General features: G+C 24.2%; 4 protein-coding genes and 1 non-coding gene across 7 annotated transcripts; 1 reads left to right on the top strand and 4 right to left on the bottom strand.

Annotated features, from left to right (window-relative positions):
* Positions 1–4,339: 4,339 nt before the first annotated feature.
* Positions 4,340–23,319, bottom strand: LOC129614357 (elongation of very long chain fatty acids protein 7). The gene is made up of 5 exons (XM_055528934.1): positions 23,144–23,319; positions 7,440–7,554; positions 7,167–7,357; positions 5,775–6,024; positions 4,340–4,871 (listed from the first exon to the last, which is right to left on the bottom strand). The coding sequence occupies exons 2-5, from the start codon at positions 7,495–7,497 to the stop codon at positions 4,462–4,464; spliced, it is 909 nt and encodes a 302-aa protein (XP_055384909.1). The 5' UTR covers positions 7,498–7,554; positions 23,144–23,319; the 3' UTR covers positions 4,340–4,461.
* A 14,855-nt stretch (positions 23,320–38,174) lies between these two features.
* On the bottom strand, positions 38,175–41,386 carry LOC129607631 (elongation of very long chain fatty acids protein 7-like). The gene is made up of 5 exons (XM_055518738.1): positions 41,309–41,386; positions 40,986–41,176; positions 40,220–40,466; positions 40,007–40,140; positions 38,175–38,339 (listed from the first exon to the last, which is right to left on the bottom strand). Exons 1-5 carry the CDS (start codon positions 41,364–41,366, stop codon positions 38,175–38,177), a joined length of 795 nt encoding a protein of 264 aa, XP_055374713.1. The 5' UTR covers positions 41,367–41,386.
* A 1,927-nt stretch (positions 41,387–43,313) lies between these two features.
* LOC129614342 (adiponectin receptor protein-like) lies at positions 43,314–82,534 on the top strand. Of its 3 annotated transcripts, XR_008697375.1 has the most exons (8): positions 43,314–43,497; positions 51,080–51,705; positions 73,307–73,369; positions 78,723–79,174; positions 79,274–79,575; positions 79,636–79,715; positions 79,786–80,641; positions 80,697–82,534. XR_008697375.1 is itself a non-coding variant. In XM_055528910.1 (7 exons), exons 2-7 carry the CDS (start codon positions 51,196–51,198, stop codon positions 79,906–79,908), a joined length of 1,530 nt encoding a protein of 509 aa, XP_055384885.1. In that variant the 5' UTR covers positions 43,314–43,497; positions 51,080–51,195; the 3' UTR covers positions 79,909–82,534. The 3 variants fall into 3 exon arrangements, 2 of the variants coding, with proteins under 2 accessions (XP_055384885.1, XP_055384897.1); XM_055528910.1 differs by having other exon boundaries at positions 79,786–82,534; XM_055528922.1 differs by lacking the exon at positions 73,307–73,369 and having other exon boundaries at positions 79,786–82,534.
* A 3,516-nt stretch (positions 82,535–86,050) lies between these two features.
* Positions 86,051–115,273, bottom strand: LOC129607627 (elongation of very long chain fatty acids protein 7). Its single transcript, XM_055518722.1, has 7 exons — positions 115,174–115,273; positions 88,402–88,487; positions 88,132–88,322; positions 87,983–88,066; positions 87,621–87,920; positions 87,385–87,549; positions 86,051–86,095 (listed from the first exon to the last, which is right to left on the bottom strand). Exons 2-7 carry the CDS (start codon positions 88,454–88,456, stop codon positions 86,051–86,053), a joined length of 840 nt encoding a protein of 279 aa, XP_055374697.1. The 5' UTR covers positions 88,457–88,487; positions 115,174–115,273.
* Positions 115,274–120,766: 5,493 nt separating this feature from the next.
* On the bottom strand, positions 120,767–120,839 carry Trnav-uac (transfer RNA valine (anticodon UAC)). The gene has a single exon. It is a non-coding gene; the product is annotated as a tRNA-Val (tRNA).
* Positions 120,840–144,179: the final 23,340 nt, after the last annotated feature.

The raw sequence follows: 144,179 nt of genomic DNA, 5'->3' as shown, positions 1-144,179 counted from the left end.
AAATTAATTGGTTCGATCATACATATATAAAATTGTAATTGCAATAAAATTCAAAAAGGCCATTGCATCGAATCCTGTCAGAATTGAAAAATTTTCATTAATTTTAATGATTTTTGCCATTTCTCGTGAGTTACAATTTAATTTTGACACTCAAAAATTTGTCCGTGTACGAAATCAGTTAGTGTTTCAGTTATATGCCTTATAGCGTTAAAAAAATTCTATATTTAATATTTTGTAAATAATATTACTTAGATTTGAGTATTGGTAGGTATTTAATATAAATAAAAGAAAATTCACATCAAAACTACTTACCTTATACCTGTATTAAATTAATAGCCATTTTTAAAAACACCATACTGCAAAAACATGGATATGATATATATATTTTTGATAATTCTATAAAAGTAAAACAGTTCATACGGTTTAACTGGGCTACTCATAACAATTATTTTATTATAATGGTGATACTTAGCAATGTTTACGAACAAATTGAATTTGCAACATTTGTTTAGTAGGGCAGTTTTGATTAAAATTTTGAGAATTAATTTTTATAATTAATCTAAAAAAATTTGAGTTCTAAAAATTTTCTTATACTATTTCTGTTATAATTACTCCGGCATCAGTTCTCTTTCCTATATTAATTTAATTTGAGCAAAATGGAGGCAACTAGATTTTCAAATACATAAAATTTTAAAAATTAATAGCACGTGTTGGCATTTTACTATAGTGAAATATTGTTATTTTTTCATCATTATTATCAATTACTAATCCGGTTCCGGTGATTTTATTCTCAATATGAATTCTATATTATTATTCATAATCATAAGCTTATCATCTGATTTAAAAACTTGTTTGTTTTAAAGCGATTTTAAATACAATTTATATAAAACACAATGAATATCATGTGGTCTTTATATACGTAAATCAATGTAAAAATTAAATAATCGTTGTTCATATGTCCACTTAATGGTGACATCCTACCACAAATTTACATAAATTTTATTGATTATATTTATTAAAAACACATATGTACATATTATATATATAATATTAATTTAATTCATTGAACTAGAATTGTATTATAATATTTTGAATATTATAATAAAGTTTAAGGAAAGTGGAAGAAGATGTTTATTATAATTTTATAATTTTTATGCTAGACATTCTGGTTATCTATGGTTTATCCAGAACTATAAATTTATGTTGATATTCTTATTTTTCTTTTATTTCATCTTTAACATATTATTCAAGAATTAAGATGGTCATATTGCAAATCTATATATACAAAAATATTTTTGCCTAGATATAAGTTTGAAATTATTAGATAATCATTTATAAAAAAATGAGTAATATAATAATGAATATTTAAATTTGTTTAAGATCAAATTTTTTTTAAAGTGACTGGGATTTAATTTTTATATAAATTATTAAATTGTATTTCACAATTATTTAAATAATACACCAATAAATTTTAAAGAAGTCCCAACATTTTAGCTTCATAATATTGAACTTAACTAATTGTTCAACCGATTATAAGTATACTTTAAATTAACGGAGTTAAAGAAAATATTCTTAAAATTTTTTACATTATTTTAGGAGTGGAGGTCTTCGATAATCTAAAAATAAAATATTGATTACAAGTTTGAAAAATTTGACAAGTTTTCTTTTATCAACTTGTAATTGTTTTCTATAAAAGATCTTCTTCTACCTCAAAATAAAAAGAAAGTATTTTTGTTAATTCTGTTTTATTCTAGTATTTAATTTGCAAAAAATTTCATAATTAATTATGTACTATACGCGAACTGTCAAATATAATTATTTTTGAAAATAGGTATTTAGCAATATTTTGACAGAATTCCTTTAAACAACAATTTTAATCGAAAACTTAAAAAAAAAAATTAATTTTTTTACTATAACCTATGTGATGTAAATGTAAAATATTATTTAAAAATTCTGGAAGATTTAAAAGAATTATTAGAATTAGTTATGTATTAAGAACATACGATTGTAACAGTACCTTGACAATTGCAAATATTTTTTTGCGGCAATTTTGAAATTTTAAGCAGCCGTTTTTTTTGCTGAAGCTATTTAAATTCTAAGTAGGAAAGCAAACGCAGAATGAATTTTCAAAAATACCTAAACTACAATTTTCACAAAGTTCTTATAGATGTTAAGATCTGTGCTTGACCTGAATTAACGAAATGCTGCAATATGAACCGTTAAGTGCGGTATATTATTAGAATATATCCTTAATACATGCAGCAAATAACACGTTAACATGTTATATATATATATATACATGATTCTGTATTAATTATATATATATATATATATGTATGTTGTATATATTATATATATAAATCATTCTGTATATGTTCTTCAAACTCAAATTCTGCGTACCATTCAAGTATATATTTATCTTCATATATATTTAAATTATTATATTGCTTTATTTAAATTACTATCGAGAATGCATGTTTTTAAATAATATTAAATTTCGCATAAATAATTTTTAATATTTTTTATTCATTTTTCTTTATTTTAATTATTATAATTTTTATTGAAGAAATTTTACTCCGGAATAAAAGTTATCAATATTAAATTATAATTTCTATTATATTCACATAATTTTAGCTTAAATTTAAAATTTTATGCTATAAATATATATACGTATATATATATATATATATATATATATATATATATATAAATAAACCTACACAAAATATAATATTATTATATTTTTGCATTCATATATCTACATATATGTATTTGTAAGTATAAATAAATTTCATTAATCTTAAATTATTCAAAATAAAAATCTTAAATATCTCAATATCCAACAAAATTTATAAATTATATATGTATGTATATTCATATATACATGCAATATGATATTATTTTTTTAATTTTTAAATTTATATTAATTATATATAATTAAAATATTTTAAAGAAATTTATTATTAAAATAAAAATTTCATCACATCCACTATTTCAATAAATGTAATTTTAAAAAACTAAAAATTTTTTATATACATACACATTATTATAGCCTATGTACACATATTTATTTTTATATAATATGTTATATTATTAAAACTTATATAATATTTTTATATACGCACCATTACATTTAAAAATAAAAATTTAAATATCGAAAATCCAAAAATTTAAAAATTTAATTTTAAATAACCATTATTTATTTATTTTTTTTCCATCTTCTTCTTATTTATTTATTTTTTTTTAACATTCATTCATCAGTCTCATGCAACAAAAATATCAAAATTCAGCTATAAATAATATTATAGGTACACATACAAATATAATAATGCTGAATATTCACTAGAATTTTTTGAATTTTACACCCCCATTGTAAAATAATTTGCAATTTTCAATATCAATTTAATTATAGGCAATTTGATTGATTTAAAATTGTGAATAATACCCGAGCAATGAGTTGACAAATATATATTATGCCGAAACTGTAAATTTGATATCACTTCAGTGTAACTATAACTCTTGCACTCACATAATATTACAATTTGTTACAGATTTTTAAAGACAACTAAAAAAATTTTAAATCATGTTTATTCGATAAATTATTTTTGCACATTTGCGAGTTTTGGCATTGAGCTGACTTCGTTATTTGTAACAATTACAGTACTTACTGAAATTTATGTATGTTTCTATTAAATTAACATCAGTTTTATTAAGTAGCAGTAAATAATTGCACTTATAAAAAAATTTTACAGATTAAAGAAAAGTCTACTGAGAAAATTTGCATATTTTTGCAAATCAAAAAAGGAAACAACTGTCATTTTGGGTGACACTGGCTCATTTATTATGTAAAACTAACGGTTATTGCAAGCGGGCATTATTTAGAACACTAAATTAATCATATTGCCGACAATACAGTTGCTCTATTAACAGATATAGGGGTATACAATTTTAAAGACAAAATAATTTGGCATTTATCTTTAAAATTGAATTTTTTTTTTAAAACATAAGCATTCCGCACTTTCACAAAAAAAAATTTTTTTAATTAAAAATTTACAAAATTTTACTTTTGGCATTGTACAAACACATTTGAAATCATTGCCTTAAAACAAAAATAGAACTTTGTAATCCGAATTTTTTTTTTAATTTTTCATAATCTAACAGGTGATAAGAAAAAAAAATTTCTTAAGTACACAAGAATTAAGCCGAAATCAAATCTGTTCTAAGTACATAAAATATAATAATTTTAAAATTTTAGACTATTTCAATTCACTAATTAATTTTGGTTGATTATTTTCTACCCCTAAATTTAATGTAAACTTACATTTATATGAAATCAAAATTGTTTGCTATAAAAAAAAATTTATTATAATTGTTTTTTTTTGTTTTTTTATTTATGTTCTTTTTTTTCTTAGGTATTTTGCACTTTTCATAGAAATTTTCGTTTTTTTTTGTTTGCTCCTTTTAAACGAATTTCTTTGTTGTTTCGTTATTATTTTTATCGCATTCATTTATCATTTGTTTCAATTGATCACCATTTGCTAATAAATTATTTTTGGAAGGTTCATCACTCTTTATTTTTTCTGATTTCTTTGAATATGCATTACGATAGAATCCTCCGAATAGATACAAGAAAATGATAACATTGATACCAAAGAAATATGTTAAAGATCTTGGTAAATTACAGTCCATAATAAATACAGCTGTTAAATATGTTAACATTAAACAGAATTGAATTAATTGTACAACAGTCATATATTTTTTCCACCATAAATATTTTTGATATTTTGGTCCCATTGCCGCTAACATATAATAGAAATACATAATAATATGTACGAATGAGTTTAGAAGACCAATAACAACACCTTGTTCACCTGAAATTAAATATTTATAAAAAAAATAAAATTTGTTTAAAAATGAAATGGTTAAAAAATATAATGAACAATTTGTAAATTTTTTAAAGATCAATCAGGAAATTTTACTCTCATTTGGTATAAAAGAGTTAAACATTTAGAAAAGAAAATTGTAGAATATCTATTGTAGAATGGAAGAAAATTGTATTATTAAAATGCAGGCAGCTTTAATTGTTACGTTTTCTTAAGAACGATAAAAATATACGCCGTATCTAAGCACGCTAGTAATACATAGACCTCCATGATTAGGTAAAACTTTTGTATGGAGACAATATTCACAACTCAACAGGTTCCGAGTTAAAGGGACTCGAATGATTGTTTTCAATTTTTTTTGAATTGAAATTTTAAGTATAATTCTGTTTCTGTGTCAGGTAGTCGCTTAATTGAATATGACTTGCACACCTCAGAACAAGAACTCACTCATAAGTCATTACACATTTTTTTTTTCTAATTTCGGAATCATTACATTTTAAAGTTCGAAAAATTTTCACTTAAAAATTTATGAAAATTTTTAAACATGACGCATACCGACATCTTGTTTAGACCTTTAAAGAACGTGATATAAGAAATTCATCTACTATACTTTTCCTAACAGGCACCAACATTGAAAATTAAAATAATTTCATATACTATTTTTTCCAAGAAATCTGTTTGAACGAACTTGTAAAATTAAACCATATTCGATGTTGAAAATGATTTATAGCAATTTTTAAAAAAAAAGATCACAATATTGTTAAACTAGATTTAATGTAGAATTTATAAGAATATTATAGTATAGTTGAATTTCTGAACAATTTACTCTAATTTGAAAGATGTTAAAATATTTTGTGACTTTATTGTAACATCATTTAATTTTAAAATTACCTGGTAAATATTTTAAATAACACCATGAAAATAATGCTGTAATAGTATGATGATAAACATGTAAAAATGTCACTTGATTTTGTTTTTTTCTTAATACAAAGAAAACTGTGTCCAAGAGATCAATAACTTTTGAGAAGAAATACCACCATGCACCAGACCACATTGTTACTTGAGCAACTCTATCAATATCAGTTTCTGATTTACATGTATTACTTAAAATTTGTGCAAATGAACGTTCAGCATTGAAAGCCTATAAAAGAAAAAAAAAAATAATTTGTAAAATAATTATTCGGAAAAATTATAATTTACATTAAGAATTTATGATAAAAACAAATAAAAATTTTTTGTCATTAATTTGGTTTTTTAATTTTAAATTCAATTCAATTACGAAGATTCGATTCGATACACGTGAAAAGACTTTAGATGCCGACTTAGATTAGTTTTGAAATTTTATTGAAATTTCCTGAATGTGCAGTGTCAAAACAGATATAATGGGCATTTTGTTCCAGAGGTATAAAATTACTTCATATAAAGGGATGAAATCAAAATTGAAAGTAAATCAAAATTATCAAAACTGACAGCAATTACTTTGGTACTGTTATACATATTACTATATATTTTAATTTTATTAATTAGAAATTAACAAAAATCATAGTAACTAAAGTAATATTACTAGAATTATAACAAATTAAAACAAAATTTTTTCAAAAAATTTAAGTGACAAACTTAAAAAATTTTAAAATTTTAAAATTTTAGCAATATTCTAAAAATGTTAACTACAAAAATTTTCACTTGGAGTCGAACGTGAAATAAATATATTCTCCCAAATGTATGCAATTATATTCTCATAGATTCTCTTAGAATAAAAGAAAAAAAAATCAGCATTTTCTCTCTCACTTGTATAACATTAATAATATTATAAGCAATAAAAAAACTAAAAACGTATATGTAATCACACAATGAAACACGTGTCATTGCCAATTTTAACATAATCAAATGTTACCGTAATTTAATTTACATAACAAAATTCTGTTATTGTTTTTTTCTTTTTTTAATTTTTACTTTTTTTCACTAAAATAAAAAATTTGAATAATTTAGCACAGTACTTGTAGTAAATGAAACATAATAACAAAAACAAATTGAAAATTTTTCTCATGAAAAAGTCTGTCTATTTGACATGGTTATGTGTATATGAATAATGTAATGTTATAATAAATTATATGCATATAGAAATTTTACAATACAAATTTACATGAATTGTTAACACACTATATATGGTATGTAATATTTACATTTAACATACTCTGTTTACGTATATTGAATAAAATTTTTTTTTACATATTGTTAATAATATTATACTTGAATTTAAAATATTAAATATAATTTACTTACTTGTAAAAACATCCATATATTGAATATAACTTGATATGCATTATAACCGACCATTATTGGTTGTAAATTATATGGTTTTCTATTTGCCATAAATGATGGACCAATTCTTAATACAAATACCAAATATAATGCTATTATTATTAATAAATTTGTTGGTGATTTCATTAATAACCAATTATCTATTGTTGGATCTAAAATGTATAAAAAAAAAAGAAAACAGAAAAGAATCATGTAATTGTTAAATTGTTATATTAGAAATTTTAATCTTCTTACCTATGCCTTCCGACATTTTTGCATATCTAATTTGTAATGATTCTACTAAACTGGACATTTTGGATATAATATATAGCTAATTTTCTTCTTTATTCAATTTTTGTATATTTGAAATCTGAAAAATAAAATTATAATTTTTAATGATGATGAGAATATAAGTAAATTATTTTAAAAATATTAAAATTTACGATATTTTAACACACTGAGAAAAAATATCAATTGAATTTTCAAAAACCTTATTAATTTTTCTCTAAAATTTATAGTGTTAATTTGTATACTGAAGCCATTAATTGGATACTTAGAAGCGATATGAAATTTTTTTAATATCTTACGAATGGAGTCATTCTTATTACTTATTCATTTAGCCAATGCTATATTAAATTCAAATACATAAAGTATGTCGAATATGTTTTTGTGAATTTTTATTAAAAGGTGTTCTTTTTTGGTAAAGTTGCAAAAAATAAAAAAAAAATCTCTATATTCCTATAAATTTTTACGTCAATAAAATCTTTTCTTATAATCAACGATATATTTAAGTCTTCATTAACTTTTCTATCACACTCACAAAATAATTTTATATCTTTAACGCTATTGTAAAGTAACCTGGTCACGTATTTCATTATATTGTATTTATATAGAAATGAATGGGACGAATTTTAATTCATTAAATTTTTATTTTAATATTATATATTAAATTATATTCTGCAATTTTTATGATTTATTTTGTTTAATATCGTATGATTAATATATAAGATTATAAGATACTCGTATAACATCATATACCTAAGAATTTAAGGCGCGTGATTATAATGGAATTAATTTATGTCACATCATATTTTTTATATTCAATATAAAAAACCGAAATTCTTATTCTTACGCATCAGCAACCTTATTTTTTTTTTTGTAAATTAATGTAAAAGGATTTTGTCATATTCAAATGAAAACGTCAATCATTAATATTGAATTATAATTTATCTATATAAGCATATAATTAAAATATAAAATTGATTATAAAATTAATTTACGTTATTGAATGTGAATTTAATAGTCTACTTGTAATACTTCCTAATTAATCCAAAATAGGCACAAAATATTATATATTTTTTGATAAGAAGCGCACAGTATCATTTTAAAATGAACAAAGACTAGAAATAATAAATAAGAATAAGCACCTAGATGTAAGTATAAAAGAAAAAAAAAATTAAAATATAAAATAAATTTAAGTGGTAAAGTTCTAGTGTTAAAATTAAAAAATTCTTAACACATTTTTGTTTTTGTTAAAAAAATATTTCTATTTATGAAGATGAGGAAATAAAATTTTAATTAGTATGTAAAACAATTTGTATATATATATATATATATATAGTAATTATTAGGTATGTATTTGAAATAAGTTAATATTTTTCTAGAATTTACAACTGCGATTTTATAATATTATAGTTATGTGAGAGTAATTATAATTAAATTTTTATAATTTGATAAGATTGACAATTAAAGTTGGCAATAATAAATCATATTATAAATTTCTTATATATATGTATATATATATTGGTTATGATTCACAACTAAAATATTTAAATGAGCTATTAAATTTCAAGTAATATATGCTTTGTTTTATAAAAATGTTGAATATACATTGTTCTAAGTTCTCAAAGAATTACTAATTTTTTTATAATTTAAAAATTTAAGATTTTGTATAAAATTTAAAACAAATAACTTAGGTATAATTAAAGTAATGTTAAGTAATTTATAACACGCACAACGTAGAGAGATTTCTGAGACATTTTCTTATATTATACCTATACTATTATAAAACAAAAAGCGAAGAGTATATAAAATGCCATTAGGGTTCAAAAAAATCTATTTAATCTATGAATTTAAATGAATTTGTTTTGATTTTTCTTGTTTAAATTACAATTTAAAATTTAGATTAATAAAAAGTTAAATAATTTTTTGTTCATGAATTTCGGATAAATTGTCATCTTCTTAAGTTTATATTTTTAAAAATGTAAAAATTTTAACACTGTTAAATAACTTTTTTCGACATTTTCCTTTCTGCTTCTGTATTGTTTCTGTTTTTTTTTGATAAAGTAGCCAGAAATATTTATTGTTTTCCTTGTTTTTATCCAGCAATTATTTTTATTAAATTTGTTTAATTCTAATTCATAATAGGACAAAGTTGTCGAATTGTAATTTGAGCAAATGAAATTGTAAATGTAAAATTTTGATTAATTGTAATTCTAAAAAATTTAAGAGGGGTAGGTGGGTGACATATAAAGGTAAAATATAATAATTGTATAATAATATATATATCAATTAAATTTTTGAATTGTTTCGCTTATTAATTTTGATTAAAAATTTATTTTTAAATATTTTAGTTTGTTAGATTCTGTAATAAGTACTTTTGAAAATTCTTATACCGGAAACTCTGTTAAAATTTCGATAATAGACGATGCTTATAATAAGCGTCTGCTATAATTTATTGTTATAAATTTAATTAAAAAATAATTTTTAAAAATATGCCTAGATAAATCATGAATTTTACAAAACTTTCAAAAATTTTCCTTTTTATATAAAATTTTTTCACCTCCAAAACATCACATTAAAGATTATTTACTTAAAACAATAATGTAAGTATTGTTTACATTCATGAAAATACATATAGCATAAAAAATTAGACCAATTATGTTAGAAATATTGAAAAATTTTGAAAATAATCCATTTGCAATTTAGTCTTTCTCTTAACACAAAGATTTTATTGAAATTATATTAAATAAAATGAAAGAATAAAAATTAATTATTTTAAATCTGTTACAGGTTTGTACGTTGACCTTGATACAAGTTTGTTTCATTTCATATCGCAAAAATGAAAATTATTCAAAAATTTTTCTTAATTTTTACAAGTCTTGTATATACCATTATAACGTGTAATATATATTGGTATAAATATACTTTATTCACATGAAAATTTTGCAAATTAAATTGTATACGACCCTGCGCCCAATTCAAGAATAAATTTTTGTTTTTTTCGTTTTTTTTTTTCTTTTAATATTATATTCACTGATTAAGATTTATATGTTGAATAAAGGTGGTCATTATTTTTGTTATTGGCTTTATAACAACTTCTAACATCAATTTTCTTAAACCATTAAAATGTTCCATCTATGTTAGTATTATCATATTTTTATACGGGTGTATAATAAAAGTATAATTATAAGTATATAAACTAAATATCGCACCATTAGTACAATATAGCGATATAAGCTAATTTATACTCTTTATTTTGGCGTAATCGACACTATATTACAATGTCTAAAAAACTACAACTTTTAAGAATTTTTTCAAAATGAAAATCTTTCTCTGAATTTTTACATTTTTATTTCTTTAATGCAATATTTAAACTATTATTAAATTCAAAATTAAATCTAATTTAACGCCGTTCGTGATAAGTAACGTGAGTACGGCGAGTCAAAACAAATTACCAAAAATTGTATTACCAACATAACAGAAGAACGGTAAAATAATTTTAATTTCTCCTAGAGAGGAGAAACAGTAAGATATATACTGTTTTTTTCCATTTTACCGTTTCTTTAAACTTAGGAATTTTACCTGTGATATACAGGGGACTTTTGTGCTCAACTGTTATCCGGGATTTTACATAGTAAATTCGATTTGTACGCCTGTAACAAATTGAGATAGACTTGAGGAGATTGATTGAGAGTGACTTAAGGAGGTAATTGTAAAATAACGAAAGCTATTTACTGTTATTGCTCTAAGTTTTCCTTTAGTATTGCGACTTATGGAATTTAAAAGAAATATTTTTCTTTTCGTCGAAAACGATACTTAATTAACCTCCAAACTTTTGTTATAAAAGTACTCAAAACTATTTAAATTTCAAATATTGCGGTATTATTCTCAAGGTGCGGCACATACATATTTTCAATATTGAGTAAAAGACACGCAAAATTAAAAATTTCTTTGACACGTGAAAATTATTGCATAGCATTGTCAATATTAAAATGACTTTCAATGTAAAATAAGAATTGCAGTTTTTAAGTTTTAGAATAAAAAAGAAATATAAAAAAATCTATAATAATTTGAAAATGTTGCGATTCTATACTTGAAATGAAGCACTTGAATTGCCATTTTTTATTTAAACCATACTTGAGCTTTGCACAAACACAATTGCATGAAGATTTTAAAATTTATAATTGAATTTATTTTTTTTCTTCAATATTTTTGTTCTCTCTCTCTCTCTCCTAAGTCAAGGTAGACTTCTTTAATTCACCTTAGAAGTAATTTTTCGGTTTGTTTTAAATAAATTTATTTACCATTTTTATTTTTAATGGACCAAAGATTTGAAAATTTGCAACACAAGAAAATAACAACGAAAATGCATCAAGAGAAAAAGAAAAACATAAAATGCAACAAGTGCAATTCTCAGCATTTTTTTTTCTATCTGAATATAATTTACTAATTAAATTTTTTTAAGAATATACAATAATAAATATTAAGTGTAAATATGTTTGTATATTCATATTTAGCAAAACAAAAACCAGAATACAAAATAAAAAAACAAAATAAATCTCTCAGTTCAAGGATTTCATAGACAACATTGAAACCATTTTAAGATGATGCCAAAGCATTATAGCATGCATGTATGTATGCTGTAAGTGGCGTGTTCTTTTTAATAGATGGTATAAAGATATTTGGTGAATGTTATCAATTCTTGTTATTCTTATTATGTGCTTGATGTTGCATTTATACTGGATGATTCAGTAATACGAGTAAATGGCTTAACAGATACCATTTAAGGCATAAAAAATGGGTAAAATTTTTGTTTAAAACTATGAATCAAATCTGAAAGATTACTCTGATAGTTGTTCGAAAAACTTTTTGTTTGAAGCTGTTTCTAACTTTTTCAGAAGTTATAAGCAAAAGTACTTGGGCTATGACAATTATATAAAAAAATTTATGAAAGTCCCTCTTTTCCAGAAGACCTTTGAGATTAAACACAATATGGTAACAACGAAATATTTTAAATGTTCTTTATGTCTTGAAGGTTATATGTTGAAGCATTAATGCTGAATAACTTTGTATATTTGCATTATAAATTGCATCACCTTGTATTACATTAAACATACACCTTACATATACGTATACCTGTGTATATTTGTATTAAATATGTATATAATATTATACTTAAAGAAAGAACAAGGTTATTGCAATAAGACTTAAAAAAAAGTTATGATAGAAAAAATTTGTGTACCATAAAGTTGCAGAGTCTTTTAGAATATTTTTATATTATTCTACAAGTAGTCTAGTAATGATGCCAGAAATTCAATTTAATTGTATATGAATTTTTAAATGGAATTACAACTTACATAAATAGGTTGTTAGTTCAAACCGAATTTGATAGGTTAACTTTTAAAATCGAAATTTTTCCAATATCTTATAAAATTAATGAAAAACTGCTAGTGGTGACAATAAAAAATAAAAATAAAAGAAAATTATTAAAAGAAATTTTCGAAAAGTGGTTTGTGATTTCTGTAATTTACAAAGTGTAAAGGTGACCAAAAGCTGTTATTACAAGACGGCTTTTGCATCAATGGTTGACGTAATAAATTTTATTGCACTTGTCAACAAAGCTGAAGAATTTTCTCATAAATTCAATTACGTAACTTTTAAGAGTTTAGTAAAAATTTGTCTGTCATTTGTAATGTAGCATTGCAGTTAATGAAAGTAAGTTCACACGCATGTAATTTAAGAATTACCATTGTATTGTAATGAAATAGAAAATTGTAATGAAATAGAAAGGGTTTAATTAAATAGACGAAAAGAAAATAGATTGAGTTTAAAACTGAGCAATCTCGTATTTCAAAGTGACTTATGCTTACTAGTAAAACTTGTAATATATAATTATGACTTGTATGTGTAATAATAATTGATGTTCTAACTACTTTTTTTTTTAGAAAATAAAATTATTTATATAATATTATGTGGTTTTATATTGACTCAAGCTTTAATAGATTTTAAAAATTATTTAATATTGTTAAAATTTTATGCTACTTATAAAACATAATGAATAAAACATGATGCATTCAATTACATAGTTCATGTTTTTTTATAGTTGGAAACTTTCCGCATTATAATCTTTATAATTATAATTAAAAATATAAGCAGTTGGTATAATTAAAAGTATATGAGTTCAACATTAAAAAGAATATTCTAACAAATTGTGATTATGGTGAGGCGGAAGGCAAGAGGAGTTCAATGGTGTTCTATCTTATATGCAAATATGAAAATTGTGTTTGTATATGAATTAACTTTATTTTAAGTGCTAAAATTTATATTGTTCACAATAAAATTTATGCAATAACTTCTCATTATTATTATGCTTTTTTGGTTTTTCAAATTATGATTCTATAATTATGAGAATTCCATTGTGATAATTTTTGCACTTTATGCGAGAATAAAATAATGTGAATCAAAAGGCTGGCAAGTACATACTCAAATACTAAAACTTGTAATTAAAATTTGTAAAGGTTGAAACATTTGAAATATTGAGCTTGAGCTATTTTTTTTTTCCATAGTTTTTCTAATCAAAGTACCTAGACATTTATATTAAGAATGGCTTAAAGATAAAATGATTATCAACATAGCTATAATGGATAAAACTAATTTCATTCAGAATATTACAATAAAATTTAAAATTACTCATTTCGTAATATCTTTAGAATTTTGAATTATTATGGTACAAATAATTTGCATACATAAACATACCTACATACATATACATACATATTCTGGCACGAGTATACTATAAATATATATAAGCGTTTATGTACAATATTTGAATAAAGTTTAGCATTCATATCTGAAATTAATTCAAAACACGAATTAAAACAAAAATACTTAAATAGAAAAATAATTTTGTTTTATAATTTTGAAAAGTAAAAGTATAAAATTTCTATATACGAGTACAATTTTCATGTAACTCTATTGTAGAAAATAGAGAACGATATTATTAAGTATATTATATAGATGCTTATGTACAGAACAGTTTCCAAAATATTCAATAATAATCAATTGTTTTAATTGTATATCTATAGAAATTCACGTTTTATCTCAAATACATGTACATACATACATATATGACACTAATTTATTTTGATATTTTTTTCGATGCTAATCCATGACCGCGATACCTTTACCATCAACTTAACAAAATAGTAATTTTTGTATTGAAAACATAAAGTAGTATTCCATTTACTAATTTGTACTATGGCGGAATTATTACATGTGCAAATATATTGGAGCGGCGAGAAATATTTTCAGAGCCAGAGCAATAATAAAAAAGTATATGTGCATCTATTTCAAGTACAAGTCGCTAAAAAAGGTAAAATAAAGCATATCGTTTAAAAATCAAAAAATTGTGTAAATTTTTAAATAAGGTAGAACCTCACTTAAATACGCACCTAACAATTTTCGTTGTTTATGTCCGGTTTTTGTTGTAATCCTATTAAAAATATAAATTAAGACATCTGTAATATTAGAATTATTGTGGTCTAAATTAAATAAAAATGTGTTAGAGAAAACCAAAATCTTAGTGCTACCTATAAAATTATATCACATTAAACATACGGGCCGGGTCCGACTGTGTATGTATATATATATATATGAAAAATTTCAATCTTTTATATTTTAATATCTAAAATTTATGTTTATTAAAATGTTTGTTTTCATTTCAAGAATCCAAAATTTGAGATTTTATACTTTAATTTTTGACGATTGTTAGAAAAATATAGCTATTAGTTTTACTCGGCTTGTCCGTCTATTTACAAAACGTCTCCATATTATTATTGCTATAAACATAAAAAGATGAATTTTTTTATAAAAAGACGAAATACGAGCGAACGTATTTTCTCTCAAGAGTAAAATTTTTCCATATCTTCAGTCCCTTCATCTTCCGTATCTACTACCACAGTCAGCTGTGGCTTATTGTAACCCCTTCCCCCACCCATATTTCCTCTTATACTACCCTGGTTCCAAATAAATACTTGGAGATATCCCTCAAAGAATAAAGGCAAAACTGATTTTGGCAGCCACAAAAATATGTGTGGCTTTATTGTCATTGTTTCGGCAGAATCTGAGCAAACAAGGGTGTCCTCCTCTTTAAGTCACAATCAAGAAACAATTTGGAAATTCTGTAAATGTAAAAAGCTCAGAAATTACCTCTTCTGTTGTAAAAACTATGAAAAAATATTAAACTTTTCAATTACCCCTTATTAAATAATTAAGTTATGCGAACTGATTTTTTGCTAATTTTCGAAATAATTTTGACTTACTCTAATATATCTCAAATTTTAACAGTTTATAAGATATATTCGTAACTACTTATTTAATTTAACTAGAACAAAACTTTCTTTGTTATTCTTATACTCTGAAAGTTTCAACGAATTTCCGGCTCCAAATTTCTTTGGTACTATAAGTTCCATTAAACTTTAGTGAGAATTATTTAAATTAATGCTTATTCGCCAATAATAGTTATATAAACGTGCTTATACACTTCATGTATTTTAATTTATGAAAAACTAGAAATGTGTTGAAAAATATTTGAGTAAATTATAAATTTTATTACAAATATACGCCTTGTGGCTTAATCTAATCAAAATTTCCAATTGATTACATATTTATAAATACATTATAATTTTAAAGGAAATGCCATATATAAAAAAAAAGAAAAAATTTCCCTTTATTGAAAAAAAAACGAAACCTTACAATTTTCTTTCTAATGTGAAAAGTGCGTACTAGCAAGACTTTAACCAATCGTAAAAATTTTTCCATGATTATGCATGACTAAGATTACTTTCGCTATTTTGGAAAAGAAAAATTTATACATCGATTTTTTTATTTTGAATATTCGAAAAAGCATGAAAAACCTGAAATTTGAAATGGAATATTAAAAACGGTACAAATTTCCATGCAGATTTTATATGTGTAAGGTAACCATTTGTATATAAAAATATATTTGAAATTTAAAAAAATAAATTTTCCAAGCATAATTCTGTACTCGGAAATACATGAGCCCGCATTATCCAAAAAATCGGCTATGAAAAATCGATTATTTTTTAAATCAATTTAGATCTTTTAATATCGTTTATAAACAACTTTAACTTTTCAGAATATTATGAAAACTGTAAGACTAATTTGTCCCAATACTTGCAATTGTTTTAATGACTTAATAATCATAGTCTTAATTTAAGGTAAAACTGGAATAAATAGTATTTTGAAAACAAAATGTCCATTAGAGATTAATCGAGTCCCGAGTCAGTTTGTCAAATATGAGCATAAATTTTAATTATCATTTACGTCACATCAACGGCGAACTTTTATAGTAAATAGTATGTAAATATATGATGGACACATTATTAATTTTTCAATTATGATTATAGAAAAATTTTAAGTAAGGTATACCCGTACATTTTACATAAGAAGGTAATTAATGCTCTATTTTTTTTTATAATCTTAACACTTTAACATTTTATATCACCTTTTATAATATTATAGAAAATCATTAAAAATCGTTGTTAATCGCGTCAATGACATTCATTTAATTTAAATTATCTTAAAAATATATTCATGCACTTACGTACGTATATACGTATATGTATAATTAAGTTTATTGAAAATATCTTATGAATGACAAGTCATTGATCAATGAAAGTCAAATTTAAATTTTTAAATATATAAAACATAACTAAAAAATAATTAAATTTTCTATCCAACTATTGGTCCATTAAACTGGTATAGAAAATATGTTCAAAATACCGAAACACACAATAAAAAAAATAATGAAATGGTTAAAATGTATAGCGGTACTAAAATTTTACGCACATACAAATTTGTTTAAATTAAAAAAGAACATAAAACAGTTTTTTTGTGTGTTTTTAATTTCTTAAATATTTTTTTAAAGGTCATTGCCGAACTTTTCTTTTTTGACCTAAAACTAAAGGTTATTTTTAAAGTAAAATTAGTTAAGTATTTTAATGCAAATAAATCAAATTCTTAAAACACTAAAATATGTAATTAAAAAACTAAAGTAAAAGTGACTAATGTTTTTTTTGTTTTTATTTTTGTGGTACCTCACTTCAATTACAGCATAATTAAAACGCGAATTAAATCATTTAAATTTGACCAAATCACGTAAATAATTTTAAATTTGTCATGTTATTCATACAGAAAACTAAAAATTTATTTTTAATGCATTCAAATTATTTATTTAAAGTAAGTCTAAACGCTTCAATTAAAATAATTTGTTTACAGAAATAAAAATTATAAAAATTTTAGAGTGTGGCCTTTATTTTTTTAATTTTGTTTGGCTTACAAATATACTAACATATTTTGTAATAGAACCTATTCAACTTGCATAATTTTTTTTTTCAAATATTTGTTTTAATTATATTATACTTAACCTATAAACATCTCTAAAATAACATTTTTATACATATAACATAATACTCGTATATTGCTACAATTCTAAATTTTAGTGACAATGAGAGTAAATACTATTGTAGCTACATTATTAGTAAAACAGTAGAAAATTAAAGGAAAACAAAATCAAAATGACATACGGATATTACAAATATATTGTTACGTACCTACGTATGTACGTAAATACTAACATTGACAAAAATGAGTGAAGATGGTCAAAATGTCATAAACAATGGCAAGATAATAAAAATTATTATAACAAAATGAAAAACTAAAAAATACCCAAATTAAATAAAAATTTGAAAGGTGACAATGGTTGTTGTGACCATATGACACTGATAATAATGTTTTTTGATTATGATTACGAACGATGAATGTATTTTTATTTAAGAATTTAAGAGTGTCATCTATCGCAGTGCAGCGCACGTAATATTATTACAAATGCCATATTACAAAGAAGATTTTCTAAAAAATTTGAAATAAGTTGTAAAAAGTAGGGCAAAAATTAATTTTACTTGTAAGAATAAAATTACTCAAAGTATTTAAAAATTGCAATTTATGGCACTTGGACGAATCTGTAATGAAAACCTAGCTGACGCTTTATAAGTGATGGGATGTTACAATTAGTTTTTAGAACTGCAATGATCTGTTCTGAGGTTGACCCCTGCCAATCTACGAATCTAATGTCTAAAGATGCAATTTAATTTTATTGTAGATTTTCAGAAATATTTTGTTTTATTTAAATGAACAGTTATTTTTATGTAAACAGTAATTTTTAAAAATTATAAATTTTAATCGATTTTTAATACTTTTGTTAGCCGAACACGTATTTGTAGACCTGGTTCTTTGAAAAGCAAGAAAAAGTGTACGCAACTGTAAGTATAGCTCCATATAAACTAAATATAAATACACATATGTATATACTTTATTAAATATTAGTAAGAAATTAGAACATTTTATATACTGTGTTTTAAAAGAATTTATTATGAGATGAATGCTTTTAAAAATTGGTAAATAATAATGTATCTAGAAAATTTTCTATTCAAAATGGGCTTGATTGTAAATATTTTTGTAAAAGGTACACAATATAAGCTTAAAATTGTGTTTTATAAACTATTTATTGTATTTCGTCAAAAAATTAATTACACTTTTTCGAATGCCATAGTCATAGAATTACATATTAAATTACTTTGCAGATATATTTATGTACATACATACGTAATATATGATTTATGAGTATATAAACGAAGAAACATATAATAGTATATTGCGTCCATGTATGCCAATGTGTACTTACGTTAAATTTGTAATTTTTGGAATGAACTAATTTTGGAATATACATACTTAATATTATATACTTAATAGTTAGTATATACTTAAAAAAAATTATATATAACGCTTTGTACTTAGTCTATCTCAAAATACTATAATGCTTTTTAGTTGACCAATTTTAGATTCAATAAAATCTTTATAATTTGTAAATAAATATTCATTTCAAGTAGAAAATCTTGAATTAATTAAATTATTATAAAGTGCTAATAAAATACTTAAATATTTTAATTCCAATTTATGGCAGGTATTTTCTGACAAGTTATTTTTAAAATCACTTCTTATATTTAAAAAATTTTTTTCAATGGTTGATAATTTTTCCGAAATACAATTTTTTTTTTTTTTTTATTATTGGTATGAAAAGAAAACTTCCTTTTATTCGGAATAAAATACTTTTTTACTTTTCGCTAATAATTTCGTGCGCTACATACGCACTTTATCAAAGCTGATTTCTCAAAGATGAGAAGAAAATCAGCTTTGATAAAGTGCGTATGTAGCGCACGAAATATATTAGCGAAAAATAAAAAAGTATTTTATTCCGATTTCCGAATAAAAGGAAGTTTTCTTTTCACTTCTTATATTTTAATTTAAGAAAAATAGTCGAAATTAAAAATTTTACGTTAAAGGTTTTTGTATATAGGTACGTATGTTTGTACGTATGCATTTGCATATACATGTATAATTATAATAGTAACATTGAGCAAGATTTACTACACTACATATTAGCATTTCCTCAAAATTTCTTATTAGCATTTTTGCTTTATTCACTGATTTGTTTTAAAAATATTGACATTAACAATACATAATTTGGCAAACAGCTGACTTTTATTTGATGAACTTGACACTTTTCTTTAACAAAAATATATACATTGTATTTACGAAATATTTTCTTCTTTCCGCCTTTTTTTCTCGGTCTCTGTTTGTAGCTTGTTTTTGCAAACTTGTTGTGATAAAAACTTGTATATCGAATGCTCTTCCGAACTTAATTACAATTTTTTCATGATTATTTTATTATGAAATCAAAATAAATAAAAATTATTATAATTAATTATACGTAATATTTCCGGACACAATAAATTCATTATTTAGAGCTTATATACATATCTAGTAAAAAATTGAAGTAATAAATCGATTTTAAACTTTTCTTGCCTAAATTTTAAATCTCTAGCATAAAAACCATAAACTGTTTCTTAGACTGTTTACACATAAATAAAATCACAGAATTATAGGTAAATAAAATCACTAATTACGTCATGAAGAAAACCTTATGCATGCCTTTAGTACATATAGGCATACTCATATGTATATTATTACTGTAAATATCTGTATCTAAATATTGATTTAACCATAAAATATGAAAAAAAGCGGCCTATTTTCATATTCGTGCAACAATAGTGAAAAATACTTTATTAAATATTTTTTAAAATTAAAACTATTATTATGTAAATTTTAAATAAAAAAAATCTTTTAAAAGGAAATATTACTGAATATTTAAGTATATGTATGTATATGTGAGTACCTACAAATATAATATTGTGTACACAATTTAACAAAATATTGCTATAACACTCAAACTTAAACTGATTTTATAAACAAAAATTTTAATGTTAAATTTTATATAAAGAAAAATTTATGCTAAATTTGAATGACCAGCAATTTCTTATACCAGAGCACCACAATAACGCACAATATAAAATTTATTAACTTTTGTATGTTGTGTACAAGAAAAAATAAAGTAAATGTTATTTGCGGAATATAAAAAATGTTGCCGAATATAAAATTGCGGTGTCGTCATGGGAACAATTTTTCTTAGTATAAAAAATAATAATTAATTCAATTTTTTTTTTGCCTTTTTATATTTGTTAATCACGATTTATTTGATTATTGATTTACAAAAAAGTTAAGTACAGAGTACGATGTATGGATTTTTGTTAAATTTATGCATCATAATTTTTTAGAATTAGGTCAAGTACTTCATAATTCATTTAGAATTCTAAAATATTTGCTTTTTCCAACCTATGTATGCATCATATCAAAAAGTTATACTATTTATGCGTTGAATTAATAGTGCGCCATCTTCTTGAAGTAATTTTATCAAAAATAAAAAACATTTGAAGAAAACATTGACCTCCGCGATAGTATAAAATAAAAATGCAGATGATTGTGTTCTAATTTCATATTCTTATATTCGGAATGTTTAAAAAGGTAATCGAGTATGGTATAATGCTTGATTCAAGCAATGGATGTCTGATATATACATAGGGCAAATAAAGAGACATAGTAATATACTAAAATAAGTAAATTGATTTAAAATTTTTGTAGGCTGTACAAACTAAATTTCCATTTTAAAATAAATTCAAATAACATTTCAAAAGAACCACTAAAAATAAGTCAAATGACTGCATGTTTTCAATTTTCACAGCAAATTATGTGACCAAACGTTCGGGTTAAAATGGTAAGTGACCAAATTAGAGATTAATATAATATTAATTTAACTGCCTATTTCCATCCGCTTGTGTTAAGTTGAACATTAATAATTAATACATGTGTGTAACTGCATATTCTAATGACCCTCAAGTATGCTTATTGTAAATTTTAAAATAACGCAATGAATTACGTATAAAATCGCTTTTAAACACATTAAATGTTTAAATGCACATTTTTCATTGCTTATATCTGATTTTTCCCTTATAATCACATTAAAAAAACTTAAATGAAGTCGTTTTTTATTTCTACTGCCTCATTTACGTACATAAGTGTGGCTTGTAAAGGGCCGGATGTATTCATTTATATTTGTGAAAACAAATGTTATACAACATTTATGTTTATTACTCTAATCAAATACACATCAATACACGAATATTGTATTTGTATTCGCAAAACACGATATCCAGAATTTTCATTTCTCAAGAGTTCTAATTCAAAAATCAAAATTACAGAAATTAATGTGCTGCGCTTTTTAACTACAATGTTATATGGAATATAATATTAAAATATTTTTGGTCTAATTTATTCTTAAATAAGATTTTATATATTAAGAAAATCAAAAAATCAATTTTTGAAAACAAGCTTTTGCTTATCTTTAATAAGAATACAAAAATTTAATGTTTAATATACAGAAATACACCTAGAAACATTAACTAAAAAAATTGAATAAATTAATAAAAAAAAATTTTAATATAAAGATTTTAAATAAAAATCATTTCTGAAAAAATATCGTAACTTTTTAATTTTGAGAGAGTATTATTACACGTTATATAACAACATTATGACTACAAGAAAATTGTTTGAATAACATGAATGTTAGAGAGAATAACACTTAATATGTGATAGAAAACGAAAAACACATAATGAAATTTCAAATTGTCAATGTGTGTTTTAAAGAAAAATTGTTGAAAATTTAATTTTTAAAAATGGTAGAAAATAATTTAAATAAATTTTAAAAAAAATTTTTTGCAAAAAGCGCAAATTGTATTGTAATTCACACTTTTATTTACGAATTATTTTCATTTAATATACACTCAAAGTCAAATCACATTAAAACTTTCGAATTTGCATATTTTTTAAATTAAAATTTTTTCTGCACATTTCCACTTATTTTCACAAAAAATTATTTAATAATAAAATTCATTAAAAAAAAGTATTTTCTATTCTAAATTATTTTTTATATTCACAATAGTTTATTCAAGGAGTTCTAAATTTTTTTAAATCCTTTTAGTCCTATTTGACTACATTGAAAATTATTTCCTTCATTAATTTTGTTTTCTCAATTTTTTTTAAATAATTATTTATAAAATTTTAAAATCACTTGAGTTTTTCTATTAAAATCACAAAATTTAATATAAAAAAATTTAAACACAAAAATAAATCTCATTTCATACCTTTTACTCTATTCGTTTTAATCCTTAATCAAAATGTATGTATTTAGGTATTCCTTTGATATAGAACAAAGTGAGCTTTAATCCTTGTAGCATACAAAATTTCTGCAATAAAAAAAATATTTTTTTTCTCAAATATATTTAAATCTAACAACCGAATACTAATCTAGCTAACACAAAACTGACAATCCATTAGACATTGTATCAACTTTATAAAACTATAGAGTTTTAATTCACGAATATTATCCAATAGCAAATAGCAAGCGAAATGAATGAAAAAATGAGTACGTTAAGAAAAAAACAATAATAAAAAAAGAAAGAAAATACAAGTTTAAAAAAATTCGTTAATATTATGAGAATAGCTTTTTATTTTTGTTGTTGTTGCACCAACACACAGTCACAGAAACGAATAGAATTATAAAACGGTAGCGACAACATAAAGCAGAAAGTTTATAAGAAAAAAATACGTGAAAACGAAAAATTTAAAAACAGTAAAACAAAAAAAAAAAAACAAAAATTTTGTTTTTTTTTTGTAAAGGTAAGTAAATCACCTGTAAGTACAGGTAAATTTTATTTTGTTTTATTTATTTGTTTCTTTTTGATATTTTAAAGATGGTGTTGAATTTTTGATACTTGCAATTTGTGTGTTTTTTCTGTTTCTTTCTCGATTTTAATTTAATTTTTTTTTGTTTTTTGTTTTTTTTTCTCTTAAAAATAATTTTTTATTTTGCACCTTCTCAACCGTATTTTTATTTGTGAGCTAAGACAAATAAAAAATCTGTTATTGTCTCATAGTAGCGGTTTTTTTTGTATACAAAATATTAAAAAGTAAAAAAATAAAATATTAAAACAATAATAATTATAATAATATAATAAAAAGGTAAAAAGGTAAACAAAAATGAAAAAGGTGCAAATTGTCACAAAAGAGAAAAGTATATTAGCAGTATAAAGAAAGCCGAACTATAGTTGAGCAGTCTAAAATTTTGTTTTATAAATTTACACCATTATAATATTATTCATAACACTGTATGAACGAATGCATCCCAACAAGCAGTTTAATATTCTAAGATGATTCTGCTATAAATGTAAAATAAAAATTAATAGTAATAATAAAAATTTTAGTTGACCGTCAAGTGATCTTGTTAAGTGAGTCTAAAATAGGAGTAAGAGATATTAAATAAAAATATTTTCCACATTGAGAGATTTGATAAATTACACTGTATATATACTGATAGTAGTAGACAAATATGGCAACATTATTAATTATTTGTAATACATAAAATAATATCAGCAGATTTTCTAACTCACTGGTATCCGACTATATCGGGTCGCATAAATTATTTTATATTTATATAATAATTTTTATTACTTGAATATTTCATTTAGTCAATTCAAATTCGCAGTATGAATTTCATATAGTATAAACTCTGACAATTTGAACAAAGTATCGATTTTATTATTATTTATGCAAAAATTTCGATGAGGTATTTAGTTACATTTGAAAAAGGGGAAAGAACTTAGAAAACAATCTGAATGCTTTTTAAAAAGTTTCAGAATGGAGTGTTACTAGGTTCGCTTTTGTGATTTTATATTTTTCAGCTATAAACCGTTTTTTTTTTACTTTTTTTTTATTTTCGGTGTAAATTATGTATAATAAAGTTTGGAAGTAAGTTGTCAAACTTTAAAATTATATGCAAACGATTTTAACAATTTGAATTTTAAAATCTTCCCATAAATGTTTTTTAAAAAAACCACTTTTTTTGTAAACTTTTTACGATGTAGCTTAAAGTAATAATAAAGTTTAGAGGTTGTTTTAACAGGCGGCTGCTATATTTCGAGTAAGTACGAGTATAGTTTCCTTATTTAAAATGTCATTAATCCCCTTTAATTCTACTACCTCTATTGTCAATTTGAATAAACTTTAAAATGTTTGCTGGGTGTACCTTATACTCATATTATATTCCATAACTTCATTAATGTAAATTTATGACTTTAAATTTTAGTTGTCAAAAAAATAAAAAGAGAAAAATAAAAAAAATTTACGCATAAAATACATAACAAATTTTATTGTAAAATTTTAGTTGTAAGTAAATGTGTAAACGCATATTAGAAATTATTCTTTAGTTTTGTTATTATATAGTTTGAAATATCAGTTGTGGTTTGAACAATATTAGAAAAGGTTACAATTTTAAACACTGAATGCATTCAGCAATTATTCTTATTCAACAACTTATTATCAACGTAACATACAAATATAATGTGTTGAGAGGCAAAGAGCTTGGTAATGACGTCAGATACATTTATAATTATATTTTTAGATATAAAAATCAAATATATTTCCAAAAAAATTAGAAAAAAGAAATGCAATTTACTAATTACAGGAAATGTGCTCTTTTGCTAACCATTGAATGAACTTTGCACTTGTTTGAATTAGAAGTAAATAAAACCAGATTTTTAGTATTATAAAACATCATAACTTATTATTATTGTACGTGCACCTTATTGAAATTTTAATCCTGCATAATATTTAAATGTGTTCTTTTTATAAACATTAAAAAAGAAACTACACAAAATCTTTTGATGTTTTGAAAACTAATTTAATACAAACGTTTGACAAAAACTAGTTTAATACAAAAGTTTTTCTTATTCAATTTAAATGTTTCAGTTAAAGAATATTCCTAATTTTCGAGTCCTTAAAACTAAGATTTAGGCTAACATTTTTCAGCGAATAGAATTTAAATTACACATTTTTACTAAATAACATTCTAGCTTCACAGAGATTGCTTTGAAATAATTTATATTAAATTAATTTTATTATAAACATTAAAAATCGATTATCATTGACTCGTGTTTGATGTCTGTTAAATTTTAAAATTGTTAATGTGATACAATTATCATATAATCATTTCAATTAATATTTTTATGAAAGACATAGCCAATTACTATGTGATAATGCTGATGTAAGTAGAAGCAGCGCAATTAAATATAATATAGTCGAACGCGGATATATGCACAATGTTTTTCTTCAAAAATCTATCGCATTTACTCGAGAGCACTAAAAATTTATAGGCACCTCACATATATCCCATTAATTTATAATTTTCCTAACAATTATATAAATTTATTTTGTAAAAATAATAAACTTTGTTACGTGTTTTTTAAAATTGAACCAAATTAGCTGTTTGTTTTGTATCACAAGTTGCTATATTTGCAAAACTAACTTATGATTTGACATCTCACAACTTGTTGGTTTGTTGCTTTGACAGTAATAATTCCAGGGATGTCACAAATTGGAAAATGAATTAATTAAAAAAAAAAAAGATTTTCTTACAATTTGAACATATACGCAGGTTACGGCCTTCCGATCCTCACAAGTTGCTTGAGTTAATCAAAAGGGTGGATTTCGAGCGGTGTTGTAGGGCATGGACCGCACTTGAGGCGGAAGGCCCACAATAGATCCTTATACGTGGTCGCGGTGCACTGTTGTCTCCGTTATACAAATCTACAAAAAATCTACAAATATACGTAAATGTGTAAATTCCAAAGAAGTTCTCATTTTGTGTCATTAGAAATGGTTACTTTTGAACGAGTTTTAAATTTAAGCGTGTTGCTATAATATGAATGTAATTTTATTGGGTATATATAAAAAATGAGCTTAAAGTTTTTCATGGTTTTTAGTGAGTTTAACATTTTAGAATACGAGTATTGCTTATAAGAGAATTCAAATGAAATTTAGTACAGGGATATTTGCGATCTGTTCTGAAGAATAGTCATAAGGAGAATTAACAAATAAATATAACGCAAACAATGTGCCTGAAGGGTAAAGAGCGACGAACTCTTTAGAAAAGAATACAAAAACAAACTATTTATTTAACATTTGTTTGGAATTATTCTAAACTCATAAATTAAACAAAGAAATAATTACTAAATTATGTAACTTAATAATTAAAAATTTCTTCTATCAGCAATATTTTGTTCACTATTCAGAGTAAAAATAAGTTAGTTATTCATTACAATTTTATTAAATATAGACGGAAGGTACGCCACCAATAGATTGTGCACATAATATCTAAATAATTACTGTATTAAATTCGCTATAGTAATATTTTAATTATTTTAAGTTAAATATCCTAAACTCTAAAGGATAAAATTAAGATTATAGATCAATTTCAAATTAACAAAAACTAATGAGCTTGTTTTTCTCTTTGACAAGAAAATTAAATGGAAGAGGTAATTACTTATGGTTATATGAAAGAGATAATTAGTTTGCTGTCATTTCTTTTAGAACCATAAAATAATTAAATTTGTATTTAAGTTCGCGAGACTAAAGGAATCCTTGGAAATATAATATAATATTAATTCAATGCAAATAATGCTGCGGTAGCATATTTTAATAGCAAAAACAATTATTAATTCATTTGAAATTCGTAATACAGAAACACTGAAAGTGGAACATTGCTGTTCTTCATTTCTTTTGAAAATTAAACTCAATAAATAAGAATTTATTAAAGATGATAGTATACTAAGTACTCATTTTTAACCAATATAATGCAATTAAATTCACCAGGAAAATATAAAATTATTTTATTATTACAAACTGTAAATTATATTTCGGGGTGGTTAAAATGCGTGAGTCAATTACAGACACATGTTTTAGATTAAAAAATTTATATGTAATTAATCATGTTAATTACGTAATAATTGAAATTATTAATTAGGTTTTTATTTTATAATATTTTTATTACTTTAGAATTTTTATTAGTCTTCCCATATATTTTTAATTATTTTATTTAGATTTCTTCATTCTTCTGCTCTAATCGCAATATAGTGAACACAAGTTCATTATAGCTAATAGAAAAGCACTTCTGAAAAATTTAACTCTGTAAGTGCAAATTTGTATGATTCAACAGTATGATAAGAAAATTCAAAATATCTATTTTAGAACAAAAATTATTTTTTATCATAATCAGCATTCAAAACTGTTAAACTGTACTTTAATTTTTTATTATTTATGTATATACAATTTTTAAATTTCATTTACATATTTTTTATATTTAAAAAAATTCCATTAGTGAAAGGTTGAAATAAAAGTCAGACAAAATAATCTCAATTATTAATTCATTAATGTCGTTTTTATATATTTATCTCATACCATTAATTATTTGTATGATCTAAAATTGTTCTAGTAAATTGAAGAATGAAGATGTAATTGAAAAAAATAGAAGTATCAACTCAAAATGGATAAAACATCTAAAATAATTTATTGATGTTTACAAATTAGCAACAATTCAACTTAAAAATGAATTTGATCTCAAAATATAATAGTTGTATATTTAACTGGGTGTGCCATATAGAGCATTGGTATTTATCAGTATGTATAGGCCTTCATTTGTGAAGAAACATTATTCTAACAAATGGCTAAATATTGTAAAAAAACACATTGCTTTCTTACATTTTCTTTTTCAATCAACTAATTTTCAAGGATTAATTCTCATTTAATTCACAAACCGTGTGACACCTCGCTAAAAAGTTTTACTACCAAGTCAAAATTTTGGAATCATGGAAAATTGTAGATGGCTGCAATGTTAAGCCTCAAAAAAAAAATATTATATCAAAAAATTCATTAAAAAAAAATCTTTCTAATAAAAGTGCAATTAAATTAAATATCTTGACTTCTTATAAATATATTTGAAAGTACCATTATGTCTAACGCAGGTAAACTTATAGTCTATTTTCAATAAATTCAGGAAAAATAAAATTTTTTACTTTCTAAAGCCCCTACATTCTCACCTTCTGAACCAGTCCTGATAAAATCCTATCATATCAACAATTTGTTTTTCTTAAAAATGAAGACCTACACGCTGGTGTAGATTAATTTACCACTATAAGGAACACCCTGTAAATGAATTGTAAAATTAAACTGTTATTATTGAAAATCGTGTATATTATTAGTTTTAACAGTAAAATATTATTAGTTTATTAACAGTAAAATAAATGAACAGCTAATGCGTATAAAATACCTGCATACATTATAATTTAACAATGAAGCATTTGAAAAGCAAATTTATTAAAGATCAACTATGAAAAAGACTAGTATAAATTGATTTATCTAAAGATTTTGAAAACAAAAAATTTTTTTCCTAAGTAGGTATGTGAACACAAAAACTTTTCTTTTACTTCATTTTGTTATCAAAGTTTCTATTTTCTATCAATCTTAAAGGCATCCTCCCTACTTTTATAACCGTTCATGATCAAAATATATGCATTCATTAGGTTTTTGTTTTAATTTAAACCCAATTTAATATTTTGGTATCACAAAATTAATTTTTACATTCCGATTCTAATAAAAACAATTTTCATAATTTTTTTTTTCTCTTTTACTATAAAAGTTAACATTGACCAGAATTTTAAAATCAATTCAATATTGCATTTCCAACCAATCACCAATTCACCGCTATATTTCTCATGAGTAAATTTTTGTTGTGGTTTCGATTTCTTCAAATATATTTAATAATTTCTAAATAAATATATTTAAAAAAAATTATTGAAAATTTTGTTAAATCATTTCAAAGCTACAATAAAAATTTCATTACCATCCATTAAAGATTACTAAATTAACCTACTTTTTTTCCTCTTTTCCTATATACAAACATACATGTATGGAGGTATATAAAACTCAAATATAAATGTATGCACTATTGAATTTACTAAATTAATAACAACAATTTTTTTCTATAATGAATTTCAATAATCGCACAAATTGTACCAAAAGTACACGGTGTATATTATGCTACAATACTATACATAGTCACTATCACTAATGTACACATATACATATTTCGTACATACACAAATTGAGTACCATATCAGTTATAAATGCATAAATATGTATGAATGTATATTTAACGATTATAATAACCAGAAGTAAAATTCAATATGATCGACAACATTAACTATGAATGCTAGATATGGTGATTGCTGTTGCATTTTGAAAACATAATATTAAAAAAATTTCCTGTCTAGGCGCTCTAATGTTTCACACACATCTGTTATAATGCGTAACTAAATTATATAAAAAAAAAAAAAAAAAAAAACAATTTCTTTACTTGGTCAAGGGCTGACATTGACATTGTTCCTCAACCATACTTATTTACCATGCAGAGTTTTGATATTATATAAGATTTTTATAATTAAAATTATTAATGCTTCTAACAAGTACAACCATTTCTACATACTATTACAATATGTGTGAATGATATCCAAAAGCGTTATACGCACGTAAAGGTAAAAATTATTTATTTTGTTTTGTTTTATTATTATTTTTTTCGGTTTTTTTTTTTTTTTTGGCAAATCAATTTTTTTTATAACAACAAATACATTTTTTTTTTAATTAAATATTCAAAAAGTTATTGACCTTTTCTTAAATATAAAAAAAACTTCAAAGCTTAAATATAATAAAATGGAATGCTTGGTTTGAAATATTTCCATGTTTGATAATATTTTTGATTATTATAGATTTTTTTATTCGGGAAAACCTAGCTAGTCTTCATTGAAACGTTTATACGTTTCATATACAAACGCTTATAAAACAGTTATATTTTTGATAACAGTAATTTTGATATAAAAGTAAAAGTATATTTTTGTCATTAACATTTAACAATACTAGTACATAACACTATCTGTCTGCCAATTAATATAGTTATGTACGTGTTTGTTAAAATAATCCGTGAACGCAGCAGAAAGAGATGACAAGAGATAGGGTAGGATATTATTATTCTTTTAATATTTAATGAAGTTATGAGAATATTTACAACTTAAAAATTATGGTTTACAAATTTAAAGAAATTGTGAGAATACAATATACGAGTACAATTAAATGGTATAATATTTATTTATTTTTTCTATAATATACAACATAAATGTAACTGTATTAACAAAGAGCCCTTAGCCTTTCAACTTGTGGCCTTAATGATGTAGTAGCATAATTATTATTCATTATTAACATTTTACTCAAAAAATTGTTCGATAATTTCATACTCCTACCAATACATTTTTTTCTAAATTTTAATTCAATATCGTAAATAAAATGGATATTTACGTTATACATTTGCTAAACATATGCTTTCAGTTTGCATTACTACATAAATATTATGTACGTTATAATATGACGTACTCGTATTAGGTATTTTTATTAAAGGGAAAAAAAATTTAATACTTTTGTTCGAATTTTGCTCAGCGGAAATATTCTCAACTGTTTCCCAAATTGAATTTTAAAGTTTTTTATTGCACTCTATAACACAAACAAAAGACACATGCAGTCATATAGGTCTGTTTTCTTCTTTTTCTGTTTGTTAATTTGAGGTAAAGAAACTTTATACGTCATAATGACGTAAAAGAGTTCGAGTAAAGATAAATTCTAGATAGAGATATTTTTTTCTTTTTTTCTTCCGTTGGGGACCGAGGCTTTTTAGGCCCTTCTCACTTTGATCCGTAGGTTCTTTTGTAATTCTCGTACCCCCAAGATATAGAGTGTACAAAATATATGTAGATGTTTGACTGTATAATTTTATTCTCATTAGTCGCAATGGTGCCACTGTGTTTCTAATTACTTTTATAATTTCTTCATTTAATTTCACTTTTTATGAATTCTGTACTATATATTTTGAATTAAAATATATGTAAATTCGTTTCTACATACATGTTTATTATGTATTTTAATATCTTTGAATTGAAATAATAATTTATTCTTGAATATAATAAAATAATATTGAACTCGTCAAACATGATCATTTAATTATGTATATATATATACTATTTTATATAAAAATTAGGTAACCTTTTAAATAATTTAATATTGTTATAAACCTTATAAACATAGTATTTATGTATATCTATTATACATACTTATAGTTTCAGGTGCTATAATTCTGCTTTTATTCTCTTCACTTCTTGTTTAAAAAAGTTTATTTCCGGTCTTTCTATTAAAAATTAAAGGTTGGCGAATATTTTTGAATAAAAGTAATGTTATGCAAAAAACAATTTTTTTTGCTTAGAAGACATTGAATTTAAACTATTTTATATTTAATTTGTTACATATAAATTAGAGATATAATTGATGGAACACGAAATCTGCTATTAAACTTAAGGCAAAATCTAAAAAAAAATTAAACTTTATTATATTAAATAAAGTTTAATTTTTATAAAAATGGAAGATAAAATTTGCACTTTTAGCGCATTACGTTACAATTAAATAAGCAAAATATTTTTAAAAATATTTTTTTATTCTCTGAAATTATACAGTTAAAATCAATAAAAAACTCATTTTGAGACTAATTTCTGCTCATTACTGCTAAAATGAGCAAAAATATAACAGATTGCACTCTTAATGTCATATAAATATACAAGATTCTTATATACAAGTTTTCAAACTACATTTTTTTTTTATTTATATGAACACCAGTTTCTTGCATCATTCAGTTTACTAAGTAGGGGACGAGCCTACTGTTTATGTCAAATTACATTACTAATTTCAACTCAATACAACAATTGAGATTTTGGTCGCGCTCATTTTTCTACTCGCAGCTCGTTTTTCTATGTTAAAATATTCCATCCGCTACATATGTACTCATATTATATCCATATGTATACAGTTCCTAATATTTTACGTATAATATTCGATCTATAAAAATATTTTCATGTATAAAATGTTAAATGTTTGCATTAAACACTTCTAGTTTAGAAGTGAGCTTCTCAATTAAATGCTACACATTTTTTTTAAGCATTTAAGTAAAAAGCTTTTTTCATTTGCGTTAGCACTTTCTTTTTCATAAAATTTTTGTGAAGAGAAGAATGTGCACGCTGTCACGCGTGGAAAAAAATTCAGTTTGTGACTAATTTTAAAAATTTAAACAAAAAGCACGTATTCTTATTGAAAAATATAAACGAGCGTTAATAGAACTTGAAAAATGTAATTCAAAAACTGTTTGTCTTTTCAAAATTTGTTCTGGAAAAGCTTGAGAATTTAGTAATATTAACGTGATTAGACAAAAAAAAATTTTATGAAAATTGTGTTTCAGTGATACTGAAAATAAAAACAAACCTTCGTAAAAAAAAATTTTTTTTTTTCTTATATAAAAACACAAAACCAAAGTTTTAATAAAAAGAGTGACAATCAAAATTTTCTAATAAATTAAGAGCAGATTTTAAATATTCCGTTTTAAATTTTTGCAATAACGTGCAACCAAACAAAGTTTTAAAAATTTAATTGAAGTCAAAACTACAAGTTAGAGAGCTTCTACAACCTTTAAAACAGAAAGCTGAAGTTTTATCTACAAATGGATCTAGCTTGAAAATATTTTTTTCTAGATAAAAATTTATACCAACCACTTTGTGTCAAAAAGTTATTGACATAATTATTGCATAAGTTCTGGAAAGATTACAATATTGTAAAGTGGCATTTGAAGTAAAAAGTGGCATTTTTTCTAAAAGTGCTTTCACAATAGCACGTGAAAATGTGATATTTCACAAACCATTAGTTTGACATAATTTTTAATTAATCATAAATTTAAGGTAGACTTTATATAATGAATTTATAAACCTCAATTTTTATATCAATAATAAAATAACAAATTCTTTTAAAATTAAAATCACTTGTGGAATTTAATGACAAAATTACACCTAAATCTATAATTATTCACTGTAATTCAATTGTTCACTGTAGAAATTGTAGAAAAAAATACCCTTTATTTTAAAAATATCCTTTTTTTCTTATACCTTTTTAATTCAAACATCATTATCAATCTTGGGTTTTACTTAACAATATTCATAACGTTCATACTTAGGCAAATCACGTCTTAAAATAAAATTCGTAAAGTTCGTATACAATTCTACAAATTGGACTATACAATTATATAATTGTATAACACGACAATAAACTTTATTCATAGAAAAAGAAAACCTGCTTTTAAACAGAAAAGAAACTTTTGAAGAGGAACAAATACTGATATATGCTTTTATATTTATACAATTATATATTAACATATTGTTTTGCTCGGTTAAGATCAGTGATAAAAATTTTTTAATAAAAGATTTTTGAATTTTGTTTGAATCACACTCTTCTTTGATTTTTTTTAATAAATCAATTAAAATTCTACACATGTTTATAATAATTTTGTTTCTTTTTAGTTAAGTTTTTGTATTATTTCTGGAGAATCGAAATTTAATCACTGGTATACAACATATAGTCAATCTAAATCAGAAAACAGAGTTGAAATAAATGTATTTAAAATATCTATAAAATTAATGTTAAATTCCAAAATAAATAAATTTATTTGGTGATTTCTTCCTAACTAGCATAGTAACATGACGTATTTTTAGTCGTAATAGTGTAGATTTATTCATTCAATAGAGAAGGTCGGTTTTATAAATAATCGGTAATTTAAATGTTAATTTTGTACGTATAATTTAAGATTTAAATTTAATAAGTATTTTTATTTAAAAATTACCGGGCTCATTCAATTATTTTCTCGGATTGTTTACGTCACTTTTTATTTTAAACATTCATCATGAGACATTAAAAATTATTTTATTTTAGAAAATTTTTATTAAAGGACACATAATATTTGTGATAAAGCACTACCATTTAGTTACGAGAACATCTAAATCTTGAGTAATTAATCAATATGGTGAAATACATAAAAAGAATTAAAGGAAACGAAAAAATTGCATCACACACTCTATATTTTTAAGGCAAAAATTCAAAGAAGCAATAACATAATAATGGAACTATACATTTAATTAGATTCTTTAAAATATTGGATTATAATGTCTAAAAACATAAATATTTAACCTGTTATTTATTAATTCCAAAGTAAAAAACAATGATCTGCGTTTATTATCTATGAGTGTAATCTATAAAATTTAAATTAAGTTAAAATATTTATGTATTTGAAGCTTTAATATTTCCTAATAATTTTCAATAATTTCGGATTTAATTCAATTTATTGCAATAAAAAATAAAATTAGTTTCAAAAAGGGTCATTGTGGTTTACGCTTAACTTGAGTTATTATGGAAAATAAAGTAAGTACTATATGATAAAGATTAACACTTTTCTGTGCTATTTAACGGTAGAAAAAGAAGGATATCGTTATATTTCTGTAAATGTTCGGTTTCGATGCAATAAATTTTAACAACAAATTAACATTTCTGGAACCTTTTTTGTTAACCATTGACTCTTAGCTCAACATTTTTGCTGAAACAGTAAGTTTCTCGCATTCATTTTTGTACAAAATTTTACTTTTCCACATTTTAAATATTGCAGAAGTATTATCAATACACGAATGAATGGTCAAACGGATGGTTTTGGTTTACGAATTTTTTGGGAACGTAATACGTAATACTTACATATTAAGCAAGAGTTAAGAACAACATACGAGGAAGAGGAAGAAAACTTTTACTCGTTATGTCAAGTTGATTCTTTATTCATTTTCAAGTACAATTATTACAGGTTGGTAAAGATATATCTGTGTACAAGAAGCGGTAAGTGGATAAAAGGGTTAACTTACATTTGCATTGTGACACATTTTTTAATTGTAAATTATTACTTATCTCCTATGTTCACTGTCAATCTCGTCTTCTATTAAATTTCTAGTTATAAGAGTAATCATAGTTGAAAATATATGAAATTTAATGATGTTCTATCAGAAAAGCTTGATTTTCGTCAAAATGTTAGTTAACCCTTTTGTCCACTTACCTCTTCTAAAGAAACTAAGGCAAATAACAATAAACAGAAATTGGACAAAACGCAAAAAGTAATAAATAAAATTGTGCATACTTTTGGGAGAAGAATATACTGTAAAATTTTGTGAATATGTATAAAGTTAAAAATGAGAAAATATTTTACTTTGATAAATAAAAAATACGAAAATTTAATTAGAAGTCAAAATTTTCTAACTTCTAAAAAGTTTATTATGAGCCACAAAAACTATTAAATTTAGCAAATTGTGAAAAATAATAAAATTTTGTACTTACAATTTTACATACATATATAGAAATCGGTAACCTTTATATCTGAGTTTTTTCAAATCTATGGTATAGAACCTCAAATTTAAATTGATTGTTTAACAATTAATAAAAATACGTTTAAAAAATTCACTCAAAATTATAATTAAAGCTTTTCAAATTTTTTCACTATTTCATTTATTAATTTTATTAAAATGTTGTGAAAATTTTTTTTCAATAGCTTTATTATTTATGAATTTCTTTTACACATTTTACTCGATCTAATTATCTTGTTTAATTAAAATTTCTTTCAATTTTTTAAAATTTAATAAAAATGAAATTAAAGAAGGATTTTATTTTACAACGATCTGATTAAGAACTTTTCACTGACTAGAGCATTTTAAGCAAATAGAAAACAAATAAACAGAATTTTGAAAACATTTTATGATTATAAAAAATTGAAATGTAATTCATTTGGTTTGAATGTATACCATGATCATGTCTTATACATCCAAAAGAAAAAATATTGTCTGATCATAAATTATAATATTTTGGGTTTCATTAACCCCTCATTTCGTATATTATTCTTTAAGTAATTTTTGTTAAAATTTTACAAAGAAAGTGTATTATTTTGTTTATGATGGTATAGTGTAAGTATAATTATTATATACTTACTTATCTACTTAAAATATAATTTATTTTACTTATATACCTTATGTGCCGAAATAAAATAAATATAATCAATTATACAATTTGTGTTTTGTAGTTTTTATTATTCAAATTTGAAATGGTATCTTGTTGTTTAATTTCCGATAAGTTCTTAGTGATTTTGCTAAGAAATTAAAAATTAAATTCAGGTTTCCTTTACTTTTATAATTGAGCTAAAGTATACATATTCCTAAATTTACAAGTTTTTATTTTGGATATTCTAGAAATATTTTTTATCAATTCCAAACACATAGACTAATTATAAATATAGCTTTTATAATTTTGGAATTCTCAATACGATTAATTTTTATTCAACATTTTGGGAAAATAAAAGTTTTAAAATTGCAGAAGTTTAGGATGATGTTAAAAAAATATCATAAACGACAATAATATTATTAGGTATGCTATGATTTCTTTTTCGAAAATTAAACTGGTGAGAATGCAAATGAAGTTCATAATTAGAAGAGGTAATAAAAGCTATTTTCGATTAACGGTAAAAATATTTCAAATTAAAAATTTTTAATTAATTTTCATATTTCAAATTAAACTTTCCATTTTACTTCACTGCTATAATTGATGAGAATATTATAGACTATAGGTATATAGTCTATAATATTCTTGATATATGGGTCATTAGTAATCGTACGCTTAATGACGGCCTAGTGATTCACAGGGTAGTGACTTCAACCAACTAAGCCTAATCATTTAAAACAAGTGTCTATGTTTGTTTTTAAGAAAAAAAAATTATAAAATACAGATTATTCCATATAGTGGTGCGTTGGCATATACTAACATCTAGCACATTGTTAGTAAGGAAAAAATGCATCATAAAATACAAAATAGGCCTCTATCGCAACCGGTTCAAAATAGGGGCTTAAATAATTAAAGATAAAATTTTTTTTTTGGTTATTTTTATTAAAAATATCTAGGTTATATAGCTTAGACATGCAAGTTAATAGACCAAGCATTTCAGAAAATTCAGCTTTACGCAAGTCTAAGAAATTTTGTGTAACACTAAAAAATTAATAAAAGAGCTAACAGTAAATTATTTGTTAATACTCGTAAACTTAGTAAGTAAATTAAATTTTGAAAATAAATCCAAAGTTTTTATTAAAATTACAGTATTAATAAGGCAATTACGTTACAAAATCAAAACAGGTATAACGTTGAGCTTTAGTATACTGTGTTCATTTCAAAATTCTGAAATTATTTGTATAAGGATAATAAAATAAAATATTGTTTTTTTAAAAATTTCTTTATTTTGTTTTTTCTTTCATTTTAGGACAAACACATTTTGTTGCTAATAAATTAATCAAAATACTGGGATTAATTCGTTTTTCTTCTATAATATGATTTAATATAAAAATCAGTGAACATTATCATCAAAAATAAATTTTGAGGAACTACAAAAATTGCTCCCCATTTTGGATAGCCGCAATCTGGTACTATTATTAATGCCGTAAAACAAGCACATATTAAAAAGAATTGAACCTAAAAAGAAAATACAAAATTAATAAATTATTTTACAATTAATTTAGTTACTTTCATTAGTCTGATTGTATTAAATTTAAATCAAGAATTAAGGAGCATTTGTTTATAAATCCTATATTTTGAAAATCAGTACTAGCGTTGTAATATTGTTATAGAAATTATTTTTATAAAATGGTATTGTCGATCAATCTTTATTGTAAGTCTGTGTTAGAAAATTAGCGCTCTTTTTTCTTTAAAGAATAATAACGCTGTTAGATCTTTTTAACAAATAAAAAACAAATACATAAACTTAAAAATATTTTCAAATATTATGCAAAGCATAGCAATATTTAAAAATTCAAACTATATAATGGTGATCATTAAATTGATGTTAGCAAAAATTGAACGAAAGGTTTTAGAGTTTTATAATGTCGAACGCTAGAAAACATAATGTACGAAAAAGATTCCTATTATTTTCAAATATATTTATTTCAGAAATTTGATTTCCATTGTTTAAGAAAAATTTTTATTATATTGGTTGAAGCGAAATTTTTCGACCTTTCTATACTACACCCTATAAAAGCATATACGCACTACCAAATAATTGAGCACATACCTATTATGCGTAAACTATTTTTAGTAAAAATGAAATAAATACTACATTTACAAATATTTATGCAAATTTTTTAGTGTTTAATCTAGAATTATACAATTTATGTACATTATAATAAAATCACAAAATTAACCTTTGGAAAAAAATGTGGTAGTCCTATAAGAATTTTAAATGATTTTGATTACTGAATAAAAAATCAATCAATAATTTTGGAGCCTAAAAATATCTATATATATACATATATATAACCTGAAAGTCTTGTTCTCTTTATGTATATATTTAATTCTTTAATATATAATACATATGAATTTTATTATTGTTTTTTTATATATAATAAAATAATTTTAAAAAAACCTTTGGTACTCTGGAATTATTACAAGTCTAGCTTTTCACATAATTTAGTTTTATGAGAACTGTTTAATTTATAGAGTTTAATTCAACTGCTTGAATAGATAAAATAAGGTTTTGTTGAATCTTGGGTTTTATTTGAACATATTCTAATATAACACTAATTATAGCTTGTTTCCGTTTATATTGTATAAGAGTGCATTTTCATAGAAGAAAAGGAAGAGAATTTCGGTTACTTTTAATAAGTAACCAAAACTTTTATTATTAAATTGAAAATTTAAGTAAAACTACAATTAGATACACTTCGCTTATTTAATTAAATAAAATCAAAATAACATTATTTAATTTAAATTTAAAGTAAAATGAAATTCAATGAAATTAATCTATTGCAAAACTTATGACATCCCTAATTGCTGAAGACATTTTAAACACTGTTTTTTTAGCTCAATTTTTTTAGTTTTCTACTTTTAATGTATATAGAGGAATTTTAAAACCTCTGAAATAAAAACTATTTATCATAATAAACCTAAGAAATTTATGTAAACTATTTTACATTAACGTAAATATTGCATTTTGTATATTACATATGTATAAACAAAATTATAAATTAATTATTAATGAAAATGAAAACCATTTACAGGTTAAAAATTACCTTAATTTACCTCATTATTCATTTTTTAAAAATTACAATTTACATAATTTACATAATGAAATATTGAGAGCTTACAATTTGCATTTGTGTTAAATATTTCTTCCACCAAATATTCTTTTCATTTGGATTTAAAACAGCATATAAATAATATGAATACATAATAACGTGAATGAAAGTATTTAAAAATCCGGTGAAAACTGTTTGACCACCTTAAAAGTAAAAACAAAAAATATTATTAAATTCAATTAGAATTGTGCGTATATTAAAATTAATATTTTATATAAATACCTGGATAGACTTTACATGCTGACCAGGCTAAAGCTAATACTCCAGCATGATGATAAACATGTAAAAATGTTATTTGTTTATTTTTTTTCCTTAGAACGAAAAATACTGTATCTAAACAATCGAAAAATTTTATTAGAACATATGAATGAACACCATCTGCAATTATCATTGCTGAACCCGATGTTGATGTATCAACTGGTTGACATGTAAAACTATATCCTCCAAGTCCATATGTATACCTAAAAGCCTTAAAAATTGAAAAGAAATTATTTTTTGTAAAATTAGATAAATTTATGTAAAAAAAATTGTATTATGGGGCGTTGCAATATCTAAATTATATTTTAATGTTTAAAATTCGAATAACTATATAAAATTTTGTTTCGTCTTAGTACCTCTTACTAAAAATTATATTAGAATATATAGAGTCCTATACAAACAGTTTTTTTGAAAAATTGCAAGAAAAAGAAGAGGTAACAATAGAACCTTAGTGAAATTACATTTCGGAATCTTACTTCGTAAATGTAATAATTTTGTATAACTTTGTATAGAAATTGGTTATATAATATATTTGGTATTTCGTTCTTAAAATTTACCCCGTTACTAGTGAACATTCTTAAACAACATTCAAAAAATCTAGCATATTTTTCATATTTTAACCATTTTGTGTTATTGGGTTATATTATATTAAAATAATATAAAATTTAGATACAACCGATTCATTAAGTATAAAAACAATTTTAAATAAGTTATACTTAAAACTACTTACCTTAATAAATAATTCTAAATTCCAAGCAATTTGAATAATATTGTATAAAATTATCAATCTATCTACTTCAAATGGTTTACGATCTTTCATAAACTTTTGACCCCAGTCAAGAACAAATTTTAAATATAAAAATATAAATATAAGAACTGGTATCGGACTTCCCATTAAAAATTTATCATTCATCCGTGGATCTTCATATTTTCATATAAAATTAAAAATTACTATTAATTTTTGTTTTTTTTTTTTTCGTTTTTAATTTTGTGTTTTAATAATTTTTAATATTTTATATTATGATTACATTAATCACTAATAAATTTCCTTACCGCTGTTTGTTTCAAAAAAATAAATATATTTATCATATAATAATTTTAATAAATACATTTTATTTGTGTATATATATATTTAAAATATTTTATGGTTTTAAAAAGGCTCTATTCCAAAATAAACATTAAGTTTTCTAATTCTTCTTTGAGATTATTATTTAGAGTGCAGCTGAACCGTTTCCGTAATGAACTAATCACAAACGATTCGTAATTGAAACTAATCGAATAGGTGAATGAATTAAATTTACAAGTGGATAAGACATTCGTTCTATAAAGTAAATTTTTGTAGGTATATACGTACATATATATATATAGCTAAATGAATATAAAATAAAATTAATTATTTAAATTATGTACTTTCTTTGAAAATTATATCATTACATTTTGTTTTTTAAAAATTAAAATAATATTCTATGAAGCTTTTAAAAACGAACGAAAAAATTGTTTGTAAAATTTGGCTTTTATACAGTAGTACCAGTAGCCGTAATGGTAAAACAATATTTTAATATTAATAATAACAAAAATAATAATTACGTAGGAATTTTTAATTATAGGTGCATAAAAAGAACATTAATACATACATATTTATATAGTACGTTGCTTTTGTTGGAATATAAATAATTGTTTTGTTCGAAATATGAATTTAAATATTGGAAATTTGACGTTCATTATTATATACATATGTACATGCTCATACACTTGGGAACTACTACTATTTCTTAGTGGATATCCAAGTTTGATATTATTGTCACTCAAGTGCTTCATATCATACATATCATAAGAATCATATGATTATTAGATCAGATCAAATTACGATATAAATGATTGTAGATCATCCTATTTCTGATTTATTTATCCTTATTTTACTTTTTATTATTTTAGAATTAACTAGCCTTAAAGACTTGGATTAAAGATATGAAACATTTCAAATTATTAATTTTCTTTTTATCTTGGGAAAATGTAAAAATGTAATTTTTGCTATTTGTTTTGTAAACAACCGAAACAAAAAAATATTCTCATTTATTAATATTTTTACATAATATGTATAACCGAATATACCAACATAAAGTAAGAAATGAAAAAAACAAAATAAAAATTTATTTACCTACATTAGCTTTGCATGAAAACCATCGATAACTGTATATTAATGAATGTCAGTATTTTTAACAAAATCTGTAATAGTTAAGCTTACTAGTCCTATAACATCACAGTTGATAATATAATAATTTATTCTCCGTTTTATAGTTTACCATCCATTTTTGTTTCTTATTTTATAAAGATTTGGTTTAAGTTTGATTCGTCGGTCTTAATTGTTACTTTCTTTGCAAATGTGTTAATATATTGTGTGCGTCTGCTTGTCCTCTTTGCACATTGAAGTAAAAAGTACTGCAAGGAAAATAGTTTTCTTTCTACATTCCACAATTCAGAATCGAGTATCACTTATTATTGTTTTTAAAGTTTATTAAAGACTCAAACCTAAATACCTTACATAAAATTTTGAAGTTAAAAAACTGAACGACTACCTTAACGACATCTAGTGTAAAATATATCCGAACTTTAAATTTTTTCTATACTATTAAAATAAAATTTAATGTTATAAATATTAGTAAAACAAAATTTTATATTTTATACTGAAGGTGTACCATTGTTATATCTCTCAGTTTCATTACTTTAATTTTTCATCTACGTTTCGTTCATTTTTCCAAAAAACTAAATTGCGGTTTTATAATAGTTAAATTTGAGTCATCTTTTTGAATTCACATTTTTGTAAGATAAATCTTTTATATCGTACTGATTTTTTAATTTGTGTTATTACTTTATTAATACATAAAATCATACAGAGCGACAGCACTGTTTCTCACTTGTACAGAATTGTTTTTAATTTGCCATTTTTTATTTCTTTTTTGACAATTATTTTAGTTTGACGTCTATAAAAAATTTTCGAGTATCGTCATTACAATTAATTTTTTTGACTTTCTTTATTTTTCATAGAAAAAATGTGACAGTAGTGTCGCGGATTTAAACTACTATTGTTCAAAATTAATGTCGACTAAAAGTGAAAAAGAACAAAAAGAAAAAAAAAAAAATTATTTAACCTAATAAAGAGGAAAAAATTGTTGTTTTTTTTTATAAGAAGAATAAATAAATTAATAATTATTTAATGAACTTTTGACAAATATTTTATTGAAGTAAGTGTATTTATAATTTCAAAAAAGAAATGAATTTTTAATTAAAGTAATTATAATGCACCTAGTATCTAAGGGCATTGCTGTAATTGTGAAAAAATGAATTTCGTTATTTTTTGCTAAATATAAAATTTAATTAAACGTAAAAGCCATTAAGCTCGAGTATAATTGATTGTAGAAATTATTTCTAATTTAATTATTAATTTAATTCATTTTAAAATTATGCAATGTAATGAAAGCATTTACTTGGTAAATTTTCTTTCAGAAAATAAAATTTGCAATAAAAACTGCACTACGCCTTTACGTTAAAAATTTTTATGAACCCAAAATATTTTCTTTTTTTGGTTTAATTTTTTGTAAAACTATTTGTTTTACTTTATCAAAGTGGAAATTTTTTTAATTGCAAAAATTTTACCTAATAATTTATATATGTAACTATGTAAATGTGTAAATGTATATGCTGGTGTACATAATTGTACATAAATATGTACCACAACTAACTACGTCGTGTATAGCACATAACCGTGGTATAAGTATACGTAGCCATATGCAAATATACATTAGTTGAGGTTACGGAGTCTGCTATTGCAATAACTTTCATTGAATGGTTTTATTTGGTTTCTAAAATACGTACATACATATAAATTAATTGGTCAGAAATCCTAATTTTGAATTAGTTACCAAATTTGGCATTAAAGCCAAAAAAATTACACTTTAGGTAGGTGCCATAGGTATACCAAGTTACTTTTTACATATGCAAATAGACATGCCTATTAATATAAAGTACATGTTCTTATAGGTTCATGCACTTGAGTCAATATCCTTTGGAATTCCCTACCAACCTGTTATGAGCATATTTATTGCAATAATATTCTAAGTAACGGATAGAAAATGTATCTACGCTTGTATGACGAATATTGTAATTTTTAACCTTTTTCTATCATCACAATCCGTTGATTTTGGTAATATGTATGCCAATATAATATACGAGTAGATCTAACACATATTATTTGTATTTATTTTGGGGATGACTGCCTTATGAGCATGTTTGTACACAAATATATTCAAAGGAGTAGTAGGTACAAAGGTTAAAAAAATATTTCGTTGCTCTTAAAAATTATGTTTTAATAATTGTTTCTGCACTCGTTTCTGCATATGTAAATATGAGTATATAGCTTCTAAGAAATTTATTTATTAAAGGTAGTATATAGAAGACCCTAAATCTCATATTAAATTGGTATGTATTTCATATAATCTACCATATCAAGAGAAAATAACGCTGATACCAAATGAAAATAGTATTTTGGGAAGCTTAGCATAAGAAGTAGGTACAATAGTTATTAACTTATAAAACATTTTTATATATTTTAATAGTAATTTAATTTTAGTTTGATCCGGTAGAAAAAATTTGATCTGAACTAGGTAACTGCTTATGTAGGCGAAAATAAATTCCAAATAACACATGTTAGAATTTAAGGAACATAAAGAAGATATATCAAATTGACGTATCAGTTTAGTTTACATAGGTCTGTTCCATTTACCTAATATCTTTGTAATAGTGACTTCTGATGCTGACAAAAGTATTAGAATTAATAAATCAAATTAATAAATTCAAATTCAAAACAAAAAAAGGCAAAATACCTATATTGTTACATGTGAATGCCGTCCTTGTTCCTAATAAACGTATTGCTCGAGAATTATTGAATCTTTCAATGTTTCAAAGAAAAATTAGTTAGACATTTTAGAAAACCTCAACTATAATGGAAAATTATACCCACCAAATTTTTATAGTGTTTAAATTAGAATAAATTAGAAACGTGCTTAGTGCATAGGTACATTTCATTTTAGAATTTAATATTTAACTGAGATATGTAGGATAATTTATTTTATTTTTTTATTGTTGTATACAATTACTAAAACAAAACAAAATTGTGCAATCTTTGTTATATGAAAACTTTTTTTTTTTAAATTGCTTTCTATTATACCAGAGTTTGAAACAACTATAACTAACGGTATATATTTATAGCTCCATATACATATTCCAATTGTGAATAAATATATGTATTTTAGTAGCAAATTTTATTTAAGGTATTTTTGATGTTCCATCCTCCAAGTAATTTCTTTTGACATTGAACTTACATAATTATTTTAATAAACTTTTATGTTATTGTTGAATCATATTAAGTGTGATACTACTTAACCATTGAATTTCTTAAATTACGTATGTTAAAAATGTATATATATACATCTAAGTATCTGTTGCGCGATTTGAATAAAAACATTATAGGTATATAATTGTATAAAAGTATATAAGATTGTCGCAATTTATTTAAGATACAAAACAAGATAAATATTTTTTATAATAATAATTGTTTAACCTATAAGATTTATAAACGCTTTTGATATGCTATACTTTTATTTATTATATATATATATGCTTCTATATAATGCTATATATCATAAAAGCTTTTTAGTTTTTATTTTGATAGTAAATAGCTATTAAAGTATATTGACAGTAAATATCTTACGTATCGCTTAAAAAGTTTATAAGTATTTTAAACGTAAATTATTTTTAAGTGATTGGCGCAAGTTTGCATTTGTTAAATCAAAATGATTTTCATATATGTTGGCTCAGGGGATATATAGGGAACTTAATTATTTGTTTGATGGTATGTTTTTATTTACTATTTATAATAGTTTTGCATAAAGTTTCAGTTGGTATCGTTCTATTTATTTATAATATTGAGTTAAATAAATTTGATATTACTTATGTGTGTATAGAAAATTTTCTAGCAATGGATTTGATTCTCCTTTCCGGAGTGCTTTTGGATTTATAATTTCATCTTTATTTCATCTTGAATCGACAAGCGTAATTGTTGTTTTCATCTTTAAAAATTTTCATTAGATCAAATTAATCAAGTCCATAGGTTTTAAAATTGCAGCAATTGTGATTTGTTATATATTTAATAAAGAATCGGATGTTTCATAAATAATTTTTTAATAACTACTAAATCCTGTTTAGTTTTAAAGTTATTCCAGATTATCTGTAATTTTAAATAAAAATTTTTAAGCATAACAATATTTGAAAATTCCAAAATTATCTAACATTACTTCAATTTTTTTTTTATTTCATGGCCTCATTTTTATTAGTTATTTTACAGTTTTTTTTATACGTTTTTATTTTTGTCTTGATTCAAACTTTCGAATTAAAAAAAATTTATTTCTCTTTTCATTTTATTGTAGTTATAGCGTTTTTGTTGATAAGATGAAGGTTAATAAAGTTTACGGAAACTTAGTAATTTGTTATCATTTTAAAATATATTAATAAATATTGCATAGTTTAAATTGAAGTAAAAGAAAATTTTAGTTTAAAATTTTAGTTTAGGTTAAAATTTTGTATTACAAATGCATGCTTGTTTTATGAATGTGAATTAAATATATTAGTAATTAATGCTGCCGATGGTACCAATATTATGACAAATTTGAAATTCTTAAGTTTTTATTATTAATTTTAGATCAAAAATTTTGGACCTCTTAAATTTTTTTTATTAAAGTTTAAAACTTTTTTATATTTTGTTTAATTTTTAGTTTAGGTGTGTTTTAACTCGGCATAAAATTCAAATAGGAACACAAAATACTTATATGTAAATGTAAAGTTTATTTAAATAGGATTAAAATTATTGCAACTATAACGAGTTTTTATATTTTCAATATTTTACACAAAAAAATAATTTTTGTTTTAAACGTGACATATAATTAATTAATGGAATGAAAGCTTAACTTATATTTATTTACATATGTACAAGCTAATACCTGTGAAATAAATTAAAAATGGGTATTAATTAAAATTCAAATTTATGCTAGTGAAAAAAATTCAAATTTGTGTATTAACAGTAAAATCCTCATTAGCTAAAGTCTTATGGCTTACTAACGTTCAATTTTAGTAAAACAAAAAGAATCTCGAATGTGTCTGTTAAGAGTTAAAATTTTATAATTATTATATAATTAATATTTTATTTATGTACACAAATATCAATAATCTTTTGCATTAAAAAATTTAAGTATTGCTGAAAAGATAATCAATTTATATACATATATTAAAAGCACGCAAGTACTTAGACGTTGTTAGTCTTCGCTCATACTTATATTTTAACATTAGAGTAATTTTTGAAGCGTATACTGTATCAACAATTACATATGTAGTCTTAGCTGTTACTTGTACCTATATTGTATACTTATAATTGTGCGTTTTTATTGTGTACTGTTTGTATTTATGTTTGTTTTTTGATCTCTCATACCAAAGTGCTTATGAACTTAAATTTGAATAAAATATATACCATACTTATGCAAATAAATAAATAGATAGAAATAGTAAAATAAAAAAAAAATAATAAATAAAATGAGAATATGTAGAGAAAAAAAACTAAATATACTTACGCATCTATGTTTGAATACTGAGGCAAAATACAAATATTAAATTTTAAAATCTGAAGAAAAAAAAGCTTTAACTATAATTTCTTTACCATTGATCATTGAAATTAGATCACGTTTTTTTTGGAACTTGTGAAAGAAATATGAAAATAAAAATAGAAATTTGGGAAACTGATTAGGTCACATAAGTGCTTGTAATTAAGCTTTTTCTTTTATAAAGAGTAGAAATAATTTGAATTTTTAGACTTACATAATAATATATGTGTTTACGCACACATTTTCAAAATAAATCCAGCACATTTAAAATGATTCGAAATCATAAAAATTATGCAACGCAAATAAAAATATAAACTAAACTCTAAGTAAAATAAGTAAGTTATATAAAAACTTGATCAAGAATATCTCGGAATTGTAAATAAATAATTGTAGAGGTTTTAATTAATTGTTACCTCTTTTTTGTTATGTAACTTTCTTTAGAAACATCAATTTATGTATGTATATTTATATTTTAAAAGCATTTTAAGAATTTTAAAGGGATTTTATAAAGAATGCTATATATGTTATTAGAGGTTAATTTTACATTCAGGGATTGGCAAATATTTAATACTAAAATACATCCTAAGTATAAAATATAAAATTAAATGATAGATTTTTCATGGTATGAATGATTCCAGGATTTGATTCCAAATGATTTTCTTAAAAAATTCTATAAAATATTTAAACAGTGATCAGGGTGTTAAAGAGTTGGTGTACGGTGAACTTATTCCGTTTTAAAATATAAAACCCACTCGTAATTATTTATAAAAATATACTCGTAATTATCTTAGTGTTACTAAAATAGCAACGAATTTTACTTATGCTGTAAGTACAAATATTTTTTTAGCACTTTTCCAAATATTTTTTGAAAAAAATTGCGTATTAGTTTCACCGTTCGTCCGTCCGTCGGTTCGTGGACACTTTTTGTTTACAAAACTTCTACACCCTTGAAGATAGAAAGCTGAAATTTAATACGTACATAGATCTTCACTAGAAACTTATTTCCGTAGAACAAAATTTTTACTTATCTCCCCCCTCTAGAAGTTGTACCTCCCCAAAACCCTAAAAATGACATTTTTTAACTAGCGCGGTATACTATAGTTAAACTTTAGAAAAACAAAATGGCCGTTCAAATTTACCGTTATCTAAAGTCCTTTTTTCCAAATTTTTGATGTCGTTTTTCTTTTAGACCCCAGCCTGTAGCAGCTTGAAATTTTAGGAGCTTTTAGACATTAACAAATTGTTCATTTCTTTTGAAGAAAATTTTTTTCCATCTCCACCCCCTCTCAAGTTATCGTCTCTTGAAATTTGTAAAATTTGAATTTTTGACACCTTATATTTCCGAAATCGCAAGCCTTTTCAAATTTCGATAAACGCAAAAAGCTAACGGTAAATTCCATAACATTAAAAAATATAATTATTTTTCTTAACTCACGCAATTAACCCTTAAAATCGAACAATATGTTGATCCATCTTTAAATTAATTTTTTGCTTTATTTCAGACTGCAAAAATCTTAGAAATAGTTTCGTAAATGAATGAAAATAATTTTAATGCTATGGTACATAGACTGTATTTAAAAGCAGAATTTTCACTTGTTGAAGGGAAAAGTGCTACAATACAAACCATTGGTTTGACCTAACTTTATTTTATTTATATGCGCCATGTACTCTGACATGCTGCAAATTTTTTTTCTGTGGTGTATTTATAAATAGAATTGTTTGATATATGAACTTTTTTAGAATTCAAATTGTTTGCATGCAGTGTTATTATTGTTTTTAATTTTTATCAAATGAAATACATGTTTAATTTTGATTTATGTAACTATAATATTTCTTTTTTATTTTAGTATGTAATAATAATTTCACCCAATACGAGTATTTAGGAAGGAACCAGGCTAGTTGGTTTAGTATAAAATAGTTAACTGTTTAAAACAAACTTTTATATTTATATTATGTACTCGTATTATACATAAAATAAAGCAGTACATGATTTTACATAATTTAATTTTAATTCTGAAAACCGATTAAGACATATTAACTTTTCTTTTTGTATTTGTTGTTCTTGTTATATATATTGTTCTGAATACGTATATGGAACTATAGAGTTTTATTTGGCCGATAATAGTTATTTAATAAAAATCGTTTGTCTAATTTTATTGTTTATCTAATTAATAAATTAAAGTTGTTGTTAATACATTAAAAAATAATAATCAAATTAGGTTTATTATACCACATACATTAATATTGTTATTCTTTGATATAATCGAACAAAGTACTTACTTAAATTGAATCAAACAATTTACTTTGTTTGATAAAACAAATTGTTGAACTCTCCTTTTATATATTTTTACAATATTAAACTTTTTATAGTACTAAATTAAAACTGTAGGAATTAATTTTTAAATACAAAACTTTGATAAGAATAAATGCAATATTGTGAATATGAATGAATATTGACGTGCAACGTATACTTCCTGTTTTCAAAATTTAAATGTATGAAATATATCAGTCAATATGTAAGGTGTAATTTAATTGTTTATGTTGTGTATAATGCCAACATTTTTCATAAGTATTTGAAGTGTGCTTAACTGATTCATCTTCATGTAATTATAAATTATATGCGATTACATATAAAAAATCATAAAAATAATTTTTATTAAAATTAGAAAATTTTATGAATTTTTGCCAAATTTTTCTACATTATAAATAAAATACGTATATAGTTAAATTTTTAATGCTTATTTCTCTAAATTTTTATATACTTATAAAAATAAAGAACAAAATTTCATTTTAATTTTATATGCATATAGCACTGATTTTAAATATTTATTTAAGTGAAATTAATTGAGTTAATTATTTAATACATAATAATATTTTAACTTTTTTCAATTGATTTCAACTATATAGCAATCGGTATGTATTTGTATAAAGTTTACTGCCTATATTTGTCAAAAATTCTGAGGAATGTGAGTGAACAAAGGTTTCCTCAAAATTTTAAAAAGAAAATATAAAAATATTTAAAAAAAAAACACCTTCACGTTCCATTAAAGTTAAGCAAAAAAAAACATCACTTTCCCTTTAAATTAATCTTATTTTATTAATTTCTCTTTTCTTTCAGATTTTAAAATTAGCTTAAAAAAATTTTGAATTTCAAAATAAGTTAAACAAAGTAAATAAGAAAACTTTAAGAATCAAATTTCTTAGAAATAAAAATCATTTAAAAATATTTTTGAAATGTCGTCGAAACAAAAACATGAAATAATTAAAGATCCAGCTGAACAATTGAATTTATTATCGGGAGAAATGGGAGTTACAAAAAATTTGGATATAAAAACTAAGGAAGAACTAAAATCATCCGGTATTGAAATAATAGACACCGATTCCGAAAATGAATTCGTACCATTAAATGTTATTAAAAATACATGGACAGAAAATAATTTAAATGATGAATCATCGATACCAGTTGATCTTAAATTAACTAATAGAAGTCCAACAAAACAATTTTATCATATTAGTAGAGATGGTGAAACTGATAATGATGATGATGATATATTCCATGATTTAGATGAAATGGTATTAAGAAAACGTCATCGTTGGTCAATCAATGATAGTGATTCATTTGATTTGAATAGTTTACCCAATCCACTAGAGGATATCTTAGATGATGAGGATGATGACTTGGAAGATGGTCCAGGTTGTCCATTACCATCGACACCAGATGATACAACATTGATAGAATCAGAGGTAAATGTTATTTAAAATATAATAAAATTTTTTATAATAATAATTAAGTATGAATAAGTTTAGCATTTTTTTTATTTTAATTGAACAAATGGAACAAAATTCAAACTCATAATGACAACACATACATATGTATATGTATACAATAGTCTAGAAATCTAATTACTTAAAATAGTTTATAAATGAGTCAAATTAAAAAGTTAACAAAATTATACAATCAAGTCTGATTATATTTTTTATGAAAGGCCAAATATGAGTGAGAATACTATTTTGAATCAATCAACCTCATCCCAATTATAGTGATGTTAGCCATTGCATTCAGAACCATATTTCTACTATTGAAATATACATTCATAATACTTAACCATGATAAAAAAAAATATATTGCCAAAAAACAATGCTTAAGTAATGCTTACTAACCGGCATGCATAGATTTCAATACTTTTTGTTGATTTATAGTGTTGATGTTTTGCAATGAATTGTTAAATAGGAACGTCTACGCGTTTTTCTATGATATTATAGACGTAATTTAAATTTCATTGGTAAACTTCCAAGCCAGTACATGTTTTTTTAACATTTTTAAAAATATATTTCTTATTATTTCTTTGTCCGTTTGATTTCTCTAATTGCTTTTCATTTAAAATTTCAACATATGAATGGAAACTAGGAAAAGTTATATCTATTCTTATTATTTTTTTCTTATATACAAAATATTAATCAGAAATGTGGGTTAAAGTTTTTAGGACTTACAAATCATAAACCATCAATTGCTATCCACATATAGCTTAATTTATTTTATTGAATAATTACATATGATCGTTAAAATGTAATTGAGAAAAGGCTGTTATGCAGTCATTCATTTCAAACTAAAATGTAAATTATGATTATGAATATGATTTATTTTGTAAAAAGCAAAAATAGGTACATATGTACTTTATTTTTATGATATTTGTACAAAGTTCGTTATTCTTTTCGTTTGCTAAACACAGTCAAGTACAAGATTCGTTACAACTAACATAATTTTAAACGTTCTAGCTTCAAATATTTCAAAAAGAAATTTAATGTAATGTAAGTAGGGAAAAAAATTTGTTAAAAATGAAAGTTTAATCGAAATGTTATTTCACTGACACAAAATAGCTTTCAAAACTGGTTCTTCTGATACACAACGAAAATTTAAGAACATGATAAACAAAAGAGTTTCTGCTAATAAGCATACACAAGCTAAATAGAAGAATAACAAAAATAATTTAAAATTAAATTGCGAATAAATTAATGAATAAAGATCTTTTACTATTTTTTGTATAAAAAATATGCATAAAATATTTAAAATATTAATTTTATATTTATTTATATTTATTATATGGTTTTCGATGCATTTGCAATATCGAAATTGAAAACCACCAAACGAAATGTTTCGAATTTAAAATAAGCTATAAAATTTGTCCTGACATCATTGAAACCCACAATGTCTTATTTGAATCGTATAAATTTAAAATTGTAGAATACAAATTCTTAATTGTGGTTTGTCAAAGCTATGAAAATAAATTTAAATAAATCTCGCGTTTGTTTACAGCCACATTTTTGCAAAGTTTTGCCTGTATCCTGCACAGATTCATAATCCAAATTTTAATTTATTGTTTTATTCCTTTCGAAAGTTGGAAAAAATTTTCAATTCATCGTTTAATATTGAATATTTTATCTTGAACAATGATTCTTTGTTATAAAAATTTTTAATTAATTTTTAATCACACATATATGCTTGTATATAAAACCACATTTTATATTTCAGGTGCATTGGAGTACTAATACTTATAAGCGATTTAGTATTTCAAAAATATTAAATCAGTTTCTTACATACTTTACTCATATTGGTTACATATGAGTAAATGGTTCTTAAAGGATTTTTATTAGAAAACTTATGACTTATGAATCGAAGTAATGAAACCTTGAACTTACCTAATATTAAATAAAATTACAAATGAATTAATGTAATTTTAAAAATAAAGTACTTTTTTTCAATTTTTTTTTGGAAAAGTGCTAAAAATGATGGTAAAAATGTGTGTACTTACATACATAAATCTGGTTTCATATTGTCAGATAGAAGGTAAACATAGGCAGAATAAAAAATAGAAATGTGGCATTGAATGCACATACGTAAGCGTTTGTACTTATGTATGTATATAAAAGAAGTATTTTTCATAAATTAATATTTCCTCATAGCTAAAATTATTTATTGTTTTTCTGAAATAAATGTATTTGTATATCATTGCATTCTATTCAAAATATGAGTGAACGAATGCAGTTACAATTAATTAATTCAACTTTGGTATGTACACCATATGTGTATGTATATACAAGTGTGTTTGACAATTTTTGTAAATTTGCGTATTTATACACATAGTTATACATAGTTATACGTAAACTTTTTAGTATAAAAGGTATAATTTCAATTTTAACAGTCACTTATTGATGAAAAGTTTTTTTGGGCAATCTTATTTTCTGAAAGTACTAAAAGTATGTTAGAAGTTTATAATAAAAATTTCAAAATGTATTTGCATTTTTAGTATTTTAAATTTATAGTGCCGATTTTATCATAAAAGCTCCAGATTTAATATTAGAAATTCATGTCATATTTCACGTATTTTTTTGTAATAAAGAAAAACACTTTTTGCACAAAATTAATTATAACAAAACATGAACTCTCCAAATTGATAACTATAATGAAGTAAAATTTGTGTCAATTTGGGATGACTCTTTTGAGGTAGAACTCTTAAATGGCTAAATTCAAGTGGAAAATTAGTTAAATTAGAAGTAGTCGAAAAGTTTGACTTAGTTTACTTTCTTGTTTACTTTTTGAAACCAGCACAAAATGAAAGTTTTGAATAAAATATTAGCTAAATGTTATATACTAGGTTAAGTAAGGGTATCGAAATTTTTTTTCAAAGTTAAACCGAAATCTTTTAACTTGATTAAATCGAAATTTATAATTAGGACTTGTCACAGACTTTCATATTACAAATCTTTTTTCGTTAAATAAGTTATACGACTGGTAGTTTAGTAGGTAATTTTAATACAGTAGGTAGTGTAGGTAATTTTAATACAGCTGTATATTAATTGGATATTTGCAGGTGACTTTTCTCAGCTAAGAGATTTTTAAAAGAGATGCGATCTATCTCAGTATATGCATTGAGAATATGCTCCTTACTATGATGCTCTTGAATTCACTTCTCTACTGTGACTTCGAAAATGAAAATTTTTTTTTCTCGATATCAAGTTTTTCTAAATTGCCGCAAATTCTTAAAATAGTTTCCACATACATACTATTGCAATAAACTTTTTGTATATGCATTACTGTCTAACCATTTTGTTAGGTTGTAAGTTAGAGTTCTCCAAAATTATTCTTTTGCCATTTTCTTTCTTTATTATTGTAATTGCATTTAATCTTAACAATTTAGATAAATTTTATGTATGTATAAGCAACTCTAAATAAATTTGTTGCTTATATACATCTATACATAACATAGTGCATAGTATACATGATAGCAAAAGTTTTTCTTCATTTTCTAGCTTTCTCGTTAACAAAATTAGCGTGTTTTCGCGAAATAGAACAACGTAAACTGAACATGTTTAATCAAAAGTTTGACTTTTCACAATTTAATATTATTTATAAAAAAAAAATGAAAAAAAAAAATAAAAATAAAATATCATTATTTTTATATTTAAATAAGTACGTTTATATTCTCGACATGCAATTTAAGTTTCAAATTATTGGCAACAATATTAAAAAAATTAAAATAATAAAACGAAAAAAATTTTATTGTATGTTAAATAAATAATTTTTATATATATACTTGTATAGCTATTAATTTAATATTGTTAATAAATAACCTTTATAGTATGTTAAAATATTAGTTAATTGGGTTGTTTTTGATTACTTTCAAGGAGGTCTAAAATATTTTAATTTAAAAGCAATATTTACTTAGGAATTTTTTCTTTTTTTATTATAAGAATTATTTTTTATTAAAATTTTATATTCAATGGTAATTTATTTGTTACTATTTAAATTTCGAAATTTTTTAATATTATTAAATGATTCAAGTATTACGAATTTTAATAGTACATTAAATAATAATTTGAATTTTTATTTTCACTATTATTATAAGATATAAAGAAAAGCAGGCCGGCACATGGTGATTTGTATAAATCTAAGTCAGAAAAAACCTGTATTGCAATAAACTTATAAGCGTTAATGCAATTTAATTTTGCTGGATTATATGATTTGTAATTTTATTGTTAAAATACTCGTACAATAAAATAGCTTTATCAAAGTTTAATATGTAAATAATTTCTGAAGTAACTGCTGAATTAAAATTCAGTATAATGTAGGGTGAGTTCTCGTAATTAAGGTAGGGTAAGTTGCCGTAATTATTATAAGTTTTTTTTATAGTTTTTGAAGATTTTGTTAACTCTACCATAGTTTAACATGATGTTAAATATATATTCCATAAACAAGAGTTATTTTTAAAATTTTGTATAATTAAATTATACTCTAAAAATGTAACCAAGCAGAAGACCTGTTTTGTACCTGTGGATTTTATATATTTTATAGAAAATAAAACATTGTAATTGTACAATATTCTTAATACACACACTAAGATTAAACATAACTATAACAAAATGTTAATTGCGAAAATCTTAGAATAATAAATAAAAGGTCCACAATTACAATGCATTGAATTTAGAGGTACATGCAAATACGTTGTACATGTGAAAAGTTTTATTTTCATATTTGTCTTAATACTCAACCTTATCATTTGTTTTTAAACCAATGTAAAGGAATTAAATAAGCTAACAGAGTAAAACAAAAATAAAATTGGGTCAAACCAATGGTTTGTATAGTAGCACTTTTCCCTTCAACAATATTAGTAAAAATACTGCTTTAAATACAGTCTATGTATACCTATCACACTATTAAAATTATTTTCATTCATATACAAAACTATTTCTAGGATTGCATATATTTAGGATGAACGATCTATTCAGTCTTTGAAATAAAGCAAAAATTAATACAAAGTGGGGTTAACATAATGCTTGATTTTAAGGGTTAATTGTGTGAGTTAAGAAAAATAATTATATTTTTTAATGTCATGGAATTTACCGTTAGCTTTTTGTGTTTATAGAAATTTCAATAAGCTTTCGGTTTCGGAAATATAAGGTGTCAAAAATTCAAATTTTAGAAATTTTAAGAGGCAATAACTTGAGAGGGGGTGGAGATGGAAAAAAATTTTCTTCTAAGGTAATGAACTATTTGTTAGTGTCTAAGAGCCCCTACAATTTCAAGCTTCTACAGGCTGGGGTCTAGATAGGTAAAAATTTTGTTCTACGGAAATAAGTTTTTAGTAAAGATCTATATACGTAGAAAATTTCAGCTTTCTATCTTTAAGGGTGTAGAAGTTTTGTAAACAGACACATGGACAGACGGACGGACGGACGGACAGAGTGAAATTAATAAGCACTTTTTTTTCAAAAATTTTTTGGAAAAGTGCTAATTAGCAAAAATTTCAAATTGTACACAAGAAAGTGTAATACGCTCAGTATTTAAATAATCAAATATAAGTCCAAAAAATTTAATATATTGAAATTGTCTCGTAAAAACTAGTGTTCAAAAATTTTGAATTATAATTATATATTAATTATATTTCAATTGAAATTTATTGACATAATGAATTGTGCGTCCAAACCAAAATTACTTGATTCCAATAATAATTATATGATTAAATTATAGTATCTTTGATTTCCGAATTAGTTGTATTATTACAGGTTATCTACAATCTATAGATAAAATAATACACTGGTATAATGATATTATTTGAAATTTGAGAAAAGTAAAACATCGTAGGATTAAAATTCACAGCATCGTATAGGATTGAAATATAAGACTCAATTAGTTTAATTTCCAAGAAATATTAATAGGAAAACTCGTTTTTAGTTTCTGACTTTTAATATCATTTATACTAAAACGTTAACACGAACTGTTCCTATTGAGGCTTCCTACCTCAGATGACCTTTGTGACTTAAAGTGTAAAGCTATTTGATATTTCATTTTATTTGTGAAAACATGAGGATTTCCAACCCAAAATTTTTAAATATTTTTATCCTTGTACCTAAAATTTTGTGAATTTATAAAATAAAATTTTCAAGCCATAAATTTTACCCATCATACCTCTTGAGATGATACTAGTATTTTAATTAAATTTTTAATAAGAAAAGTAAAAAAAATCTTTTAAGTGATTATACAAATGTAAGTATTCCAAGTATTAGTAATTTTATCTGAAAGTTCATTTAATTAAACTAAACTTTATAGGTAGGGCATGTATTAAGGATATTTCAAAACTAATGAATGCAGAAACAGAAAAAAATATTGATTTGATCTAGTTTTTTTATGTTAATGTTTGTACGATTTGTCAATGTTGAATTCCACTCATATACTTTGTGGAAATATTTCGGTATAAGTTTATATACCTATACTTGTACTTGTAAGTACATATATGAATGTTATTTGATATTTGGCATGCATATTCTCTTAAGTATCTTCAGTTCAGATGTATTCTATGATGAGTTCGTCTTATTTGTATCTAAAATGATATCATAAGTAAGTAGGTCATTTTTTCATCTGGATATGTGCCTGCAAGTATATGTACTTATATAATTATTGTGTTTATTTAAAATAATTTTAATTGCGAAAAAGACAAGTTATTAAGTTCAATCGCTTTTTTTAACAAGATTTTTATTAATTCTTGCAGTCAAAAAATTATTTTATTTTCAAAATTAAAATTTTTAAATATTGTCTTTTTCAATGGCCGAATTCTATCAGCTTTCAATTTTTAATTGAAAGTTGATAAATGTTGGCTAATTAAAAATTTCTCTTAAATAAATATTCTATAACTAAAGTTACTTTAGGAAGCCGTTTGCTGAGATGATAATATTAAAATATTTCTGAAAGCACGACTAGTACTTGATTTTTATCGAATCATCTTTTTGTGTTGTGGCTTATTGAAAGAAATCATTGCTTAAAATATAATTCGCTAATAAGTTGTTATAGAGAAAATTATTTTATCGATTAATTACGAACTAGTTAAAGATCGGAATAAATATGGTTTTAACCTTTGCCTTAGGTTAATAAAGTAATTTAAATCTAAATATAAAATATTTAATTTTGAAAATTAACAAGTAAAAACTTTTCAGTCGGTTTAAACCAACTGAATTATACCCTGCACTTTGAGGATCTGAACATTAAAACTTATTTTTGAAATATCTAGAATTAGCTTTCATAGCTGGGTGGAAACTATCAAAACCTTTCAAAAAATTGCATAAAAACTTCACGGATATATCTGGACTATAATTGGATACACGACTACCATGCGACTAGCTTTATAATTTTTTCGAATATCCCTAATCAACTTTTGGAGTTATGTGGCAGTCACCCGAAACTATGAAGCCATTTCATTTAAATTACCAGATTATATGTAAAATGTAATTGGACACATGCTTAAAAAATTTCATACTTATGTTTTTTTTTAATTTTAAAATATTTAAAATAAATTCTTTGAGTTTTATGCCAGCTACTTGAACCCGTTGTCCGAATCAGTTGAATTACTAGGGTCATTCCTTGGCAGAAAAGAAATTGTTACAGAAATTTGTTAAAAATTTGGTGAAGCTTTGCTTTAATTTTTTGAGCTATCGCACGATTGCACAGACACACGGACCGGATGGACATGTCTAAACAACACAAAATTTTACGCTGAACAAAATTATATATGCATATATGTCCACATCGCAGACGGCTGTTTCAAGTGGTTACAAACTTCGTACCAAAATTAATATACTTATTCTTCATGAAGGTGCTGGGTATAAAAATTATATAAAAAAGTATGTATGTTCCCTCAAACTTCGATGAGGTTATTAATATGCTTTTAATTGGTGTAAAGATAAAATTTTTTGCGACGTGTTTATTGTATACCAATTATATGACTTACTTTTATTTGATTTGAAATTAAATTTTTTTTAATGAGAATTGGGGATCAAATTTAATACACGTACTTGGTGAAAAGCTAGATTTTTTTTTTGAAATAAAAAAAATCTTATCAAGAAAAAGAAACTATTTATGATTCATATTTGCTTACATTTAATTCAATTAAATTCAAAGTTATACAATTCAAATATTCCCAAAGTTGCCTATAGCTATGTAGAGTTCTTATCAAATTTTTCGGTTTATCAATACTATAAACAAATTAATGACGCGGTAAAATTAATTCGGAGAGTAATAATACTCATTGTGACCAAAATACATTTTCAAAATAATATGGCAAAACCCGTCTAACTAAAATATAGTATTTTATAAAAGTAATTATATTATCAACCTGATTATCTTTAAAATTTCAATTTAATACTTTACTCCATTGTGTAAAAGTTAAGTTTACATTCATACGTATATTTTCATTTTTATAACAATTTTGAGAAATAGTAAAAAGTAATTTTTTAATTATATTTAAAATTTAAATGTTATCATTTAAATTTCAAAAATCATTTGTTAACTCTTCCTTTTTTTAGACGGTTCATTTAAACGGAGTCATGATACAATATGTGCGAAAAAATAAATATAGGCTGAAATATAACCGGTTATGTAATTTAATTTTCAAAGCTGCTATTGATGCCATACGGCCAATATAAAAAAATAATTTAAAAGTATCCTTGAAGAAAATGATATAGAGGCAAGATCGCACTTCTATTAGAATTAAACCATTATGCTATTTATAATGTGAAAGCATTTTTCGGGTATCAACATTTCTATGATGAGTTGGTTTGACGTTGAATATAACAAATCATCCGTGAAAAAAGAAGAAACACGAAAAAATTTAAAGACAATAAAATCAGCCTATAATTGTAATTTATTTGGCGCGAAAATTTAGAATATTGACTAAATCTAGAAAGCCAAATCTGTATTTTTTATACTATACAGAGTGATGCATTCAATGTTTTTGATTTAATTCGAAAAGAAAACGAAAAATAAATTCAATTACTTTATTAAATAAATTTTAAAATGTAATTTTGAATAAAGAGCGAATCACATTTTAGAGACGTAAATTTTTAATGAGAAAAATCACGCACAATTAAAAAACTAAATGAAAATCAACTATTAATGTTCTAGAAAGAAAATGAATAAAGGCAATCGCTTTCGTAGTACTTTTTTTTAATAATATTGTTTAGTTGATAAATATAACTAATTAATGTACTTTCATGGTTCGAACTTTAATATTTTTAGAATATATTCGAATTTTTTAACTTTATTGCCCCTTTTAATGTGCTCCATATAAAAGTGTTTGCAAACATATTTACATATTTTTTGTATGCACATACACGTCCGCATAGAAATCTTTGTTTACCATGAATATTAAAATGAAAGCCATAGTTTTTTTGTATACATTTTTTTGTAATTATAACAATTATTACAATTGAATAATTATTTATTTGTGCTATAACTAGCAATTTAAAAAGTATAGTTAAATATTGGTACTTAAAACTAATTGTCTAAAAAAAGAAAAATTTTATTTCTAAGTTTCTGTAAAAATCTTTTACGAGGGTCACTATTTATATTTCGGGTCCTGGCAATACTAGTGCTGCCAGGTGCAATCTGACACTTCCATTGGAATTAAGAAAAATTTTAGTAAATAATCGAATTCGATATTTTGTTAAAACAAATGGCGGAACTAGATCCGCCTGACTGTCTGTTGCAATTATTTAGAGCCTTTTTTCGCTTTTGAAGTTCTTAAAAATTTAAGGTAAATAAGACAAATGTTAAATTTAGTTAAGATGACTAAAAAACTGAGTTGTACCCAAGGTAGTGTCTTCAATTTCAAAACAAATTTACATAATATGTGCAAAAATTCGAGATTCACATTTCGAGAAATTTTTGTTTATTTTTTACTTTGAAAGTGGCTGTTTTTGATTGCACAAAATATTTACATTAAAACACTGCTTCTAAAACTTTAGATTTTAATATTTTTCAATTAATAATGATTTATTTGATAATTTTTGCAATTATTTCGAACAGAAACATATTTAAAAAAGAAATAGTAAAAATTTTTTTTCATTTTACGCTTCTTATTTTATGATTGTTGTTGAAAAATGTTAATCGCAAAATAGCTGATGGAAGAAATTGCAGTGAAATTCCTTATCAATATTTTTGTGTATTACTAACAACAATAAGAATATTTTTGTGAGTAATATCCCATATATTACTTTTTCTTTAACTTTGCTTTATTGTTAACGTGTGGTAACCCAAAAAAGTTGATAAAACTAACCGGATATTGATGAAAATGAAAAATTTTAAATTCTTATACTTTAAATTCTTAAACTTTAAACTTCTATTCTTCCTTTATATATAATTCGCAGACTTTCACATAGCAAACTCTTAAATTTTCCTTAAATTACGTTCTACAGTTTAAAATTTTTTTGGTTCTTTTCAAAAGATAATTCGCATTTGGTTTAATAAAACGTTTTTTGTACCAATTTTCAAAAAGAAAAATTACCTCTTTTTTTTTTTACTTTAGTAATTTTACCTTGCTGCAATATAATTTTTCAAAAAACTTAACATTTGGATAGAAAATCAATATTTTGGAAAACTGCCAAAAAATTTGTTTTTGTAAAGTAAATATTTTTGAATTTCACAATATGAATTGTTAGCTATATAGTATTTTTATATAGGTTTTAAGTTTGCACCAAAAACATTTTAATTGCATATGGTGCCAATAACTATTTAATAAATAATTGAATGATGAGTGTTTTATACGTAGTGCCCCGAATGTAAAAGCGAAATTGTAGTGATTGAAAAAAGTATTAATTTCAATATAAATCTACTACAAAAATAATTTCAAATAACTTCTTTATAGTCTGTTGCAATTACTTACATTGAATTTGTTGGAACGGTTTTACGTCAATATCTATAGAATTAAAATTTATTAAGAAAGTACCATAGTTATAAAATAAAAATATTACAAAAATTTTTAACAAATCCCAAAACATAAATTTTTAAGAATGTGGCAGTGTAATTTTGTATATGTATATATTCTATGCATGTTATCTTTATTTTTTTGCAAACAAGATACTATAAATTACTAATATTTTTTTGATATTAATAAAATAATGAAAATAACAAAATAGATAAGTAGCGTTTAATTAAAAATTATAGGCATTATCACTTTGTATTACTAAAATCATTTTTGATTATTTATAATTTGCTTACCCTGTATTATGTCAGATTTGAAGAATATTTCTCATATTTGATTGGTCTAAGGACGAAAATCTATCGAACCTCATCATTTTTTGAATTCTAAATAATATTACATTGCTGCTTTGTACTTATACGTATAAGTTTTTGTTTTTATATATATATATATGTATTTTTTTTTAAAAAGTCTCTCGTTAGTCAAGTAATTTATTTAGAACATATTAAATATTCAATTCCAGTAAATAGACCGAAATTCTACTTTTACAAAATAGTTCTGTGTTATATTAATTATATAATAATTATACATTTACGTATAGTTAAAGAAAATAAATTTAATTTTCTATCTTTGTTGCAATTATTTTCAGGTTTCCTATATTATCTTTCAGATCTTCATCACTGAGTTCATATGTACGTTTATTTAGTATGTATAGTTACAATAAAATTTCGTATTAAATTACCGCTTAGTAGAAATAGAAAATTCAAATTTATTATCGTTCTCTTTTCCTTTTCCTTTTCCTTTTCACATTTTTTTTTTCTTCTTTTAGAAATTATTTCATTGACCTAGACATAAAGTCCTTTTCGAATTCTGATATTTAAGTGTATGTATTTAAATATATATAACTAAGCATGTATATGTATATACCAAAATATATTATACATTATGCTTGTATCTACATGATAATACGTAATGTAAGCGTAGGTGTTCAAATTGAGCAACACAATATTGTGTATTCATTTTAAATATTTTTCAAGGACTTTATTATACCTAATGTACTAAAAATTTTAAGTTCTTATTTCTGTTGGTTATTTATACCCATTACAAATATTTACATGTAAATACATCTGTATATATACATTTGTACCAACTTCTACACTGGAAAAGTTTCGAAAATAAACACCAAATTATAATAATAAACTCAGATCAAAACAATATAGTTTGTAAAGAAGCACATTTTCTTAACTTCTTCTACTAATTTTTAGTTTAGAAAAATAGCTGTAACTTTTTTTTAAACTATATTTTATTAAATTATCCTTTATCATTGGAGTTTGAGGGCTTGCTTAAGATAAATAATTATAATTTTTGAATAAAAGACATTTACGGCAATGCTTTGATGAAAATTTAAATATGTTAGCAATTTCTGTAAAATATGTTGGAGAAAATTGAAATTTTGCAAATTTAGGAAGGCGATAATCTTGGTAAATTTAGTTGTATCTAGTATTTTTAAACCTTTTAATTATCTCTGTGAAATTTGATAGCTGCAAAAAGTTGAAAAGAGGTAGAAATTAGCAAGAATTCTCTTTCCAAGAAAAATATTTCTTACAAAGATTCAACTATGGTTAAAACTGCAGGTTTTCATATTGGAGCACACGGATAAATAGAACAAAATCAATAAACATATTTTTTTTTTAAAACGATCATACACACATTTCATAACAAAAAAAATCTGATGTGGTCAGCACATAACCGACCGCATTGTGTATTGTCTAGTTAAATGAAAGTGTTACAGAATATTATAAAAATGTCTGTTAAATACTTCTTTCCAATTTTTAGGACATTAGTAAGCTTATAGTTAACATACTTAGAAAAATGTAAATTTGGCTCTTAGTAGAGTTTCGCTTTGTGCTACCCGAATTCCCTGAAATGCTCGCCAGTTAGTTTCGGTAACAATCAGAACTCAAATATCAAATTTCAAGAAATTCCATCAATTTGTTCTGTGGATATGGTGAAAAATGTAAAATCGGCCCGCAAATCAGTTCTCGAACCCTGATCTTTCCAAAAAATTTATATGTTCATTGTTTTAATACGAGGAGTTCATATATTAAATTTCAATGAAATCGGTTGATTATTTCTCTTTATATACACAAAAATGTATATTTGGCCCGTAGTAAACGTCCAGTTGCTGATGCCTGATTTGTTCCAAAAGCTAGTAATTTTCGCGGCCGGTCGAGCAAAGCTCATATATGAAATTTCAAGTAAATCGGTTAAATATTTTCTTCAAAATGGTGGAAAATGTAAAATCAGTTTTCGAGCCCTGATCTTTCCAAAAAATTTATATGTTCATTGTTTTAATACGAGGAGTTCATATATTAAATTTCAATGAAATCGGTTGATTATTTTTCTTTATATACACAAAAATGTATATTTGGCCCGTAGTAAACGTCTAGTTGCCGATGCCTGATTTCTTCCAAAACATAGGAATTTTCGCGGACGGTCGAGCTGAGCTTATATATAAAATTTCAAGTAAATCGGTTGAATATTTTCTTTAAAATGTTCAAAAATGTAAAACAGGCCCGCTAAAAAGTGCAGTTCCCGAGGCCTGATATATACCAAAAGTTGATCGATCCGTGCCATGGTGGAAACAAACTTACATATAAAATTTCATCAAAATCGGTTCAGCCGAACTTGAGATACACGCGTGCACACACAGACCGACAGACCGACAGACGGACAGACCGACAGACCGACAGGTTGCTAAAAATAGTTTATTTACACTTCCCTACTATGGAGAAGTACGTTCCCACCGAAAACTCGATATGCAAAATTTGTTGCCATCACATAACCTACCTATTGTTTACACAATACGGTCGGTAAAAAAATATGCTTAACAATACAGTTCCAATGGTAAAATATAGTATTACAAGTGTTATATTTCCATATCACCCATATTAGGGTATACACTTATTTGGTACACAGTTGTTTTACTACTAAATTGTAGTTAACATTATTTGTGTAAAACTGTAACTAATTGCCTTTAACGTTTTTACTGTTTGGAAATATAAAAATTTTGTTTAACATTAAATATTACCGCATATGCATTTACACTTGCACTTAAAAAATTGCTATCTTCCGCATAAATATTGTGTTTAATTTTACTAAATGCATTCCACAGCATTCCAAAATACAAAAAAAAAAAAACAAATAAAAACCCAACAGGAAATTTTTTCCCATAAAAAACAAAACTTCCGCTGTAATTTTTTAATATATGGACGTATGTGTGATTCTTGAATATATGCCATAATCTAATTTAAATCTAATGTAAACATGTATAACATTACTTGCACGTCACATACATTCGTACTGTATTTATCTGTAGCCCGGTTATTTTTATGATATGAGGAAAACAAGCCAGCTAATTGTAGATAAGTGGACGTCATACTATGAACCAAGAAGATTTAGGCCATAGTGTAGCAGATTTTTTTTGTTTTGTGTGAAGAAGCTTGTAATGTAATTAAAGCTTATTAACCTTAATATGCTTTCATTTTGGTCTCGTTTCGGTGTTGTTTACGTCATCATATTCTGTTTTTTATTTGTTTTGTTTACAATCTGCTGTCCTTTTCCATCTTTCGTTTTCTATCTTTTTCATTAATTTTTATTTACTTATGCTGTACATTTTGTTATAATTTTGTTAATAAATGAGGTAAGGGAAAGGAAAGTGAGGTTGGAAACAAAAAGAGAATACGGTTTTTTTGTCATTCAAACAAAAATTAAATTAACTTTTTTTTTTGTTTTTAAGTACTAAAAGAATAAACAACGGAATAGAATTACAAAAAAACGGAAGATTTTTATCCTCATTGTTAAAAAAACTGCAAATAAGTGTACACTATTGTTTTTTTTTATTATTTCAGTTTTTTATAATGAAAATGGAATGAAATATTGATTTTTTTTATAATACGCCAAAAAAAAAAAAATCTTATCAGGATCAAAGTATCAAAATTGGACAAAAAACACGACAAAAGCATAAGTATATATGTACATGTACATACATTCATACTTCTTAAAAGAAAATCTAGGTATTGTAAATATTGTAATTTATTCCTAACTGCACAGGTTCAACGTAATCATAAAGCAATAAAAATAAACTAATAGAAATTTTTTCTATATGTTTGTGTTTAGATGGAATGTATATGTATAAAAAATAAATTATGAGGATTATAATAAAGAAACAAGTATTTATACGGACATACATAAGCTCATATACTTTATATGTACCTACTTAAATATGTTACTTTTCACATTTTTCGTTATCATTGAAAAAACTTCATCTTATACCTAGTTAATTTTAACGTGATTAAAACTGGAAGAGCAAGATAGCATTTAATCATAATTTTGACGAAACGTTTGTCTCCATAATATTATGATGAATCCTTGAAAATTGAAATAAAATTTGTTTTGGATTTAAATAGGCGATTTGAAATTTTGGATTTTAGGTAATACTGATCGATATTGATTGAAAACGATAAAAATTGAACAGAAAATTTTGCCATCCGGATTTCATAAATACATACTATTATGTAAAATAAATTGTATATTAATACGGTATCGGTATATACAGTTTCAAACAGTAATTTGCACATTACATTGGAATGAGTTTTAATTTTTCATGTACAAGCTAAATCTGTATTTTTAAGAGAACGCAGCCCTGGGGCTAGATATTGAAAAGAAATAACGGGAGGAGTGATTCTCAGAAAAAATATATGTACTCAGGATTACCACGAGAGTTAGCCTTAAAGGAATTTTTAACATGCTTAATTTACTGAGAGCATAAGAGGTTTGGTAAAATAACGGTACTGCTCCATATTACCAATCTACAATTTTCACATAATGCTAAAACAATATTATTAATGCTACACTATTTTGATACGTTAAAAATTTTCAGACTGAAAGTCTTAAATCTCTATTATAAGTCATTAATTCGATAAAATTTTAATTTTATACTTCTATAAACCATTTCATTTGGTTAGAAAGTATGTACACATGATATGTGTGTACATACTTTCTAAATAAGTTTTAATGGATTGCTAATTAGTAATGAGGAAATTCTTTTCATTCTAACCAAAAACCGTTCTCTGGCCATTTATGTAAAAAAAAACCATAAAAGAAATGTGCTTTTTACAATGTTGTTTTTTTATATTAACTGATTTAGGAAATTTTTCTATTGCTCTAATCGAAATGTGTAAAGCTAAATGTTTTTGTTACAGCTAATTAAAAATAACTACTTATATGTAGGTAATATTTTTAGTTATGTAATTTGCTATCTTTTAAATTTTTTTATTTTTGCAATGTTTTATTGTTCTTCATTCTGAAAATTATGCTAGTTGATTGGAAAGTTTTACAAAATAATCAAAATAAATAAATCTTTCCAAAATGGAACGGGAATAGTTTTTTCATTATGATAAAGGTCCCTATGCCAGCATAGTTATTACGAATGCAATGGGGTTTTTATTTTAATATTTTTTTTAAATAAATGACCTTTAACCTGGAAATATCAAGTACTTTAGGATTTTTCACACTATTACTCACATTAATTTATACATTAATCATATTTTACTCTGATTATTCAGTTAAAACTAAAAATGTTACGAAGACTTATTCATACTAGTACAATGATTAAAGGCTCATACAAAATCAAATTTTCTTTTAACTATTTTTCGAACATCCATCATATTTTAAAATTTCTCAACTCTCTTAATATTATTATTTACTAAACAAAAATTACTCAATTACTCAATTTTTGTTTAGTTATTGGTTTCTATTAAACTTATAAAAGGGAAATAAAACATGTTTTTACGTCGGTGTTACAAATCGTTTTCAAACTTGTTTTATTTTTGATATTGACATTTTATTACCGACCGTATTGTGTAAACAATAGGTAGGTTATGTGATGGCAACAAATTTTGCATATCGAGTTTTCGGTGGGAACGTACTTCTCCATAGTAGGGAAGTGTAAATAAACTAATTTTAGCAATATGTCGGTCTGTCGGTCTGTGTGTGCACGCGTGTATCTCAAGTTCGGCTGAACCGATTTTAATGAAATTTTATATGTAAGTTTGTTTCCACCATGGCACGGATCGATCAACTTTTGGTATATATCAGGCCTCGGGAACTGCACTTTTTAGCGGGCCTGTTTTACATTTTTGAACATTTTGAAGAAAATATTCAATCGATTTACTTGAAATTTTATATATAAGCTCAGCTTGACCGTCCGCAATAATTCGTATGTTTTGGAAGAAATCAGGCATCGGCAACTAGACGTTTCCTACGGGCCAAATATACATTTTTGTGTATATAAAGAAAAAAAATCAACCGATTTCATTGAAATTTAATATATGAATTCCCCGTATTAAAACAATGAACATGTAAATTTTTTGGAAAGATCAGGCATCGGCAAATAGACGATATGAATTCCTCATATTAATGCAATGAACATATAACTTTTTTGGAAAGATCAGGGTTCGAGAACTGATTTGCGGGCCGATTTTACATTTTTCACCATATCCACAGAACAAATTGATGGAATTTCTTGAAATTTGATATTTGAGTTCTGGTTGTTACCGAAACTAACTGGCGAGCATTTCAGGGAATTCGGGTAGCACAAAGCGAAACTCTACTAAGAGCCAAATTTACATTTTTCTAAGTATGTTAACTATAAGCTTACTAATGTCCTAAAAATTGGAAAGAAGTATTTAACAGACATTTTTATAATATTCTGTAACACTTTCATTTAACTAGACAATACACAATGCGGTCGGTTAGGTGCTGACCATATCAGATTTTTTTTTTACTAAATTATTGAAAGCATCTTGCATAATAAATCTGTGTGGATATTTTGAAGGTGTTTTGTATAATCACACATATTACAAAATTATTTTGGTGTACTGTTCATTCAAATAAAAATAGTAAAATTAGGCTATTGACCAGATATAGGAAAATTAATATGTGAATCAGTTCTTCAACAATGTATGGTTTTTCAACTTTTCAAGCCGTGTGTTGTTCCAAAACCGTACACGATTGGAAAAATTATTTAATTGCAAAGATTGATGCGTGTCATTGTAAACTGTAAAATAAGAAGGAGGGTTAGGGACCGGAAATAATTTTTTTTTTTAAATACGCGATTTGAAATGATTAAAACGGCTCAAAATTTCGCTATAAGTTTTTATAGCCATAAACTTGAGACCACGGTAAAAAGAATCAACTTTGGTTTTATGTTTTTTTAAGATTTTTATTCGCAATTTTTTAGAGTTGCTTTCAATAGTTGGTAATAATTGTATGACTTAGATTAAAAAAAATGTCTTTAAATTTTTATCGTAATTTTTTTTAAACTTAACAAAGAACCATTTATATAAGAATATATGTATGTTACTTGTCAAGTATTCAGAGGAGTTAATAATTTTATGTCGCAATTCAATCAAAAAAATTTTGGGTTTCAAATACATATCAAATACATATGTGTAAAATCATATACATACATAAGTGTGTTAGAAAAGTTATATATAAAAACGCTAAAAAATGAGAAGAAAATGCGTCAATGATGTACATGGTATATTATGTACTTAAGATAAATTATTGTGCATATATTTATGTACATATATAAAGAAATACATACTACAAAGTTAATGCGTAATCGTGATCTATTCTACTCTATCTTTAAAATAAAGATTAGGCAAGTTTAATAAGAGAAAATTTAATTTTAAAAAACATCTTCCTCTGTTTTGTTTCTAATGTGAGGGTTTTGAGGAAAAGAAAATCTCCCCTTTTTATGCTTGAATATAAAAAAATAAAATTCCTTAATAAATATGAAATATGTATTTCTAAATCTTTCAACATGTATTCTAAATCTGGCAGTTCTGTTTTTCGAGCATGTAGAGCGCATTTTTGTCATACCCTCATCGTGAAAAAGAATAGTATTTTAGCTCGCTTAGAACGTTTTGAGATAAAAAACGAATACTTATTTCTTTCTCGATTGATCTGAGAAAAGGGTTTTATGCTATATTTCCTGTACCATAAACGATTTTTTAACGTTTAATGACTTAAATTAAAGCTTAAGCAACTGGACAAAATTCCATAGAAAAAATTTTAAAATTTTAAAAAATTTCGTACAAAATTCTCGGGTTAGAGAAAATTCAAAAATTAAGATAAGGGAAGAATTTGATTTTTTTTAAAGTTCGAATGATTGGTATTCCGAAAGTACATGATATGCAAAATCAAAAAATATATTGCTTTTAATTCCTTTATTAGCACTTTCAGAAACTGTCTTCTTCGTTTGAAGCTTTTTCTTTTTCGAAGGAAAGTTATAAGCAACAAAGCTTGTGAAAGTAGAAATTTCGTGAAAATTTGTTAAAATCACTGTATCTCGGGAACCGTTGAGATTTGACAACCACTTCCAAACAAAAATTTTACCCATGAATCTTATTGAATCACCCTGTATAAACGGGTTTTAATTAAATATTTAAATTGATTGGTTGAAATATTGAAGTTGAATATTTAATTTCAAATTATTCCAAATAAAATAAAAGTTTGATGCATCACTTATTAAGTCATATACGTAAGTAATTGAATGCAGAATAAGATAAAACAAATTATGTAATTTTTTTGTATTTGAGAATAATATGTAACTTGTTGATTGAAATTTATAAGAGTTATGCAATTATTTCAAACTGGTTTAGTTTCGTATAAGTATTTAGCAAAATAATTTATTCAAAATAAAAATTAAATTGAAAAGTGACCTGAAATGAAAACGATGTACATACTTTAAGTAAAAGTATGTGATATGTGATGAGGGGAGATATTGCATATAAGAGTTTATTTTTTTATAATTGACGAAAAAAGATGTGTGTATATGTGACACAAATAACATTTTATTGTTACATTCTTTAGCAAATGTATCAAACGTATATTTTGTAATAATATGATAATTAAGTTAACGACAGTGTAATTTTCAAATATGCATTCGAACATACATAATTGGTTACGCACTAATATTATTTGTCCACATTTCATTATTCCCTTGTCCATTCTCTTTAATTTGAATGACCTACAATATAAAAATCTATGTATGTAAATAAGTATACAGTGGCAAATTGGCAAAATTCACTACTTATTTAAAATTTATCAAAATTCAAATAGTCATGTAAAATAATATTCTTTTTGATAAAAACTTCAAATTTTCATAAAAGTATGCTTTTATTTTAAAAATAACTAAAAATATTTAATTTAAGTTTTTTTTTATTATTTGGAAAATTTTACATTTCATCATATTGCTAGTTTTATGACCAGAATTGTAATGTTCTCAATACAAGGAAAATTAATACCAAAAATAAATATAGATTGTGTCAATAATAAAAATACCTAAAATGTTATGCTCGCCACTGTACACTTATAGATTTAAAAATTTAGATGGGTATGCTGATAAGTGATAAATTTGATTAGTTAGTTTCATCAAATACGTATTTCTTTCATTATTATAGAATTGTGATAGCATGTACATACATATATACATTGAAATTATCTCCATGAACAAGTATGGGTTTATTTTTATACAATATATTATGAAGTGCATTCATATGACTGTTCTATAACAGTTATTTGAGTTGTGCGACATTATTTCTTGTTTTTGTTTTTCTCTTTCTTGCGTATTTTTGAATATGAATATTTAGCAGGATTTTACTTCAAAAACACATATATATATATACTATACGTATACTTATATTAAATATAAAAGAATACAAATACTCGCACTATTTTACGTTTGCGTTGAAGTTTGAAAAAAAATGTAAAAGTTATAACAAGAACAATATTTTTAATAAGAATAAACTTTTTTAAAATTATAATTAAATTTTTAATATTATAAAAAAAAATTTGCATACTTTTAGAAGTTCATTTTAATGGTTCTTGTTCAAAAAAAGTTTTGGTTGTGGTAAAAAAATTGTACCCTTCGATTTGTTTCCAATTTCTTTTCATTTAAGAAGTTGTTATAAGTTGATCTTTGATTATTTAAATTTTATAAAAATATCAATGCTATTAACGAGATTTCTGTAAAAATTCGTGAAAAATAGTTTGTGCTGTTTTTTACGACAAAAGTTTTTGTAACCGTTTTTCTACTAATGCAATTTCTTAATGGCCCTGTATTTGTGTGTGTGTGTATGTGTGTGTATCTTTGGTAATTTAAAGTTCAGCAACTTGATATTAAGCTGAAAATAAAATTAAAATAATGTAAAAAATAAAATAAAAATTTTTCACTAAATGTTAAAATGTAAGTGAGAAACTAAATCATTTTATTTTATTCGGGAGACAAAATGTTAATGTAAATTTAATTAAATTATGAAAGTTCTTTTGACAGAATAATGACATCGAGTTGAAGAACTTATGTTTAAATAGGTACATATCTATATAACAACAACAATCAATAATTATTTGAATACTTACTACAATAATAATATTATAAAATATTACTATTAAAATAAGCATTTTTTAAATATAAACGTAATATAAAAAAAAAAAAAACAAATATTTTCTACTAATTTTCTTTGTTTCTAAAGTGGGATGGTGTTAAACCAAAAAATCGAAAAGATTGGCCGTCTTTATTGTTATCATCTTTAACGGTAAATTTTAAATTTCAATAAAATTTAACTTATACACATAAAGTAATTTCTTAATATTTACAACTTTTAAAGTGCATTTTGTATGTTTTTATCGAACATTTTATGTATAAATATTTAGTATATTTTGTTATTATTAGTATTTTAATTCTATTCTAAAATTTTCTGAAATTTTTCTTACAGAGTTTGCCAGTTTGCAAACTTGTTATATTATTGTTCATTGTCAGTTTTGTCATTTATTTCAGTTTTATGTAAAGTTTTTTTAATAGTCGGTACTTGTAGTCATTGTATTATGTTTATCTTTTATTTTTTTTGTTCAAATTTTAATTATGTTATATCCTAATGCATACTATAAAAATACATATGCACCTATGTATGCATGTACGTACATTTTAAATTCACCTTTCTCATTCCTCATAAATTCATCTCATATATATATGTATATATATTTGTATTATAACAAGAAAATTTCGAATTTCCGTACATGAACTTGAATATAAAAAAAACGAAAAGAAATGTCAAGATTTTGCATTTAAATTAAGAATTTCAAATTTATACTTCATCTGTCTCAAGTTTTCACATTAATTATAATATTTTTTACATTTTATATACAATATACATATATATTTTTTTTAATTAAATACACACAATCACACCAACAATCGTATTTTCAGATATAAAATTTTACATTACAAAAACAATGGTTGTTTTTCACTCACAATTTTTACATTTTAATATGTACACACATACTTATATCCCTACATATATATACATGACAAAATTGTAGTATGCATGGTACAGTGAGTTTCAAATAAGTATGAACGCTCGCCGAGTGAGAAATTATTCAAAAAAATTTACTCGACTTAGAGCATAATGTAATTCGTAGCTGTTCAAAACTATTGTTAATTTAACAAATTAAAGGTATTTAGCTGAGAAACATTAATTATAGTTAAAACTATCTAAAATTATTTTTTAAAAAACAGCGATCATGTATTACATGTATAACAATTTTATGAATTGTTTCTTGAAAATTATTAAAAAATTTTTTTTTTATTATTTTTCTAAACCTCAAAAAACCTCGTCCTTAACGGACGAGTTGTAAAACTGCATCACTTTCATTTACAATATTTAGGGCTTTTATTATTATTTAAAAGAATTTAAAATAAAAATACAGCAACACCAGCTATAACGAAGTTGTGTTGTAAATAATAAAGGCGCCAATATCGTACTAATTACATTACAAACCAACATGATAACCTAAAAGGTATTTCTTTTTTAACTAGCAGGATGACAGTTTTATATGAATTTCACTGTATATTCTTGTTGTGTTTGTTTAAAATAATTATATTTAGTTTAATTGGTATCAAGTTATTAGAAACGTTTTTTTCTTTTTTTAAATTTTATATAAGTAATAATTGGAATTGCGTTTTATTAATTTTTGGTTAAGTACAAAATTTATTTATATTTCTTTATATAAGTAATTTTTTAAATGTTTACAATTCCCAGTTAGTACAAAATAATATCTTTTCCATAGTAGAAAGTTGTACATATTTCATTTATTCTTTTTATTCTTTATAATTTAAAAAAAATAAAATACATTTACATAATTGCTTCCAAAAAATGGAAAATCAATGGATCAATTTATTAAATATGAATTTTGATGTTATTAAACTTTAAAGGTTACAAAATAAGCTTCATTAATACTAAGTAAAAATGGTATATAACATTCAAAAAACAAGAAAACCTGGTGCGAAAATTGCGTTCTATACTTTTTTGTAAAACAAGTAATTTTTACCGATCGTCTTGTGTATACAATAGGTAGGTTATGTGATGGCAACAAATTTTGCATATCGAGATTTCGGTGGGAATGGACTTTTCCATAGTAGGGAAGTGTAAATAAACTCATTTTAGCAACCTGTCAGTCTGTCGCTCCGTGTAAAATTTTGATAAAATTTTATATGTAAGTTTATTCCGACCATGGCACGGATTGATGAACTTTTGGGATATATCAGGCATTTTTGACCATTTTGAAGAAAATATTCAACCGATTTTCTTGAAATTTCATATATAAGCTGTGCTCGACCGTATGCAAAAATTCCTAACTTTGAAACAACTCAGCAACTTGACGTTTACTACGGGCCAAATATACATTTTCATGTATATAAAGAGAAATAATCAACCGATTTCATTGAAATTTAATATTTAAATTCCTCGTATTGAACATGTAGATTTTTTGGAAAGATCAGGGCTCGAAAACTGATATGTGGGCCGATTTTACATTTTTCACCGTTTTGAAGAAAATATTCAACCGATTTACTTGAAATTTGATATGTGAGCTTTACTCGACCGTACGCAAAAATTCCTAACTTTTGGAAGAAATCAGGCATCAGCAACTGGGCGTTTACTACGGGCCAAATATACATTTTTGCGTATATAAAGAGAAATAATCAACCGATTTCATTCAAATTTAATACTTAAACTCTTTGTATTGAAACAATAAACATATAAATTTTTTGGAAAGATCAGGGCTCGAAAACTGATCTGCGGGCGGATTTTACATTTTTCACCATATCTACGGAACGAATTGATGGAATTTCTTGAAATTTGATATTTGAGTTATGGTTGTTACCGAAAATAACTGACGAGCATTTCAGAGAATTCGGGTAGCACAAAGCGAAACTCTACTAAGAGCAAAATTTACATTTTTCTAGGTATGTTAACTATAAGCTTACTAATGTCCTAAAAACTGGAAAGAAGTATTTAACAGACATTTTTATAATATTTTGTTACACTTTCACTTAACTAGACAATACACATTGTGGTCGGTTATGTGCTGACCACATCAGATTTTTAATGTACAAAATAACATGAATATAACGTTGAGCATAAATGTAACATAACATCATGCTTTTCACTTAAGGAATTCCCTAATAAATCGAAATTCGAACTTAAATCTAAATTAACCTTCCAATAAGTGACCGAAAACGCTTAGGTTGAAATTTTATTCAAAGAACTATTTTTTTTTAAATTTCTAATTTTAACTGGGTATTTAACTTTTCAATTCACTGCAAGAGCACGCAAAAAAAAATATAAAAAATTTGACCCTGTACTTTATTCAATTTGCGCGTTGATAATTTTAAATGACATTCAAAGAAGACAAAACAGAGAGTTTTTTTTTCAATTTTTTTAATAAAATAATAGACAAAATATAACTTAAAATTTATTCTAATAAAATCTAATAATAAAAAAGAAAGTAAAAAAAGAAAACAATATAACAATTATTGAATTCAATTAAAATCCAATTAAGTTAATTTTATCAATATGCTGTTTAAGGTTTTAAATGAATATATTTTCGATGAATTTTTTTTTATGATTTGGTGCTATTTATATGTAATATTTGGATACCAAGGTATTGTAGGACTAAATACGTACTTATAAACCTCATACACCATAGTTAAACAGTAGTTGTTCAAATCATAAAATTTGTTATACAAGTCATTAATTTCTAATAAAAAATAAATTAACTTATTCTTTTACAATTGTATCTATGGACTTTCTGTTATCTAACTTTAGAGTCTAAATTACACCAATTCAATTTAATTGTGAAAAAATATTGTTAAGAAAAAATGTATTCAAAGTAGTAATATTCAAAATTCTAATACTTTTATTTTTTGTTTTGTAAACTTTCGATATTCAGGTCATGGTATATACGAATTATAATAAAAGTTAGGCCATTCATTCATTCAAATAAAAAAATACAAATATAAAATCGTAAAGTTAAAAATATAAACTGAGGTGAACATTTAGAATTTATTAAGGATGCGCCATATACATATAAAAATTTCGTAATAACATTGAATTTTACATTTTTATAATTAAAGAAAAAATTTTAATGTAGAAAATCGTGGGTGTCAATGTTGTAATAAAAAAATGAGTTCTTTTTAAAAATAAATCACATTTTTATTTCTGTTCACCACTAAGGGTTAAATTGATCGAGAATTAAAAATTGTTTGTTTTAAAATTATTATACTATTAATAACTTATTATACTATTCTTGTTTGTGGTCTAATCGTGATTTTCTTTTTTTTTGCTATAACTTTAAAAGAAAGATACTGTACCAATACCAGCTGATAGTATAGATTTTTCCAATATTTCTGTCTCCTAAATTAAAGAAAAATTACTCTTCACTTTTATTCTGATTACGAGGTAAGCCGAGGGCCAAAAGTTAAAAATTTTAATACAAGCATTGAAATTTATCACATGAACAGAGTATTTTTGTTAAAAGTATAATTTTTTAGGGGTGTGAAAACTATGTAAATACACAAATACTAAGGTATGCTCCAATCTAATGGACCAATGTACGCATTAACAATTAACATCAATTTTCAATTAATTCATTTATAATGTAGATCATTTATCGCAGTTTTCATCTTGATTTAACTGTTATTTGTTTTTTTTTTATAAAATAAATTTTAAATGTTTTTTTTCTTAAATATCTACAAACGAACAAATATAAATTTTTTCATATTTAAAATATTCATTTGCACAATTCTCTTAAGTTCAAAGAATTTAACCTTTTCATTATCACTTTCAGACATTGTACGAGTATTTATGTATGTGTATTTAAAAAATCTTTTCATATAGAAGTTTTTTATGAAAATTTCGAATGTTTTTTATTATCTTTAATAAAAGTCAATAGGAAAATAATTTTAAAATTAATTTCTAAAATCACGTGATTTACAGAGATCTAATGTTAATTAAAAGTCATCGATTTAGTTAATGATTTTAATTCTGAAACACTTATTGGAAATATTTTTAAGATCAGCAAAATCTTAATATTAATTTACTCAACATTCTGTAATTTTTTTTTTATAGTATGTACATATGTATATATTTTTAGTTTTTTAAGGTAAATTTATTAAGTGTCTCATATTCGAATATTGCAAAGTCGAAGTTTAATTTTCCTTCATTGTTTTACTATTTTACAATTTAACTCTTGCTTTGTTGTTCAATTATATTTGATGATCTGTTTGCAGAGTACAATATTCTTGGCTATAAATTTTGGTAATTTTAAGCCACTGTTTTAATGTCAAATATTCTTAAATACATTTTCTTTGTATAATTAGGGCTAGATAATTTTAATGGAATGTTGTGAGAAAAAGTTTTTTGTTTTGTAATTGTCTTAAATTTATTTTTTCATTTTTCTTATTTAAATAAATGAAATTACTTGATTCTTTAAGAGCACCTATTTACAAATTATTTTTTTTTGGTAATTTTAAAATTTTTTTTTTGCTGTTGTATTTTCTAAAATATTTTAAGTTTAAAGTCTGAAATAAATATCGTATATTAATTTTAGATGACCGAAGTCTTAAAAGCTGGTGTATTAGCAGATGAAATCGATTTAGGTGCTTTAGCACATAATGCTGCCGAACAAGCTGAAGTATTTGTAAGAAAAGTATGGGAAGCTGGTTGGATTGTATGTCATTTTAAACATTTACCAACATGGTTACAAGATAATGATTTCTTACATACTGGACATCGTCCACCATTACCATCTTTTAGAGCATGTTTTAAATCAATATTTCGTATACATACAGAAACTGGCAACATTTGGACACATTTATTAGGCTGTGTTGCATTTATTGGAATAGCAATGTACTTTTGGACAAGACCATTACATGAAATTCAATTACAGGAAAAAATAATATTTGGTGCCTTCTTTGTTGGCGCTATAATATGTTTAGGATTTTCATTTGCTTTTCATACTTTGAGTTGTCACTCGGAACAAATTGGCAAATTGTTTTCAAAGTATGTAATATAAAATATTAAATTTTCCATTTAGTTTTATATAATATTGATAAATAAGTATATTTTATATTTATATTGTATTTTTATTAATAATTTTAGATTAGATTATTGTGGCATTGCATTATTAATAATGGGATCGTTTGTACCATGGTTATATTATGGATTTTATTGTCATTATCAACCGAAGTTAATATACTTATCTGTTGTCTGTGTCCTAGGAATGTTATCGATAATTGTGTCATTATGGGATAAATTTTCTGAGCCAAATTTAAGGCCACTAAGAGCTGGTGTATTTATGAGCTTTGGTTTATCTGGCATCATTCCAGCTGTACATTATGTATTAATGGAAGGTTATATCAGCAAAATTAGTCAAAGTAGTTTAGGGTGGTTATGTTTAATGGGTAAAAAAAGCAGTATAAAATTTTATAAATTTATTTATATAACATATAAATATATTTAAGGTCTCTTGTATATTCTTGGGGCGCTATTTTACGCTTTACGTGTACCAGAAAGATGGTTTCCGGGAAAGTGTGATTTATGGGTAAATAGTTTATATAATTCAATAAAAGTTTCTTGTAAAAGTTAATATTAATAACTTTTAATGATTTTAGTTCCAATCTCATCAAATTTTCCACGTCTTAGTAATAGCAGCTGCATTCGTACATTATCATGGAATAACTGAAATGGCAATGTATAGAATTACAGTTGGCGAATGCTCTGCGGTTACGCTGTGAAGATATTCAAAAAAAAATATTTTTTTTTCTTAAATAATATTAAAAATTATTAAATGAATAGAAAAAAATGTACGGTTAATTGCTAGTGAAATTGAAAGAAATAGAAACTGATGTCAAATTTTTGTATAAATGACAGCTAAAGTTAAAACACAAATAAATGAAAGATTTTTTTTAATAAACTTGAATAATTTTCTTGGATATTTTTTTTGTTATAGTCTGTGTTATTATATTACTTTTTTAAAAATTTTCAATATTAATTTAGAAATTTTGTTTAAATATTTCTTTAAAGCCGAATTCTTTATTCTATGTTCTATATTTTTTTCAAAATTTGTAAAATAAAATAGTTCTTGTAGTTTGATAATAAAAATTTTTATATACATACATATTTGAGAAAATTACTTTGGCAATTAATTTGAAAGTATCAGGATGACGTTTTCAAATGCCTAATTGAATTTTAATTTTTCAGAAATTTTAACAGAACAGTTATATAAGTTCGATTTTCATTACAACTGAAACTTAATATAATATATTAATATGCATTTGATATATTTTTATAAGTCAACTGCCGATACTAATTTTACTAAAAAAAATGATTGTAACAAAATGTCGGTATTCCAAAAAAAATTTTCGGAAAAAATAATTTCTATCAATGCAACATAGAAAATGTACTTTTGAAGGATTGCTAAATATTGCATAATATTATAACTATTCTGGAGGATGGATACATTCAAAGGTACTAAATAAATTGTTAGTTTCTTAAATATTTACATATAACTAATAATTTTTAGTGGTTACCCTACGACTATGATGAAATATGTGCAAGACCTTCCCAAAATTAAAGTCTATATAAAAAAGACTATGATTTTAAATTGGCAATTAATTTAAATGTTAAATGAAATTGGGATATGTAAATACAAATCATTTTGAAAATAAAATAAAAAATTTCTGTGTTGCGGATAACAACAGTCATGCACATAATAAATTTAAGTAATTTACAACCTTTACAACATAATAAAATTATGTAATTAACAACAATTATTAATTTTATAACTGAAACAACCAAAAATGATATTTTAAAACCAACAGAGGCTTTATAAATCTAATTAAGTTATTGATAAGAAAAAATTAACACTATTTTGTTATTTGTTACAATGTTAATATTACATCATTTATAAAGTGTGCCCAAAAACAAATTTTACTTTTTAATATGCAACATTATTGAATGAATCCCATAATCCTTATGTGATAAAAACTTTTGAAAGTCAAAAATTTTTTTTAATTTTTTTGGTATTGTTACAATTATAAAATTTTTGCGAAAAAAAAAATCAAATTTGCCAAAGTAATTACTTTTCTTCCTGATATATTTTAAACAAATTTGACACTTTAATTAATGTTATTCGAATAAAAAGCTAAATTTTTTTTTGAAAAGTATAAATTTATTATTATTATTTAAATAAATCTTTATGAGAATAACAAATACTTCTTTTAAAATTATGATAGTATAAAGAAATATCAAAATAAATAATTCTATTAATATTAAAATTTATTTGTAAATTTTTCAACAAAAAAAAAAATATGTAATACATATTTATTTATATATAATTACTTTTTTATTATGTTTAAATTATACACATATGCATGTATATATATATGTATATATTTTTTAAAGAAACAATTTTGACTATTTAAGTAAAAATGAATTGGTAAAAGAAAATTGGATTGCGGGTATATTCCTAACATATTTAATGTAGAATATGAGAGACTTGTTTTTGTAAAACTATAAATGCTATGAATAATAGAATGTTACTATGTTCAATAACTGCAGGTTAATTTTTAATGAATTTCTTAAAATAACTTAATAAATATAAAAATGATTTTTATACAAATGAAAATTTTTAAACGCATAAATAATATTAAATTCAATTCAAAAATAAAATATACACATTATTAATATTATTTTATCAACCATTATTAAGCTATGCTCACACTTTAATATTAAGACAAAATATAAAAATAAAAAAGGATAAAAATTAGATTAAAAATTTCTATCTACAAAATTTAGTCATCGTATATTAATAAGAAATTGTTAATGAATTCTCATAAATTACATGTTCCAAATTTTACCACTATTTAAACTTATAAATGCTCAGAAATAAATAAAATTAAAAAAAACGAATCTTTATTTAAAAAAAAAAGAAAAATATTTAATTTACAGCAAAATTTTTAAACGAAATGCTTTTTAAAATTTTAGATATTTTATATAAAGTAATGTTGATAAGATATTTTTAATAAAGAACATTAATATTTTTAAATTAAAACATTGTTTTTGAGTTCATCTTACTTTATTATAACTTGTATCATATTATGTATTCATGTAACAATTTAGTGAAATTGAATGTAATATTTAACTTAGAACTTATTATCAATTCGGTTTTGCTGCTGCCAAAATTTGACACTGTAGCATTGACCGCTATAACCACTTCTTAATGATAATGTAAACATAGCTTAATAAGATTAATATACATCATAAAATCTATGGAATTACCATTAATGTAGAGAAAAAATTAATTATGTTCTCCTTTGTTCTTTTTTTAATGTGTTGGTTAATAAAAACTCAATACTGAAATGTTCTAGTTCGCATAAGCTTTGATTACTTAACTAATTTGTGTTGTTTGTACATATTAATATGTTTAAATTTTTTTAATTTTGCATCTTGATTGTGACAACACATGTGAAATATTCGGACACAAATATTTTTTGAAAATAGCCCTTATGCGAACTCATCATAACTTTTTTTCTTTTTAATATTTTCTTTTCTAAATTTATAATTCAATCTACTAATTGTAAGATCATCATTAAGAAATTGGAGTAATTAATTTCTTTAAAAAAATCTATTAATTACCAGTTTTTATATTACTTTATAGCATATGACCATAAAATTATTTCCTATCGCAAATAAACATTATAATATTAAAATTAAGAATTTATTTAATTTGTACTTAATTTATAATTTATATGTTTAAAAATTAAAACTTTATAGGTTGAATTATGAGTTTTTTTTTAAATAAATAAGTATAAAATTACTTTAGAAATTTTAAATCTTCGAAATATTGTAGCTTCTGTTTTTCGTTTTTTATTTTTGTGTTTATGCTAAATTATTGGTAGTTATAATTTTTTCAAAGAAAAAAGTCATATAAAAATTTAAGAAGATTTTCTGTAACTCTTGTTATATAATTAATGTAACATTATTAAAAAATATAGTAAAATGGTCAGAATAAAAACTAAAAAATGAAAAAAAAAATTAAAAAATATAAAAAATGTAATATTCTTGTTTTTAATGAAATCATAATTTAAATAACGTCATTTAGTTTTTCTAAACAGATTAATAATTTTTTTTTTATTGCAGTGAAAATTTGATCATTTTTATATTGCGACCATAGCTAATTTCCAGCGCTTTAATGAAGATGATATTTTTATTTTTCGTTTGGTGTTGGTCAAAAATTCAAACGATTAAAAGTTACTTAATTTATGGAACTGTTGGTTGTTAGTCTAATATTTTTTTAGACCCAATTCTAAAGAAATATTAGATTCAACACAAAATATGAGTTAGTTAAAACTTTTATAGTAATATTTTTATCCTGAATTTTTGGAAATTGGCAAAAACAAGCACTCGTAAATTAAATTAGAAATATCGAAATATGTACTTAATTTTTGTTGAAATTCTTAGCTAAAAAACCTTGTTTCGATAACAACTCAAATTCTCTTAATCAAATCACTTCAATCAAACACTGACTAAGCTTTCGATTCTCGATAGTAATTTTACTTCCATTGCATATATTTTGGCGTAATTTATGGGTAGAAAAAATTAAATCAAATAAAAACGTTACTAGTTTCAAATTCGTTAGAAATATGTTTTTAATACAGATAATTTTTCAAATTTTTATTAAAGTAGCTAATGCTAAAGCTTTAAAATTTTTGATATTGATTCTTCGGTACTTGAGAATAATTTTTCAATGTTAATGTTTCTACACACAAAATTACAATAACGAAAGTTGAATAGATAGAGTAAAAACCAAAAATAATATTTTTCTATTATTTAACGGAATAATATAAATAATTATAATATTTAATTATAATATTTATAAATTATAAATTATATTATTTATAAATTATTAAAAGTATTTAAAATTCAAAGTATTTCTTACCTCAAAATCTGCAAACACATATCTTAAAGGTGGTTTAGCCATCGTTTTATCCATCCAAAGGAATTTAAATGTTTCTGTGTCTTTTTACATATATCTTAAATTCATAGTATTTAAAATTAAATTGATAAAACGGATAATTATAATATTTCTTTATCGTGCTCGCTAATATCTACATAATTAAGATACAAGAACTGGATATGAAAATTTTGAACATGAAAAAGTGATAGTTGAAGAAATATGTACTGCTATGTATTTAAATTTGAAGTAAAAGGGTCAGAAATTCGTCTTTGATTTATAACTTTCTTAATGCCAAGGTATGCATATATGCATTATACAAATCTAAATCGTTTTAATTTTCCAGAAACAAACAGATCAACTAACTACAACTAAATCAACTAACACAGATATTACAAAATTTAACGTCTTTATATCTAACAAGTCCCAATGCTCAGAGAGAAACTTGAAAGCACGACCTTATTTTATATGGTTTTTTTTTAAATCGAAGTGGCTATTTTTTGAGAAGAAATATTAAAATAAATTCACACTTATTATAAAGCAGGTAAAATTTAGAAAATATATTTGAAAAATCCAAAAAATATATTAATATTTTCATTGATAATTATTTTAAAATTATAAAAAAAGCGGAAAAACAACAAGCACATCCTTCGCCCTCAACGTTTTATATGTTACTGAAAGCATTTCATTATTTTTAAGTGAACAGCTTTTTTTCTCATAGGGTAAGTTAACTCAAGATATGGGGAGTAACTGTGGTGTCAAGTTGAAAATATAATTAATGAAAGATAATTCTTAAATATTGATATAAATGCATAGTAAAGAAAAAATTTGAAGAGGGAATTAGAAAATAATACCTAAAATACAATCAAATATTATCTGTTAAATACAAATTTTATATAAACTTCAAAATTTTACCTCTATTTTTATTTGAAAAAATATTAAAAACTTACTATCATTTATATCAATTACCTAAGAAAAAAAATATTTAAAATGTTTGGAAAAAACTATCATATATTTTTATACCTGATTTGACTATTTTTCTATTTTTGAAATAAATGGTATTTTACCAAATGACTAAAAAATTCCGACTGTAAAATAACAGGAATTTTAAAATTTTTGTTCAGGTATTTTAAAATTCTTTCCGTTTAGAATTAAGATAGGTCATACATACACATGCAGGGACATTTTATAAATAGATTGCTCTTGTTTACCTGTTAATAAAATATGAAAAAAGAGCACAGCAAAATTTTTGAAGCACTCAATATAACATGTTTGAAATAGTTTTAAAATAATTATTTAAAAAAAATTTATTGGAAGTAGGTACATACATATTTATTAACATACATATTTATTTAAAATAATAACTTGAAAACTAACTGAAATTATTTGAAACAATTTTATAGGTAAGTAACGTATAAATAACCGAAATGAGATAATTCAAATTGTTGAAATGTGTCAACCTTATATTACTTTTAATAACATTTTTGTTAGCCGACACCTCATTAACATTTGAAACCATACTGAAATATGAATTTGAAATTTTTTTTCATTTTTTCTTTCCTCCTACCTTCCTTTCTTTTTCGTGCAATAGAATTTAAATGGGAAGCTTTTTAAAAAATGTGTATAATATCCTGAGATTTTTTAAAATATTAAACTCTTTTTTACTTAAAAAAGAAGAAAAAAATAATAAGAAATATGACACGATCAGTGGCATTTAAAGAAAAAACCAGCAACGAAGCCAAAAATTCGTAATATTTCGTAAAAAAAATTTAGTATTGGGACTTGTTAGATATAAAGACATTAACAAAATTAGAAACAAAGTACTGTAAATAAAGTTGCAATAGTACGTAAAATAATAGTAGGTTCTCAGTGTACTTTAAAAAACTGGGTATAATAGCACGAATATTACAATATATTTGTTCTTAATTGGATCTTTCTAAACGAGTCGTTTCTTTCTTATCATTCTGCTATAATTGTGAAAAGAAAAGTTTTTTTTTTAAAGAAGCATCAACATAGTGCTCAAATTCTACGGATAAATAAATGAATTAAGATATATAATTATATTTTTTGATTAACTTGGATGGGGAGGAGCAGGTAGAAATTTTTTTTTTTCAAACAAAATAAGTTGACTTTCATCAGTAAATTTTCAAACTTCTACAACTTACAGTCTAAAAGAAAAAAGATTATACACAAAACATTAAATACAACGATTAATTTCAGCCGATATTTTGTCATTGTAATGAAACTTTTTGCTACCTTTTTGCGTTTATAGAAATGATGAACCCAAAAAAAATTAGGGTTTAGAAATTGTATGTTACAAGAAGAATAAAACAGGTAAGCATTTTATTCTGATAGAGAATGGACGTAGAGGTGGATAGACACAATGAAACCAACAAGATGTCTTTCAATTTTCTTTTGTAAAAGTTGTAAAAAATATTAAAATTTCTAAATTATGCTGTAATTGTATACAATGAAGGAAATGTACTATTGCTGTAAAGACTGAGTGTGAAATAGTTTTCTTGCTACATTATTTTACTTACTAAATGTAAAACGTTTTCTATATACATACTAATTTCTTTATTATATTAATATTCGCTTACACATACATATATATATATATATATATATATATATATATATATATATATATATATATATATTTCTAATTCTTATATATATTATATTTCTATGAACTACATATATTTAAGAAAATTTCTGTATAAATTAACAAGAAATCAAATTTATGAGCTACATATATTCAATATTTTCATTTTTATCATTTTATAGCAATATATTTAAAGATTTTAGATTTAAAATTAGATTTTTGGTTTTCACAACAAAAATTATTGTGACTTCATTTTTTTTTGTTTGTTTTTTGTAAAATTACATTTTTAAGATCCTAGCTCCTAATAATTAATAATAATTTACAATCTCAAAGAATTTAGAAGTTTTTTTGTTTAAACTTATCCTATTTAAAAATATTTGTATATTTTGTGTATTTTTGTATTTTATTTCCAAATATTTTTCATAATAAATTCTAATTATAATTTCGAAGTGAAATTTTATAATAAACTAAATAAGAATAAATTTGTTTTTAAAATTCTTAAAAATAACAGAAAAGAAAGCACCTAATTTTTTTTTTTGTTTAATAATTGTTAAACTAAAATTTTTTCCTAAAATTCTATTCACTTTTTGTTGATTTACCACTTGTAATATATTTTTCATTATTATTAATTTCAGCATTTTTTCTTTTTGCAGCGTCTCTTTGTTCTTTTCTATAACTTTGAATATAAAATGAACTGAACATGTATGTAAAAAGACCAGCATTGAATGTTAATAGTGCAGCAATTGATTTCGGGAATGCACAATCTGGTTGGAATTGAACTTGTAGAGTGTGAACAAAAACAATTAAAAATTGAATCTAAAATATTGAAAAAAATGAGGGAAACCATTAAAACTATATTCATTTTAAAATACTTTGTATACACTTACAATTTGCATTTGAGTTAAATACCGTTTCCACCATAAATATTTTTGTACATTTGGACCAAGTGCAGCTAACAAATAATATGCATACATTAATATATGTATAAATGAATTAATACATCCCAATAATGTTCCATGTCCTCCAGCAAAATATTTAACACCAACAAATGCACATACTGGCATCAATGTATGATGATATAAATGTAAAAAGGATATTTGACGTTGTTTTTTACGTAAAACAAAGAATACTGTATCTAATAATTCAGATATTTTTGCTAAATAATATAACCATACAGCTCTAGCCATCTAAAAATTTATATATAATTTTCAAATATTAAAATGAGTTTTAATTAATTATGATAACTTACTTTCATTTCATGTGGTTTATCGGTTCCATAATAAACAGGTTGACATCTATAACTATAATTTTTTCTCCATCCAGCTTCAAAACCCTTAAAAAATTATTTAATTTTAATTATTCTCTTCATATAAATTGAAATATTTGTTATTAACTTACTTCCCACCATAATATAATACTGAAAATCACTTGAAATGCATTATAAATTAAAAGTGTATTTTTCAATTCAAATGGTTTTCTATCACGCATATATCTTGGTCCAGCATATAAACAAAAGAATAAATATGCTCCTAAGATCATAAATAATTTTTGAGGATTATCTGACAGGAACCAATCTTTTGTTCTTGGATCTGAAATTTAAAAAAACAAAATAATGCAATTAGTTTTCTGTTTGTGTTTAAAATTCGATTTTTGCTTTAAATTATTTACCTTCATTTTCCACGAGGAAATTGTAAATTCTGTCATATAAACCTTGTTCAGTCATTTTTATAATTGCACAGGTTAAAGATTTTTATCTGAAATTAGAATAAAAAAGAACAATGTGCTTGAATCAAAAAATTTATAAAACTTATTGTTATTATTAAACTTTATAATACATATATTAGAATTTCTAAAATAATATATAGAAAATTTGTTTCAGAAGTTTGTGTTATGAGTAGTAAAAATGAGTCTACAATTGTTTTCCTCAGTTAACTTCAATAAAAAGTATGAATTAATATCAAAAGCAAATTTTTATAATTTACAACTATACCGGCTTAAAATCATTAACATAATGTTTAAGAATTGTGCGTATTGACAGTTTAGTTAATTTTTGATAGACTTAACATTTTTAATTCCACAACTTGAGGCTTTGTTTTAAATTGATTTTGATTTTCATACAAAAGAAGCGTGTATTTTTTTTCTCTTAGTTTTTATTATCATTAAGTGGAAAACACAATCTTAACACTTTCATTCGAATTAAACAAAAATGATTAAATTTAAGTTAAAAATATATTCGTTTAATATACGCAGCACGGTTAATAGGTTGTTGAATTCCTGTATTTAATTTAATACAAAAATCTCTTTGTTATAAAGTTGAAAATATAGAACCTAACAAACAAAATGATAAAATTTTAATTTATTGGTATAATCAAAAATAGTTGAAAGTTTTATGAGTTATTGTTGAATGAGTTTTATAACTGAAAGATTCCTTATTTACAATAATAAGTCTTCGCTTTTCTAAATTAGTGGATTCATTCGGAAATCGTTATTAATAAACTAAAACTATCATAAAATTCATTAGTTTTTAGAGCACCGGGTATTAAAGTGTCAGCTAATCTTTTAAGCTATAAAATATCATTGTTTTATATCTGGAATTAACTGCCAAATTCAATTTGACGTTTAATAATTTTTATGTTAATTGACTGGAATTACGCGATTTTATACGACAAGTAAAACCTCTATTAATTTTGATTTCATATAAAAAATTCTTAAAATTTATTGGACGCACTTTTTGCGCTAACCAAAAACTCAATTAATTTTTTTTTATTTTTTTCTTTAAAAAATTCACTTTTTCTTTTTCTCCTCCAGGTTTGTTTAACCATTAAACTCAAAAAGTTTAAAGAATATTTAACAAAAAAAAACAAAAACAAAATTGAATGATGGTAAAGCAAAAAAATTAAAAATTTTATGCTGTTGATTAGTCAATATTGATTTATTATATAAATTAAAGAAAAAACAAAAACCAAAGAAAAAAAACAAAAACTGAGATACAAACTTCCTAAAAAGGTAAAATAAAATCACCTCAAATCTTAAACCATAAACCAAGCCCCACATCCAATATTTGTACTTAATTAAATTTTTATTATTCATCATAGTAATTTCAAGATCAGGAAATCATCATCCATAAAAATATGGAAATCATTAAGTAATTAAAACCTAACGAATTTTACTACTGGTTTCTATACACTGGTTGGTCGTTAGTGTGATGTTTGTTAAATTTTAATATTGAAATATTGGACTTATGTTGGGGAATACTTTTTAAAAGAAATTTCGAAATTGTTGAGTCTTGTAGAACAAATCTTTCTGAATTTTTTTCCAAGTTGTTGAATTTAAATATTGTTAAATATAAGATTCTTGTAGTCTGAAGTATCACATATAAATATCGAGGAATTTTGAAGAAAATAATGAATTTAGATTACTGCAATTAAATCCTATAAATTGTTAAAGTTCATAACTAATATTTCCAGAACTCAATCTTTTAAATTTACTTTTTAGCACTTTTCCAAAAAATTTTTTGAAAAAAGTGCTTATTAGTTTCACTCTGTCCGTCCGTCCGTCCGTCCGTCTGTCCGTGTGTCTGTTTACAAAACTTCTACACCTTTTAAGATAGAAAGCTGAAATTTCATACGTACATAGATCTTCACTAGAAACTTATTTCCGTAGAACAAAATTTTTACCTATCTCCCCCCCTCTAGAAGTTATACCCCCCCAAAACCCTAAAAATGGCCTTTTTTAAATATTTGTTGCAATGAAACCATAAGTATTTTTGAAATTTTGGAAACGCAGAAAGGCAGTGGCTTGCTTCCCCTTGCGCGGTATACTATAGTTCAACTTAAGAAAAACAAAATGGCCTCTCAAATTTACCGTTATTTAAAGTCCTTTTTTTCCAAATTTTTGATGTCGTTTTTCTTCTAGACCCCAGACTGTAGAAGCTTGAAATTTTAGGAGCTTTTAGATATTAATAAATAGTTTATTTTGTTAGAAGAAAATTTTTTTCCATCTCCACCCCCTCTCAAGTTATCACCTCTTGAAATTCGTAAAATTTGAATTTTTGACACCTTATATTTCCGAAACCGCAAGGTTTTCCAAATTTTTATAAACGCAAAAAGCTAACGGTAAATTCCGTGAAATTAAAAAATATTATTATTTTTCTTAACTCACACAATTAACCCTTAAAATCGAGCATTATGTTAACCCCTTTTTATATTAATTTTTGCTTTATTTCAAAGACTGCATATATGCGTCATCCTAAATATATGCAATCCTAGAAATAGTTTTGTATATGAATGAAAATAATTTTAATAGTGTGATAGCTATACATAGACTGTATTTAAAAGCAGAATTTTCACTTGTTGAAGGGAAAAGTGCTACAATACAAACCATTGGTTTGACCCAACTTTATTGAATTTCATAAATAGATGAATAGATTCAGCACGGAATGTAATGAAATTATGAGAATTCAAATTTTTTTTCAATATAGTCAAATTTGAGTTTCAAGCATAAATTTTATTGCTAAAATTTAAACTATTATGAATTATTACAAAAGAAATTTTTGCTTCGTTTTTAAAAAGTAATTTTTTTTTTAATTATCGTATTAAAGATAATTATAATAGCTTTTAATGGTTATACAATTTTATTAGTCTACACTCTACACTATACAAGTACAAGCATAATTAAATGACCGGAAGACCTATTATAATTTAAATACGTGTGTTATAATTTAAAGAAAATGTAATAAAACTCTGTTTAACTTACTTTAATCAGACTAAATTTTAATTTGTAATAAGTAGAAAGTTAATGATTTTTAATAGTTTTATTAAAAGTGTCTACTTATTTTATTTGTTGAAATGAAAAGGGAAGTTGGTAACTATATAATGATGTTGCCAAATAAAAATAATGATTTGATGACATTTTTTTTGTTTCGAGTTCAGTTGTAGTTTGTAGGTAATTATAGGGATCATAAAAAATAATAAGAAATGGATTAAAATTTTGTTAAGAAACTACACGGAAATAAATTTTCCTAACTTATAGGTACATATTAAAATTTTATCAAAATAACGACAAAGACCTTAATCTTTTACAACTTATCACTTCGCAAGTAAAAAATTTTTTACTTGCGAAATGATAAGTTAAGTGCAAAACTCGTTTATTTAGATTTAGATAAAAGAGCAGAGTTACTTTAAAAGCTCTTGCTAAATACAACTGTGATTTTAGTTCCATTACTAAAGATTCGATTTTATTATTGTAGCTGAACATAAACAATAGGAAAATTCCAATTAATAAAGTTGTTTTCGATACCGTTCAAATTCCTATACAAGTGAAATTTTTTTTGTCTCCTCTAAAAGTGAACATTTTTAGCACTTTTCCAAAAAATTTTTGAAAAAAAGTGCTTATTAGTTTCACTCTGTCCGTCCGTCCGTTCGTCCGTCCGACCGTCCGTCCGTCCGTCCGTCCTTCCGTCCGTCCGTCCGTCCGACCGTCCGTCCGTCCGTCCGACCGTCCGTCCGTCCGTCCGTCCGTCCGTCCGTCCGTCCGTCTGTCCGTGTGTCTGTTTACAAAACTTCTACACCCTTGAAGATAGAAAGCTGAAATTTTGTATGTACATAGATCTTTACTAGAAACTTATTTCCGTAGAACAAAATTTTTACCTATCTTCCCCCCTCTAGAAGTTATACCCCCCCGAAACCCTAAAAATGGCTTGCTTCCCCTAGCGCGATATACTATAGTTAAACTTTAGAAAAACAAAATGGCCGTTCAAATTTACCGTTATCTAAAGTCTTTTTTTCCAAATTTTTGATTTCGTTTTTCTTCTAGACCCCAACCTGTAGAAGCTTGAAATTTTAGGGGCTTATAGACATTAACAAATAGTTCATTTCGTTAGAAGAAAATTTTTTTCCATCTCCACCCCCTCTCAAGTTATCGCCTCTTGAAATTTGTAAAATTTGAATTTTTGGCGCCTTATATTTCCAAAATCGCAAACGTTTTCAAATTTCTATAAACATAAAAAGTTAGCGGTAAATTCCGTGACATTAAAAAATATAATTATTTTTCTTAACTCACACAATTAACCCTTAAAATCGAGCATTATGTTAACCCCTCTTTATATTAATTTTTGCTTAATTTCAAAGACTGCATGAATGCATCATCCTAAATATATGCAATCCTAGAAATAGTTAAATATGAATGAAAATAATTTTAATAGTGTGATAAGTATGCATAGACTGTATTTAAAAGCAGAATTTTCACTTGCTGAAGGGAAAAATGCTACAATACAAACCATTGGTTTGACCCAACTTTATTCTACTTGTATAATGGAGAAGTATGTATAATGGGCAAATTTTATTTTGAGCTAGATAGCCGAGATATCTCTGTAAAAGTTGGACAAAAATCCCGATAACTTGGAATACCTCTTTATTAAAATTCAGCTGAATCCAACAATGTTTTCTAATGATATTTAAATTACAATTGGGAACGTCATATTATTATACAATTTCGTCAAATTGTGCCAAACCAATCATCCGCTCAGTGAAAATTCAAATTGACAAAATTGAATTGGGCTATGGTCTCTCATGCAAGAATCTAAAACCTCCACCAAGTTGTAAAAAGCGAGAACAAAACAAAATATTGAATTTCTTGAAATTAAATTCGAAATGTAAAATGGCTGTGACCACAAATATTTTCTATTAATATTTTAACTAGCAGGTACGTTGCCCTCGAAAGAGGGCATTTACGTCTCTTGTTGTAAACGTTTCCTCTCAAATGCTTATGCATATATTTGTGGTAAATCTTTTGTTTAAACTGTTTCTAAAAAAATTCTTATTTGGAAACCAGAAAATCATAATATTATATTGGTATAATGTTAGAAACAGTAAAAGATGAAAAAGAATGAAACAAAAAATTGACCTTTAGGCGAATTAAAAACATTTAAAAAATTTACATTTCCAAACAACATGGACTCTTTTAAATTACCATAAACCATAACAGAAAGTATGTATGAAAGTAAAAAAAACAAAAGTTGTAAAATCACCTACGTACAAAAATATTTTAACACTTTTATTTCGATGCTTTATTTTGACTTTTACATAGAAATATATCTACCGATTTTAGACTAGTATAGAAATACTATAAAAATATTTTTGTTCAATTTTAAAAGTATAAGTGATAATTTTCAATGTAAATGTCATAATTGCCGTCATTATGAATTTAGATAATATGATTATTACAGTATAAGTATGGAGGTACATTTAATGCAATATACATTTAAGTATATATATAAACATAAATGCGTTCAAGGGAATACTCGTAAATTTGAGTAATAATACACACACACAAATATATAAATATGAGTTAAAACTACGGCTGACAGAAATTTAAATATTTTTGTTACTTCAAGGTATAAGCTTATAATCTTGTATTTGAAATATTGAATTTGATAATTAATTTGAATTGAATCCAGTATAAAATACTTTGCGTTAGCATTTCTCCACTTTCGCGCCCTTATATTTGATAAGAAACTGATATTTAATTTTTCGATTCAGTTTACAACTTATTTTTAATGTCAAAAAAATATAAAATAGTTACAATTTGCTAATCTCTAACAAATTTATGTATGAATATATTACTTGTATCTGAACTATTCCCGGTAATCTTTCATTCATTACCAAAACAGAGCTATTTAACTATTGATGCAAAAGTTATCGGGAAAAAAAACCTATAATGTCAAGCTGTGATGATTTCAAATATGTAATTGCATGATTTTACACATTCTGCAACTTTTTTGAAGTTTCTAAAGAAAAAAGTGGTAGGCGTATTAAATATAAATGAATATAATTTATTTCAGATATCAGAATTTATTTGATGTTGTATCTGCGACTGAAATATTTGTCAAATTATTTATCGCAACAAATGTTATTTTGTCTACTTATTTCAGTTGTTAGTAGAAAATTTTAAATTAAAATAAATTGAAACAAAAAATTTGCTTTAAAGTAAGCAATGGAATGAGATAATACAATGCATCAAGATTTTTAAGTTTTCAAATGTAAAATAATACAATGTGTTTAAAAACAAAAAGCATATGTACATTGTATCACAAATTAAATTGAAATTTAATTTTTTTTTGACAAAATCGTCCAGCTTTTATTTGATGATTCCAAACAAATCCCTTAACCTATAAATGCTTTTCCTAATAATTATATTAAAAATTATTGAACTTGTTTAAGTACCACGTTTTTTTGGTGCTATCAAGTTAATTTTTAACAAATGTTATTAGCTAATTTTAATAAGTAAAAGTTATTTTATAAATTCTGAAATTCATTATAAAAATTCTGATTTTCTCAATAAGTAGTTTAGTGAATATCGATCACTTTTCTTATCAAAATCAAAAGAATTTTACGATTATCTTATATACGTATTAGAAAGGTTAGAGTAAGTTATTTATGTCCAAGTTCTAACTTTTCAAATCACAAATTCATATATTAAAATCTTTTAAATGTAAACTTTACATTAATGAATTTTAATCACATATAAAATTATGGATATTAATTATTTTTTATTTTATGCAGGAATAAATGTAAAATTTAAATTAATGTAATTTAGTTTCATACATACATATGTCCCCATATACATATATACACATACTCGTATAATATTATATGCACAAATATGAAAAACATGATTTTTTTAATACGAGTAAGTCGTTTAAATTTTATTGAATTTCATTTTCATGATTTTCACATCTTTTTTCAGGTTTAATTTTATTTGAAAAAGGTTTAATTTCAAAAAAAAAAAAGTTTAATTTATTTCGCAAAAGGATTAATTAAATTCGCAAATGGTTTAATTCAATTTGCAAAAGGGTTAATTCTATCCGCAAAAGGGTTAATTTAATTCGCAAAAGGGTTAATTTAATCTGAAAATGTCTCATTTATCTTCTCATTTTAACACTAAAAAATTATAGAAATTCATATCCGAAGAGTTGTGTATAGCTATAGGCTATCGAATATCAATTTCTATTCAAGTAAGCACTTATGGTATATGATTGGATGTTTTCCTATTCAATTAATTAATTATTTTTAAGTAGCTCGCTTTGAAATTTGAAAATTTTGAGTACCGAAATCATATGTAAATGTTTTTTTACATATATAAAATATGTTCGATCTCATCAAAATTTCGGTGTCACAAAATTAAGTGTGACTTTAAGTGTATGTACAAAGCGGTTAAAACAAAATAGTAATAAGCCTGCAAGTACATCTACATGTATATTATGGGTGTAATATTGCTGTGGTTGATGTAGATGGGCATATATCATAGAAGTTAAATATTACAGGTTTGTTTATGTACTTATAATTATATGGAAGATAAAGTGAAACAGAGAAAAGTAAATATTAAAAGAGTAAATATTAAAATAGATACTATTTAAACACTCACACTAAAATTGAAAAACAAAAAAATAAAATGTTGCATAATAACCAAAAATAAATAAAAAAATCTAAAAAATAAGAAAGAGAAGAGATTAAAAATTTTCAATTTTTAATGAAGATCTGATCTGGACTGAAAAGAAAATTCCACGGAACAGTAAAAATCAGAAACAACAGAAAAGATTAAAAAAAAACAACATAAAGATTACTAAAGTCCGTGGGACTTGACTGTCATTATTTTGTGATTATTGTTTAAATTATGTTATACATATATTTGGAAAATGGTGTCACCAGGGCAATCTTTGTGTTTCTGATTTTAGATTTTTTTTTTATTACCTTTGAGTTTTCAGTGTGAATGCACTTCTCCATGCTAGAGAAGTGTAAATAAACTATTTTTAGCAACCTGTCGGTCTGTGTGTGCACGCTCGTATCTCAAGTTCGGTTGAACTGATTTTGATGAAATTTTATATGTAAGTTTATTTCGACCACGGCACGGATTGATCAACTTTTGGGATATATCAGACCTCGGGAACTGCAGTTTTTAGCGGACCTGTTTTACATTTTTGGCCATTTTGAAGAAATAATTCAACTGATTTACTTGAAATTTTTTCGCTCGATCGTCTGCGAACCCTGCTTACTTTTGGAAGAAATCAGGCGTCAGCAACTGGACGTTTACTACAGGCCAAATATACATTTTTGCGTATATAAAGAGATATAATCAACAGATTTCCTTGAAATTTAATATTTAAATTCTTCGTACTAAGACAATGAACATGTAAATTTTTTGGAAAGATCAGGGCTTCAAAATTGATTTGCGGGCCGATTTTACATTTTTCACCACATCTACTGAACGAATTGATGGAATTTTTCGAAATTTAATATTTGAGTTATGGTTGTTACCGAAACTAACCGGCGAGCGTTTCGGAGAATTCGGGTAGCACAAAGCGAAACTCTACTAAGAGCCAAATTTACATTTTTCTAGGTGTATTAACTATAAACTTACTATTGACCTGTAAAACTTTCACTTAACTAGACAATACACATTGCGGTCGGCTATGTGTTGACCACATCAGATTTTTTTTTTATTTTGTTTATTTTTCCAATTTAATATTTTACAAAGATAGCATTTTTCTTTTTACCATATTTAGATATTTTATAAATATAAAACCACCTTATATATACAAAAAAATTAACTTAAATAAGAATTTCAACGGATTTAAATAATTGCATGTTTTTGTTAGTCTATTGATCTAGAAAGAAAATTTTTTTTTGTTTTGCTATTAAATAACTTTTAAATTGATTAAAAAAAAATTCTCCATCATAATTACATACATAAAATTATGATAATAATTATGCACTGATGATAATAATTATTAAATGGCGCAAATTTATACAGAGCAGTACAATATTCTTTCTTATTCAAATTGTTTTATGAAAATAACAATTACATATGTCAACATATTGGACAGTTCAATTGGTTAATTCTATAAATTAATTGGTATAATATAAATTACATAAATTCTATAAATTCTCTAAATTGGTTTCTCTATAAATAAATCAGAAATTGTATATATATTTTTTTCAGTTATATCACGGTTGCAGCAAATGAGGGAAGTGTTTATAGTTCATATTATGTAAAATTTTAACTCAAATGGAAAAATTTATAGATTTTAGCTTTGAGCATAACAGTTATACTCAAAAGGTTATGTATTAATACAACAATATAGGAATTGTGAAAACAATTCCTATTAAATTCCTCCAATTTATGTGTAGTGGGATTTCAAGAGCAACATTGATATTAAAACTATTGTACACATAAACGACTTCAAAATTTAATCTTTAAACTTGAACCTTTGCATTTTTCGTGTGTTATGAATATTTTCTCAAAATAACATTAAAACTGGCAAAAAAATGAACTTTGAAATTGTGAAAATTAAATTATACTCGTATGTTTAATTAACAAAAAAATAAAATGCGTTAGTATATTCTAAAAAATATTCTAATTAGACAAAAATTATCAAATTTTGTTTTGGTTTCAAACATATTCAATTTAAATGAAATTCAAACTATACAATTTTACAAACGAAAGGAAATAAAATATTTGAACTAGAAAATAAAAAAAAAAACAGCATAGGATATAAAAATCAATTTCAGTCTCTATTTCCGATACATATGTGTATAAATGTATGTACTGTAGATATAAGTTTGTAAGAAATGTGCAAATTAATATCCCATATTCACACACGGTCATTATTGTTAGTTTATGATTTTGGTGTTAAAAAAACTTGTTTGAGGGTATTTTAAATTTCAATGAATTGAAAATTTATAGTAAGATAAAAGACTAAACAAAATTTAGCAAAATTATATTTGCATAAAAATTTTTAATTTAAATCTTAAAAATTAAAATATTTTCAATGCTAAAACTCTTCTTTTTACAAAACACACATTATATTGTGCTTGTGTACAAGCTTTATGTTTCTAGAATTTTTTTTAATTTAAGTATTATTTGGAATATATAAATATTAAAATTTAATCGATCAAATCCATGGTTTGTAACATAGCACTATTCCGTTTGAATATTTAGGTCCTGAGCTTAAGATTTAAATGATAAATGTTAGGGTAATAAATTCTCAAAAAATTTATAGCAATACAATACTCAAATCTTGGTTTTTTTACTTATTAATTTATTTATTGTTCAAAGGCATTCTTGTTAGTGGAAGCACAATTAAATTACTGTTACAATATCAATTTTGTAGATACAAAAATACTTTGTAAGAAATTCAAGACCGAAAATTGATATTCCAAAATTTTGGTGGTAATAATAACTCGGAAGGAGATTAAAAGAGTTGCAATGAAATTTTGCTCTAATAAAATAAAATATTTACATTAACACCTATAAACTATTAAAATTGAGCACATTCGAGTTGCCATATAGTAGGAAAATCGCTTCCAAAATTAGTGGAGATTCCAAATTACTGTTTTTGGACAATGGTAAATTTGAAGGGTCAATTCAGCAGCCTGATTTCTATTTATAGTTATTTATCATGGAAAAAGTACTTCCTGACCTTTCTGAACTTAAAGAATAAATTAATTTCTTTCAGTTTGCACAGTAGCTCAATTACCGCAATTTCCAAAACTTGAGAAGAAGAGCAACAATTTTGAAAGGAGGAGAGATACAAAAAAATACTACTGGAGAAATATTAGCTGTACTGAGGATCAACTGTATATACAAAATTTCATCTTTTTATTATAAATGCTGAAGAAGTTTTGTAAATCGACGAACACACTGGCAGATAGAGCGGAAATAATAGGCACTGCTTTTCCAACACTTTTTTTGAAATGCGCCAAAACAGAACAAACAAACAACAACAATTTGTACACATAAAAATTTTTTGTAAACAAAGAAGATCTTTTGTCATTATTAATTATTTAAAATAAAATTAAAAAAAAATTTATCAAAAAAAAAGAGTAAGAAACCGGTTCAAATTTAAAACTGAAAATACCGCAGAAAATATTCAACATTTAATTATTAAAAGAACACACCTTAGAAACACGAACTTGAAAAAGAACTTTCAATGTCAAAGAAAATTTTTACCGGAACAAGAATAAAATTTAAAATTTTGTTAAAATTTTTAAGGCAAAAGGGAGCCATTATAATAAAGTAAAATACGAAAATAAAACTTATTTTAAAATTTACGCCGGCTTTTTGACATTCCTTTAAAAACTTGTAAATGAAATGTGTTTGCAGTGAATATTTGCAAATGTGTTGTGTATGCTCGCGTATATACATAGTTGAATATAACATTAACAGTTAATTGTCAATTTTATCAATAAAAGTAATAAAAGTTTTATAAAATCAAGTTTTATTCTGCTTAAAAAAAAAATAATTTTTTGAGCATGAAATCACAGTAACATTTTTTACACTTTTGAAAGGCAAAATATTATGCATGTGTATGTAAATGTGTTAACATCGAAAATAAAAGATTGGAGACAATATTTTGATAATTGCAATGCATATTGCTTAAAAATATGGACTAAGCTACATTTTTGGGTTTCCTGTTTCATTTGTTAGTATGAAAATATTAGGAAATGCAATTATTTCAATTTTGATTTGCGTTATTCATTCGTTATTCTCATCTTGCATCGGAATGCATATAGTTTGAATGCTACTTACATATATACATATATGTTCCAACTTTATGTCATTATCAGATTTTCATGCGATTAATAACGAATTCGGTAATAATTGTTAGAATATAGAAATTAAATTCATAATTTAGAAATTTTTTTAGGATTAAATCAAACGCAAATTATAATAGTTTAGAAAATATAAAAATACTTCAGCCGTCATTTTCCGGTTTCTGTTTATTTTGTGAGCGCTGTTTCGCTTTCTGGTAAATCATTTTTATTTAGTAAACAAAATATTTTTCTACATTTTTCTATTTTTGTAAATAACTTTTTAGAACAATTAGCGTATTTTAATTGAAACAATTAATAATATTATTTATAAAGTCTTTCTTATACTTTATTATGTAATTTATTATATTGTGGTATCGTAGATATTCATGCTATAGCAGTATTATATTTGTTTTAGTGATAGCCGATAGTGAATATTCCAACAAGATTCACAAATATTAAGTTGGTATATTCTAAATAACTTAAGTTGGCAATTCTTTTTTAAAGAAACCTGTTTCAACTTGTTCATGGAAACTTGCTACTCTACATTGGTTTGGTTCAAACTTAAGTACCCATTTATATGAAGAGAACAGCTAATATGAGTCAAAATTAATCATGTACCTTATATCATGATTAAAAAACTCAGAATATTTAAAATTAGCCTTAGGCTAATATTAATATGGTAAGTAACCGAATCACTGTTCGAATTTGTTGCATAACAAGAGCAGTTGTCCTTGCGGCAGAAATGTAAGGTTTGCGTATTTTTCTAGTCTATATTTTTTTCGTTTTTGTGGTGTCGTGCGATCATTCGGATGGATAGAAAGATGAACGGAGCAGAAATATTTTAGTTCTTTTGAATATTCCTATCGCCGAATTTGAATATTCATATCGGATATCGCCTAGAAGCGATAATGATATATGATACGTGAACGATAGGTTTAATCAAAGTAAAGCTTTTTTAAATATTTGATCGAAATATTTACTCATACCGGAATTATTGAAACTTTTATGCTCAAACTGTATAATAAAAAATTTCTAAAAGACGAACGTTTTTTCAGATATTAAAAAAAATTTGAATTTAAAAGTACATTTCATTCCTGTAATTACTTTACTATCCGGTTTCGTCAGGATAATTAAAAAATTAGGTATACGTGTATACATACCTACATGATTTTTCTATTTATATGGGTTATTCCTAGTGAATCAAAACAATTATAATCATATATAATCATATATATATTAAAATAATTTCAATAATAAAAACTTATATAATATGATAACTAAAAAATTAAATTATGAAATATTTAAATAAAAAAAATGAATAAAATAAAAATAAAATTCCAATTAATTAGAGAAATATAAAGGAAGAATTAATAAACCTTTTTATTACTAATAATTACCCTATTTATAATTAACTAACTTGAACAGGTCAAAATTTAACAGAAACTTGATAACCTGATTGATATTGCATAAATCAAAAACTATAGCAGTTGCATATGATTTAAGAAGTATTTTTATATAACCGGCTTGCTTACTTTTACCGCGCATTTAGTTCATGCAATAGTTAGTTGGCAAGTTTCTTTTTAAATCACATTTAACTGAAAAAGGTACAAAAACTCTTTTTCAACTTCTTAATGTTCATTTCAATTATACCAATTTTACTTTCAAATATAACAGAATCAATAAGTATTATTGTTTTGTCCTTGATGTAACGGTATAGTAAAAAAATCAATTCCTTAAAATAAAAATTAACCTGATTATGTGGCAATATACGTGAATGAAAACGTGTGTGCACAATAGTATAGTGTACGTGAATGTAAAATAAAGGTGAAGAATTGTATTTCGCAGGTGTATTCCAATAGCTTACTGATCTTAAAATTTGGTCCATTCAGATTTCGTAACAAAAATAATTGAGTGCCTCATGTTTGATTGTCATTAAAAAACTATAATTTTAGCTTGTAGTTTGCCTATTATTAATACACAATTAGTAGAATTAAGAAATTTTATATAACACATTAACAGTTTCAGGAAAAAAAAACATGTTAATATTTCTCTTTCAGTTTCTGCACAAGAACGCTACAAATGTCGGGACTCGGAGAAGAACATCAAAAACAATTTTAAATTTTTATTTAAATGGTTGTTCCAAAGCTTTTGTGTTAAAATAAATTTGATCATGTCAGATTATACACTATTTCCAAAGATTCGATGAACTTTTGTATCATATTATGTGATATACGATTTGTGTTTACAGTTTCGGCAATATCGCAGAATTGAAAAATATACATACATACACACATATTTATTCAAATGATTTTCAAACGATGATTTGGCTAAAACTGTTTTTTTATTAAAATTAATAAAATTTAGCATAATTTATGTTGTCTCGTTTATTTTTTGATTATTGGCAAATATTTATTATAGACGACTATATGAATAACTTATTTTCTTTTTAATTAAAAATTAAATTTATAATTTATTAAATTAATCTTTCGCAGTAACTAAGGCATAATACAGTGCATATGTGTGTGCCAACTAAAACTAAAACTTTATTGAAGTTTAAAACACATTTTTACTGGAAATTATGATTATGAATATGAGAAATACTTTAAACTATCGAAAAATTGCGTTTATTCACATAACTCTTAGCTCTATACGTAATATGGCATTGTCATCTTCAGTTAAAACACTGTTATTTAATTATAAAATGGCTGAAAAAAATTAATTTTTTTACCTACACGAATTATGTAAAATGATTCGTAAAGTATTATAGACTTTTCATTCCTTTCATAATTATTATTTCTTAACGTCGAATTTTGATTCGTTTTTGTTTCAACTATCCTTCGTCTATTGAAAATCTTTATTCATTTTAACACGGTTTAATGAGAGGTATATCTAGATGTTATAGATATTATAAAAAATCTATGGAATGGGTTGGCCAGATGGTCATTTATACTGACGTTAGTAAGGCTTTTGATAGGATTCCGCGCAGAAAAATTATATTAAAATTAAGCGAGATTGGATTTAATGTTCGTAGCTTGAAAAGGTTTTGTTTGAAAATATCAGAGAAATTTTCGATTCTAGATTTCGTTTCGTTGTAAGGTGAATCAAGGAGTTTTCTGACATATATACATTGGAAAACATCGTTATTATCATAGCTTATAGTGGCCCATGTGTGTCAAGTGTGACCTTCTCCCCGTGCTACTTTTTCGGGTTTCGATTCGGGGTTTCGATTCTGATTTTCTCAGGTGGCCCTATGAGCTATCGCTGATATAATTTTTATTCATTAAAAATCATCAAAATTTATTGTTTCGGCAAATATTGTTTCGTCTTTTTATACCCGTACGAACGTATGTTCGAAGGGTATACTAAATTTGCCTTACTGTTTGTAACGCTAAGAAATAATGGTCTTAGATATAGACTCAAGTGTATGTTTTTGATCAGCGTCGAATTCTGAGTTGATTTAGCTTTGTCTGTCCGTCTGTCCATCCGTCCGTCCGTCCCAGCGATAACTGAAAAACTAATTTAGCTAAGTTCACCAAATTTTCACAAATGATATATTGTAGTAAGTGCCAGAACCCCATTTAAATTGGGCGTGATCGGGATACCGGTTCGGGTAGCTGCCATACAACCTCAAAATTTATTTGGCTATATCTCAGAAACTAAAAAAGCTGTGGTATTGAAATTTCACACAAACGAATATATTAGTAGGGCCAATATGTCTCATAAAAGTCGTTGAAATTGCTTGCCTCCTTCTGGTACCTGCCATACAACTTCAAAAGTTATTTGACTATATCTCTGAAACTATAGAAGCTGTGCTATTGAAAATTCACACAAACGAATATATTAGTAGGGCCAATGTGTCTGATAAAAATCGTTGAAATTACACACTAAAAAATTAAAATAGTCTAAATTTTATTAATTTCTGGGGCATGGCAATTCTCCGACGACGATGTATGACTTCCGAGTGGTATGATTTAACTTCACATATTCTCGTTTTTAAATTAATCTTAATAAATTGCATTTAGGTTTTTATAATAGTGGGTTGAAGTTTATGCAAAATACTTGTTGCTTCATTTAATGAACAGTTTTTGTTATACCAAAATTTTATTAAAAAAAAACCTTCTCATAAAAGTTATTAGAAAATTTTATTGTTACTTTTTGTTTTATTTTTTGTGATTTAAATTAATTTAAAGCTATATTTGTTTTGTTTTCTTTTATTTGAAATTGTAAATGTTGGATTTTTGATTGTCGAAAGCATTATGACTAAAGTCTCCCAATTATGCAATATAAATAAAATTTTTTTTATATGCATACAGTATGCGTGTTTATAGTATATCGCCTCTTGATTTTGTGAATTTCAAAATAGAGTGTTACTAATTTACTTTGTATAGTTGTTTTTGTATTTTATATCTTTTACTATCTTTGGCTACACATACTAAATTTAATTTATCTAAAATTTTAAGTATATGTGAACAATACTTACATGTTTTAGTCAGTGTTTAACGTGGAAATTACAAGGAAATAGTTCAGAGTTTGTAACAATCTTAAGCTCTTAGGAGGTGACCTTCAAAATAAACCTTAATTTTATTTAAGTTATTTTGATTTAAAAAAAAAGGCTAATACAATTTACGTGTTAGAATTAAAATAAATCACTGGTTATTCTCGAGGTTTATGAATATACAAATTTATTTATACTTTTTTTTTGATTACTTATATATTTGATCACTAAGTTGTAATTCTGGTATATGTACGGGAAAAAAATAATTTAACATTGATTTAGGGCATCCAAAGGTAAAGGCAATTAAATAAAAATTTTGATTTAAATTCGAAAAACTTATTCAAAATTGCTAAAAACTTGCAATAAAACTTAGATATAAAATTAATCATACTGTAAAAGAAATAAATTAAAAATGTTGAAGTAAGTATAGCTACAATGAAATAAAAATAAAACAAGACTATATCAAGGGTATATCAATGATTGGTTGACAATAAGTAGATTAATCGAAAATAAATCACCTGTATTTTTCTTGATTAACTGTTACACATGTACATAAAATTGCAATGTAATCGAAGACAAATGAAATGAAAATAAAATAAAAAAAAATTTAAGAAAAATTCAAAATAAAAATAATAAAAGGTTTTCAATTAATTGCTCTATTTTACAATAAAACTGTTATAATATAATTTCTAATTTCGCAATGCCAAAACGTTTAGTTTCAGTTTTAACTTCACACATGTTCAAGTCTTTTCAAAAAAATTTATTCAAGTGTATATAATTAAATGTAATTGAATTTTGAAAAACTTATAGAAATTTTTCCTCAAACATTTTTTTTTAAATTTTATTTTTTAATTAGAAATAACTTTCATTATCTTAAATAACGCGTCAAGTACAGTGTTTAGTTCTGCATATATATTGTATTAAGTAGTAATAATTATAATCACATGTAAATATCCTTGAGTGTATAGAATTCTTGTTGTATGGTATTGATCTAGAAAATACGAACACTTATTCATAGATTAATCACAATATTTTACATTAATATTTTCAAAATGCAATACCTAAAATGCTGTTTATATTAATAATTCATAATGCTAGAAATATACACAATATTATATAATTGGTAATGACGTTTTCAATTGTTGCCAATGTACAGGAATTTTTTGTCATTTAATATAAAATCAAGTAGACAATTTCTTGATAATTAAATTCTCATTAAAAATGTTGTACAATTCTTGCATATTATATTTAAGCGTAGTTTAAAATTGGAAATTACAATACACCGTCTATACGAGTATTATTTAAAAAGCAAAGTATAATGTCTAAATTATACTTTCATACTATTTTTTAAAATATATATAAATTGTTACTCTTAAATAATACAGTAATACAAATCAAAAAAAAAAAAATAATAATATTTGATATTTTAGCTGGTTAATTGAAAAATAATTGACAATATGAATTTTCATGGTTTCAACAACATGCTTCGTAACCATATATTCTAAATCTTTTGAAACGTATTAAGATATCTTCTTTAATATTTACTGGTTCTTTCCCTTTACTTACATATAAAATTTAAATACTACATTTTATTCACGTACTATGTGTAAAGATAAATTAATTACAATTAAAAGAAATTTTGTTTGAAAAATTCACCAAAATTAATTTCATTAGTAAGAAATTGGGAGCGGTGCACAATGATTGTTCTTATGAAATCAAGATCTAAGCATATTTATGTATATTTTATGGCTTTTGAAACGCGATTTGAATAAGTTACAATTATGATTACGTTAAATAATTTTTGTTTGTTAAATTATAATTTTGCAATAATTATTATTGTTTAGCACAATATCAACTTGTTTGCGTCATATTATAATATCAAATTTTATAAAGTAATAAATTTGTGGATTCCTGCAAGAATGAAAATGTAAAAGGGGTATTTTTGTAAATGGGTTTTTCCTTGCAATAAATAACTCGTCCCATAATTTTGCAAAAGTTATATAAAGGAAATACTAAATAAAAAATAATTATTTCATTAATACCCAGTCAAAACAAAATCTAAATATTATGAATAGTTTATTATATAAAAAATTAAGTTTTGTAGTACATAAATAGTAATTTAAATTGAAGAAATACAAAAGTCATAAGAACATTTATAGCATTACCAAAAGTGTCTTTGTAACATTATTTATCAGAACAACAAATCTATATAAAATAGTTTCATACAATGCTAAATCATCTCAACTTGCACCTTAATATGTACAGAAGAATATAAGCTCTTCTAATATATTTAATGTGCCGCTTTTGTCAAACAACATTAATGAGCTCTATATTAATTTTGACGATTTCCTACAACGTTATAAAATACAATTTTCATAAGATGTTGTATACAAAACGCATATAATAAACAAATTATTTAAGGTGAAGGTGAATCAATTAATAAACTCCAATTGTATTATTGATTTTTATTATCATGATACTAAAATTTTACCTTTAACTATGATTAGTTTTTGTGTTTTATTTAAATTAAAAAATGCGGAAATATTTTTTTGTATAAAAACACAATTATTTAAATTTCTTTTATGAAATTTGAATCTCATGTTGTATTCATCCTAAACATAAAAAAACCACACCATAAGTGTATATACGCTTAAAAAAATATCGTAAATTTTTGTTCTTATTTAATTAGTTAAGTGAGAAAAAATATAAAAATTTATAAATGTAAAACAAATATACAATATAATATTATTGAAATTTCAATGTCAATGACATGAATGTATTATAAATATTATAATATCCGTAAATATATTACTAACATATACATAACGAACGTATGGTAACTCTATGTGAATCAACATTCAAAGTCAAATTGTAGTATACATGTATTAATTTAGATTGATCTACAAGAGGTAGTAGAGCTTATAATCTTATGCAAACCAATAAAATATAACCTGCATTTTTTATTTGTTTCCAATTTGAAAGGTCTCTCAAATTGAAAGGAATCACCTTACAAAAATTATTTTAATTTTATTCATCTTCAAAAATAACGAAGTTCAAGTTCGAGTGCTTCTTATTGTCATATTATTATTAATTCTCTTTTTTTTGAATATATAAAAATAATAAAATAGTAATATTATAAAAAATAAAAATCATAAAATCGACATAATCATTACCACATGAAAAAATTTAATAGGTTATTTGAAATACTAACAAAAAAAATATATTCAATGAAAGCAAAACAAAACTCAGACATCAAAATTTTTCAATGAGATGATACTTCAACAAAATCAATAACAGTTCATTAACGCCATTTTACAATTTGATTTTACTTGCAGTACGAACGAAATTCAGAAGAATTGTAGTTGTGTATTTTATTAATTACTAAACTTAAGTTTGCGTAAAGGTAATTTAAGTTTTTGTGATGTTTTTTTTTTTGTAATTTATTTTTGAAAATTTCAACAAATTGCGTTGAATTAAAAATAATTAAAAAATAAATCTTAAATAAAACTTTGCAATTAATAATAAGGTCCATTATTTAGCTACTATGTTATGTGCAATTTAATTGATTTCGCATTGGTGACAAGCCCGATTAGAATCAAAATACCGAATTTGAGAAAGCAAAACTTTACTGCAATTGGATCGTTAGCCAAACCAAATATAAATAACAATGAAATTAAATCAGAGCAGGACTCTATTGCTCCAACCACTTTTTAATTTTTTTATTGAAATAAATAAAAAATTTGTAAAGTAATTTTTTGCGCTTTAAAAAAAATACTTTTTAAAAAATAAAAGTGGTGGGTGTAATAAAATCCAGATCTTCATATTTTGAATAGTAAGAGTTATTTACGCAGGTAGGTAACATTTTGAAATAAAAGTTCTTTGAAATTTATAGTAAGAAAAAATTTACATTAAAATAAAAAAAAATTTAAAACTATAATCAAAATCAATGAGATTATTTAAGCAAATGGACCCCATTTATATTGTAAATGACAAGTTTTACTTATCAAGAGGCCATCTAAGAGCAATTCGATTAAGAATGTTAAATACAAAATCAGATCAAGGCTTAAAACATAAACTACATATTATTGTGTGATTTAAATGTAATATACGCAAGGTTTTTTTTTAAATTGAAAAATTTACTGAATGATCTCTTTATGTTGGGACATGCCTTTTGTGATGTGCTAATGATAGTATGGGTACTTCTGCTCATTCTCGAGATAAACTTTTTGCACATTGTCCAATATCTGAACACTATTTCAAATTAAGTTTTGAGTGCTTATTTGCCCAAATCTAGCTATTTTTCATTCTTATTTACACAATATTTCGCATATAACAAATTTATTTTGAAAAATTTGTAATTCACTTTATAAATATAATAAGCTTTGATCTATTTTGCTGATATCATATTTTCTCTAGCGCATATGTACCTAATGTGTAATAAATTAATATATACGAGTATAATTATATTGAAAAATTGTACATTTAAAATAAAAATTTTTAATTCAAGTGATGTTTACAGTTTGTACAGCTTCTATAATTTAATATCACTAAAAAAATATTTAGTAAAACATTTCTCATTTATTGGGAACTATCAAATGGCCTTGAAAATTTTTAAAGTGTTTTTAGAAAATCCCAAAAAAAAATTAATTTCAAATTTTTATATGCACTTAATTATGTTGTTGGGTCAATGACATTGTAATGATGCTGTGCATTTCTAAAATTTTGCGTTTGTCCCTCGATGAATCTTTCGATGTCAATTAATTGTTATAGAGACGGTGTAATGAATTAAAAATACTGTGTCGAACGTGCTCTGTTTTTTTGATTCATTTTTTTTTTTTGAAACAATAATTGTTGTTAATTTGCAGTAGTCTAATTTGAAGTTGAGAAATTAACTTTTATTTTCGGTTCTATTCATAATGTTTCTATTACAAATATAAAATTTTATTAGTTATGCGTATAATTACGTTATAGATGCAAATATTAAAAATTTTTAATTATTTCAAAATATACGTTTTATTTTGTCTATAATACGATTTAAACATTACTGAATATTGCACAGAAGCTAATGGAAACCAATATGATTATTGAATATTTTAAGATTCATTTTAGTTATCGTTATGTTCACAGATGTTATATTATTATAAATCTTCGTAAATATAATTTACGAAGATTTATAACAATTTAATAATAAAAATTAAAGGCCTAATAATACTCTTTCGGTGAAATTTATACAAACCATGCTTATTTTGGTTATAAACATTATAAAATCGGTTTAGAATTATTTTCGGAATAATGATTGAATGAATTACATTCATGTCCAATGTGATAAATTTGGAAACAATTTTAAAAATTTCGCGATATCATATTTCTTGCACGGACAATAGCAAAATATATAATGTACCTACAAATAAAATAGGATTGAAACTATAAGAACGAACAAAAGGTGGAAGTTTCAATTTTTTCTATAATAATTTATATTGCCAACTTAATATAGTACTCGTAATGCTTAATTACTAATTTGAAATCTGGAAACAGATTTTTTTTATTTTATATTTTGTGAACACGCACACTGACTAATACTCTCACTGTTACATTACTCTCACTGCGAACAGAGAAACGCACTTTATTTGTTAATTAACTTTTATTTGCTTAAACTGGTATAAGTGTTTTTTCTACAAATAAAGTTTCAATATTAGATCTGCGACATTTATAAACATTTTGGAGCAGTTGACATTGTAAAAATTTTTTAGTTTACAATTTGGATCATAATACTTTGTAAACTTACTGAGTTTTACTTACAATTTGGATGTCACAGGTATTGTTTAGATAACATAAATTTGTATTAGTGCGGTATATGAACTGTATTAAAACTTTTTTTTGAGACGATTTGGATGTCGCATTAATTTTGAGCGATAAGCAAAAGTTTCAATCAGATTTTGTTTAACATTAAATGTACAACAACAAAAATTTGCATTTCTTTGTTAATTTAAAATTTTATTAAAAGTATTTAATATACAATTAAGTATGCAATATTATATTATACGTATATATTAAACACCTGCAAGCCTTACACCTGTATTAAGTATTTGATTTTTTTTTTTAAAAAGAAAATAATATTTTCCTTCAATTTTTTAAATTAATTTCAATTCAATAATAAATTGCAGATATTAAAATTTAATTATATGTTTTATATTTATATTAGTATGTAAATTAACACTCATTGCAAGAATTCTTGCATTTTTTTTCTTCATTTCATAAATTGGTTCTCAATATACTCGCACATAACATATGTTTGTGAGTATGATTTATCTAGCATTCTCTTTTCTATTCATGTACAGATTCAAGTTACTTTGGATATTCAGATTTGCAAAATATACAGAAAAAAAAGCTTATACAAGGTCAATTTCAATATAAGAAGAGCCGATTTTAATTAGATTGTCAGTTTGTTAAAAAACTTAGTCAAGAGAATTTTTTATTAATCAAACAATTAATAATTTTTTTTTAAATTTTAAACCAAACCTTAGGAATTTATAGAAAACAAACCAGAAATTGTTAATGAATTTTGATGGTGAAAATGTCAATTAACATTCAGTTCTCGTGTAACTAAGGGACAAATTATTTAAGTTGTGCTTTTTATACTATTTCCGTAATATAAGAATGTAGAAAATAAAAGAGACTAGACAAGAAAATTTTATAATTTGAGCATCATGACTGTAATTTTTATAATGCTAAGGGTCAAAATTATAAATTGGTTCAAAAAAAAACTACTCAAGTTTTATTTCGAAAAAATTTAATTTTCGGTATAGACAACAATTTATTTAGAAATTCTTTAGCAATTTATTTATAAATTTTTTTGCAATTATACTCTGAAAATAACAAACACTTCACTCTAATTTACTGAAATCTTTTGAAATATGCAAAAATTTATTTGTAAATTAACACAAAAATTTTCCAATTAGATTCAAAAAAAAATTGAAAATAGTTTTCTTATTTAATTCAATAATATGCAATTTGCATCACGCAAAAATTAAAATCTCTTATACGTATATTCTTGTAAAATTTATTTGATAATTTCTTCAAGGTTTTCTGATAAATTATTTTCAAATAGATGTAGATTTAAGTTCGAAGAACTTTTTATATAGAAATTGTAATTGGGTAAAATCTAGTTTAAAAAATTTTTGAATTTTAGTTTTTGAATTTTTAATATAATTAAACTTGACTATTATTGGCTAGACTTAAAGAGTTGTTTAATATTGTTTTTCTTTCATTTTGTATTGCAATTTACTTATAATATTCTATATATAATAAACATTTGCTTAAAGCTTGAGTGTAAATAACTAGAAAGATTTTTTCTAAGGTTAAATTTTATTAAATGAGGACAATATTATCATTTGTTGCGTATTTATAGTTGGTATACGTTCGAAAATAATTTGTTAATGTATTGTATTTGATAACCATGTCTTATTTCAAATATGTGAATATATATGTACATATATTTGTGTTTATTTTAAAGTTTTATTAGATTCAATTTTAATTTGGCATTGAAACTTGAAAACAAGATGTTTTTAATGTCTTTTCTTGGACATAAGCTAAATAAAATTTGAGAAGAAGTTCTTCTATAATTTTAAAAGTGGTTTTGCATTTTATTTTATACTATATATTTTTAATTAATAGTCAGAAAATGCATTTAAGTTTTTTAATATTTGATTATATATGAATAAATTTTGTATTATAGTGGTTATTGTGTTTATTTAAAGTATATAGTAATAAAATGTTGAAAACAAGAACATGTTTCGGTAATATTGAATTTTAAATCAAATATATTGAAATGCAAGAGGCTAATATACTGAACTATCGCCAAATGATTAAGAATTGGTAATTAAAAATGGAAAGAATTGATAAAAAGCAATGTTAGACTTCTCTAAATTTTTTGATTTATTTAAGTAACATAGAGACTATTCAAAAGACTTAGAAGAGAAACTTTGCATAAATTGCAACGTATAAAAAATTCATTGTATTTCAACCTCTTAGGCCTATTTTATTTAATATTTTTTATAAAAAAATAAATATACTAGTTCTCATATAATTTTCATTTCAAATTTTTAAAAAAATGTAGCCTCGCGCATAAGCAACAGAATTTCTTTTCTATTATTAATTTATAGACTTGTAACTTTATTTATAGTTTTTATTATTTCAAAATTTACTAAGAAAAAATTCTAGACATATTGTACTTTTGGCGGGTTTTAAAGTCATTCAAGTCATAGTATTTTTGAAAAAAATTTTAAACAAATTTTTTATACACTTATATTAACCGCGTCGCTATAAATAGACATGTACCTACATAATAATACCTACATAGTAATTTTTATATACATAGGCTGTAAACAAAACATTTTAGAGAAATTTTATTTTGAATTATAACGTCAAACAATAAAAGGAAAGAAGAGATTGTTGTTGTTGTTGCATACAGATCAAAAACCTTAAAAATAAAAATTTTGTATAGACAAATTATAAGATAACAAAATATGAGAAATACAAACTCTTATATCAAACTGAGATTGACATCATGCGTATATTAAACAAAAACAAATGGAAAAACTTTTGAGCGCAATTACAATTTACAGTTACGCAATCTTATAGGGTTAAAATGAAGTTTCAAAAATTTGCCGTCTTTATTTGTTAGAGAATATAAACTAGACCTTTATAATTGCAGTGACACAAATATTACCTGGTATCTAAAATTATATAGAAAAGTTCATTAATACTTTTATTTCATTTTAGAGATTCCCATCCGGAAATTTATTTTGAAATTGAATACAGAAAACTTCGATAATATTCTTTAGTTGTTATAGGGTATAACAACTTTAGTATATATATAAGACCTATATATAATATATATATAAGACCTTCAATTAATCTTCAATGTACAAATACTATGGAGTGTTCCTAAATATTCCTCATATTAGGGTAGGTTCCTAGACTAGATCCCTCATTTTGTTTCTAAACGGAATATAATTTATATTTGTATTTATATATTATACAAATATACATAAATTGTCAATGAAATCAATTATTTCGAATTGTATTTCAGACAATATTAATACATATAATATAAATAAATATTGGTAAAAAAAATTTTTATTTTAAAATTCTGCCTTATTTTATTATTTACACATTAGGTCTATATTGTCCACTAATTATGATCATCACGCTAAAAGAATTATGCAAAATAATGAACTTACAGCATATGTAGGAATTTCACGATTTAAATACACATTAAGTGGGATTCATTGATATTTTTATTATTACCATTAATTTTATGATTCACTATATAGGAATATCATAAGTATATTTCTACATTATTAAAATCAAAACACACTTTTTATTTTATCTACATAAATTATTGGATAGTTTTCTTCTTTTCATTAAAAACTCGTCGTAGCACAATATTATGTAGGTAAATCTGAAAATGATGATTTCGTAGAAGGAAAAAGTATAAATTTTTTTTGGTTTTTGTATTTCTATAAAGAGCAACCAAAAAAGTATTTTATTATATAACAAATTTCTATTTATATACAGATGGTACAAGTAGTTTTTGGTACATGAATAATAAATCTGTGTATATATCTATAATATATATATATATATATAAGAGTATATAATTATGACATGTCATTATTTCTGAACGCACATGTGTTTAAATATACATGAGGTATATATATATATATATATATATATATATATATATATATATATACATAAATATGACAATATATAAAAACTTTTGCCACAAATAAAACCAAAAGCAAAAATGACAAAAGAAAAAATCAAAAATTTGTTGTCCGTGAAATATCATAAATCATTTAGCGAACTAACGGGTACTTGAAAACAATTTAATTGCATAATCATATATGTATACGTATATAAACAAATGCATTTATATACGTATGTGTTTATAGTATGTATATAAGAAACCAAATAAATAAATCTACAAAACAAAGAAAAATGAAAATATAAATTGGTTTTAACACCTTCTTTATTGTCGCCTCCCAGCATCGTCTTCATTTTTTATTTCTATTTTTTTTTTGGCTTACTATTTCAAATCTCATTCAGGTAAGAAATTTTTGTCTTTTTGTTTTATTAGCCGTGACAAATTAATTAAAAAAAAAATTCTTCTATACTATTTGTGTTCGCATCCATAAATTATAAAATATTATGTAGAGATTTTCTAATTAAAATTTTATTAACACTTTCATTTTCATTGCCATTTTGTACTTATGTAGCATAAATTATAATTTATATATTACTATAATAATTTTGTTTTATATACATAGGTATTATAATAAAACTCACCTGAGTGAAAACAGAAACAATGTATTTTGTTTGCAACTAATTTAAAATCCACAAATTGCGTTTAATCGAATATCCTTGGGTATATCCTTTTATTATTATTATTATTTTGTTTATTTTTTTTTATTGTATTAAAATTTTTTAATTAAAATCCAAATACACTTTTTTTATTTTTATATAATACATTAAAAATATTTGCTATTAAATTTTTTCAGTATTATTATTTTGCGATAAATAGAAAATTTTTAAACTGATTAAAATAAATCCTTGTTTTCTTTTCTCAATTAATAAAATTACATAAGAATTATACTATATTGAAAAAAAAATTTCTGTACAATAAAATCAAATATAATTTTGTTGAATAAAATTTTAAATTATTTTATTAATTATTTCACTTGATATTATATTCATGGTCTTAACGATAGGCTTAACTTTAAAAGACTGACGAAAAATATGTTGTGCATTTGGTATTCTTTAAAATCTTTAATGTTTAATATCAAAAATACAATAACAAAATAAATGTAATAAAAATAAAATAACAGGCAAAAGATTTTTCTTCTTTTTCACGCTTAAAGTTTAAAGCCTCTGTTAATGTTGTATACGCGTACGTCCTATTATTATTTCTGTTAAACTTGAAAGTTAAATATATTTTTTGATTTAAAAAAAAAAAAAAAACAGAAAAAAAAGCTTTTCTTATAAAATGTACGGAAAATTCTGCTCTTATTATATTTTGTTATCAGAGAACGGAAGAGAAGAGGAGAGAATGAGAGAATTGTCGCAAAATTAAATTCGTGTAAGATTTTGTTAAAAATTAAAATTTTGAATTTTAGAAATTTATTTTAATTATCGTTAAATAAAATAATTTTATTAGACATTAAATTTATTGTGACTTAGTTCCTTAATTAATTTATCGTTTAGAATAAAGAAAAACTTTGGTTTGAGGAATGATATCGTAGATAATAAAGCTAAAGTATTTCATGCATTATAAAGCTCTAATGTTTTTTGGAAGCGGTTTAGAAATTACTAAAATTTTTCTTAATTTGCACAATTTTTTGAAATTGAAATAAAATGGTTCATAAGTGCATACGATTATAAGGGTACATATTTTAATTCAATATCGTAAATATGAATTTGTACATACATACACATAAAGAATGCTAATCTAACGTAAAATATTTCAAAATTCTTGTTCTGGTTTGTTATCTAATTTTATTTATCTAGGTGTCTTCTTTTCACAATTTAGTACTATTTTGTATATAACACGTCTTGTAACATGTATTTTATTTATCAACAAAAACTATAAGCAGATTGATAATTTTTTTAAGAATAAATCAATTCTTATAGATTGTTATTTGAAAAAGTACAAGAGCCAAAAGGGAAGTATTCACGATTTCTATAAAATATTTTAGAAATGGTTTAGTTCAAGTTTTAATATTTGAGTGATAGTTGATTTTTATCAATAATTCTTGTAATTTCTCGAATTTTTATCAACTAATATCTATTGTAAATGCGTTTATATTTATAATACATGAAAATGATAATTATGTTAAAACAAGAAATTAGGGACTGTAAAGTCCCGGTCCAAATTTTATTTTAAGGTTGCAGTTATTATTAGTTTGGAACTGTTTTTGTTTTTATTACTGGTTTATGAAAATCAATAAAAAATCTTTTAAAATTTCTTAAGCACAAAAAGCCATTAATAAGTTTAAATATACTTATAACATTAATCTTTTTGTAAAATTACGACGAATTTGAATGGATTAAGAAAAGAAAACAACATTCTCGTTTGATTCAACTTTGCTGTTTTTTATGATAAATTGATTAAGTGTACATTTTAATTACTAAATGAGTTTTAATTTTATTTTTAGAATTTTGGTATATGACAAAATAATGTCAATAAATTTTTTTTTAAATTTTGGATTGTTATAATATCGATGTAATATAGCCGAAATTTGTTAATATAAAAAAATTCATTTGCTATTTTTGTGCACAATTCAGTTAATATTTAAATTAAGAAAAAGTTTTTTTTGAAATTTAAAAATTTGATTAATTATTTTTTGAATTGAGATTTTGAATTGAGATTATAGAATTTGGACGTCAGTACACCGCGTATAAGTATAAAAGGATTGCCCCTCACCTCTGAGTGCGAGGCATGTCTTTAAAACACATACTTGAAACTCCTACTACGGACCGAGTTGCCAAGTCTTTTCCATTTCTTTAAATTGAGACCCCCATGTTTTTTTTAGAAAGTGTAGCACAAAGTAAAGTCTACTTACTCTCGAGATATGGCCTAATGACACTTTTTTTCATTCATTTTCAAAAAATTATATTCGAAATCTATCCGAAATTTTTTATAGCATATGAAAGGTGCCATAACAGCTTGGATTAACGATCAAAACTGTATTTTATTGTATTAACAATTAAAATTTTTGCTGTAAAACTTAGAGGAAAAAACAGTTTTGAATAACAAAATCGATTGAACAGTTAATTTTACCAGAAAAAAATATAAAATATCTACATATTTTACTGTAACTGTTATTATACAGTCAGGATATGCTTTTTAACATTAAACTACTTATAAGAATTTAATAGATTGTTCCACCAATATACATTTTCATAATGTCGTAGAGAGTCAAAAATTAAACGAAAATATTTAAACATGATTTAGAAATATTATTTAAATTTCGTACAAATTTTGAATAAAATTTCTTGATACATAATATATAAAATATCTGACAATATAGTTACTTGTAAAATTGAAAATGTAATAAATTTTTGACCCATGTATATGTATGTGTATATAAATTAATTAATCTTCTTAAGGTATAGCAAAATTGAAACAAGAAAATACAAAATAAAATATTTCGTAGTATGTAGTGCGAAATTATTGTCATCGGTTTTCTTTTAAACGGAAGCTCTCTGGGTTGGCATAGTCTAATAATTTGTGTCTTAAATTTTTTTCTTTTCTGTACTTGAAAATTATTTTATTAAAATCATTCACAAATTTAATATGATTTGCAATATAATTTTTGTAATCTTTGCTCTCTTTTATCTTTTAAAAATTAATGACGAAAATAATTATTATGAAAAAATATGCATATGAATTTGTTTACCAACAACTTTCATACATATTAATTTCCGTTTGCTACAATGTCCTTGATACTTTTAATATTATATTTGTATAGTTTTACTAGCCGCACATTTCATCTAAATTTGTATTATTTTAAATTAAAAAAAAAAGTTAAAACTTTGGCTTTGTCAAAAAATATTTTAATTATTAAAATTTTGAATTAATTTTGTTTTTAAACTAAGCTTATAATTGGTAAATATTATGTTTGAGAAACGAATATAAATTGTTATACCATCACTATGATTTAAAAATGTGAAAAATATTCCATCTAATGTATTCATATTTTATTCATATAGTTGTTAAGACTTTCTTATATATGGCAGGTTATGTAGAAATTTAAAATATCCGGAAATGAAATACAATTAAATATTTTCTATTCGATTTCAGATTAAAAACAAAGAATCAAATGACACAAGATTAATTGGTACAGATTTCACCGCGCTTTTTTCTCGTATAAAAGATTTTTAACATAAAATGGAAGCTAATTAAAGTGCAGTGGTAGGACTCCTTTCATAATATGATTATAAGACTACGTTGTAAAATTTGAAATCATTTCGAATTCTATCGAATTTTATTCATTGTTATTTAATTTTAATATAGTTTGAGACATTTTCTGGGGAGGTTTAAAATGTTATTGAACCGTTCTATTTTACTCAACAAAATTTTTATAGGTTTTCGAAATCTTTCCAACGATATGCTAAATTATAAAAGCCCACGATTAAACACGCCTTGAAGGAGGAAATTGAGCGTTGTATCAACGAAATTTCGCATATATGCAAAACAATCAGTTGTGGAGGCCATTTACCCGATATGCTATTCCATACATAACCCAATGCTGTAAACTATATGAATCAATAAATAATTTATAATTTTTAATTACAAACCTGTGTTTTCTATGAAAATTACTTCTTGAGTGAATTTTGAGACACTCTTTACAAGGATGAAAAAGGGAATGTAAATTTTCTATTGGTAACAGAAATCAAACTAATATTTTATAAGTTTGTCTTTAACAGATATTAACATATGATTTACCGAACGTGTAAAGAAATTTTATATAGGAAAATTGGTAAAAATGAATGTTGTGTTCCAAATTTCAATTGGTCTACACTTTATTTAATAAATTCTTATAGGTTTAAAAAGAAATTTCTTGGCTCGTTGTTTATTCATTTAAATGTTAAATCTGATGAAAGGTTATCAAAATTATTAAAAGTTTTTCGCTCTGATTTTGGTCACTTAGTTACGATTTCGTTTTGTTAGCAAACAAACATTATTTAATGTTAAAGTAATTTAAAAATAAATAGAGAAAAAATTTTGGCAACCTGCTAAAAAAATTAATTTTTATTAACTCACTATAAGGGTAGGAATGAAAATGTCCGGCATGTGCCACAATACTATTGCTTACATAAAACTTTATAAGTTTTTTTAGGTAAATGCGATTGTTTTATCAAAATGCAATATTCGAGTGTGATGGAAATTTAGCGCGAAGGAGAATTAATTTATATTAACAAGAGATAGCTCAATCGATTTAATTTTCAAAGAAACAAACATTCCAGCATGTTAGTATTAAGGGAAATAAGAACTGTTTTCCACACTTATCTTTCTAATAACTTACATGCAATATTGTGCATTTATTGTGTCTATTATAAATATAATTTATTTAAAATTTACCTAATTAAAAAAATATTGGCCAAAAATTATTAAACAAAAAACTTGTTTTTTTTTCGATATGTTTGACAACGGACCGGTTTGTTGTTTTTTCAATATCTTTAATCCAGTAACGGTACAATACTATAGGAATACCTTAGGTGCTTTGTGAAAAACTGGTATTTTGAATTTAAATATTTTAAAATAAATGTTAAGATCTTTCATTGAAAAATGTCTAGATCCGTTTATTATGAAAAATTAAGTTATAATTAATACATTCAGTTATTTATCGAATTTGTAACTGAATATCTTAACAGTAACATTTAAAAGACCTAAACCAAAAGGTCGCTTAACTATTGCCCAGAAAGCTGAAATAGCTGAAAATGAGTGTAAGTGGAATGAAAAATATTATATTTAACTTAAATAGTTGTTAAATTTCGACGAATAAATGAAGAAATTGCTAAAATTTAATATGTTATAAAATTTTTCTTAGAATTTAAAAAAAATCAGTAAGTTTGGCAAGTTTGTAACTTTAGGTTTTCAGTAATAATTTTCTTTCACCAAAACTCAACCGATCGTTTTTGTAGTGTGCGGCGGTATGTATTCTAAATTAATTCTTCCAGAACAAGAAAAAGGAGAAAAAGGGGTGAAGGTTTCTTCTAACAGATTTTTTTTAAATAATACAATTTATAGGCATTAGAAATTGTTAGAAAAATTAAATTTAATTAGGCATTGGAACTTAAGTATAAAACCTTAACAAATAACTTACATCTTTTCAATATTCTTCCTTTTTTATAAAAAAAAAAAATTAAAAAGCTATAATGGTTCCATCCAGGATCGAACTGGAGACCTTCTGCGTGTAAAGCAGACGTGATAACCGCTACACTATGGAACCCGTTATTCAAACTGTTATTTTAAGTGAATTTTATATTCAAAACAAATTCAAATTATATTTCAATTTCAAAATTAATTGAAAACATACCAGTTGCTTACTTGTTTTTGATTTTTTATTATTTTTACATTATTATATTATACATATATTAAAATACCGTTGCTTGCAAATGTATAAATGTATATGTATGTATAATCGAAGGGTATTATAGATTTGTCACTCAGTTTGGAAGGATAAGAATTAATGGTTTAAAGCAGAGATTTGTTTTTACTTAGCATAAAATGTTAGCATAAAGAAATGCTTTTTGTACAGACTCCACGAAAATATTTGATATTATAAGTAAATAATATTATAAAGCTGTAGTAGATTCGACTGGGGCTTGTTAACATAACTACAATCATATCCCCATCTTGAATGTTGTTCGAATTTCCGTTTTTGATTATTGAAATACCGCTCACTTCGCGAATTGGCGCAGGTGAGGTTCGAGATACACATGAATCTTCAGTGAAAATTTTTGATTTTAAGATTGAAATTTTACAAAACATATTTCGTACTCGTAATACAGTTGAATATCTTTAAAATTTTGTTTAACTAATTTCTCTCTCATGCTTATTTTCATTTTGTATTTTACCATAACATTAGAGTATTGTAATTTGACCATTGATCAGCATTAAAGAGAAAAAAACTGAGAGCTTTTAAAAATGTTTTTTTTTTTTTTGTGTTCAAAGAAAGGGTAAAATATACAAAACGGTAATTGCCCATTGGCATGACCTGGATTGTCTCTTATTTTTTTTTTTTTTTTTTTCTATATTTTTACGCTATATTGTGTTCATGTATAGAGAAGGCACTTTAGATGAGGAAAAGAATTACAAAATTTTTTTATTCCTCATACTTCAAAAAAACATTATGAGTGAGTTTGTCTCTAAGAAATTACCATTAAAACATCGACATTTTTTTTCTTTTCGTGTTAATTTCAAATTTCAATGTTATATTTAGTATTCGGCAATATAAGAAGTAAATAAATGCATGTTATTTGTATTGGTATATGCAATTGTTAATATGAAGGTATTCAATTGATTTTTAATATATGAATATGCGAAAAATTGTATCAAGGTGTTTCAGATATAAGAGTCTTGTATACATACATTTGTAAGATTATATAATCGGATATTGGAATGGCGGAAGATTTCTTAATTATTTAATAATTTGATGCATAGAGAACAGCTTTATGTTATTTTTTTTTTAATATTATGTACGTAAAATGTTAAAAAGTGTAATAGGAAAGAGGAAAGATACATTAAAGTATATGTACATTGGGTAAGCTATTGGAATGTATTTTATTTGGTCAAGTGCAAGGTAGAAATATTAATTTTTGTTTTTAATATGTACGAATAAGCGGGTCATGATCAGTTTAAATAAATTTTTTCTTTTCTAAGTCATTATTATTATGAAAATAGAGTTAAAACGTATATAGTTGCAAATGATGTCAATGATCTCCTCAAGTAAAATTTTGAAGTCTTGAATTAAATAACAGATATATGTACGCAGTGAAATAATATTCTTAATATATCAATTCAATTATTTTTGATCAAAAAAACTATATGTATATTGTGTGAAATTTACACGCGATTGTGGAAAATATATTAGATGAAATAACTGTACATTATAGATTTAAATCATTAATTTATAATATATCACCACACCATGTAAGCTATATTTCTAATACAAAGAAAGCGTTAAGGGTCAGATATCAGTTAATTTAATATTATGTTGAATATAATTTTAATAATTAATTTGAAATTTATAATACGAAAATTTATTGATAAAATCATAATACAAAAAAATTTAAAACAAAATGCTTGTTCTTAATAAAAAATCAAAATACGAAAGCATTTTAAAGCAAAAGAAAAAACTAGTTCTATCAAAAGTAAATTTTTATAGTTGATATCCTAAATTGCTAAATTTTATTTACTTATAGGAAAAAAAACAAAATTTTGACATTTAGGACATCAAATGCTCACTATCTTTAAATATCTTTAAATATGTAATAAAAATTAGTTGTTTTAAATATTCAAAAGATTCAGACAACCTGGGAATAAAAGATATATTCGTCACAGATTTTGGAAGTAATAACGAATTAATAGTCTACCTTGTAGTTTTCATACCGGACAGGAATTTTCTAAATGAAAATTTGAAATTAATACTGTCATCTTTGATATCAAATTTTGTAAGTGCACAAAATGAACAAAATTCTTTATTTTCCCATATCGTAAGAGCATTACAGAAGGAATAAACGTTTATTTTACTTTTCTGTATTGCTTCTTGATGTAAGTATGTAAATATACAAAAATTTTTTAATTAATTATATAAGACTACAATATTAAAGTTTCCCAAATATTTTTATTCATTGTTGCATAAGATTCGGCATTAATTGAATTTTTATGAAATATTAAAATAATTATTTTAAATGTGGCTTAGTTGAGCTAATCTGAATAAATGAACTGTTAAATATTATGGTAACATTGCATATGTATAATGTATTTGTTATTTTTTACTTGATCATTTCTTAATTTGCGAATTGTAAAAGTATTTTAATTAGTTGGAGGTTTGCATTACGTAGAATAGCGGCAAATATATTAATATGAAAATATTTGAATTTCTTAAAATTTTCTCAAAAATTAAAAATTTGGAATATTTTTGTCTTAATTTATTGGAGATATTTCTTTTGTTTAAATTTCAAAATTTTTAAACGCAAAAACTATATTTGTTATAAAATTACATTTAAATTTGACTCAAAGCTTTATTTTTCAGTAACTTAACAAGAGTAAAAGCACAAATAAAAAGAAACAAAATTACAGTTAATTAATTTAAATTATAGTTAACAAATAAAAGCTTTAGTACTCATGGTACTAATTAAAATTGCCTACTTTTGGGAGAACATAAACATTTTATTAGTAAGCTATTATGCAAACATATTATTAGTAAGCCATTATGCAAATAAAATTTTTACATTGCTAAAAAAAGAGAACATTCATTCTAACTAAAATAATTGATTCAATCGATTTCTGTAAGAAATGAGAAAAATTAGAGTTGACTATTTCAACTATGTAATACCCGTACGAATTTGCCCGTACAATTTTTAATGAAATTCAATGTAATTCCCGTACAATTTCAATTAGTGGTGTAAATATGCCACAGCTGATTATGGGACAGTATATGACTTTAAGTTACCGTATTATCATATGATTAATTTACGCAAAATTTCATTTTAACTATTAAAGTTGTATGGCAGTTACCACAAGCAGTCAAGAAATTAACAATTTTTATGTGTGACAGTCCTAATAATACACTTGTTTTAACGAAACTTATATATTATAACTCCAATAATTTCTGAGATAACGTCAAATAATTTTCGGAGTTACATGTCATGTATGACAATTGCTAATAAGATCTCAACAACTTTTATTGAAAATAGCTGCCAATCTAATATATTTTATTTAACGAGTACTATAACACTGTAAGTTGAACTGTAGCTTTTTAAGATATAGCCAAATAACTTTTCAAGCTAAGCCATTTCAATGACTTTTATCAAACACAGTGGCCCAAAAAATATATTCGTTTATTTCAATACTAAAGTTTAAATTTCTGAGATATCACCAAATATAAGTTTTGAAGTTGTATGGCAGCTACTCGAACCAGTATCAGGATCATAACCACCACTTTCTGATCTTTATTGATTTATAATTAAGTGTGTGCACGCGAATTATATTTATTTTATTTTTCCGTAATAAAAAAAATAAAAACACCAAAAATTTAAATTTTAGTTTTACTTAGGGCTTTTTCGATAATTCAGTTCTGTACTGAAAGATCTAACTTAGGTTTGTAAAAGCTTTTTACGCATACTTACAAACTTCTACAATCTGAATGACATATCTTTGCATGTCTGAAATGTCTATAATTTTTTTTAACAAGCTTTTTTTTTGTTTGCAAATTGTCAATTTTATAAAAATGAAAAAAGAAAGATGTCTGAAGAACAAAAAAAAATTTCTAAGCAAATATGTTACAGATCAGATAATTCATCTACTTAATGAAAAAATTGAAAAAAGTAATATACTTTAAATTACTTAGGAACAATCAATTTGATGCCGGATACCATATTTTTTGAACATTTCAGGATGGAGCGCGATTGTTTTATAGTAAGTTTGTTTCATCATCAAGTCTGGCTTGTATCAACATTTTTATTTTACATTTATCCCAAAATTTTTCATTTTCCAGCTCTCTATGAAAGAAAAACATAAATTATTAAATGTACAAAACAAAAATTGCATAAATTTACCCCATTAATTCTTCAATATCCAACATTTTTCTATTTTACTAATTTTCACTTTTATTGCAGTATTAAAAAAAAATCTTTAAAATTGCCTAAGAACTTAAAGCTCAATCGTATTTTCGAACGAGCTTTTTTTGCACGAGAACATTATCGAACATGCTACTTTTACAGATTTTGCAGATTCGATTTATCGAACGTGCTTTACATTCAGAACTAAGTTAGAACTGAATTATCGAAAAAGCCCTTATTTATTTAACTTTACTTTAATCTTAGGACTAAGTTAGTTAATTTATTTATTTCAATTTACTTTAATCTTAGGACTAACAGTAAAACTCAACTTTTCTTTTTGAAAGCAAACTTAACAATAATTATTGATATAAAATGAATTTATTAACCTAAGGTACATGGAAGCATAAAACTATTTAGTCAGCAGTAATTACTTTAAGTGTGTTAATTGTATTTTTGTATGTTATTTGATATTTTAAGTTTTATTTGAAAACAATTTTTTTTATGTGAAAGTAATTACTGTTGATTGTGAGTTTTTCTTGATATTATGCAAAACTATGAAAATAAGAATTATGAAATTTATGGAAAAGAATTTTTTTTATTATTTTAAGTTAATGGAAAATTTTGTTAAATTTTATAAAAGAAAGGCGACGGAAATGAGGTGTCGTCTTTCAAATTGACTTTATTTGAGTTTACTGATATAACTCCTCCTTCCCTTGCTTGAGGACTCTCCTGAGTCCTCATATTAATTTTAATTTTAAAAATTTTGTGCTTCCAGGCAAATGTTATAATTATGATCAAAATGGTAAGTATACAAATAGATGTAATAATTTCGTATATATAATATGATTTTCTTTTGTATTTTATTTCTGTAATCTTGTTAAAATTTTCAATTTGATTTAAGATAATATTATCAAAACTTAATTCATTATTTACATTTGCAATATTTTCTTCAAAATTTGGTAATAAAAAATTATGTTTAAATTCAGTTTTTTCATTTGTTATTTTAAAATTGTTGATATTTATAGAACAATTGTTAAAATTAATCAAATAATTTCCATTCATAAGAAATGATCTTTCATCACAATTACTTGAAAGATTTACATTATATTGGTTTTTTGCAATTACTAAACCTTCTTGGATTTCTAAAATTTCTGAAACATTATTAAATGATTTATTACAATTTCTTTTAATTAGGGTGCCAATTCCCATAGTCACGTCACGGGGTTGTCACCGTGACAGTTAAAATTAGCTATTCTTGTAGTCACGCTCGTGACAACCCTCACGAAAATCGAGTGACAGTCGTCACGCAGTTTTTATTCGTGAGAGTTGTGTTTTTTTTTTAATTAAGGAAATTTTGTATTTTTTTTAGAAAAGAAAATGAGTAAAAATAAGAAGTAAGTAAAATTAAACAAAATTATTAATATAAGTGAAACGATTATTAATCAATATTGACAAAAAAAAATTATTTTTACAGTATAAAAATTACAAACAGAAAACAATTTGAATGTTTGGTTGCATGTATGGCAGAAAACGTTTACTTGGCTAGAAATGTTATGCCAAATAAAGACGATTATAGGTTATGGTTTTTTCGAAAATATCTAAAATTTCTTTTAGTATTTCCGAAAATGTTGGTTGTGATAAACCAACGTTAAAATCGTTTCCAGCACCTGTTTGGTAAGAACCTTCAGCAAGGAAACGTAAAACAGCGCTTAATTTAATTAATGGTTTCACTGAAGATGATCGTACTGTAGTTTTTGAATTGTTCTCAATTATCTTTAGAAGATCCAAGAAACTTTCCTTGCAGATCCTAAAATATTTCACGAAACTGTAAAGAACACAGTGAGTTAAATTCACATATTTAAGGTAAACTATTGAACTTACGCTGCGTCTGGTAAATTTAAAGGATCACATTTATCCCTTAACATTTTTCTTTGGGAAATTAAATTTATTTTTTTTTCATCCTCTTCGTCTTCTTCCTCGTCAGATGACCACCACAAATATATACAACTCATTTTAAATTTTGAATTTATAAACTTAAAAAAAAACGCTTTTGATTTTCAATATTTATTATTATTGGAAATGTCAAACACCATCGTATAGCAAAATTTTGTCACGTCACTCTCCGTGACTATGGGAATAAAGCATTCTCCGTGACGTGACAACAAGGTGACAATCGTCACGAAAGTGACGTGACTATGGGAATCGGTACCTTAGTAATTGTTTGATGGTTTTAAATTTTTTAAGCCTGTTTTTTTTGTGTAAGTAAAAGTTTTATTATCAATAAAATTTCAATCAAATATTTATAGCGAAAATTAAATTGTTTTTGTCGTCAGTTAAAGTTCCTACTTTTATATTATGGAGTTTATCAAAGTCAATGTCGTATTCAATAATTTCTTCCTTTGTTAGTAAACTACTGTATATCTGTACCTGATCTTGCTGATGAAATGTTATCTTGTAAGTGTTCTATATTGTCTTGTAAAATTTTCAGTTTTAAAGCATAGTCAGTGTAGATTGTTTGTGTAAATAATTGTTTGTCATGTTCTCTGATCATACTGAATTTTCTTAAAATTGTGTATCTGTCTTTTTCTATAGCTTCTTTAAGTTTTACAAAAGACTCGTTGAAATTTTGATTAATTTTTATTTGTTTGTTTAAATTGGTTATTGCCATATGATTATTTTGTGTTATAATGTTTAGGTGATTTTCGATTTCTAATCTGTCAGTATTGTCCATTGTCCCATAAAGTTATTTATGTACTGTGCCTACAAAGTTAATTAGACCTCGTTTTTGTCTATGTGGAATTAATGTATGTATTTTTGTACGAATTGTTTGTATTTGAAGTTTTAAAGTGTTTTCTCTTTCGTCAAGGTTTGCATATTTTATATTGGTTTCAAAAGTATTTAAAATGTTTGAAATTTCTTCGAGGTTAACGATATGTAATATTGTGTCGTAAGTTTTTACTAATTTAACGTCATTTAATTTTATTTCTGAGTACCCAAAGTCTGTATTAATCTGTTCTACTGTAAGATGTCCCTGGCAGTAACTTAGTATTATCGTCAGCAGTAACATTTTGAATATTAATTTTACCTGCAAATTTAGTTTTTCGTTTAATATTGGATGAATGAATGTTATTTAGTTTATGTTTAATGTATTTGGGTTGCTCTTTATGTCTAACACTTTTATAATTTTTTATATAACCCTCTGCTCTATTATCTTGGTAGTTTTCCCTTTTTTTATTATTTTTATTTACAATTCTAGTTTTTTCTTTGAGAATATTATTATAAATTGTCTTGACGTCACATTTCCCTTCTTGGATGTTTATGGGTTTTTCTTTAGTTGTAGAATAATAGCTATTATTGTACCATTCTATAGCTTTAGAAATCTTTTCTTTAATATTAAGTTCTTTATTTTCTATTCCTAGCATTCTAATTTTCTCACGAAGAGTGCTATGTAACCGTTCTATGTCAGAGTTACCGGTATGTGAATTGGATTTAACTAAATGGAGTTCAATATTTTCATTTCTTAAAAAGTCTTTTATTATACTACGAAATACTTTAATTTATACTACGAAATTCGTTATCTCTCCCTAATTTTGTAAAATGTCCTCTTTGTGATTTATAGTCCCCGAGTTTTTCAATTATTGTCTGATTGTTTCTATCTTCAAGGTAATAAGCTGTCGCGAATTTTGAAAATTTGTCTAAGAAAGTTAAAAAATTTGAATTGGAATTAGTATATACATCCATGTGTACAATTTGTTTAATATTTTTTGGAGTTTCGGTGAATTTAAATTTATCTTTTATTGGGTTTCTATCGTACTTTACTCTACTACATGTCGCAGTTATTGATATACTTTTGAATAAGAAGTTTAAGATTTGGGAAATATATATGACGTTTTAAACCCTCGTAATTTTCTAAAATTCCTGTATGTTCAGTTTCTAATCTATGGTATTTATTTATTTGTTTATAAGCTTCTTCTTCTGTCTTCATATCCTTTGCATGGAATGAACATTTTACGAACCTAATTATACCAATGTCACTAAATAGATCTTTTATTTTTTGTTGCAAAATATTATATTGATAGTCAGGTAGATCTGTATAAATTCCTACTTTACCTAGTTTTATGTATCTTCTTAAAATGTCAGATAAATTATTTTCTAAGTCTTGTGAGTTTATATAAATTTTCCTATTGTTATGTACTGTTTCTGTTTCCCTAATTTTTTCATTTGTTAAAATAATTTGTGTTTTGAATCTGTTTACAACTGTTTCTAGTATTGGTATGTGGTCATTAAGGTCTTCCTGAGAGTGTATTGTCTCATTTTCGTCAAAGTTGTTATGTAATGAATTTGTGTCATCGTCACCCCCCCCTTTCTGGGTCGATCGTCTCGATCGCATTAATTTCATGAGTTTCGTTGTTTATTCTGCTGAGAAAATCAGCCACTTTATTTTCTTTACCCTTTATATAGGCGATATTAATGTTATATTCCCCTAATTTGAGTAGCCAACGATACAGACTTGGATTGACGTTTTTACCTTGTGTTTTAGGTAAAAGGTAAGGTCTAAAGTAATTAGTCGACCACACAATTGCTAATAGTTCTTTTTCAGTTGCTGAGTACTTCCTCTCATGTTCATTGAGGGTCCTACTAACGAAACACACTGGGAGAACAGCACCAATAGCATTTTGGCTGGCATCTGTTACAAGTTTAAATTTTTTATTGAAGTCGGGGTACTAAGTATAGGTGTTTCAGTTATTAATTTCTTTATTAATTTAAATTTACGGATATCCTCAATTTTCTTTGGATTTGGTCTAACTCCCTCGGGTATTAGAATATGGCCCACAAATTTTCGGTTTCCTTAGAGAAGAAATTACATTTATCGAATTGAATCTTCAGATTAAATTCCCGTAATTTATTGAAAATTAATTTTATACTGTTAATATGCTCTGCTAGAGTCGTACTGAAAATTAAAATATCGTCGAGATAGACGACACATATTTTATTTATAAAATCTCGAAGAATATGGTTCATTAGGCGCTGAAAAGTTGATGGTGCATTTTTCAGGCCGAAGGGCATCCTTATATACTCATAGTGCCCCTGAGGAGTAGAAAAGGCTGTTTTCTTTCTATTTTCCTCTTTTACTAGAATTTGATGGAAACCTTTGGCAAGGTCCAGGGTAGTAAAGTATTGTGCTCTTCCAAGTTTGTCTAGTATAGTCTCCATGTTGGGAATGGGGAATTTGTCGTCAAACGTCACTTCGTTCAGTTTACGGTAGTCGATCACAATTCTCCATTTTTTCTGTCCTGAATTGTCCGTCTTTTTCGGTACAATCCGTAAAGGACTGTTGTAAGGTGAATTGCTCTCTTTTATTATTCCTTGTTTGAGCATGTCGGATATTTGTTTCGATATTTCCTGTTCGTGAATCTGAGGGTACCTATATATTTTAGAATATATCGGTCTGTCAATAGTGGTTATAATTTAGTGTTGAATTTCTGTGGTACTAGTTAAATGATCCCCCTCTTTAAAGAACAGATCTCGAATTACTTTTTAGAGATAAGGTTTCCTGATAAAGTTGGTGATATGTTTGTTGGACTCCGAAGTTGTTGGTTAAGATTCCTTTGATGTTTTCCCAAGTTGAATTTGGTCCCAGCGTTCGTATAACGTCCAGAGCTGGTCCTTGTATTTTATTGATGATAATCCTTTTAAAGGCATACTGCTTCAAATCAGGACTGTTGTCGAACAGGGGTAGTACTGTATCTACCTCCCTTATGAACGATGATAGGGCGTAATCATCATTTCCTTTGAACTCATGAATGCGTTGGGCATCCTTTAGCAAGTCACTGGCAGTTAAAGTAAATTCTGCCCTGTTGTTGTTAACACTATTATTATTATTAGCATTATTATTATTATTTAATGCCATTTTTTGTCGTATCTCATAAATTAATGGTCTTTCACTTCTAGATTTTTGTTTTTGTTTTGGCATTAATTGTTTGTACTATTAAATTATGTTAATGTTTATAGCAATTTTATTATCTTTATTGAAAATATATATTTATGTATATTTTTTTTTTTGAAATGTTCTTTTAAATGAATAACTGTTACACTTTTATATAAATTATGAATTGTTTTTGCTTGGTTTAATTTTAACTTGTATTATTACATAAAAATTTTTTTTTTTTTAATTTAAACTTTAGTTTAAATTGAGTTTATAAATTTAAATTTATACGATTCGATCACTAAACTGTTTATCTTTAGACAACAGAATTACCGTTCTGCGCCAATTATATTTATTTTATTTTTCCGTAATAAAAAAAATAAAAACACCAAAAATTTAAATTTTAGTTTTACTTAGGGCTTTTTCGATAATTCAGTTCTGTACTGAAAGATCTAACTTAGGTTTGTAAAAGCTTTTTACGCATACTTACAAACTTCTACAATCTGAATGACATATCTTTGCATGTCTGAAATGTCTATAATTTTTTTTAACAAGCTTTTTTTTTGTTTGCAAATTGTCAATTTTATAAAAATGAAAAAAGAAAGATGTCTGAAGAACAAAAAAAAATTTCTAAGCAAATATGTTACAGATCAGATAATTCATCTACTTAATGAAAAAATTGAAAAAAGTAATATACTTTAAATTACTTAGGAACAATCAATTTGATGCCGGATACCATATTTTTTGAACATTTCAGGATGGAGCGCGATTGTTTTATAGTAAGTTTGTTTCATCATCAAGTCTGGCTTGTATCAACATTTTTATTTTACATTTATCCCAAAATTTTTCATTTTCCAGCTCTCTATGAAAGAAAAACATAAATTATTAAATGTACAAAACAAAAATTGCATAAATTTACCCCATTAATTCTTCAATATCCAACATTTTTCTATTTTACTAATTTTCACTTTTATTGCAGTATTAAAAAAAAATCTTTAAAATTGCCTAAGAACTTAAAGCTCAATCGTATTTTCGAACGAGCTTTTTTTGCACGAGAACATTATCGAACATGCTACTTTTACAGATTTTGCAGATTCGATTTATCGAACGTGCTTTACATTCAGAACTAAGTTAGAACTGAATTATCGAAAAAGCCCTTATTTATTTAACTTTACTTTAATCTTAGGACTAAGTTAGTTAATTTATTTATTTCAATTTACTTTAATCTTAGAACTAACAGTAAAACTGAACTTTTCTTTTTGAAAGCAAACTTAACAATAATTATTGATATAAAATGAATTTATTAACCTAAGGTACTTGGAAGCATAAAACTATTTAGTCAGCAGTAATTACTTTAAGTGTGTTAATTTTATTTTTGTATGTAATTTGATATTTTAACTTTTATTTGAAAATAATTTTTTTTATGTGAAAGTAATTACTGTTGATTGTGAGTTTTTCTTGATATTATGCAAAACTATGAAAATAAGAATTATGAAATTTATGGGAAAGAATTTTTTTTATTATTTTAAGTTAATGGAAAATTTTGTTAAATTTTATAAAAGAAAGGCGACGGAAATGAAGTGTCGTCTTTCAAATTGACTTTATTTGAGTTTACTGACATAACTCGCGTGTATCTCAAGTTCGGCTGAACCGATTTTGATGAAATTTTATATGTAAGTTTATTTCTACCATGGCACGGATTGTTCAACTTTTGGTATATATCAGGCCTCGGGAACTGCACTTTTTAGCGGGCCTGTTTTACATTTTTGAACATTTTAAAAAAATATTCAACCGCTTTTGGAACAAATCAGGCATCAGCAACTGGACGTTTACTACGGCCAAATATACATTTTTGTCTATATAAAGAGAAATAATCAACCGATTTCATTGAAATTTAATATTTGAATTCCTCGTATTAAAAAAATGAACATGTAAATTTTTTGGAAAGATCAGGCATCGGCAACTAGACGTTTCCTACTGGCCAAACATACACTTTTGTGTATATAAAGGGAAATAATCAATCGATTTCGTTGAAATTTAACGTATGAATTCTTCATATTAAAGCAATGAACATATAAATTTTTTGGAAAGATCACGGCTCGAAAACTGATTTGCGGGCCAATTTTATATTTTTCACCATTTTGAGGAAAATATTCAACCGATTTACTTGAAATTACATATTTTAGCTTTGCTCGACCGTCCGCGAAAATTCCTAACTTTTTGAATAAATCAGGCATCAGCAACTGGACGTTTACTACGGGCCAAATATACATTTTTGTGTATATAAAGAGAAATAATCAACCGATTTCATTGAAATTTAATATATGAATTCCTCGTATTAAAACAATGAACATGTAAACTTTTTGGAAATATCAGGGCTCGAACGGAGCGAATTGATGGAATTTTTTGATATTTGAGTTCTGGTTGTTACCGAAACTAACTGGCGAGCATTTCAGGGAATTCGAGTAGCACAAAGCGAAACTCTACTAAGATCCAATTTTACATTTTTCTAGGTATGTTTACTATAAGCTTACCAATGTCCTAAAAATTGGAAAGAAGTTTTTAATCGACATTTTTATAATATTCTGTAACACTTTCATTTAACTAGACAATACACAATGCGGTCGGTTATGTGCTGACCACATCAGATTTTTTTTAGATTATCCTTTTATCTATTTAAATTTATACAAAACATATATCTGTTCAAATCATAATATGCACAATTTTCAGATTATGTGCTTTTGTTTTAAAATCTTTAATTATTGTAAGTGCATTATGATGAGAAATGGTATATTTACAAATCCTTTACATAAAATCTAAAAAATACTTTGAAATAAAAAAATCTTAAAAAAGCATACATACGAGTATTTTATTTATATGTTTAATAGTTGGGGTTTAAAAATAATTTTGTTAGTGTAATATTTTACTTATAGTAGAAAATATATATTTGAAATAAAAGAGGAGCAAGGATTGCAAATTATTCAAAGTTTTTCGTATTATAATGCATACTTAAAAACACGGCATATAAAATTATTTTGCAGAAATACAAAATATCACGTTCCGCAATTTCAAGTTTCGGAAATATATAAAACAAAAGTAAAATTTTGATGAATGGATGAATAATTTGTGTTCCTAAAGAAAATATCTAACGTATGTTGTATATCCATTCTCGGGATTATCCACGATGATTTTAATCCAAAATTGTAGTTCCCAATTTCAGGTCAGATCCAGTTAATTTTACTTAAACCTTTTTTTACAGTACTTCTGTTTCTTTTGTATTAACTATAGCTTTAAATAAATGAGCTGCTTCTTATTGCGTCACACAGTCAGTATACCATTTCGAGACAACATACCAATTGTGTTTGATGTTTAATGTTATAGCTATGAAATTTCCCTATATCATGTATTGTATGTATATATTGTCTCTAAAATATTAAATTTTTTTTTCATCAACATAAAATACTTAACGAAATGCCATCTGTTTTTTTTTGCTAACAATTAGAACACTTAGCAAAATTATAAAGGCTAATTTAAAAATTTACTTTGTACACAGGGTGATTCAGTAAAGAGTACAATATTATATACCCTCGTTTAGAGAGTCGAAAATTGGTAAAATTTTTATTTAAGGTAAGATTCAATTCAGTTTTGCATCATAGGGATACTTTTGGAATGGTAAGCATTAATAATTCAAAAAACTCGAATTTATTATAATTTTTATATTCTTATAATACTTAAAATTTTATGAAACTCTATATTTTTTTTCCCAAAATTTTTTCCCTTATTACAATATTTAGATCACCTTTTATTTTTATAATTATTCAAAAATTAAATTAATTTTCCCAAAATATAACAAAACAATGGCACTTCATTTATATAAAAACAACACATTCTTCTGCAGGTCTTTATTTTTGTAGTTCTACTATAAAAAAATGGTCTTTAACACCTCGTGACCATTTGATTGCTACTTTCCACTACAGAATGAGTATTTCTACCTGTCCATGTGTGGGAATAATTGAATTAAAAATACCATTTCTGGTTAATGTTGTCTGTAAATTAAATATTTTACTTTGCTTACAAGTTGCGATAGTCAATTTGTTTCTAGTTTTTTAAATCAGATAAAACCGTTTGCTTTATATGGGGTCTGGAACTCTAAGCATTGTACTAAGTAGTGAGGATATTTATCAATACCAATATATGAATATATGCGTGCTGAAAGAAGTTTACCGAATTGCTGTACCTTTGTTAGTATTGACAAATTATAAGATATCAAAGGAAATGAAAAGTTTTTTCAATATTTCTGTATAGAAAGAGGAACATTTTTTACCTTTCCAAAAATACTTTTGATGCAATAGGCCTTTACAAAGACTTGGTGCCTTTAAACAACATTTTCTAGAGTTTTAAAATTTCAGTTCTATGTGTCTTAAAACAGAAAGGAAAAGAGTGTGAGGAAGATAAAATTATATCAAAAATTTGTAAAATACCTCTAACATATCTGGAAAACCGCGTAGTTTTGGTACCCACTTCTAAATAAGAGTTTTACCCATTTTTGATTAGTTATAAATGATATCATATAATATTGTACTCATTACCGCATTACCCTGTACACTTCATGTAGAAATTTATTTAATTCCTCGCTTGTTTTTATTACATAATATAGAATCAACTAGTTGTAATTCTATATTACATAATATAGAATTACAACTAGGTATATCATTTATATATTATGCATAACATTTGTGAGACAATTATGTATAGATTTTAAAAAATCAAAAGAAATGGCTTTTTCATAAACCAGTAATTTGCGCTATTACAGTACCAGTGTATTTATGTTCTAAAATAAATGCTGCTAGTTATAATTTGTTTATGCACAATGATGCATACTTAGGATTGTAATGAAATTGTTATGAGTAGCTTTGTTTTATCAATAATTAAGAAGTGTATATTTACTATGTTATGTTTTTGATGTATTGTGTTTTGGAACTATTTTTTAGCAGTGTGTATTGCGTTTATGATAATCTTTTAAATTTGAAATTTTTTGTTAATGTTAATGTCAGAGTAGAATATGGATCTCCATCTTACATGAAAGTCGGAAATTTCATTAAGATTAATAATATAGTTATAAAACAGGAGATGAACTACATATATTGTAATAAAATAATTAAATATTTTTGAAAAATACAATTTTTAACTCTCTGACAAAATAACAAATGGAATGATTCAAATATTAAAAAAATAATTAAATTATTTTTAAATGAAACTTAACATTGTTTCAAAATAAATAAGATTTTAATATACATATACAAAGAATTAAATTTATTTCTGTTAAAGCAATTTTTTTTGTTTTAATCATGTAACTTTTAACATGAATTCTTTAATTTAACATGAATATACCTTAAGGCCACTTGGACCTGTCAGATTTCCTTATTAATTTTAGTTTTCCTTATAATCAACACCTGTGTATAGGTGAAAAGATAATTTTAATTATATGTACACATATATATATATATATATTATATTTCTTTTTTATTTTTTCTTTCTGTTTTTGAATTGATTTCGTTTCTCCCCATTGAGAATAAGCAATCGCACATTTTTACTAATCAAAAATGAGTTGGAAAAAATATATATATGTATATATTTTTTTGTATGAATTAAATATCTCAAGGACTTATTTTTAATTACACATGTTCTATTATAAAAATATAAGATGAAAATGTGAAGAAAATTTTATATGTACACGAATTCAATATAGTACCTACATTTTTTTGTATCTGTTTATATTTCATATATATTGTATATAATATTATAAATATTTATTATATTTTTTATATATAATATACTTGTATGAATAGTGTTTCATTAAAAGAAATTAAAACCAATGGGGAAATTAAAATGCTGAAAGTTTTGTGAGAAAAACAAAAAAAAATAATTTTCTTTAACTATTTCCATTTTTCTTTTTTTTATTTTTCTTTTTTTTACTGTTAATGAGGATTTGGTTTCAAGTTTTCCTTCAAGTATTTTTTAATTTGTTATCCTGAGGGAAATTATCAGTGGTAGAAATTAGTAAAGTGAGAAAAGAAATGAACAAATAAAAATGGTGAGACTATTTTTTTTTTAAACAAGTTAATATTTAATTAATATTTTTTTTTGTTTTTTTTTTTTGTGTATTACTATTTTCTATGAAATTATTTCATGTCATTTTTATTAAAATAGAAAATTATAATATAAAAATAGAGAACTGTGGGCTAACAAATTAAACAAATAATTATTATTGAATAATATAAAAATATAATAACGAGTTATAAAAAATAATTAATGATTGTGTAGGGAAGTTTCATGTGTCATGTACTGGACAATTGTCAAGAAATTTTGAAATTAAGCTCTGATATATGAAAATAAAATGGAAATTTCTTGCTTTTTAAGTGAGTTTATGGAAAATTGTTAAAATATTATACTTTTAATCAAAAGAAGAATTAAACAGCTATATCAGGAATTGCGGCAATACATGCACTTATAAAATATACAAATAATAATTTACAATAACGTCCAGAGCTGTGAATAAGAAAGAAATCATTCTGTAATTTGTTAAATTAGCTGAAAAAGATAATGCCATGTAACAAGATACTGAATGCACTTTTACAAAATAATCAATAACTATAATTAACTTAATTCGCTTTGAATAATTTATTTAAGTTGTTTTAGAAACAATCTAATAATTTTAAGCATATAGAGCCTGATCGTTTATCTTGCTATTTTATTCGCCATAGTGAGAAGAAAGTGAGTAATTGTCTTATATTTGTATAGAGTAATTTTCGAATGAGAAAAATTATTTGGTATTACGTATCTTGTTTTTTTCTAAAATGTATAAAAAATTTATTCACTTCTTGAGAGTTAGTAAAATGTGAGTTGAAACTACTTTGTTCATATAACGAAGGTGTGTGATATATAAATGAATGTTTGAGGAATAAATATTTTAAAAAATTTCTATGAAATTCTTGTATTCCTTGCCTATAGTTTTCCCTATTTCCGATTGTTTGCGACCTGTTTCTTTATGATATTATATTTAAGTGTTATTTACAACCGTGTCATTGAATACTAAAAATATTAAACTTTATAAATTGCATTTGGTGTAGCTCAAAATTTTTCGTTCAGTCGGTACAGTTTAATATATGTTCTCTTAATATTTGATAAATTTAATCAAAATTTTAAAATAAATAAATTTTCTGATTTAACATTTTTTCTTAAGGCCACAGACAGAATATAATATGGACATATGTATGTTCGTTGTATAGCTAAAAAATTAATGCTTGTTATAAATCTCTCTATTCAATATATTAATAGGTATAATTTATTCATTAATTAACATGTATAGGAAGAAAATACTAAATATTACATACATACAATAAACGTTTCAATCGACTGAATATAAAACCGACTGAATTAAACCCTGCAACTTAACAATTTGAGTTTAAAATTTTGTTTCTGAAATATTTACAATTAGCTTTCATCGTTGTATATGGCAATTACTCGAACATGTGAAACCATTCTATTGCAACTTCATGGAAATATCTGACCAATTGGACCCATGACAATCAAGTCTCATGAATCTAACCTTATTATTTTTCCGAGTATTTAAAATTAACTTTTAGAGTTGTATGACAGCTACCCGAATTCGTTGTCTGAATTGGTCCAATTGCAATAGCAGCATTACGATAGAAAATAAACAACTTGTGAAAGTTTGGTGCTATTTTAGCATGTTTTGAGTTATCGTGCGATTAGACGGACGGACGGACATGTATAATTCATCGCAAGAATATATATATACATGCTCATACCACAGACGACTCCTCCAAGTGGGTCAAAAATTCAACACCAAAGTTTATATAAATACCAAAGTCACGAAGGTTCAGGGTATAATTAGAGGAAAATTTTTTATATTTAAAATATTTTTCCTATATGGACTATATTACATAGATAGTGCCTAGAAAATCTAATAAGAGTAAGTGAATATTATTTTTTAAAAACCCTTTCAGACGAAATTTGGTGCGAAAAAAGACGTACTTTATTATATATAATGCGGTTGGTAAAAATTACATAGATACATACAAACATAATAATATTTTCATATAAAAAAATAACAAAAATCTATTAAAGAATAACAACGCATAGGTGCATAGCTTTACGTTCTTATACTTGCATAAAATTTTTATGCAATGCATTGTTAAAATATTTTAAAAGTACCATTTTTGATACCAAAACTCCACATAAAATAAACAACAATGGAATTAAAATAAAAATAAAAACATCAAAAAAAAAAAAAGGATATTATGCATCATGAAATCTGCTTTTTATTATTTAAATTTTGAACACAAAATGTGAGAACCCCAAAAAAAAAAATTATAAGTGTACTTTTAGTAAATGATAATAATAGGTGTCTATTTACATACAAACATCACATATATATATAAAATTACATATGTCCAAACACAAAGAATGCACCACTTGATAATCCTTTTTTTTTTTTTTTATTTTTTGTTTTTTTTGGAAAGTGTGGTATAACTTTTGCCTTTATTTTCTATTTTCATTCACCATGAAATCGTACAGTTTCTGCATTATATTAAAATTTTTTTCTCCTTACATCAGAATGATGTGATTGTGTCTATACATATGCAGGCACTAAAATAATGATGAACACGATATTAACTGAGAATATGTCATGTACTTATAATATAATAATATTATAGCTTTACATTATGCTTAAGGGGAGATAAAAATGTACACAATATTTTTTTTAATGCTTTTTACATACATATGTATATGTTCATATTTTATAGAAGAAAACGGATGGTATTACCATCTTTAAATAAAAGAATAAAATCTGAAAATATGTGTAATTTTACTGACTGCATTGCATATACAATAAGGGATGTTGGCACCATATTTCTGGTGTCGAGTTTTCGGTACACTCCATAGCAATGAAGAAGTAAGGCATTTCATCTATTGAGGCAATTTTTTTTGTCCGTTATATTTCATATAAGAAATATTTTTTCGTTTTCTGAAATAAAATAAATTTTTTAATAAATCAAAATAAAGGCTATTTAAATAGTAATATTGGATTGAAATCAGTTGTTTTTAAATTTTAAAGCCCTCATTTCGTCCCAAAAACTTTAGTATTTTACTGTTGCTTGATTAATAATTAATATTTCAAGAATTAAGTTATATGGCAATAAAAATATTAGGATTTGAAAAAATTTTTGTAGTTTAACAACGATACAATTGCAATTCCATCAACGTATTTTTTATGAAATACTGGCAATTCTTTTTATTAAATATATTTTTCTGTAGATTCTGTAAAAATAAAAAACTTGGTAAAATAAAATAAAACAAAAATAGGTATTTCTTTCATTCTTTATTTTTTGTTGCATACTTTTTGGCACACTTTTTTTGCACTATTATTTTTCAAAATAACAAACATCGCATACAAAAATTACGATGAAACTGTTATACTACATATATCTACTTGATTAAAGGAAAATTATTTCACTTTGTCATAAGGAAATTTAAGAAATTTTCTTTAATGTTGTATTAAAGTGTAATTTTCCATCACTTTGGAACGATTTTTTGTTTTATTAAGAGGTTATGAATTTTTTTCTCATCTTAAGTAAGAAAATTTCATTAATTTTCTTTATCAAAAAGCTACTGTAATTTCAAAGTTTATTTAAGAATAAAGAAAAAAAAAGAGGAAGTAGAGGAAAAAGATTTTTAAAATAAGAGAAAATGATATTTTTAGGTCAAAAACGTTATTGCACAGTTGAAAAAGGAAATGGTTAAAGACGTGCACAATTAGAATTAAATTTATTTCACTTTAAGAATTGTGCAAGCATTGTTTATTAACTAGATCTACGTATAACAATGAATGACAAATGTTAATTGCGTTGTAAATTAACTTTTGAAAGTTTTGCTTTGAATCTATCGCATTTCGAGCTAAAAATATTTACCCTGACTATTACCTAATTAACTTTAATTTTCGTTAAAAAAATTTAAAATTTTTCAAATATTTTTAAGAATTTTTAAATCGTCTGCTATTATAAATCATGCAAATCTATATAATATTATTTTAGTTGATTACCGAATTACAGAATTTTTCAAAACTATTTAAATGCATTATTGCTATACTATATACTTCAAACATATATGCAAGGATATTTTTTGTCATTTCCATAAATGAGCATACTGAATAAAACTGGTTGTAATTGGTTGCGATTCATATAGGAAAAGTTAGAGTCTAGAATATTTTAATAATTTTCTAGACTCTAACTTTTCTAGATAAAGTAAAATAAATAATTTTAATTACTTTTCATTTTTCAAATTTATTTCATTCTTAATTATCATAATTTATTTGAATTTTTAACCTGACCGTTGTACAAAGGGTTGTAAGTTTGCTAATATATGGAGGGTATTATGACCACATCAAATTCGGTATATATATACAAAGTATATCACATAAATACAAAGTTCGATTTCATTTAAAAATATAACGAGATGATTATTTTTAGTGGTATGTTAAGTAGCTGAAGTTTTATACCACGGACCGTTTATACATTTTTGGTTAATTGTATTTTTCCTACATATTATTTCTGACAACAATATATATAACGGCACCAGCTTTTTTTTGACTATATCTAAAAAAATTAAGGAATTTTTTTGAATTTGGAATTTCGGTTTTTTGTGCGAACATTATTAATAAACCTAACTAAAGTTAAAAAATCGAACTTCAAAAAGTCAACCCCTATTAAGAACTAAATTTATATGTTTTGGATAAAGAATATTTTTACAATCTAAATTTATTAACTTAGTGATTTTTCTAAATAAACACGAATCATAAATGTAAAATATGTTTTATTGAAATGGTACCATATTTTCCAAATTTATCGCAACACATTTGACCACTTGTTTTCAAATTTTTTAAAGTACCTTATTAGCTAAAAAACGAAAGCTTAATAATTGCTGTGATAACAAAAATTTTCTGAATAACCTTTAAAAAAATTGCTATAATTATAGTTAGTTTGTGATTCTTCATTATTTTATGTATTGAAATTGGGGCACTCTTAGAACTCATCAGGGGGGAAAATAGAGTTTGCTAGAATGTATTGAAAATTTTATTGAATATGTGGCACTTTTTAAAATATTTGTAAAATTAAATTAAGACAAGGAAATTTATATGTATAATATATAAGTAAATTTGTCTTTATACTCGTATGTATGTATATTTAATTTTATTTTTATTTTGTTAAAGAAAATGGATTGTTTTCTTTTATTACATATGCTGTACATCGGAGAATGGCGTTTATATTATTTAATAACATTATTTCGTTACTGCCATTATACTTTTATCATTCAATTTTCAGAGTGATATAAAAAGGGTTTTTTTTCGAATTGCTTTTAAAATTATTTTTCCTTTTAGGATTTTAGAGTTTTATTGTTGACCATATTTCCACTTAATGCATACACAATTTGTTCTATATATGTTCTTTCAGCTTTTTCCCTGTATTAAAATTGTTTTAATGTTTCTTAAGTTCATGTTCTTTTGTATATTCTATATGTGTATGTGTATGATGAGTAGAATATGTTTTAAATTGAGTACATTATTTATTATGATTTTAAAATTATTTTTATTTTTTCAGAGTTAAAAATTACATTGTTACATTGTACTATATTTTATAACATGCTATATACTTATTGTGGTATAAAAAATTAATATTAGTTCTGATATATTTTGTGATGCTTCTTTTATTATAAAAACATTTTCGTTCGGATACAATGCCATGTCATTTGGTTATGATTAAGACAATAAAATTGTAAATATTTTGTTGTGTTGTAGTATTTGTAAGCATATGTAAGTATATATTTCGAATATAGTTTAAAAGAACGGTAACATATAAACTTGCACATTTAAAACTTTTGAAAATTTTGATAAAAAATAAATCTCTTGTTTTATAACATTTTTAAGGTCATTAATATGAAAACAACTGTTTAACATATCGGATAACTTATATATATTTAATTTGACCATCAGTTGACCTTGTTAACTTAAATGATTTAAGAAATAAAAGCTTTTTAGAATTAAAATAATTTCAATTTTGAAAATGGTCCATCAAGGACATTTTCGCCAAAAGTTGTAGCTTTTTGTTTTATCATAGGCTATGACATTACAAAACCGTTGTCTAAAGCTATAATCCTGGAAAAATTTAGATTTTGTGTGGCATTACATAAATTTAGTTATTGATGATTCAAAATTTTGTTCGTGTCTTGGATAACGTTAATATTTGATCAAAATACCAGGAGAAAATGATCTGAATGATTGGCTTTTCGAAAAAAATACTAATAATAAATAACTTAACTTTAAAATTCGTATTTAAATTATACAGATAAATGTGTAAAGTGAATATATTCCAAATTTTGTTTGCGTTTTCTAAATGTATTCAGGTGATGTTCAAGAGGTTAATCTATACTGTTGGGTATGAAGAATTTAACAGTCGAAATAATTATGTAGTTGAGATTAAATCATATCATTGTCTACTTAAATTCTTGTTTAAAATAAGAATAATATTTAAAAAACATAATTAAAAAGAAATTGAATAATGTTGTTTAACATATCCTTTGCGAATACATTTAATAGAATATTGAACCTCAATTGGTATTCAATCTTCTGGTTGTCTCCCACACGATTTGTTTTTTAGAAAAGACATATGTATGAGAAGTTTTGTGTTTGTTTAAAAAAAAAATGTGAACACATACAAAAAACAAATTTAAATTTTTAAAAGCTGTGCAATGTTTAAATAAATAAATTTGTAATTAAAGTCGTGATATACATTTCGCTCTGTTATATAAAAAATACTAGGAATTTTCAGGTTACGTTAAATTTTTTATTTGTAAAACGTTAACATGTTTTCCACATTTATTTATCTTTTCTATTAAAAAGAAAAACTTCCAAAAATTTTTCTTGTTTTCATATTTTTTTGTTACATAAAAATTCGAATTTGTTTTTTTGGGTTTTATTTTTTTTACACAGTTTTTCATT

This window comes from Condylostylus longicornis, unplaced genomic scaffold (assembly GCF_029603195.1).
Source record: "Condylostylus longicornis isolate FDR11 unplaced genomic scaffold, ASM2960319v2 ptg000004l, whole genome shotgun sequence".
In the NCBI taxonomy this organism is placed as follows: Eukaryota; Metazoa; Arthropoda; class Insecta; order Diptera; family Dolichopodidae; genus Condylostylus; species Condylostylus longicornis.
Note: the sequence above shows the minus strand (reverse complement) of the source record. Positions and strands in the feature narration are given on the sequence as shown.

Excerpts from the sequence above, each read along its gene's own strand:
- LOC129614357 (XM_055528934.1), bottom strand. The coding sequence starts at position 7,497 with ATGTCCAGTTTAGTAGAATCATTACAAATTAGATATGCAAAAATGTCG. Across the intron at positions 7,358-7,439 it reads AAAAATGTCGGAAGGCATAG|ATCCAACAATAGATAATTGG; the intron begins GTAAGAAGATTA and ends TATACATTTTAG. Across the intron at positions 6,025-7,166 it reads ATATATGGATGTTTTTACAA|GCTTTCAATGCTGAACGTTC; the intron begins GTAAGTAAATTA and ends TTTCTTTTATAG.
- LOC129607631 (XM_055518738.1), bottom strand. The coding sequence starts at position 41,366 with ATGTATTTATTAAAATTATTATATGATAAATATATTTATTTTTTTGAA. Across the intron at positions 40,467-40,985 it reads ATTTAGAATTATTTATTAAG|GCTTTTAGGTATACATATGG; the intron begins GTAAGTAGTTTT and ends TCAATTTTTAAG. Across the intron at positions 38,340-40,006 it reads ATTTAACACAAATGCAAATT|GTTCAATTCTTTTTAATATG; the intron begins GTAAGCTCTCAA and ends TTTTCTTTTTAG.
- LOC129614342 (XM_055528910.1), top strand. The coding sequence starts at position 51,196 with ATGTCGTCGAAACAAAAACATGAAATAATTAAAGATCCAGCTGAACAA. Across the intron at positions 79,175-79,273 it reads ATTGGCAAATTGTTTTCAAA|ATTAGATTATTGTGGCATTG; the intron begins GTATGTAATATA and ends TAATAATTTTAG. Across the intron at positions 79,576-79,635 it reads AGGGTGGTTATGTTTAATGG|GTCTCTTGTATATTCTTGGG; the intron begins GTAAAAAAAGCA and ends AATATATTTAAG.
- LOC129607627 (XM_055518722.1), bottom strand. The coding sequence starts at position 88,456 with ATGACTGAACAAGGTTTATATGACAGAATTTACAATTTCCTCGTGGAA. Across the intron at positions 88,067-88,131 it reads GTATTATATTATGGTGGGAA|GGTTTTGAAGCTGGATGGAG; the intron begins GTAAGTTAATAA and ends TAATTTTTTAAG. Across the intron at positions 87,550-87,620 it reads ATTTAACTCAAATGCAAATT|ATTCAATTTTTAATTGTTTT; the intron begins GTAAGTGTATAC and ends TCAATATTTTAG.